This window comes from Eupeodes corollae, chromosome 2 (assembly GCF_945859685.1).
Source record: "Eupeodes corollae chromosome 2, idEupCoro1.1, whole genome shotgun sequence".
In the NCBI taxonomy this organism is placed as follows: domain Eukaryota; kingdom Metazoa; phylum Arthropoda; class Insecta; order Diptera; family Syrphidae; genus Eupeodes; species Eupeodes corollae.
Genome location: NC_079148.1, coordinates 83,234,462 through 83,378,640, shown reverse-complemented (window position 1 = coordinate 83,378,640; position 144,179 = coordinate 83,234,462). Strand labels below are relative to the sequence as shown.

The 144,179-nt window shown below is 33.2% G+C and overlaps 7 protein-coding genes and 4 long non-coding RNA genes across 23 annotated transcripts; 8 read left to right on the top strand and 3 right to left on the bottom strand.

The window, feature by feature from the left end:
- The first annotated feature begins 1,275 nt into the window (after nucleotides 1-1,275).
- Nucleotides 1,276-2,642, top strand: LOC129947983 (uncharacterized). Its single transcript, XM_056058784.1, has 4 exons — nucleotides 1,276-1,812; nucleotides 1,882-2,099; nucleotides 2,254-2,364; nucleotides 2,423-2,642. Exons 1-4 carry the CDS (start codon nucleotides 1,612-1,614, stop codon nucleotides 2,556-2,558), a joined length of 666 nt encoding a protein of 221 aa, XP_055914759.1. The 5' UTR covers nucleotides 1,276-1,611; the 3' UTR covers nucleotides 2,559-2,642.
- Nucleotides 2,643-10,646: 8,004 nt separating this feature from the next.
- On the top strand, nucleotides 10,647-11,243 carry LOC129948539 (uncharacterized). Its single transcript, XM_056059580.1, has 2 exons — nucleotides 10,647-10,808; nucleotides 10,885-11,243. The coding sequence occupies exons 1-2, from the start codon at nucleotides 10,708-10,710 to the stop codon at nucleotides 11,114-11,116; spliced, it is 333 nt and encodes a 110-aa protein (XP_055915555.1). The 5' UTR covers nucleotides 10,647-10,707; the 3' UTR covers nucleotides 11,117-11,243.
- Nucleotides 11,244-11,294: 51 nt separating this feature from the next.
- Nucleotides 11,295-12,401, top strand: LOC129948109 (putative nuclease HARBI1). Its single transcript, XM_056058947.1, has 2 exons — nucleotides 11,295-11,527; nucleotides 11,579-12,401. Exons 1-2 carry the CDS (start codon nucleotides 11,395-11,397, stop codon nucleotides 11,956-11,958), a joined length of 513 nt encoding a protein of 170 aa, XP_055914922.1. The 5' UTR covers nucleotides 11,295-11,394; the 3' UTR covers nucleotides 11,959-12,401.
- A 4,918-nt stretch (nucleotides 12,402-17,319) lies between these two features.
- LOC129945443 (heat shock protein 60A) lies at nucleotides 17,320-23,457 on the top strand. The gene is made up of 3 exons (XM_056055200.1): nucleotides 17,320-17,480; nucleotides 21,176-22,546; nucleotides 22,608-23,457. Exons 2-3 carry the CDS (start codon nucleotides 21,176-21,178, stop codon nucleotides 22,956-22,958), a joined length of 1,722 nt encoding a protein of 573 aa, XP_055911175.1. The 5' UTR covers nucleotides 17,320-17,480; the 3' UTR covers nucleotides 22,959-23,457.
- Nucleotides 23,458-23,636: 179 nt separating this feature from the next.
- Nucleotides 23,637-25,267, bottom strand: LOC129945444 (uncharacterized). Its single transcript, XR_008781495.1, has 2 exons — nucleotides 24,957-25,267; nucleotides 23,637-24,877 (listed from the first exon to the last, which is right to left on the bottom strand). It is a non-coding gene; the product is annotated as an uncharacterized LOC129945444 (long non-coding RNA).
- Nucleotides 25,268-25,877: 610 nt separating this feature from the next.
- LOC129947442 (uncharacterized) lies at nucleotides 25,878-27,884 on the top strand. Its single transcript, XR_008781719.1, has 3 exons — nucleotides 25,878-26,116; nucleotides 27,092-27,652; nucleotides 27,723-27,884. It is a non-coding gene; the product is annotated as an uncharacterized LOC129947442 (long non-coding RNA).
- An 18,186-nt stretch (nucleotides 27,885-46,070) lies between these two features.
- On the bottom strand, nucleotides 46,071-47,831 carry LOC129945089 (uncharacterized). Its single transcript, XM_056054747.1, has 2 exons — nucleotides 47,051-47,831; nucleotides 46,071-46,927 (listed from the first exon to the last, which is right to left on the bottom strand). Exons 1-2 carry the CDS (start codon nucleotides 47,829-47,831, stop codon nucleotides 46,071-46,073), a joined length of 1,638 nt encoding a protein of 545 aa, XP_055910722.1.
- Nucleotides 47,832-63,482: 15,651 nt separating this feature from the next.
- LOC129945731 (unconventional myosin-IXa-like) lies at nucleotides 63,483-109,392 on the top strand. Of its 11 annotated transcripts, none has more exons than XM_056055602.1 (24): nucleotides 63,497-63,543; nucleotides 65,908-66,049; nucleotides 66,139-66,371; nucleotides 70,005-70,237; nucleotides 70,294-70,430; nucleotides 85,429-85,664; nucleotides 85,728-85,934; nucleotides 86,003-86,083; nucleotides 86,152-86,658; nucleotides 86,820-86,978; nucleotides 87,043-87,185; nucleotides 87,255-87,390; nucleotides 87,449-87,714; nucleotides 91,411-91,662; nucleotides 91,858-92,044; nucleotides 92,104-92,187; nucleotides 92,244-92,427; nucleotides 95,054-95,412; nucleotides 95,475-95,533; nucleotides 95,597-95,944; nucleotides 101,170-102,572; nucleotides 102,639-102,727; nucleotides 103,197-104,995; nucleotides 108,785-109,392. In XM_056055602.1, exons 3-24 carry the CDS (start codon nucleotides 66,324-66,326, stop codon nucleotides 108,804-108,806), a joined length of 6,939 nt encoding a protein of 2,312 aa, XP_055911577.1. In that variant the 5' UTR covers nucleotides 63,497-63,543; nucleotides 65,908-66,049; nucleotides 66,139-66,323; the 3' UTR covers nucleotides 108,807-109,392. The 11 variants fall into 11 exon arrangements, with proteins under 11 accessions (XP_055911583.1, XP_055911577.1, XP_055911578.1 ...); XM_056055603.1 differs by having other exon boundaries at nucleotides 63,533-63,587; XM_056055606.1 differs by lacking the exon at nucleotides 63,497-63,543 and adding an exon at nucleotides 63,550-64,027 and having other exon boundaries at nucleotides 66,158-66,371.
- A 1,731-nt stretch (nucleotides 109,393-111,123) lies between these two features.
- LOC129945733 (uncharacterized) lies at nucleotides 111,124-118,019 on the bottom strand. Its single transcript, XM_056055613.1, has 5 exons — nucleotides 117,689-118,019; nucleotides 114,317-114,561; nucleotides 113,806-114,257; nucleotides 113,525-113,749; nucleotides 111,124-113,110 (listed from the first exon to the last, which is right to left on the bottom strand). The coding sequence occupies exons 1-5, from the start codon at nucleotides 117,782-117,784 to the stop codon at nucleotides 111,978-111,980; spliced, it is 2,151 nt and encodes a 716-aa protein (XP_055911588.1). The 5' UTR covers nucleotides 117,785-118,019; the 3' UTR covers nucleotides 111,124-111,977.
- Nucleotides 118,020-118,768: 749 nt separating this feature from the next.
- LOC129945734 (uncharacterized) lies at nucleotides 118,769-120,010 on the top strand. Its single transcript, XR_008781513.1, has 2 exons — nucleotides 118,769-119,532; nucleotides 119,670-120,010. It is a non-coding gene; the product is annotated as an uncharacterized LOC129945734 (long non-coding RNA).
- An 18,577-nt stretch (nucleotides 120,011-138,587) lies between these two features.
- Nucleotides 138,588-140,232, top strand: LOC129947335 (uncharacterized). 3 transcript variants are annotated; one of them, XR_008781705.1, is made up of 5 exons: nucleotides 138,589-138,715; nucleotides 138,776-138,949; nucleotides 139,004-139,288; nucleotides 139,345-139,482; nucleotides 139,548-140,232. It is a non-coding gene; the product is annotated as an uncharacterized LOC129947335 (long non-coding RNA). The 3 variants fall into 3 exon arrangements; XR_008781704.1 differs by having other exon boundaries at nucleotides 138,590-138,715; nucleotides 138,776-138,945; nucleotides 139,548-140,231; XR_008781703.1 differs by having other exon boundaries at nucleotides 138,588-138,715; nucleotides 138,776-139,288.
- Nucleotides 140,233-144,179: the final 3,947 nt, after the last annotated feature.

Genomic DNA, 144,179 nt, shown 5'->3' with positions numbered 1-144,179 from the left:
AGGCCTGTGTTGCCTTCTACGCCTGCAGCAAAACTTTCGGCAAAAAGTGGGGACTTCAGTTGAAGATGACTTTATGGACGTACACAGCCGTAGTACGTCCAATCTAAACATATAGGTCGATTGTGTGGTGACCTGCTCCTATAATATTGATAAGCTAAAGAAGGTTCAGAGAACAGCTTGCGTGGGCACCACAGGGGCCATGCGTACTTGCCCAACGGACCCCTTAAACGTTATTTTGGATCTTCTACGAACCGACGTTTTTATTAAATACATAGTTTCCTGCAGCGCTATAAGGCTGAAGGAATCAAACAGCTGGTTGTCAAAACCTTATGGTCACAGCAACACAACGAAATTGATTCCCTCAGATATTATCTCAGTAGACACTAGACTACTGCACTCCTACTTTGAGCCTTAGTAAGGGTTTTAAGGTTATTTCCCCATCCAGAATAAGATTGGGAGGATGACATCGTGTCAATAGGTTTCGACACAACCATCTTTACTGTCAGCTCAAAGATGTAGTGCGGAGTTGGTTCACGGATCTTTTCTGAGTCCCTAAATGTAGCTAAATCATATACGCTCCCTGACTTTGCTAGCGTTTTTCAGGCTGAACTGCTGGCAATAAGGGAGGCATGTAAGATACTAAAACAAAGCCCAAACCAAAACCGAAATGCGGCTATCTTTACAGACAGTCAGGCAGCTGTCAAAGCCAACAACTCGGTCACATCTTCATCTAAATTGGTCCAGAAATGTCACGATGAGCTTGCGAGCCTGAATATTAACCTCGCTATCACCCTGATCTAAGTTCCGGGCCATAGTGGTATCGTGGGAAATGAACGGGCTGACGAGCTAGCCAGGCAAGGATCGGCCCTTTATAGCTCACTTGCGGAAATGGTTAAAATTTCTCTTGGCGCTATGAAGGGTAAAATCTTTTCTATCTACCAAACTGAATCAAACCGAAGGTGGAGCAATTTACCCAACTGCATTATATCTAGGAAGATATGGCCCACCTGTAATAAAACCCGTACATACGATCTTTTGTGCAGGCCAATGAAAGACAGTCAGGATTGTTGCGGTTTGTACCGGACATTGGCCTATAGAAGTTCATGCGGAGAAGTTGGGTATCTCCTACAACACCTTTTCTCTTAGTTGTAGTGAGAAAGTGAAACGATAATTTCCTCTGCGAATGTCCTGCTTTGGCAAACACTAGAATGAAAGCATTGTTTCACGAACTTGATGAGCTATCTGAGACAAAGATTAGATACCTAATCTTTTTTCTCAATGCGTAAAAATGGCTCTAACATAATCGCTATGAAGCTTCTCTATAAATTTGTCCCTTTTTCACAGGTCAAACGAGTTTTTGGTATCAAAACGGCGCGCGCGCTACAGCGCTAATTGGATCTCAGGCTAGGTTACCTTGAGATCGCCATTTCTACCTACCTACCTAAAATGTTAAAATATCTTAGTCCCTTGCAAATAAGAAAACCCCAAATTGGCTTTTATTTTAACAAGGCCATCTAAACACAATATTGAAGTATTATTTTTGTTAACTCAACCAAAGAATACTGTTTAATGAAGGTATGCATAAGAGAATAAGCCATACATTTGATTAACATGTTCCAGCGAAATACTTCAATTTTGCGGAAAGTCTATTGCAAAACCATGAAGAAGTGCTTCTATTTTAGTTTAGTTTGTTCTGGCATGGGGGTCGTACAGTTATTATTTCTATCTCTGCTGTTGGGGACCTTAATTGGAGTTCTCGCAATAAGTAAACGATATTTACTATTCCCCCGACAAGCACCAACTAGACACCAGGTATTTAGCTTAACACTTTGCATTTGCATGGTGTTAATATTTATTTTGTTTTGTTCATATTTCAAATAGTTTATTGGTGGAATTGGTATACCTGTTGATCTCGAATATGAGTCCTTAGTTGTGGGATATGTATTGAAAGCTATGTTCTACTTACCATGGAATGCTACAACATTTAGAGAAAATCCATTTGTTCCAGAATATCAAAGCTATCTCCATACAGCCAAGGAACTGCAGCATAAAATATCAAGATGGAGTGTTTACGAATCTATTGAAAATGTTATCAATAAGTAATGTTAATTTGTATTTATTCCTAATTAAAAGGATTCTTTTTAGCTGTAATTAAAAAATTAAATTTTGAAAACTATGAATATGCCTTAGACCTTAGCCCTTTTTTAGAAGCTAAGATGCTTTTAAAATTTCCTATATTTTCTTACTTTTCAGCTACGGTTACGACGGCCAAGAGTGTCTCCTGAAAGCGGTTTGTGAATCCAGTTTTTTTAAATTCTCAAATCGAGCCTCTGTCTTGGGTGAACTTATGCATATTTTACTAACGTTAGATTTGTATAACTTACTCGAAAGCATAGTTGATGTACTTCCTTTTTCCTTACAGGCCAACATCCACGCATGATACATCTGGTAAGAAAAATCAAATCTATCTTGATGCCGAAAAATCTGGAAAATCTGGAAAATGTGAACACTTTAATTGTTCATTTTCAATAATGAAGCGGGTTTCGGTTATTTTTTAAAAAATAAATTTTGTAATTTTTTTTTTAATTTTTGTTTTCAATAACATAAAAAATAAAAAAATGTTAAATAGATAAATAATACAAGACTCAGTTTTTTTCTTGCACCTTCCTCACCCACAATGTAGACAATCAAATAATTTTGAGTTTAAAACAATTTTTTTCAAAAACTATGCTTAGTTTTGACTTGATTTAAAAACAAGCTAATAGAAAAAAGTGTTGGCTGTAAAAAAAAGGTATAATACTTAGTTGTAAGTATTACCGTTAATTTGTAATTATTTTTTCCATTTAATGTACATATTTTTTTTAATTGCCCCTACCGCCTAAACGGTAAAAAAATGCTTGTTTTTAACTGTTCTATACAAATCCGTCATTAAATTTTGTCGCATAAGTTATCGTACTCTCCCCAAGCAATACGTCATACTTTGTATGCAAGTCTATTTAAATCATATTAATAAAATTTAAAAAAAATGATAGAATATTATAAAAATCTAAGCACTCAAATTCAAATCAAAGTTTTAAAAAGTATCATAATATAGTTAACCTAATGAACCACACAAAAAATTAATAAATCAAAAACAATAGATCGATATCTGACCATTTAAATAAATTAAAAATTTAGATAAATTGATTTTGAACCTTCGATCATTTCGTATGCCTGTTTTTTGATTTTTAAAAAATATATTTATATAAACTTATTAAAAGTTAAAACAAATTTTATAGAAATGGATAATCCAAACATTTTAATGAGACAACAAATACAAAATCAAATTGCTCCTGGTCCCGCTACCCCTGTTCAACCAGGTCAAGCTTTTAATATTAACCAAAATGAATTAGTACAGCTTATCACTAGGCTAGTGGCTGACACCCTACATATTCAAGGACGACAAATATTCAACTCAATTATAAATTCTGCAGCGGACATCAATAGTGAGATAGACCAACTAATACATTTAGCTGACAATAACTTTAATGACTTAGACAAAAACAAAATATAATTAGAAAAAAGCATCGATAGAATTTTAAAAATCTATGAGTACCTTAAGGTTACTGCATTTATTTACTTAGCCTCACGTTGTGCGCCAGTTAATAAAAGTATTAGTTTTTTTTTATATTTTTTTTTTTTTTTTCTACAGAGCAAATTGTTCTGGCCTTTATCGATTGAATTGAATTTTAAAACTTACTTAAAAATAAAATTATCCTAAATTGTTTCTTGCTTACTAAATGAAGAAATGCAACTTTGCAATATTTCTTAATGTTTGCATTTCCACAGTATTTGTTACCTGATTGGTTTTCTATGGAACTTTATTTCAGAGCCAAATTTATTTCAAGTCTCTAACGTCATTGGTTCATATATTTATATATTAAAAAACAACCACCCACGTAATTTTCTTGATAGCCCTGTTTAGAAATGCCGTGTTTACTATTTCATCCTAAAATATCATTTATCTTAAATTTACTAAATTAATATCTATTATATTGTTAATAAGCATCTTACGATGGTGCAATACAAAGAATCGATCTCTTTACAAGCAACCATCATCGAGACAACATCAAGTCCAAAACAAAATTTATCTTGTTCCAATAATATTTAATTAAATACATTCCTTATAACGTGAAAAAAGGTTGTATTTTATTTTGAATAATTTTGATTTCTAAAAATTATTGCTGAACAAAGTTGGTCCTTCGTAAAGCCGAATTTTTTTTGAAAATTAATATTGAAATAAATTCAAATAAATTTAAATTGACTTTTGAATCTATGTATGGTGGTTGCTTGGAACTTTTGGATTGCTGGAACTGCAAATATATTTGGTAAAATTGTATCGAATTATTTATTTTTTTTTTTTGCTGTTGTCTGCTGGGTTGCTGTTGCTGTTGCACGTTAGCGTTTTTGGAGTGCTGTTTGGAAATAGGTTGCTGCTTTTCTTAAAGAAACTTGTGGTGAAAAGTACATGGTTGGTGTTACTATTTCATTGATTTGTTACTCGTGAGTTTCGGTTTATACAATTTTGGTTTTAAGCATAATAATTGCAACAATCATGCAGACATTAAGGCAGGCTCGTGGACATTTAAAGGGTTCGATAACGCGTGCGCATGCTTATATTCTAGAAGTAGAAGATGAAGATATAGACAATTTAGAAACGCGGTTAGAACGGTTAGAGGGAACTTGGAAGGATTTTTGCGCTAATCATAATGAGTTTTTTTAATTTTCCGGTCAAGAGGGATACGGTGATCCCGAAATTGATTTTATTACTACGGAGAAAAAATATCTCCATGCCAAAAGTGCATTTGTAAAAGCGATTAGAAAGAACACTCGTTCAATTCCTCCACTCCTTAAATTCCTCCCCCTCTTCCACCACGTTGGATGAATCTTCCAAGCAACAAGCCGCCTTGTTAGAGACTCTTTTACGCAATCCGTCGGTTTCGAAACCATTGAGTGAAATTGAGTTGCCAAAGTTCAAAATAACTCCTTACGGTGGCGATTACCGCGAATAGCCTGAATTTCGGGACATGTTTTTAGGCATCGTCGGTTTCAAGGAAAAACTTCCGGGTGCTCAAAAAATGCGTTATTTAAAATCGTTTTTGACTGATGAAGCTGCAAAACTTTTAAACGGGATGGAGATAGCTGATTGCAATTATGAGCTAGCGTGGGAAAAACTCGAGCGTCGGTATAATAAGCCGTTGTACATTATAAACGCGCACATTGAAAGTTTTATGAAAATGCCAACGGTGGTCGTAGCGGACAGTGGACATTTACACCGGTTATCTGATAAATCAGATGAAGTTATTCGTGGTTTAAAGGCTCTGAAATCCGAATGCAGAGATCCTTGGCTGATTTATCTAATGCTAAGTAAGACCGACTCAGATACGCGTAAAGCTTGGGCACTTCATAATGACAATTCGGAAAAAACAACAGTTCAGGAATTAATCGATTTTTTTGAAAAAAGATGCGATGCTTTGGAAGCTTGCACAACCAAATCTCATGATTCGAAAAACCGTGGTAATAAAGTAACAACGCGTTCGGGTATGATGTCGAATAATATTAAAAGCCTTGCCGTATCAAATTTCGTGTGTCCAATGTGCAAACAAAATCATAATCTGCCACAGTGTTCTCAATTTCTTGCCTTGCCCATTACTGCTCGTCGAAGCTTTGCTAGGGATCAAAAACTATGCTACAATTTATGCTATGCTACAGTTTAGGAAGCAATCATTCTTCATCGAGATGTCGATCGAAAGCTCGTTGTCCTCATTGCCGTATTCGCCATCATGTGTTGGTTCATCTAGATTCGCTATCCTCGATTAGTGAAGCTAACAATTCAAATGGAGCAATTGCCTCGACATCTCAAGCTTCCTCGTTGCCTAATGTTAGCATCCAAATTCAAAACGATATTCTTTCCTCCGGTATTTCGCCAACAGTTTTGCTTCAGATTCCAGATATCTTTGGTAACAAACATCTTTGTCGCGTTCTACTCAATACGGGATCTCAAGCTTCCTTTGTAACTGAAAATTTGGTAAAAAGATTACATCTTCGCCGTCGTCTTGCTCGCGTTCCTATTTCTGGAATCTCTTCGCTTGAAGCTGGTGTTACAAAGGGTGCCATAACCCTAAAGCCCAAATCTTGGTTTGATCCAAATGAAATGGATGTCAAAGCCTTCATTTTGAATCAATTAACTTCTAAAACTCCTCCTTTGCCTCTTGACCTTGATAGATCATTATTGTTGAATGAGTTGAGATTGGCTGACCCAGGTTTCAACGACCCAGGTCCTATTGATATTTTGTTAGGATCTGACAAGGCCTGGAGTATTTTGTTTGATGGTCGTCGCCTTGATAACAACTGTAACTTGATTGCCCACAATACCATTTTTGGGTGGGTAATCACCGTTAAATGTCCAAAGGAGGAAATTGTTTCCTTAACAGAAGGGATTATGCAGGATGTTGATGTTCTTCTGAAATCGTTTTGGGAAATTGAAGAACTTCCACAAAATACCTATTCATTGGATTCTGGTGATTTTGCAGACTCTCATTTTTGCAAAACTTTCTCTCGAGCGCCTGATAACAAGTATGTCGTGGAGTTGCATTTTCGTCAAAAGGAAGTTGATCTTAGAAACACTCTTTCAGGAGCATTGTCTCGGTTGTTTCGCCAAATTTGGGTGGATAAAAAACATCGTGACTTTCAACGCATTGTGTGGCGAAAAAGTCCTGATCAACCTATCAAACACTATCGACTGTGTACAGTCACTTACGGAACTTCTCCTGTCCCATTTCTATCGATGCGAGTTCTGAAACAACTTGCAATATAGATTATGCGGATAAGTTCCCTGTTGCATCACATGCTATATTGCATGATTTTTATGTTGACGATATCATGACCGGTTCGGATTCTATATCAGGTATATTGGAATTGAAAGCAGAGTTGGTTGCATTGTTGTCCTGTGGTGGTTTGCAGTTGAGCAAATGGAGTTCCAATTGTTGGTCAGTTTTGCAGGGGTCAAATTGTGAGCCTATATTTTCTCTTGATGTTGATAGCGCTGATAATTGTACAAAAGTTCTTAGACTAGTTTGGAACCCTCATCGTGACATATTTACTTTCAAAATTTCGTTGGAGGAAAAATCGCCATTGTCACCCACTAAACGAATGCTTTTATCAGAGATTTCAAAAATCTTTGAACCCTTAGGTTTCTTGGCACCTGTCACCATTTTGCTTAAAATGCTGTTCCAGGAGTTATGGGTGCATGAATCAAAGATAGGATGGGATGATCAACTCCCAAGTGAAATAGCTGACAAATGGATTTTCTATCGAAAGGATTTGCTCTACTTAGAAAGGGTCGAAATTGTCAGGAGGTTTACGTTAAATTCAAAACATTTTGATCTGATAGGGTTTTCAGATGCATCCGAGAAGGCATATTCCGCAGTCGTCTACGTTCGCAGTTTGTCAGAAAATGGAGAAATGAATGTAAAACTTGTTGCGACTAAGACCCGTGTTGCGCCTGTTAAGCAGTTAACAATTCCACGCCTGGAACTTTGTGGGGCGCTTCTCTTGAGTCGTCTAGTAAAATTGATTCGTTCTTCTTTGGATATAAAACCCTCCCAAATCTTTGTTTTTTGTGACTCTTAAATCGTTTTAGCCAATTGTACCGCTGAGATTCTTGATGTTCTTCCCCGAATGGAACTACATTCGCTCAGAAGAAAATCCAGCTGTTGCAATTGGACATTTGGTGGAGAGGCCCAGATTGGCTATCTATAGATTTTAATTTATTGCCGATTTCCGCAGAAAAAAAAGGATTTTGAAGCATTTTAAGAAAGCAGCCTGTTGTTGCCAATGTAATGTGTGTGATGGAATCACTTTTTGCCAAACGAGTCTCATCCTGGTTTAAAGTAATTCGAATCGTTGCTGTTTTTGTTCGCCGTGCGAGAAATCGTAAATTTCCTCCACAGGAACGTATAAAAGGTTTCTTGCGATCTGAAGAATTGCTTAACGCTAAACGGAAATGCCTTTTATGGGCTCAAAAAGAGTTTTACGAAGAGATACAATCCTTAAAAACAAAAAATTATGTCTCTATACGATCTAAACTGGCATCCTTATCACCGTTTCTGGATGATGTTGGGCTTCTTCGCGTTAGGGGAAGAATTTGCAATGCTGTCAATGTTTCTTTTAGCCTTAAACACCCTATAATATTGCCTAAAGGTCATCCGGTCTCCATTTGGATTCCACAGGATGCTCATATAAAATTTCTTTATGCAGGTGTATCGGAATTGTTTTCTCTAGTACGGCAGGAGTTTTGGATTTTTGGATGCAGAAACCATATAAGAAAAATTGTACATGGTTGTATGGCATGTTTTCGACAACTTCAAGCTACAACAACACAACTCATGGGAAATTTGCCTTCTTTAAGACTTTCCCTATCTTTTGCTTTCGACCGAACGGGCTGTGACTATGCTGGACCAATAACTCTTCGAATCGCCAGAGGTAGAAATCCAAAGTACACGAAAGGATACTTCGCATTATTTGTTTGTATGGCGACAAAGGCTTTACATTTGAAAGTCGTGAGCGATTTATCTACGGATGCATTTATAGCGTCGTTGAGGCGATTTATTGCTAGAAGAGGAAAATGCAGCATCGTTTACTCCGACAATGGCACCAATTTTCAAGGAGCTGCGAGAACCCTGTGTGAATGTATCAAGTTGGTGCGTTCTGAAGAACACAATCATCTGGTGTCTTCAACCTTGGCAGCTGGGATGGGAGTTTATTCCTCCACATAGCCCTCATTTCGGGGGCCTTTGGGAAGCTGGTGTAAAAAGTGTCCAACAGCACCTCCAGCGTGTAGTAGGGAATAATATTCTCACTTTTGAAGAAATGTCTGCTTTGCTTTCCCAAATTGAAGCACTCCTAAATTCCAGGCCTCTTTGTGCTATATCAGATTTAGACTTCCTCTAACACCCTCTCATTTCCTTATAGGTAGACCATATACGGCGATAACGGAGCCAAGCTATCAAGATGTTAAAGTTAACAGACTAGGAAGATGGCAACTTATTCAAAACATGTTGCAAGGTTTTTGGCGTCGATGGAACTTTGAATACCTAACTTTACTTCAACAACGTCCCAAATGGGAAAAGAAGACCAAACATTTTAAAGTTGGTGACCTGGTAGTCATCAAAGAGCTAAACTTGCCACCATCCAGATGGGCGCTAGGAAAAGTTGAAGAACTTCATCAAGGAGAAGATGATCTTGTACGAGTGGTATATGTTCGCACCAAGCGACCTATAACGGAGCTGGCTATTTTACCATGCTCCTGACATTCTTTCAGGGGGGAGGGCAGCATGTTTAGGAATGCCGTGTTTAACTATTTCATCCTAAATTATTATTTATCTTAAATTTACTAAAATTAAATCTGGAATTGTTAATTAATGAATTCTTTAAAACTTAATTAACTCTTAATGAAATATTAATATTTTGCAAAGTTGCCAAACATAGTTATATAATACCCTAGGTTTTATAACCTTGAATTTTGTTTTGGCTTTGTAACTTTTAATGCTTTTCACCTTTGTTTTTCTATATAATGTTTAAATCTTAATCCCTTTAACAGCTTATCCATATATATGAATAAGCATCTTGCGATGGTGCAATGCAAAAAATCGATCTCTTTACAAGCAACCATCATCAAGACAACATCAAGTCCATTAAACAAAATTTGTCTTGTTCCAATAATATTTAATTAAATACATTCCTTAGAACGTGAAAAAATGTTGTATTTTATTTCGAATAATTTTGATTACTAATAAGTATTGCTGAATAAGCCCTTTCTGCATTATTATCTGTATAACGAAATTTATTTGAAACTATGGACGACTAAAAAACGTAGCGTACGAACGTACATACACGCATGCACAGGCATCTTTCTTAAAAATCGTAAAAAGTTCATTACAATAACTTCCTATGGGGAGTTAATATGAATAAATAAAACTGATCCGACACTGAACTTTATTTTCTAATTCTCTATAAAGAGGTAAATTTTCAGCCTTATTCTGAGATTCAAATGAATAGCTCATTCGATAGAATAGATCTATTCATTCGAATGAACTTCACGTATTTTCACATTCGAAAGAAAGATATTCATTGTAGAATGTGTTCACAAAATTAACTTAAATGAATATTATTTTCGAAATCAGCTGCTTGTAATTTACTGACATTTCGATTGTATGTAGTATGACCAACCTGATTCTTTTGCAGACTATTTAATTTTTGTTAAAAATGTTCGGAAAATTAATTCTACATATTCCAAAAGCATAAAGCGAAATAATGTTTTGCTGGAAGCTGGGATGAGTTAATTATTTTGAAATGCATTAACGAAAACATGAATTTATTTTTTTTGGAACCGTAATACAAGTTTATTCACATGAAAAAGAATAAAATTAACTATAAAACATTTGTCTAGTGAAATACTAGAGTTTGATTTGACTATTCGAGTCATTTTTATTGAATTTTAATGTTTATTCAAAGATTTTTAATTACTCATCTGAAATCATCAAAATAACGTTCGCGTATTAATGGTTCCACCATTTATTTCACACACATCTGGTCACACCTGTGAATTTTCAAATACAAAAGAAAATCAATTTGAATTTGAATTTGAAGTAATGTTTTAGCAACAAAATGGCAATTGTTTTATTTATGAGCAGTGAAAATGGTGAGGAACAGATTATCAGAAGAAGGATAAGGGATGCATCAAATCCATTCGAGTTTGAAAGTTCAAAGTAAGTACAGATATGTAAATAGTTTCCTTTCAGTTCCCGTCCTTATATATGAATTTTTGTTTTTGTTTCTTTGAAGATTTATTAAGAATTTTCGATTAAACAAAAGTGCTTTCAAGTACGTGTTGGATGAGCTGAACACCGAAGTTGAAAGGGGAACATCTGTGTCTATATCTCCAATCATAATGTTGGCAACCACGTTGCGATTTGTCGCAGAAGGTGGATACCAATTTGGAGTAGGCAAGGACGGTGGTATTAAACTTTCTCAATCGTCGGTGTCAAAGTGCATAAAAAAGTGGTATCTGCATTAGAAGCTAAACTATGCCCCAAATGGATAAATTTTAAAGCCAATGACGAAGAAAAGGAAGCAATTAGGGGACATTTTTACCAAAAGTTCGGTTTTCCAGGAGTGATCGGTTGCGTTGATGGTACGCACGTTGCTATTAAACCCCAGAAATAAGACATTTGTTTTATAACCGAAAGGGATTCTACAGCTTGAATATTTTAATTGTAAGGCTTCGAATTCAAGTAAATTTTTGCATATAACTTTTAGTAGCATTACACTCAATGACAGATCTGCGATCAAAAGATGCAAATAAGGTATATAGATGCCTCTCAACCTGGTGCAACACACGACGCGTTAGCGTGGAAGGTATCTTCCGTGCGAAACTATCTTTTGCAACAGTATACTGGAGGAAGACATACAAACTCTTGGCTGCTAGGTAAGAAACAATAATCATTTTTGGAAACATTGATGACATTGATTGATTCAGGTGACGCAGGCTATCCCCTAGAACCTTGGGTAATGACACCATATCGTTCACCAATTACCGGAAGTTCTGAAAGCAAGTACAATATTCAACATTCCAAGGCACACAATATTAATGAACGAACTATCGGCTTACTGAAGAACAGATTTAGGTGTTGTCTTAAGACTAGGCAGTTGCATTACTCAGCAGAAAAGGCTGCCCAAATAATAAACGTTTGCGCAGCCTTGCACAACATCTGCATTCATTTCAAAGTTGCAGATAATGCTGAAAATTTGCACATTGAAGATCACACTGAAAATGCTTTTAGTGACGTGGATGAAAGTGAAAATAGTCACATTCTTGAAGCTAGAAACGCTCGTGACAGAATCGCTGGTTTATTTTAATTAAAAGAGTACACAATTTACATATTGAGATATCACTATTTCAGTCTTATTTATTTCATTTTTTTAATTCAAAAATAAATTAATTAAAAACTAAAACCATTCACAACAAAAAAAAACTTAATTCAAAACTAAAACCAATCACAACAAAAAAAAACTTAATTCAAAACTAAAACCATTCACAAAAAAATACCCTGGCACTTATGCCTTCAACGGACTACTTAAGTGAAGTGATCCTGACAATAGCTTCCTCGAACTCCGTTAGGGCTACAAGATTGTTGTCATTGAATCCCGACTGTTTCCTTTTTACTTTATTTTCCACCAGTTTCTTTTTTGTTTTGGATTTAAAATCAGCCCAAACCTTGAAACCAAACATTTGTTACTATACACCTTTTTTGTTAAAATTTAATTTATAGACCTTTTTCCAATTCGCACCGTCTTTAGAAGGAGGTCCGTAGCTATTCAGCTTCTCCGCAGCATCTCTCCAAAAAAAAATATTTTTATTTTATCTATTTTTCAACACAAATATCAAAGCTTACATACATGTTTTGCGGATCTATTCGCCAGAAAAATTGAACGCTAATGAAATGACATTTGTTTCGAATGATTAGAAAGTCAAACTTTGCTTAAGTTTCGAATTAAAATGAACTTTCGAAACGTTAGAAACTGAAAATACGTATCATACGAATTCGAATAACTTTCGAACGAAAGAGAATGTCAAAATAAGGCTGTTTGTTTTCATTTTAGACTAAAGCACTGAGTTAAAAAAAAGTGGCGCACCTTGAAATTTCGTAAAAATACTTATTACATGACCATGACTTTTGATAACGGCTTCACAACGCCTTTTCATGGAATTTACAAGGACTTGGCATCTCTTCAATGGTATATTCTGCCACGCGTGATGAACTACAGCCCAAAGTTCATTGTTGTTTTTTGCCTTAGAGATTGAGCTGGCCAATCTATAACCTCAATTCCATTGCCGCGAAACCATTCCTTAGCCAACTTACATGCTTTGGATCGTTATCTTGCTGACCTTAATTCTAGACCCACCACGTTTCACCGTCTTAATAGTGTATCTGTTAACATATTCTGTATCAGAGGGGCGCCTTACATACTGATGGGAGCATTTACCTCCATATAAAATAATTTTGAACTCACCAGTCTATAAAATATTCCTTCACTTGTCAGTGGGCCAAGTGAGATGTTCTTTGGCATATTGAAGACGTCGGGTTACATGACTTTTCTTCAAAAGTGGCGCCTTGCTGGGGCTATATATATACTCACGTAGACGTCTGCGTACCGTGTGAACACCATAGGCTAGGTATAGCTCGTCGCGGATTTCTATAGCAGACATTGCTGGTCTATTTTTAGCACAACGAATGACATGTCGAACTGTATAGCCTCTGAAAGAATCCGCTTTTTACCGCGTATCATTGGGGCTGAGCAGCCAACGAGTTTTTCCACCTCCCTGTAGGTCTTGCCTTGTTTTATTAGTTTTGAATCAAAGTTCTTATTTCTTCGCTTCAATGTTTTCCTCGTCCCACTAAATTATGAACAGTACAATACTTTTTGTACCATTAATGGAATATTTTGTGTTAAATTCAATATTTATAAATTTGTATGCTTGTCGCTACTATTTTATTGCTCAAATCAAGAGATAAAACAAGCAGTGAATAATAACGGTTAAAGTTTGGCACCTGAAAATGCAAAGTCAGGGTTGTCACACAAGATCGTTAATGAAATATATTTCATTGTCCATAGCTGTACGTTAAAAAGACTTTTCTTTTTAAATTCAGTATTGTTTATTAACATTTAATATTATAAATGTATGTAAGAACTTAACAAATGGAAAGAACTTTTAAATAAAACATACAATAAATGAGTTATTTTCACTGAGGATTGGGTATTGCATCCCCTTACTCTATCAAAGCTTCGCCTTGGCATACCTTGAATAAGGTTTCTTACGATCTCTTCGTCTCTTATTCCACTCCTTAATCTGACTAAATCTCAGCCCACTTAGTGTCTCAGCAGATCCCAAATATGTTTGATGGGATTCATGATACCCTCCTCAGAAATTTTCCTGCTGGGCAACTGTTGTCGAATTGTATCTTCCATCTGATCTTTTCCACCCTCTTTTACGTCCATCTGGTGAGCGTAGACAAAACCTGTACTTATCGGTGAAGAGCACTATACTCTTGTTGGTCTCGGTTCAATCTTGGTGAAGACGTCCAAATTCCATTCGCTCGTGCTGTATCGTGTGTCTTGGTATACGACCAGATCACTCTTTATTAAACGCTGCCCTAGCGTTTAAGCCTTAACAGTGGTCCCTCTCACTGAATAAAGTCTATGAGATACTTCCACCGCTGTTTCGTGACGATATCGACTCGCTTCGTTTTAGCTGCGAGAATTTCTTTTGCGCTCAAGTCATCTTTTTACTCCGTTCTAACTTGAACTTGAGAACCACCAATGTCTACCAAAACAAAATGTCGCTTGACCAATTCGTATAGATCCTTCTCGCACTCGCAAATTACCATAAGATTGGTAATCGCTTTCGCTACCACCACTGATACACCAACCCAATCTAGTTTTCAGAGCAATTGGTTCATTCCACTTGCCTTCTCGGACTGTCAAGGCCAAATCCCTTGAGACGATGGAACTTCTCTATAAACTCTTGTGACAAGGATTGTGATGGCAGGGCAAGTGACTTGACTGTTCTCACCCTCGAAGACTTCTCCTTTTCAGCACCTTTTGCCGAAATCGGTAATGACACAACTTCAGACTCTTCTTCACGGCGAGTGGAATTGGCTGTCCATCTGAGGCACAACGGTTTAGGAGTACCTTTCAAATTTAATTTTTGCGCTATTGCTTCCTCTAGCAGCGTGCAGGAAGACCCGCTACCCAAAAGGGCATACTTATGAATATCCTTTCCATTGCCATGCAACACCACTGGCGAAATTCGGAATAGCATTCCCTTTTCTTTGTCGTTCTGATGAGATTAGCATGCACCCACATCTTTACCTCCTCCAGAATGCAACAGCGCATGATGTTTCAGCCTACAGCCTGCCACACTCTTTCATATTGTTGCACCTTACTCGTTTCGAATGCTTAAGGCACATGCACAGTGCCTTCTCTGAAACAAGCTTCTGACGATCTTTATATTGTTGCACCTTACTCGTTTCGAATGCTTAAGGCACATGCACAGTGCCTTCTCTGAAACAAGCTTCTGACGATCTTTAACAGAAAGCGTGTTGAATGCATCGCAATCTAATATTCGATGACTTTGTCCACAAACGTACTTCGGTCTAGATCCCTTTAGCACATGCAGCCTCAGGCCCATTGTCTGCCTGTAGCTTATCTATTAGCGTTTTGAGCAATAGTTAATTATTCATGTGGTCTGTCAGGTCAGACGCCTCCATAGAGGAACTCAAATTCTTAACTGCCAGAGCATATGATATAATTGTTTCCAGGCGCTCCATTCTTGGGGCTATAAAAATCTTCACCTTCTTTATAAGATCCTCAACAATATACTCTGGCCGACCAAATAGCAGAGTGGACAAAACTGTTGGCACAGATGCAGGAAGCATTAACTGACTGCTCACTGCTTGAAACGCTTAACCCTTCAGCGCCTTTGGCAGCCACAGTGCAGTGTTGTTTCGATAGCAACTTATAAATAGAGGCCATTCATCTGATTTACCTGAAAAGAAAGGCAATTCCCCGGATATACTTTTCCTTGACGCTATTTGTTTAATTGTTATGATAATAATTTGCTTCACGTAACTTTATCATTATCGTCTCGTTCAATCGTTTTCAGTATAAGTTCGTGGAGTATATACCTAATGTCAAAATGAACTCAACGAAAGATAATGCTTGTTTAATAACTTAAAAATGTTATTAAACTTGGTTTTCCTCTATGGGAATTTTTTGAAAATTTGGAAAAAACGTATTGTTAATAAACATTTGTGTTTTCATTTGTTGCCGCCGAAGATAAAACAATAATATGAAAATGTTTGTTCAATGTCTTATATTTTTGTAAATCAGCTGCAGTAATAAACCCAATTTGATCCAAGGGAAGGAAGTGAAGACTTCACTTTATCCACATTGCACATAACTTGGCTTCTAAAATATTTAATGTTTCCAAAACTAATTTGGAGTAGTGCTTTGTGCAAGAGCAATACAAAAATCGTTGCCTGTCGAATATATCAATTTTCCTACGCCCCAAAGTTTCAATAGTTACAACAAATTTGAATATTGAATGTATATACAATTTATTGTTTATAATATCATTATAAAGTCCTCTTCTGCAATTCCAATTGTTTTATTTATTAAACAACAATTAAGAGAGATTAATAATGGTTTGTATATAAAAAAATGAGTAACCGAATTCATTGTATTTTTTTGAGTTTTTATTTTCATTTTGTAACAAAACTAAACTACAACGAAACTTTTTTGCTTCAATTTGCTTAGATGTCAATGGAAATTAATAGCAGACGATACCTACTTAGCTATCGTGCAAACGCTATCGTTTTGACGATATCACTTTGACGATTATCGTCTTACGTGAAGTGAGACTATCGTCGAAACGATATCGTCTAGCGATTATCGTTCTACGGAATGGCCCCCCTGGCTAAATCTGACTTGCACTTAAGGCAGAACCATTTACGTCTCTTTACCGAATCGTCAACTCCTGCACATCCATAATGCACCCAGATGTCGCACATTCATACGTGTCATTAAAACCACGAAAGTGGAAGCATAAGATTTGAGGTATGTCTAAAATAATCAAATGAAGATTCATAATGGCTAAATCAGCAGCTCGTGCCTGTTTGGCCCAGCGTTAATAATCGTTTATGTTTCAAAAACAGCCTGATAAGAGCCAATTGTTTTTATTTAAAATGTTAAAGCTCGGCCAAACCAAACGAACGCAAGTCTGTGGTTTGGCTGTAAATTATCTCATACTTTATAAGAACCTGATATGTTGGAAAATTACTAGGCGAGATTCAGTATTCAGGAAAAAAATCCTTATAGTAAACAAAACTATATTTTGTGGACCAATTTTACGCATCTATTTATCAATTTAGTTAACAATTTTATTTGCAACGATGAATTTATATTTTGCTATACAACATATTTTCAATATTTTCCTCATAAAATTGTATGTCTTTTCATTATTTGTAAATATTTCTAAAACTCAAAGATAAACATCTGAAAATTGTTAAAAAAGAGAGTAAACAAGGAGAGCAGTAATCTAAACAGGCACAATTGTTTGCTTATACAGTTTTAAACGCACTCATTTTAAGCTGTCATAAATCAGTCTCGCCAACCTATAAAATAAAACCAACTTGTCGATATCGAAAATCTAAAAAATTTCACCCCAAAAGTCAATTCTCATCTCATTTCTCATTTCAAATCACGTTTTCCTTCTGCATAGACCGGCAGTTGTTGTGAATTTCTATTGGTTACCATTATTTTAATTTTTCTTTGTGAAATAAATTCAATTAAACAGTAAATCAAAAATATATTCCAACGTAAGTCTTAAATTATTTCTTTATTATGTTTTTATTCAAGTCTTCCGTAATTTTGTTTTGTAAAAAAGTGAATAACCTCAAACTCTTATTAGTGAAAGATTTAGATTGTTCTGGAATGTGTTAATCCGATAAGACGAGGCTAAAGTCAAGCCATCAATTTGGTAAAAACAACGATTAATCAATGCAAAATGTTTTATATTTTTATTAGTTACTAACATAAAAAGTGTTATATTTCAAGATTAAAACTATGGGAACAGGCATGTGATGAAAAGAATCAATGTATCGAAACCATTATTACATGAAAGCATGTGCTGCATTACTTAAACTTAATTTTTAAGTTGAAGTTCAATTAAATTCAATACCAATTACTTTTTCATTGATCCAAGACCCTTTGAATATCTGATACATTTTCTTGGTTTGGCTTATACACACAATTGAATATTATTTCATCATGCAAAGAGTTGTTATATAATACTGGAAAAGGAGTTTCTTGTGTAACGCAAGTCTATTTGGTTAATTGATTAAAAAGTTATTTCAATCCATAACTATTAAAGGTGATCTATGATAAAACTAAAAAAACATGGTTTCTACGATTTCTAACCTCTACATTTTCCTTTATTTCTAACGAAAAACGGGAATGCTATTCCGATAGCGAGTAACAATTATATATTTGTAGATAATTCTTTCGTTTTGCGTTTTTACTACCTACTATTCCACTGCTTCAAAAACATTTCAATTGTGTTCGGATTGGCTTTAAACATAATTTTATTATTTGTGGGGTGTACCCTGAGAATACGATAATTATATGTACATAGGTATACTCATTAAATATTTTGGCTTAATAATTTTGATATCCATTGAAAAATGTTTTCGTAAGCTTCATATAGGCTTAACTATACTCCTGCACTATACAAATTTTGAAATGTGAGGAGATTAATTCCTTGAAAAATTATTTTATGCTGCCTGCAGGCAAATACATTTACATGTTTTGCACCAAAATAAAACTCAAAGGCTATTTACTAAAAAGCATTAGAATTGCTAGTTCTTGAATATTCCGTTACTGAAATGTATGTTTTATTAAGAGGTAACATTAATCAAAACGTAAAACTAAAACAACCAACAAAATTAATTTTCGCGGGTACTGCCTCTTGCGAGGAATTGACAAATCCTTCAAGAGTAATTCTTGTCATGAAAAAGTGCTTTCTCAAACTAGCCGTTCGGATTCGACCTAAAATTGTAGGTCCCTTCCATTTCTGACAACAGTACTCGCAGACTGGAATGGTTGAGCAAAAGTGCTTTCTCAAATTAAAATTGTCGGTCCCTTCCTGGTTCACAACAGACTGTTGAAGATCTCAAATTTGAACATTCTTTCGTGTAAATGTCTTCCTTCAAAATGGAGATTGGTGTTACGCGCCCTACCCTGCAGTAAACTTAATTCAATTGCGCTAAATTCTCGACGAATGTTTCCTTTGTCTCTGAGGTATCCCCATACAAAAAAATCCGTTGGGGTGAAGCAGGGAAAGCTTCCCAAAGCAAATTCCTCGATTCTCTAGCCGTATGTGAGGTCGCACCATTCTGTTGGATGAACAATGTATGAGCTTGTAGTTTCGACAAAAAGAATTGCGCTGTCATGCGTCGGTAGTTATAACTATTGACATTTGTCCCTTGGAAAAAAATGATCCAATGCACCAAACAATTACCCTGGGGCAATGGAATAGCTTTTGGTTTTTCAGTCGAGGGTTATGGGTTCTTGCATCCCAATAACGACAGTTTTTTTTATGAACGTGGCCATTTAAATAAATTGAGCCTAGTCGCTCCAAAAATGGGAATCACAGTATTTAAACGCTCTAAAATCGTCTCACAAAAATGTTTGCTTGAAACAGAATCACTTTCTTTAGTTCGTGAAAGATTTAAATATTAAATGGATGGAATTTCTAATGATTTTTAAAATTGTCAAGAACAATCTTTCTTGGGAGTCCCATTGAGGCTACCCTTTTCCGTATTGAAAGTCGTGGTCCTTGAAGATCAACTGGGCCAATTGCGCGGAACCCTTGCACCCATAAACGAATTAAATTCACACTAGGCAAATCACTTATTTTTCGGATATTGATGTGTGAACAAAATTGTAGACACGCAATTACGTACGAATCATTTCTCTTGAAAAATACGTCGAAGGGAAACGCGATGCACACTTTTTTTTGTAAATAAGTTTTTAACTGTCGTCAACAAAAAAACAGTACAAAGAAAGACGTTTCTAAAATACTTAAATCAAATTATTAATCTATTTTCTATTATCTTTCAAAGCTAAAAACAAAAATGTTTCCACTTATATTTTTAGCTGGATGTCATCTCTCATTTGATACAAAACTTTATCGTATGCACCCTTAGAATTTTGCATTCCCTTTATTATTCTATTATTTATAGATGTTCAGAAAAAAAATTCCTGCATTTCAGTTTTTTAATTGTCGGTTCAAGTGAGTTTTTCATTTAATTAGCTTTTGTAATAAGTTTGAATAAATTAATACCAGAATACATTATGAAACTAAATAAATAATTTTATGTTCAAATGACACGAGCAATTAATTGAAATTTCATTTTATTATTAATTTTATTACATAATAATTCGCTCAAACCAAAAATCCTACACATATTGGAAATCTTACACGACTTATTGTACCTTTAAATTAATTTTGGTAATTCAGAACTTGTCATCTGGAGATACTTTGAGACACTTAAGTTTTTTTCATAAAAAGAACCCAATAATAAATTTAAATAGGGGAATACATTTTTTTTGCACATTTAAAAACTAATTCTAAATGTGTTTAATTTATTTTTAAATTGGACCAATATGTATTATGTTCAATCAATAAATGTTTAACTAAATCATGAGAAAAATACATACAATTTATTTGATTACACAACTGCATGCAAAGTAACATATATTTTGTATTTGAGTCTGTTATTTTTCGTCTCACTTTCTAACAAATTTAACGGGAATAGTATTGTGATTGAGGCTCATTTTACGTAAATTTGGTTGTCTGTCGTTCATCAATATTTTTTAATGTGTGTTTTTGCATTTTCTTAATTAATTCAGATATTCATTAACAATGTATATCTTATAGCAATGAAATAGTGATTTTTCAAGTTAAGTCAATTTGGAAGAAAATGTGTTGTGTTTAATTTTTAATTTTCATTTTTTAAAAATTTTATTTGGAGGAAAAAGCTCTCTATATTAAGTTTAATGCCCCTCCAAGACAGAGTTTAAATCTCGTTACACAACTAAGAACTTAAAATATGGCGGGTGCTATATTATTATATAGAGCTGCTTTTCTTACTATGAAGTTGGATTTATACCCTTGTCTAAAATATCATAGATAAGCGCTCAAATGAAAAAAAAAAAAAAACTACAAAACATTATGCGTCCATACACAGAAGGTGAAATATGGCTATTCCAATAAGTAATAGTTTTGAAATTAGAACAATGACAATATTTAACGGTCAGCTCAGTCTCTCGACATAAATCTAATAGAGAATCTGTGAGCAATCAATGCCTAATCGGTTAAGTAGATTTTAGAAAATTAAAATTTACAGGAGTATGTTATAGGATTTTTAGGCGTAAAAAATGTTCAATATTGCCATCAAATAGTTATGTAACATATCCATAATTTTTAGCTTTTCAATGTTTCCAATTTTAGATGTTCCGCCTGCCAGCAACAATTTCTCGGCTCTCTATTGCTCGCCAATATGCTGTACGTCAATATGCCAAAGACGTTAGATTTGGACCAGAAGTGCGCGCTCTGATGCTCCAAGGCGTGGATATATTAGCCGATGCTGTAGCCGTGACAATGGGCCCAAAAGGGCGTAATGTAATTATTGAACAGTCATGGGGTTCACCAAAGATCACAAAAGATGGTGTGACTGTAGCTAAGTCCATTGAATTAAAAGACAAATTCCAAAATATTGGCGCAAAATTAGTGCAGGATGTTGCAAACAACACCAACGAGGAAGCAGGAGATGGAACTACTACTGCTACTGTTTTAGCTCGTGCTATCGCCAAAGAAGGTTTCGAAAAGATTTCTAAAGGTGCTAATCCCGTAGAGATTCGTCGAGGTGTTATGATTGCAGTTGACGCTGTCAAAGATAACCTAAAAACTATGTCTCGTCCTGTGAGCACACCAGAAGAAATTGCGCAAGTAGCCACAATATCTGCTAACGGTGATGTTGCTGTAGGAAACTTGATAAGCGAGGCCATGAAGAAGGTTGGACGAGATGGTGTCATCACCGTTAAGGATGGAAAAACTTTGACCGATGAGTTGGAAGTCATTGAAGGCATGAAATTCGATAGAGGTTATATTTCGCCATACTTCATTAACTCTTCGAAAGGTGCCAAAGTTGAATTCCAAGACGCTTTGGTGTTGTTTTCCGAAAAGAAAATTTCCTCTGTTCAATCCATTATCCCAGCTCTGGAACTTGCAAATGCACAAAGAAAACCTTTGGTCATCATCGCTGAAGACATTGATGGAGAAGCTTTGAGTACCTTAGTAGTTAACCGATTGAAAATTGGTCTTCAAGTTGCAGCTGTTAAAGCACCAGGTTTCGGTGACAATCGAAAATCCACTCTTACAGACATGGCTATTTCTTCAGGTGGTATTGTTTTTGGTGACGACGCTAACTTGGTTAAATTGGAAGATGTCCAAATAGGTGATTTGGGAAAAGTTGGCGAGGTCGTAATTACAAAAGACGATACACTTTTGTTGAAGGGCAAGGGCAAGAAGGAAGACATTGACAGACGGGTAACCCAAATCAAGGATCAAATTGAAGAGACTACTTCTGAGTACGAAAAGGAGAAATTGCAGGAACGGCTCGCTCGTCTAGCTTCCGGGGTGGCACTTTTGCGTGTTGGTGGTTCAAGTGAAGTCGAGGTCAATGAGAAGAAGGACCGTGTCCATGACGCTCTAAATGCTACCCGGGCAGCTGTTGAAGAAGGAATTGTTCCCGGAGGTGGAACTGCATTGTTGCGTTGTATTCCAAAATTAGACGGTCTCAAAGGTGCCAATGAAGATCAAGTAAATCATTTTTAAACTTGAGTACTAATTATCATGTTAACGATTATTTTCATTTTAATAGAACATGGGGATTGATATTGTTCGTCGTGCCCTCCGAATGCCATGCATGACTATTGCCAAAAACGCTGGCGTTGATGGTGCCATGGTTGTAGCAAAGGTTGAGGTTAAGGAAGGAGATTTCGGCTACGACGCTTTGAAGTCCGAGTACGGCAATCTTATCGAAAAAGGTATCATCGATCCCACCAAAGTTGTTAGAACCGCACTGACCGATGCTTCAGGGGTTGCTTCCCTACTTACGACAGCTGAAGCTGTTGTCTGTGAAACTCCTAAAGAAGATGGTGCACCAGCTATGCCTGGTATGGGTGGAATGGGTGGTATGGGAGGCATGGGTGGAATGGGCGGTATGATGTAAAAACGATAATGAATGATTGTCCTGCGCATCACTGCTTATTTTATACATAAAATGTTCTCCTTGTTTAATTTTTCTACTTTAAATTTTTGTTTGTATTTTAAAAAAACAAATTCCGTTTCTTCATTTAAGTAACTTCCATTTAATTTCTTTTTCTAAATAAATGTATACATATTATATATGTAAAAACCGAACAACTTAATTTTTGTTCTTGAGTACTTGTTGCACTTAAGACTTGTTATTTTGTAAATTATGATTACCATTAAACTACACACTGATTAAATATGCAAATCTTATATTATATTTAGAAGAGGATTCAAATCATATTTGATTCAGTGTGCAAGTAGTAGTCAGTTTAAAAAAATAATAGATTTTAGTTTATAAAAAAATGTAAACTTGTTTTTAGAAAGCCTGTTAAATTGCATTTATTTTCACAGGTTTTAAATAAATTGTACGTCTTATTTTGGGGACAGAAAATATATATAACTTTTAAAAATAAAAATTATATTGTTTTATAATTGTTAACGAAAATATTTTGAATTTATTAACTTCCAATAATTCGTAAAATGAATGAAGTTTTTTTTATATTGGCTATCAACAAAAGTCAATCGGTCCGAAAGTTGTAAATTAAATATCGTTTTAATATTTGACGTTTAATCGAACAAATAACATGTTTTTAAATATTTTAAAGCTTTATAAAAATTATTTTTAGCGACTTAAAAAAATAACAACAAAATCTAGGACCATTCCCCCGACACCTCTTGAATAAAATTAGATTTTATTTTTGTTTGTAGAAACTTTCCAATAGTAGGTAACTACATACACATTTGAACATAGAGCTTAAAATTCTCAGAAATAAATTTTAAATTATTTAAATATAAAACCCATTTGATTCACCTTCCATATTAAAAAAAAAATCAAATATTTAAATCTTAGTACTATACATTTTGTTTTGTTTTATCATTTTTAAATTGTTTAAAGTAAAAGTCAAACCAATTATAAAGAAATCAAAAATATCATCAAACCAAGGCGTTAGAAACGTGATAATAAATTAATTTCAAAGGAAAATGTCAAGCTGATTTTATGAAAAATAGAATAGGATTACTTTAATGAAAGAGTGATATTTCAGAAATAAATTTTAGTTTGCACAAGACTTGAAAATTAATATAATATCAGAGCATTTCTGCATCTCTATTGTGTATCTACCTTACTAAAAAACTAATATTTACTTTGCGCTGTGTTGCCATGATCGTTTAATTACCTAGTTTTCTCAATTATTATTCAGCCTTATCACCATAGAGGAAATATATTATCTAGAGTCCCGACTTAATGGGTTTGCTAAATTGAGACAATTTTGCCCTTTATCATAAGCATTCACCCTTATTTTGAGATTCGTTTTCGAAAGTTATTCGAGAAGATTTTATTTTGAGATTCGATCGATTCGAAAATTTGCTGATTCAATCGAAAGTTCATTAAAAAAAAAAAATAAGTAAATTTTGACTATCGACTGATTCGAACCAAATGTCATTTTTGTGTCGTTCAGATATTTTCTGGTGCATAGTTGAAGAAAGATGTAAGTTTTAACAATTTTTATACGATAATTAAACGAAATTGGTTATATTAACGAGTTTTTTTTATTATTTCATAAAGCGCACAGTCACATTCAAATTGGACAAATAGGGAACAAAAAGAAATCCTGATAAGGTTGATGGAGGAGAATCCGGAGGTAGCGAATGGTTTTTTTGTAAACCGTATAGATGTTGACCGGTTTTGAAGAGATGCTGCAAGCTCAATAGCCATGGGCCTCCATATAAAGACGGTGCTACGGTATGGACAAAGAAGTTCCCCCCTGTATCTCGATGGAAAGCTCATCCAAGACATATTTAAATGGCCGTTTTTTGAGGCGAAAGTTCCTTACAAATCTACAAAACAAAATCAATTTAGTCACCAGGATTTATTTCTGCAATAGAAAAAGTTCACATCAATTTTATAGGTACTTACTTTAAATCGTCAAACTCAAACGGATTTGATGCTTCCATAATCCTTCTTCTAAGAACATGTTCTCGTTCTTCGCCATTAGAACTAAGAAACAAAACTATTGCCATTGTTTGCTTTCTCCAAAATAAGAAAATCTACATCGATTTGAAGTTTATAAACTTTTATTGTTTTCATTTCAATTGATAGTGTGACCATGTGTGACGAATATACATAACATATTAAACGGTATAAACACAACATGAAAATTTAAACCAAAATGGTTACGTTAGTTGAAAAAATGTTTAATTTCATGTCTTGAATGTTTTTCTTTATCACTTTATTAACTTTATTTTTCAATTCATAAACTGTTAATCTGTGACAAACTCTGAATTAAAAATAAGACTCTTCGAAAATAAAAATTTAGTGTGGTCACACTAAATCAAATCAAAATGTCAAATCATTTAGAACAGCTGATCTCCAAAATACTGTTCATTTCGGTTCATTTTCTGCAATGAATATTTTTCATTCGAATCTCAAAATAAACAAAATTCATTCGAACGAATAAATATAGTCACTCGAATCAACGTTTCGTTCTAATCTCAAAATAAGCATGATTGTTAGTTCTCCCGTGCATTTCTAATGGGAAAATCCAGATTCTATGTAGTGGGAAAACAATATGAGGTGGGGTGCCGTTCATAAAAGAAATCCGTTGAATTCAAAAATGAATGAAATATTTTTAGAAAAATGAATTTTACAACTTCTTTTTAGTAAAAGCAGTGCTAAAAATAATATTTAAATGCTTTTGGCACACAAATTCTATGGATTTTTATGAAAAATTTCGCTAAAAACAGAAAAAATCGTGCTGAAAGTATAAGCTCGCCCTAGAACTGTAATGCGAACGTGGCCCAATTTGAGTTATGTCAAGTTTTGACAGATGAACAGCGAGGTGCGTATTTTGACAATTCTACGAAAATGTAAACAAAACAAAATTCAGTATCAATAATGCAAATGAAGGTAAAACAAAAATATTAATTTATTGAAATAAAAATAAATAATGAATTTAATTTAATCCTCAGATAAAGAAGAAACCAAGGATAATATTGCAAGAAGAAAAGTGGAAGCCCCGAGTAGGAAGCCAGCAACGCCGACATATTTATTCTGGAGTGAATAGGTACAAATTGAAGGTAAATGTGTTCATATTACTGCTTGAACAGAATGAGATGCAGCTGTAGCTAAGAAAATCGCTGTAATATAAGCTGCCAATAAAAACGCTCACTAAAGTAGTATTCACATGAGCGCGACCAACGGACGACGAATGAATTACAAAATGTGACTTTATATACGTTTGAAGACATATTTCCACACAAATTCTTAACAAAACGATAGCAATTTAGTGTCTATTTAATTTATGATACATACTTTTACTTTTCAATATCGTATATTAATAAATTTAAGAAAACAAATTTATTCGTCGCGAAAAAAATTATAGTTGATACGAACTGTCAAACTTTATTCGCGTTCCACATCATCCACACTTGCAACGAATAAAATAATCGCGCGTACTTAACCTAAAAAAATCATTCTTGTTTTTGTTTTAGTGGTAAATGGTGTTTGGCTGTGGCTCCTTGTCAAACTTTATTCGCGACGAATTAAAAACTCTCATGTGAAAGAAATGTCAAAATCGACGAATATTCGTTCATTCGTTGGTCGTTGGTCGTGCTCATGTGAATTGTGCTTAATGTAGCAAAGGTCGCCCACAATGGTGTATCACAGGAAATTTATTCGGGCATGTTCAACGCATATGAAATTTATATTTGAACTGAATTTGTATGGTAGCATGCTATAAAAAAGTTACAAAACCAGAAAAAAATCTCAAATGCATTGAACGCTCCCAAAAAAAAGTGAAAAGTCAAAGAATGAAATGGGTTTCCCCCATCTGTCATCTCAAATGTAGCTTGCAGCGTCGCCAAAAGTTAAAGTTGAGTCAACTTGCGCTGCAGCTACTGCTACAGCTACAGTTTCTCATTGTGTCGATGTATACCTACTATTTTCGTATCTTTTAACTTTGACAGTGCTACAGGCTACAGCTACAGCTACACCATTCTGTTCAAGCAGTCAATTTTAAACTCAAATTATATGAATATTGTTTTGTTTTTTAGTTAAAATTACACTTCTCAACAAGACTTTGTTCCTGGCAATCAAATCGCTCTATTCTGATGGATTATATCCTAATTTTTAACCCTGTAGGAATGAGAAGGGCCGATTACAGCGAAGGGATCGATGTCGCAGAAGACTGAAAAGCTTTGCTTTGCAACTTATCTGACATGCTTCATTTATTTGAGATGGATATGCAAGTCGAGAGTTGCTATGAAATTGAGGAATCTCTTGACATGCTGGTCATTCATAACCAAGCCAACTTGAACAAATACAAGTTGAATCAATTGCAGCGTTTGACAGGAGCACATTCACGTCATGTGTCACCATCTGTGCAATGCAAAGCACTTCTTTCAGCCAGCTACGGATAGGCGAAAGATTGCAGTGTATGCAAGTAATTCCTCATGATGTGAACAATAGTTAATTTAATCTAAATCAGTTTTTCAAGACAGTACCTAACACCGAGGATTGGCCAGTTGATCTGTTTCACTATTTTTTTTTTTTGCAGAAATTCACATTTGAATATCTTCCTTTTACATTTTTGGGCGTACTCTGTGATGTAGTTGGTAAAGATGTGTTTATAAATAATAAAATAAGAACTATCTTAATTTTTGCTTTTTCTAATTTAAATTGTAGGTCTCTGGAAGTCAATTGAAATACCTTCCTTCATTTATGATTTATTGCTTTCGATGCCGTCAACATTTTCAATTCAATTCAAACCCGAATCCAGAATTACTCTACCAATTTAAGCTCTTGAGATATTATTTTGTTTGTAATTCGAAAGCAATTATATATATATATATACAGAAAAGGCTTTTTGAAGCTATCAACTGAAATAGTTTTATTTTCAAAAAAAATGTTTGATGATTATCAAAATCTATAATATCTTCCTTCAATATTTTCTTCCTTTACAATATTTTCCTATTACGAATTTGTAGTCTTGAGATTATAACATCATATAACATATAACTTATAAGAAATTACAAAAACCAAGTGAAATAAACAAAATTATTTGAACTGGAGCTAAAAGCAAAGATAATGTACTTTGTAAAATCATCTTGCAGTTTAAAGTTAAGAGATACGTCATGCTTTACCGGTTTTAAAAACCGGATGTAATAGAAACATTTTAAGGTGATGTTCAAAGTCCGGATATCTTAATCCTCTCAAAAAAGAACGAGTTTCTGATTAATGCTATTGACCACATGAAATCACAAAGAAATACATACGAACGTACTGAATCAAAACATAGGAATAGGATTAAAAATATTAAGTTTTTAATTTTTTTAATTTAAACACATGCCTGAATAAAAAAAATAAAATCTGCTTAAAATAGCTAACTTGTTTTTTGTTTGTATTATTATTTGCTAAAAACCAAACAAAAAATAAAAAAGGTCTAATCCACTATAATAATTAACCTGAACAGATCAAATTTAGGAAATACAGAAAGAAATATTTTTCTTTAAAAAAAAGTACATTTAATATCTTTTTTATTTACTCAAAAACTAAGAAGTTACATTTTAACATCCAAATATTGTTTATTAAGTGAAAACACATTATTAGCGTTGAATTTAAAACAATATTAAACTATAATAAATTATATTCAATTTGAAAAAAAAAATACAAATTTCTTTAAAAACTAGATGCACCGTGAACCTTGATTATTAACGGATGAGATTTAAAGCATGTCGTCGACTGTAATCATCTTCACTTCAGGATTTGTTGCAATACCGCTTCGATTTGTTGCTGAAAAGAAAAACACATTAATTAGGTAGTGCTTTCAAAGTTTGTGGTTTATGTGAAGCTTACTTTGAAGTAGTCTTGCCATCATAAGCCTTCTGGTCAGTAAAAGCACAATTAAATTGTAGCAAGTTGATTGGTTTATAATTATAAAACTCCCGCTGCTAATTAGATCCGTTGATTAAAAAAGATGCGACCCACACTGATAACTTCCCATCCCGTCTGTCGATTTGTCCTGCTTAAAAGTTTATCTATATGTATTCGTATCAATTTTTACCAAGCTTGCGTACTATTTTTTATAGATTTTATTTTTGATGAAAAAACGGACTGTTGGGTTTTTGTAAAAAAATTACTGAATATCCAAAACAATATTTTCTGTGAAATAAAATAAGCTTGAAGCTAATATTTTTAATTTTTGAAAAGCTATTTGAGTCGAAAGTAAATTTTTAACAAGTTTTAGTAATGTTTTTTTTAGTTTTATTTTTTGTAAAAAAACTGTCAATTCGATTTTTTTCAAAATTTTATCGAATGTTGAGAACAATATTTCTTATAAGTAAAAATTAGTTAAAAGCTATTCAGGCTTATTCCGATAAACGTTTTGTTTTTAAACGCCAGTGTCGTTTGTCGTGGCATCTCGTTTTTTCTTTGGTATTCCGTAACTCAAACGCCGGAGTTTCTTTCGCTCTTACATTCCACATACGATCCACTACAACAGCTGACATTTGAAACTTCAAAATTGTTTTTAAATTGAATACATAATTTCTTTTCTGAAATTTAATTTGTAAAATTTGTTTAAATTTCTTGTAAATACAAAAAGAAACGGAAAAATGTATAGTGTAGCAAGTTATTTTTCGTGGATTCGTAGTGACGACGAAGAGAAAGAAAAAAAAAGGAAGATATATTCGATCTAAAGCAAATCCTTTTGATTTGCCCGATTCAAAGTATGTAATTAATTAAAACAAATAAATATATGTATTATTGCACAATGATTTTATCGTAATGATTAACAGATTCAAAATGTATTTTCGTCTGGACAAAGAGGCCTTCAAGTATATTTTTTGTTTGATCGAAGACAGTTTTCCTCAGTAACGTTTTGTGGCAATTCCAACGATTTTGAAACTAGCTGCTACCCTTAGATTTTTCGCCGGAGGAAGCTACCAAAAAGGGGTTGAAAATGAAGCGAGTTTCGAGGGTTTTTGAAAAGGAATTATGATGGAGGTGAAAGAAATACTTGTCTTTTGGGTATGAGATCGTGATAAATATTTAAACATTTAAAATGAACAAAAAAATTAGGAAATGCTGGGTATCTTGAGCCTTTTCTTTTAACTCCTTATAGAGCCCCAGAAGAAGGCAGTAGATAAAGCCTGTTTAACAGCAAACACTCCAGAACAAAAAACATCATTGAAAGAACAATAGGAGTATTAAAGAATCGGTTCCGATGTCTGCTTGGTGCAAGGCAATTGCACTACACTCCGGAGAAAGCTACGCAAATTGTAAATGTTTGCGCAGCTTTGCACAATATTGGTGTCCATTACAATTTGGTTCCACCTGAAAATATAGTTATACTTACGAATGATAACACTCTAAATTTAGGAGACCAATTAAATACTAACGATGACCATGCAGCAGTGCAAATGCGCAATGATATTTTAAACAGCATTTAATAAAATATTTTAACTACGTATCTTAAGGCAATTGATTTATTTTGTAATTCACTCTTTTGTATTTTATTAAAATATAAGTAAGTATTATTAAACATAAATATATCATTTCAGGTAACTTGAGTTTGCAGTCTCTTGTTTTTTTTTTATTAAAGATAACTTAAAACTATAAAAAAAAACTCAAATGGTAAAGAACTTATATATTATTATTTGTTTCTAGAAGCTCCAGTTTACGTTCCTCGAGTTCAAGCTGCTTCTTTCTAACTTCCAAGTCTTTTATTTTTAAATTATTCGATTGTACTCTTTGCCTGACATCGCGCTCCATTTGTATCTTAACCATTTTAAGTTTCTCTTCTTGGAGATGAAAGTTTTTCCTTTCATATCTCGCACATTCATTAAGATGCTTTTCGATGCCAAAAATCGATGTCACATTGTCTCCCAGCTTTTGATTTATTTCTCTCAAGGTTTCTTCCATTTTAGAAAATAATTTTTCCTGAACCTCAGTTTGTTTTTTCAACATAGTTTCAAAAACATTTTCCTTTTTTGTTGGTCTGGGCCTCGGAGCTTCATCACACAATTCTTCATCATTTTCCTGCTTCTCAAATTCGCCCAAAATGTGTGTCAAATCATCATCGACCCCGCTAATTATTTCAATAGGCATATCATTTACTGGGCACGATGATGCATTTGTGGCTACTGTAATATTTGAAACATTTGCAGATTTCAGCTTGGTCGATTGGGCGATTGGGGATCGGGACCCAAAACGAAATGAACCACCTGCGGCGTATCCTGTCGGATTCACTACCAAGTCCAACGACAATATCCTTATTATGGCTTCGTCCAAGTCATTAAATTTTTTTTTGTAGGGCCCTCCTCCAGTAGCTTCATTTTCTTTTTTGTTAAACAAGAGCTTTTGTTTAAATTTGAACTTGGCGTCAAACCAGACCTAAGGACAAAAATTAATTTTAACTTAAGTTTAAAAATTTTAAATTCATATACCTACTTTCTGCCACTCCTTTCCTTTTCTCATAGGCGGCCCAAGACTATTTAAAATCTCAGCAACAGATTCCCACCCCAAAGACTTTTCAAAACCTCTTCTGTAATTTTTTGCGAGGTGCTCGTTTTCCTCCATGAGCTCGACCATCCGCCGCATTTGGACCTGGGTTGTAATTTTTACCCTAAATAAAAAATTTTAAATTATAAAAACTAAAATAAATTTTAAAAAAACTTACATTTTTACTTCCGGCGTCAACAAATTTTCCAACGACAACTTTTAACGATTTTTATTGTTTTTTTTTTTTAAGATAAACGCCTACCGGAATAACCAAAAAAGAAATGTGAATGCGTTCCACAAGAGAGAGTAGATAAATTGACGTTTAATTGGCGTTGAACGCCTTACGTAATACCAAGTTCACGCTGTCGTTTTTTTGGCGTTCAACGCCTTACGGAATAAGCCTGATTATCTTAAATTTTTGAAAAGGTATTTCAGTCAAAAAACCAAATTTTACCAACTTTTAATAATTTTTTTTTTAGGTTTTTATTTTTTGTAAGAAAACTGTCAATTCGAATTTGAAAACAATATTTCTTATAAGATAAATTAGTTTGAAGCCAATATTTATATTTATTTTTTTTAGGTTTTTATTTTTTGTAAAAAACACTGTCAATTCGATTTTTCTCAAAATTTTACCTAATGTTGAAAACAATATTTCTTATAAGATAAAATAAGCTTAAAGCCTAAATTTCAAGTTTTTGAAAAGATATTTGAATCGATATTCAATTTTTACGAACTTTCAGATGTCAAAAACATTATTCTTCGTTGCACAAAATTGTTTTAGAGATGAAATCATATTTCAGTCGTAAAATTTTGAAGGTGACAATTTTTTTTTTTCAGTTTTATTGATTTATAAAAAAAAAAAACGTTATATTGATTTTACACACGCACGCACAGACATCTTTCTAAAAATCTTTTATTTCGACTCTAGGGACCTTTAAACGTGAAAATTGTTTTGCGAGGCTAATTCCAATCGGACCATGTCATAAATGCACAATTTCCGGTTCTATTATTTTTGGAAATTTTCGGCATGTGAAGGTTGCGGGAAATTCTTAAAACATCATTTGGATAGTTCCTGTGTCGATGGTCTTCTATGTGATTCTAGTTAGTTGTTTTGGTGATTTAATAAGCATTTTGTATTTAGGTATTCGGCTTCTTTTTTTTTCTGTCCAAATAAGAAAATTCTAAAATAGTACATATGAAAATGATTAGATTTTCTTTATTCAAAAACTAACAAATGATTTTTAATTTCCCGTCATTTAGGAAGTGTTCTCCCAACAGGTTGCTTCAATGTGAACATTCATTTAATCATCTACGTGGTCTGCGTCGGCCTAAGTGGACGCAGTAGCCGATGACTCGGTCAGCAGTGTCCTTTCCGTTCTTTAGTGAGATATTTGGCGTTACAAGCATTGATTTAGATCTATAACGTGAAAATTAAGCAAGTTAATCACGATATGATTGTTTCGATTTGTACTTACACAACTGAACCTCATGTGCTGTTGCACTCCATGGAACAGGAAGATGTTGGTTTTTTTGGTCGGCTTGTACCATACTTCTGGCAGCTGATGAATGGGCAAAGGACGTTGGAAATCCTAAAGAACCATAGAATTTAAAATATATTGTCAAAATTACTCGTAAGTTACCGAATGAACTTACCTGATTTGCCTGCATACTCTGCCGTTGCTATTGCCGCTGTTAAGTCATTCCAAAACTTGGCGGTCGACTACTACAATCCCTTGCACCATTGAATTGAAATTCACCTGGGGACTATCGCCCTTGTTTTGAGTAAGCCTTCTAAATTTCTTGAGAAAAATTGCTTTCTGTATCATGGTTCGTAATCGGCAGCACCCGAAATTAAAATACTAAGGAGATGATAATAAAGTTGATTTTTATCCTTATGTACATCTTCTTGAGTTGGTAGTAAAGTATATTATTGGAGCAATCCATAGCTGAAACAAAGCAACATAAGTATTCTTTTGTTTACGAAATTCTTTTTTTAAACGTACCTACTTGAGCTCCGAGTAAAGTTAATCTCATTGTTTTCTTCTGGTTCCTGGTCTATTGTTTTTTCAATTAAATGCACTTGTTGCTCTTAATCGTCAAGGTTTTTAATCTGAAAAGAAATAAATTCTGTTGAATGTTTAGACAAAACAAAATAATTTACAAAAACTTACTTGTACAATCTCAAATTTAATGTTTTGTTTTTGAAATCGAAATTGTGGAACTGTCATTTTTGACAAGAATTCAATCTGACATTTTGCCTTTTTTCCACCAATCACATGTATGCACCGATACGGAGTTTGAGAGAAAATTCGAGAGTTCGTGAAAAATGGTATCACTAGCCCCGAATGAATAGGAAGTTTGGCAGTTTTTTCTACGAACAGATTTTTTTTACTTACATTTTGTCATCATGGATGTCAAATGGATTAAATGCATCCCTTAAAATTTTCCTTTGTATTTTTAATCTGCATTTTCGTTGCAAACTTTCTTCATTTATTGCAAAAATTGAGATTGCAAATTAATCCATTTTAAAAAATACACAAACAGCAAGATCCAAGATTAAATTTCAATTTTGATTTTCACATTTTGACTAGCTGATTCCGAATAAATGGTTTCTATATAGCAATGCTTTTTCACATTCTTTCGGGGCCTATGATATGAATTTGTTCGTATTCGTAGCGGAACGAGCTTGTGACAAGGGTGATTGAGTCTGTTAAAGCATCCCACATTCATATAGTACGACTAAGAAAATCTCTGGGGGCGACTTTCCATTACCGCAGCACGAATTTCCTTATGACTTTTTTTACAGTTAGGTAGGGGTCTCAATAGAACATGTTTTAAATATTAGGGCGAGGAAACAACTTTAAGTCTTAAAAAAAAATATTTTATTTTTCGGACTTAACCCAACTTTTTTGTATTGCCTTTTTTGAACCTAAAACAAGTTTTTTTAATTGATAGCACGACGCACGTACTAACAGCTAGGTATGTAAGGGGGACCATGCTGCCCCCCTGCAACCCCCCACTATCACTATAGGATTTGGGGTGGGTGCGAGTTTGGGTATATGCAAAGTATTTTTTCATTTGAGCACCAAAATAAAAGAAATCACCAAGAAAAAGAAACAAGTATGGCAACACTGAACAAAAAACAGGGAAGAAATGTCAAAATCAACCATTTTTGTGTGTTTTTTATGAAAAAAGTGAACTTTAAAAATTAATTAAAAATAGAAATAAATGTTTCCTCGCTCTAAAATTGGTATGGTTATTATTTATTTGCACATATCTATCGAATAAAAAAAACCGCGAGTCGAAATTCGTGCTGCTGTAATGGAAAGTTTGTACTTTACAGTACGACCGAAATTGGGCTCAAGGCTAAACTGATGGGCATTCTTAAAAGAACGAGTATTACGGTTGAATTGTTTGAGGGGAGGAATACAACTGGCTATTTCATTAGAGCATTGCTTATGGAAGTAGCGATAAAATAATGAGAGACATGAAACCTTACGACGCGACGGTGCTCGAGAGATGCAAAGGTTTCAGTTAGACAACGGTCACCTATCACTTTTAGAGCTCTCTTTTGAATTCTGTTCAAGAGACTCAGGTGGGTTATAGGAGCACCTGCCCAAATATGGGAATTGTACACAAGACGAATATAGGCTTTTTAAATTATAGCCAGATCAGAAGGGGTAAAAGGCTTCTTGCATCGTCAGAGAAAACATAAACACTTAGCAGCATTTATGGCGATGTCACATATGTGATCACTCCACAAGTGGTTTGTAATGCACATATGTACCTAGGACTGATAGCTGTTCAGTCTCCTCGATGCAAGTACCACTCATGGATAGTGGCATTGGTCACGCTTTTGCTTCAGTAGACAGCATTGAGTTTTCGAAGCATTAAATTCTACATGGTTTTTGATTCCCCATTGAACAATGCTGTCAAGATCAGAATTTAATGAGCTTATCATACGCTGCCGTGGTAGTCCACATCCAAAGAACAAGGATGAGAATCTAAAAACGAATATGAAAAATGCTTTTAAAATATCAAGTGCAATAATCTTACTTTCTCCAAAACGAAGTAAAGATTTGTTCCACTGTTCGGTGAGATAAACCATGAGATCACCAGTGGACCTATTGGTAGGTAGTTAGTTTGGCAGTTTTAACAACGAACGGTTATTTTGATCGGAGTTCAATTGAAAACAAAAAAAAAATTGTGAAGATAAATTAAATAAAATCCCGCAATGGATTTCAAAACGGATTACAATCTGCTGATGGATGTGATTGAACTCGAAAACTTGCAAGGGTCGTGTTATTGATCCAGAATTTCCAATATCCGTTACTGGAACAGTAATAAACAATTCTATCCCTATTAAAGCTGTATTAAACCCAAAAATAATTTGTATATCTCATCTAGACCCACTAACAACGCCAGAAGATATAACTTCTCACTTATTAGTTTCTACCAGTGTTGGGCATTAATTAATTAAAATTTTAACTATCTTAGTAATTGATTGAATAATTAATTGCAATTAATTTTAATTGCAATTAATCTGTTAATTGCATATTACAATTAATTTATTTAAATTAACGCATGTTAATTGCGAGACACAATTCTGGGATTCGCCACACTATGTATCTTCGCTTGCGTCTCGTGGTGCCTCCACCATCCAGTCACTATTAGGTATGTGCAAACATTAGTCAAGTGCAGCCGTGTCTATATCGCTCCTAATTAAACAAAGTTCGCTTCGTTGTTTAAAAATAAGCCATACAAAATTGTATAGAAATAATCATTATACAAAGTGTGTAAAAGATAATGGATAATGATATTCAGGACGACGGTAACGTTTTAATGAGTATGAGTATATCGGACAATAATCAAACGCAAGACCCCGTGTCGTCCTTATCGCCAAGGGCGTCAAGGTCAACCGGCATTGGCGATGATAATACCACTGCTGTTGAGTCATCGCGTCAGTTGCAGCTCCTTTTACTTGATGGTACATATTTTAAGCACTTGCCTGAAAAATCATCAGGCAACAAAATAATAGCTAAGTGTATGAAATGTCCGGAAGATATGATGATAAAAGTTAAAGGGTATACTAATTTTACGTCTAATTTTTTAAGCCATTTGAAAAGAAAGCATGGACAACAATGCATCGAGGAGTACAAAACATATGTAAAGAAGAAGAGGTTAATTGAAAAAGAAAAAAGCGAGAATATTGGTAAAACTAGGGTGAGGAATATCAAGAAATCTGTTAAAAATAAGCCGATCCAAAATCAGTTCGACGAAAACATTTTAAAATATTTTATGCATCTATGATTCCGTTACGTGCAATAGAAGACCCTTACTTTTTAAAAATTTTAACTGATTTAGAAATATCTACAATGGACATCACCCTTATGAGTCGACGTACTCTAGGGCGACGCATAGAAAATTACTACGAAAAACAAGTGGCGAAGATCAAAGCCGAACTAAGTGAAGTTGATTACGTATGCACAGCATTGGACATTTGGTCAAGTAAGAAAAGAAGTTTTATTGGCGTCACAGCGCACTGGATCAAAGACGATTTGCGCAGAACTTCAGCGGCGTTAGCCTGTCAGAGATTCAAAGGTATCCACAGTTACGATCGTTTATCAGAAATCATTCAAGAAATAAATGCAAGCTTTAGTCTTAATTCAAACAAAATTGTTGCCTCGGTGACCGACAACGGCAGCAATTTTGTAAAAGCATTTCAAACATTTGGTGTTAAATTATCCAACATTGACTGAGCAAATGAATTCCCATGGTTTGAATTTGCTTCCGGTACATTTGAGATGCTGTGCACACACATTGAGCCTTTGTGCAACAACAGACGTACATAGAGTTTTAAACGAACCAAATACTACATTGTCGGCTATGCATTCTGTTGTCATGAAGAAATGTAATGTTCTATGGAAGGCTGCAGCACGTCCAAAAAGTGCGGAAATCATTAAAGATGTATTGCAACACACCCTAAGCTGGCCCGTTGAAACTAGATGGAATAGCTTGTTTGACTCTCTGAAGCAAATACAGAGCATTAAAGAAAAAAAACTTACTTCTTCATAGATCTTTGAACATTAAAAATGTAATCAAAAAAAATGAATTTGAATACATTAAAGAATACTTTATCTGTGCTGCACCTGTGGCAGAAGCCCTCGACATAATTCAGAGCGAGACAAACACATATGATGCCGTGTCTTTTGGCCTTACGCAAACAACTACATTAAATCGAAAGAAAGAATACCTTTAATTATTGCAAGCCTCTGATCGAGTCCTTTAGACAAGGCGTTCAAAACCGATTTTCAAAATTTTTCGAAGTTACCACACCTGAAGCAGAAAATGCAGCCATAGCTGCCCTATCATATCCTCGGTTCAAAAACAAGTGGCTGACGTGCTTGGAGCTATCAGACCGAACTAAGATTCTTAACATTTTCAAGACTGCTATTTCTAAAGAAATAAATGAAAACGAAACTGCAATCGTCGCAACAAGAATGGCCAACAAAGAAAACATATTTTTCAATTTTGATACTGACTCGCCCGACTCTGACACATCCATGACGAACACAAACTCTTCTGCTGTACCTTTGACTAAGGCTGAATTGTTAATGCTGCATTTTTTTGCCGAAGAAAGCCAAAATATTCAGCTCCTAAATCGATATCCAGAGATAAACTCTGTTTTATTAGATTTAATACACCATTGGCATCGTCAGCACCAGTAGAGCGTCTTTTTTCCTTTGCAACAATGACTAATTTGCCAAAAAGTCACAAGTTGTCCGATAGTATGTTTGAAAAACGGGTGGTGTTAAAATGCAATCTGAATTATTAAAAGCAATAGATAATACTTGCGATTTAATATAATTATATTTTATTATTTGATGCTTTTGCTTACTTCATTTATAAATAAAAATATTATCAACAACTCATTACTGGCTTTTTTTTCTATTTACGAGAAAGATAAACAACACCATCAAATCAGCTGAAAGATGTCCATTGTTGTATTTTTGGTATACTAAATCCTAATAACTCCCTAAAAGATTGACTTAGCGCAGACTGTAGCTACTCCTCCTTCTTATATTATAATCAAATTTATTTGCGAGAACAATTAACAATTGATTAATTGTTAATTGAAAAACTTACAACTAACAATTAATTAATTGTTAATTGAAAAGTCACAATTAACAATTAATAAATTGTTAATTGTTATATCACAATTAACAATTAATTAATTAAATAATGTTATTTTTAATTGTACTTTGCAATTAAATTTTGCCCAACACAGGTTTCTACCAAGAGCATACCTTGTCAGAGAGAAAAAAACTAATCGAGAGAACCAACTTCGACGGTTGCTCTCTTTTTGCCTACAAGCTGCGATTTGCACATAAACTTGCATATGTATTAACTCCATATAAAAAAAATGTGGGGAACGAATACTTATGCAAGAAGATGTGCATACTCCCCACATTAAAAAAAAAATGGCGTCCACCTTCGAAAAATGGCGGATGCCATGCTGTTCAGACGTGTTCAAAGAAAATTCAAAATTGTGGATGAACAATTTTTTGGTATTCTCATTGTGTTACTTTGGGAGTAATATCATTCGAATATGAAGTGAAATTAATTACTCTTGTTAGGTGCCAGAACAATGAAGATTTAGCAACAATTGTAAATTACGCATTTAGAGAAATATTAGTTAGTTATTTGAAGCCAGTTTTAATTATTAAATAAGTAAATTAAATTAGGTGGTGCAACGGTGCAATGAGAATAAGGACCTAGAAACATAAAACTCTGAAAGCACTACAACTATTATTTGTTTTATTATTAGCTGCGTTTATGCGTTTAATTTTCGCTCAGACCGTTGAAAAATGCAAAAAAAAAACTCAGATTTAGTTCAATTTTCAGAGTTCATCGACTTAATTTTGGCTACGAGAGTTGCTGGAACATTGACAACGAGAGTTAAAGAATGTAAACATGGATCATTAAAATAAAACAACGCAGAAACATTGAAAACATTTTTATAAACTCATCTCTTTTTACATTCCTATTGTATTTGTGTGTACTCGTTGTTTATTTTCTTTATGTTACCGACATTTCCAAAATGCTGAAAATAAGTGATTTAAGTAGAGACTAAATAAAAACCGTAAACTTCTGTTGCCAATTTTCATCGCATAAGATTTGTGAATTGGCGATAAGCTATGCTTTCCACTAAGCTAGTGTGCTGTTTTTAAAGGCTTAGCTACATATGTAAGCCGAAAAGTACTTTTGTACAAAAGTAAAAGTATTTGTATTCTCGCTAGGTCAATGGTTTTGTGAAGAGAATATACAAATTTGTTCTTCAACCAAAATTTAAGTCTTATGCATCATTTTTATAAGTTTTCCAGTTCTATTATTTATTTATATGTTATCTTTCAGTTATATAGCGACAAGGAAAAATCTGTAAGGGAAAGTTCTAACTACAGTTTTTCTGAAAGTGCATTGTGGGTTATTCATAGATGTTTGCTAAACTTTTTAGGCTATTCATAAATAAATGCAAATCTAAGTTAAGGTAAACCTGAATAAGCTAAACCTGTATAACTATAAACATAGAAAATGCTGTGTTCAAGTAATTATTATCGCCAAATTTCATAATTAATTTTGTTGGTGTATAAAACAGCTGAAAGACTCATTCATGACAAATAAATGTTACGTTAACACTAAGTTCCAGAAAATATAGATTGATACCGCAATTACAGAAGATATGGATATTTTATATTAATATTCCCGGTAAACTGTAGACCTTTATTATTTCCACCTATTATAATTAATTCGATGTTAAATAATTCAATGCAGTATATTGTAGATAAAACAGCAGTTAAGTTATTAGTTATGGTATTACTATTGAAATAAACATAACATACATTTATAAAAAACATGTACTTGTTCATAACAAATAAAGTCTAGTCTAAAAAACCTTAACGTTGTTATACACTCTTTCTGAACACATCTTTTCTGGTTTTGGTTGTTAATGCCATCTATCTGTAACTCAAAGAAAGAGAAAAGAAAAACAAATTCACCACAATCTTCCGTTTTAACGTTTACCGTAATTCATTGACAAACGAAAATTATTTGCTAGAATTAATTTGTGAAAACCAGAGAGAGAAAGAAATATCAAATGTCTCGATTCTCTCTGCTCTTCGAGGTGTAAACATGTATACACCGATACGAATTCAACACGCTATAAAAAATGAGAGTAAGAGGTTCCAAAGGGACGGAGACGAGGAAATTTGGCTCTCTCATTTAGTTTTTTCTCTCTGACCTTGTAGCTCATCCATTAGGTGTACATACTAAGATCAATAAACCAAATAGCTTTGTTTCTTCTTTTAAACTAGTAACGAATACCACGTTCTTCGATTCAATTTGCAATAGAAATATATGGCCCGCAGAGACTTCAGTCAAAGAATTTACACAAAGTCAAAAACGAACTGTTTCTTTGAAAACGAAGCCAAAAAACTTCTTCTACCTAAACGTAAGGGGACTTCGTAGTAAGACTGCTGACATTTTTCTCAACTCCCATAATCATTTCCACATGACGTATACGTTTTGACCGAAACTTGGCTTTGTTCTAGCTTTTTCGACACAGAACTTTTCAGCCAAGAGTTCGAAGTTTACAGAAATGATCGTCGTAACAAAAGAAATAAGGCATGGAGAACTTATCTCAAAGCTCTGTCTTCAATCAACTTCTCTGTGTATGTTGAATTCTTTTATGAGTTTAAGTCGCTTTCTAATTTTGTATACGCTTGTTATGTTACTGACTTGGGAACCTCTTTGAAAGAGAATCCTAAAAAATGTTGGAATCTTGTAAACTTAAAGAAAAAATCAGATGGCTATCCAGTTAACTTCACTTACAAGAACCTTTCGTTAGATAAAACTGTTGATACCTCTAATGCTTTTGCAAAAAATGTCCGTGAGATGTTAATAGCCCTCAAGTAGTTGATGAAGTATATTTTCATAATCTTCAGTCCTAGTCATATCCCTGTGCTACAGTGTACCGTCCTTGATCTTTTATCTGCGTTGAATGATGACTGCTCAGCCAGTCCCGATGGTATTACCCGGATAGTACTAAAAAAGTGTAGTAATGCTTTAGTTGATCCCCTTACGTTCTTATTCAAACTTTCTCTAAAAACAGGCAAATTTCCCAGTATATTGAAGAAGTCATTTCTAACACCAATTTTCCATAAAGGTAGCAAGGCGGATATAACAAACTACACGCCCATTGCAAAGCTTTCTTGAATTCTTAAATTGTTTGAACAAGTTGTTTGTGAAATTGTAGCATTTTTTAGTAAAAATCTTATTTGCGAAGACCAACATGGCTTTTTTGAACATACATATGTTCAAACGCTTTAGAACAAGGTTATGAAGTTGACTGTGTATACACTGACTTTTTTAAAGATTTTTTTAAAGTTTTTAGTTTAGTTTATTTCATCAAACAGTGTACTCTGTACTCAGACTACTTTAACAAGTCAATATAATATTTAATTTAAATATAAGTATATGTACAAAAATAAAAATAAATAATAATAGTAGCAATAGATACATCATAATTACAAAACATATTGCGATAACAAATTGTAATTGCGAAATATCAGAAAAAATATCTATAACCTCAACAACAGAGTTCGTTTCTCTTATGCAACGTGCAAACGGTTCGTTTTTGCTATAATTTCTTCTATGAAAAGTCTCTCGCAAATGAAAATTAGAGCGGAGAGTGCTTGATGGAAAGCAGAAATGTATTCGTTCTAACAAAAAAGAACATTTGATACGATTGCTTATTAAATCTTTTACAAACATTATTGAAAAATATTTTTTCCTTACTTCCATATTCCAATTTAATTTATAGAAAGCATACCTAGTAAAACCTTTTTGAACCTTTTCTATTCTAGAAGAATGAGTGATATAATAGGGATTCCAAATGCTGCAATATTCCAGTACCGATCTAACAAATGCAATATATAATGATTTGATGGTGTGGGGGTCGGAAAAATCCCTAGTTTCTTCTGATAAACCCTAGCTAGCATCCTATTAGCACAGATAATAAATTTATACAGATGTCTCATCCCAGCAGGAAAAAATGAAACTTTTTTTTCTCTAAACAGACAAACCTTAACAGACAAGAGCTTTTAAAAATAAAGCTGAGAAAGCTCTTTTTGCCTTGCATATTTTTTTCGTTTAAGAAACTTTTCTCTTCTCATTTTGTTTGCCAACGAATACAAACACAAAGTTTGGTCCGTTGCAAACAAATGTATATCTTTTTTTTAGGCGCGTTGGTGCGTAAAAGAAGAATGGGGTGATAATGTTGGATCTTTTTTGTGAATGTCGATTGTTACGTACGTGTGTACGTACGTTCGCGACGTTTTTCTCGTCCATAGCTCAAAACCAGAAGAGATATCGACTTCAAATAAATTTTGTTATACAGATAAAAATATATTTTTTGAAAAAAATCCAATTAAAGGTTTGTTTTATAAATAAAAAAAAAACTAAACAAAATTTTTTCACCTAAAATTTTACGAATACAAAATTATTTTATCTCCAAACCAATTTTGTGCAACTAAAAATAAAGTTTTTAGCTTCTGGTAAAATTTTGAGAAAAAATCTAACTGACAGTTTTTTTTATAAAAAAATAAAAACCTAAGAAAACATTACTCAAAGTTTTTAAAAATTGATTTTCGACTCAAATATATTTTCAAAAATTTGAGATCATGGTTTCCAACCAATTTTAATTTATAAGGAATATTGTTAAACAAGAAAATTAATAAAATTTGTTAAAATTTGATTTTCGACTCAAAACAATTTTGAGAAAAATAGAATTGAAAGTTTATATTTATTATCTGTGCTATTAGCTTTACTGAATATGTAATCGATGTGCTTTTTAAACGAAAGCTTTTCATCCAATATACATGTTCGATAGCTCGACGAAGCAAAGCTAAAGTGTGCTTCAAGAGAAGCAATTCCAAAGAAAAGAAATAGAAAAAAATATAATGTCTAAGAAATATTTATTAAAAATTAGAGTTTATTTTATAAAATGTTACTTGCCTGGTTGACGGTAGAATCTCAAGTTAGAGAAAGAAAAATGAAGAGGAATGGAAAATTGGATGAAAGGACAGGTGAATGGATCGTAATTGGAACATAAACTTGTGGGAGTTTTGAAGAAAGTAATAGATGCTAGGTGATGCCAAATTTAAGTTAAATTTAATATTGAACATACCGCCAGCCAAGAACGACTGTTATTAATTAAGTTTTAAAGTTAACAATTAAAATATCAATAATAAAAAAGTTGGGTGAAAGAAATAAAAGCATTTCCTCCGATATAGTCGTTGTGATAGGGATCAGGTTTTTCAGCGCCTGATACTCGCTGCAGGAAAAAAAATCAGCTTTTAAGATGATAATGATGTATCCATCGGTTTGTTTGTAGGAATCCAGCATAGTTTTGTTATGGGGCGTTTATATTGTTTCCCATTCCATAAAAGCGTAACTACTCTGCAAATGTCGTCTTGTCCTGGATGTACTTGTATAACCCTTGCTAATGGCCATTTTGCTGGAGGAAAACTTTCATCAGTAATTAGCACAATATCGTTAACGCGAAAATTCCGTTTAAGTTTCGAAAGCTTATTGGGTCTGTTTTGAAGCCTGGTCAAATATTCCGTTCTCCATCGATCCCAGAAATTTTGGAACATTTGTTGAATCTGGTGCCAACGTTGAAGATGGTTCGTTTTCACATCCAGTAGTGAAGGTTCAGGTACTATGAAAGATGGTTCTCCGATGAGAAAATGAGATGGGGTAAGAGCTCTGGTATCGGATGGGTCATCGTTCATTGGGCAAAGAGGTCTGAAATTAAGAACACATTCAATTCGAATTAACAGCGTATTTATTTCTTCAAAAGTTAAAATTCGATTAAATAAAATTATTTTTAGGTGGTACTTAACTGATTTTACTCCGGCCTCCCACAGCCCTCCAAAATGGGGTGAGGCAGGTGGAATGAAGTGCCACAAAGTTCCTTCAGATGCAATGGTCTCTCTTACATGTTTTGGAAATAGTTCGTTGAATTCTTTATTCAGCTGACGAAGAGTTTTGTTAGCACCGACAAAGTTCGTCCCATTGTCGCTATACATGTTGCTGCAGCTCTCTCTACGTCCAGTAAATCGTCTAAAGGCAGCTAAGAATCCTTCTGAAGACATGTCTGACACAAGCTCAATGTGAATCGCTTTTGTACCCAAGCAAACAAACACGCAAATGAAACCTTTATACGTTTTTGGTGATCTTCCTTTTGAAATACGGATGTCGAATGGACCAGCGTAATCCACTCCAGTGTGTCGGAAGGGTCTGGTTTTGTTAACTCGTACTTTAGGGAGTGATCCCATAAGTTGTGTTGAACGCTTATGGTTAAAACGATGACATAAAGTGCAGTCATGAAACTTTAATTTTGTAAGATTTCTCAGATTAAGAATCCAGAATTTATTCCTTATGTATGACATCATTAATTGAGGCCCACCATGAATAGTTTTAATGTGCGCATCCAATACAATAAGTTTTGCTGGATTGCAATGATTTGATAAGATAATCGGGTGCTTTGCATATTGGTCAATTTCAGCAAAGTGAAGTCTTCCACCGACTCGCAAAATTCCCTCATCGTCGGTGAAAGGATAAAGATTACTAATTTCACTTTTATTTGAGATTTGTTTGTCTGATTTTAAATCTTTTATCTTGTATGCAAAATACTGAGATTGGGATAAGCGTATGAGGCAAGAAAAGGAATTTTGAATTTTATTGGGATTGAGATATTCCTCAAAAGTATCCCTCATTTTGAAATTGAAGAGACGTTTTATATAATTTTGTTACACGAAGAAGTTTGTTTAATGAAGAATATTTCAGTAGTAGATCAAAAGTAGGAGTAACATTTGCAGACAAAGAATTAGCATTAGCTTTTTTCTCTAGTTCAGTTTGACAGTCTGAAACTCGTTGGTTTGGCCATTTAGAGAAAGGAAGACTAAGCCACTTAGGACCATGCCACCACAAAGCATGATTTTGTAAGTCATAAGGTTGAAGCACAATCAACTGGGTTATCTTCTAAGCGTACATGGTACCAGTCTGAGATATTAGTCATTTCTTGTACTTCAGTTACTCTGTTGGCAACAAATGTTTTCCAACGTATTGGTAATGCATGAATGCAAGGACAACTTTTGAATCAGTCCAAAAATATGGCTTTATGTTTATTGATTGACTTTCAATTGCAGTCATGGATTTTTTGAAAAGTTTTGCTAAAAATACAGCAGCACATAATTCAAGTCGTGGTAACGATACTTGCTTCATTGGGGCAACCTTAGTTTTAACCGTTATTAGATTGATAGAAATGTTATCATCCTTTATGCAGCGATAGTAAAGTACTGCTGAATAGGCCGAGTTTGAGGCATCAGAAAAAGAGCTGGTAAAAGTTCCTAACCATAGAGAGATTTACGATAGTTTTCCCAATCATCCTTAAGTGGAAGGGGAAGAGGGTCATCCCATCCTATGCCAGCGCACCACCTCTTGGGCCAACCACCCAAGTGGATCAAACAGCTTAGCAGCATCAGACAATAGAGTGCGTTTTGTAAGCGAACTTCGTATTGGGAGTGTTATTTTAAAGAAAAAGTTATCACAATGAGGGTTCCAGAATAGACCAAGAGCCTTAATCGAAGAATCGGAATTTCCGTCAAAATTAAATGATATTTCACAATCTTCAGATGGTAGATCATATAAAAGTTCTGGTGAGTTTGAAGACCACTTTCTTAATTTAAATCCACCAGATGTGAGAATCTTTTGGAGCTCTAATTGAATCTTTTTAGCTTTGTTTATGTCATCAGCTCCAGAAATAATATCATCCACATATATATCTCGTTTAAGAATCTCAGATCCAATTGGATATTTACTAGCTTCATCATCAGCTAGTTGCTGTAGCACTTGTATGGATAAAAATGGTGCACACGTTGTACCATAGGTAACGGTAAAAAGTTTGTACAACTGCAGAGGCTTAGCAGGGTCATCCCTCCAAATAATTTGTTGAAACTTAGTTTCTTCAGGATGTATCAGGATTTTTCGAAACATTTTCTCTATATCCGAAGTAAAAACAACGAAGAAAGCACGCCATTGTAATATGACAGAAGATAAGTCGTTTTGTAAAATAGGACCTGGTAGTAATTCTTCATTAAGTGCCTTAGAAAATGGAGGCTTTGATGAGCCATCAAATACTACACGCAATTTGGTGGTAGAACTGCTCTCTTTGCAAACACCGTGATGCGGAAGAATAAAAAGGTTGCCAGACTCAGAAAGGTCATTAAGATTACATGAGAGTTCCATGTGGTTAAGATCAATGTATTCTTTTATAAATTTATAATATTCATTTTTAAGCTTAATATTTTTTGGAAAAGTTCTCTGTTCCAAATGGTCGAATCTTTTTCGAGCATTGTGACTAGAGTTTTTAAAATTTGGGTAGTCTTCGCCTAAGACTTTTGACTTAAATGGAAGTCTCACAATACATCTTCCAGAAGAAGAAAGATAATGTGTTTCTTGGAAATATTTTTCACAAGCTTTTTCTTCAGTGGTTTGCACACGTTCTGAAGATACTTCTTCAAGTTCCCAGAATTTTCGAAGAGTGTTGTCTATATTCACCTGAGTGTGAAAAGTCAAAATATTTTGAACATCTCTGTTCTGAGGATTCGAGTTTTTAATTGGTCCTGAAAGGATCCAACCTAATTGAGTTTGATGTACCAATGGGCCATAAGTAGTCTTGATAATATCGTCAAGAATGATTTCATATAACACATCTGCACCAAGAAGTATATCTATGCGTCCAGGCTCTGCAAACTGAGGATCTGCCAAAATTAGGTTGCCAATGTCGAAATAAAATGAGGAATTAAGTTTTGCAACAGGAAAATAATTACTTATTGAAGTCATAACCAAAGCCTTTACAAGTAGTGTAAATTTGGAATTGATGCACGAATTAAGCTTGAGCTCAACAAAATTTGTACACTCATCGGAAGTCATTGAGCCAATACCGTCTATAACACAATGAATAGGATTTTTCTTGAGTCCCAATGTTTGAACACAATATTCTGTAACGAACGTTACTTGAGACCCTTGATCTATGAGGGCTCTAAAAATAAAGTCACCAGTAGCAGTGGATATTTTTTCTTTTGCTGTTGCAAGAAGTATTTGCGAAGTAGAATTTGAACCCAAATAGGTTGATACCAGAACCAGCAATTGGATGCGCAGCAGTGTCATTTGATGAATGATTTGAATTCTCAATATGCATAACTGTGTTGTGCCTTTTATTACATTTTCGGCATGTCAACTTGCTTCGACATTTTATAGCAGAATGTCCTGGCAACAAGCAGTTTAAACAAAGTTTTTTAGATTTTTAAAAATCCATCTTACTTTCATGAGTAAGTGATTTAAAGTTTGTACACTGATAAAGAAGATGGGCTTCATTACAACTTGGACACGAACTCGTATTATTGGAAGCATGAAACGTTTTTACATAATTTACTCGTTTATTGTTTGGAAATTTATCCCTTGTTTCATCAAAAATTGAAGCTGGTTTAGAGTCAATTGCCTCTAATGATCGAAAAGAATCTTCTAAAAACTCATAAAATTCTGAAAGTTTTGGAAGATCATAATCTTCAGAATCTATTCCAGACTGATTCGATTTAGAAGTTCTATTTTGCGGGTTACACTATCAAGTTTTTGAGAAAGAATACAAATAATTAAAACATCCCATGATTCGGTTTTAACCTTTAAATTTTGGATTGAAGTCAAACAATCCTTGGTAGTATAAAGAAGTTTCTTTATGCTATCACAAGACTCTCTTTGCATAATAGGTTGTTCACATAATGTTTTTAAATACGATTCAATAATAAAACGTTTTTTATCAAACCTTTCGCAAAGCATTTGCCATGCAGAATCATAATTTGCAGCTGAACATGGAATAGAGTGTATAATTTTCTCAGCTTCACCTGAGACACATTTTTTAAGATAAAAAAGTTTTCTAGCACTATCTAGACCCGGTTTATTATGAATCATCCCCGTAAATAAATCCCGAAACTGCATCCAGTTCTTATAATCGCCATTGAACTCGGGAAAGAAAGAAGAAGAAATTACCTTAATTCTATCAACAATGTCGGACTTAAGGTGTAAAAACATGTCTTGAAATACATCATTATGTTTTTCAATAAAATATGTAGTGTCCGGTTTATCTTTCTTTTTCTCTTTGTATAGAAGAGAAAGCTTAATATGATTTTCACGAAAAGAAACCATGTAACTTTCTAATATTTCTAGGCGGCCATTAAGATGACTGGCCTTAGCTAGACGCTCCTTAGGACTCTTACTAAAATTAGTTTTAAAATTAATTAAGTCATCAATCAAGTTCTGTTGCTTTATGAAAAGAGTGTCTAATGTTTCTTCCATTTCAATATTTTAAGAAACCAATACGCAAGAGAATTGAAAAAGAGAAGAATAAAAAGTATTTAAAAATATTTATATATACATAAAATATTCACTTTTAATTGAAATTAATAAAAAAAAAAACCGCACACCACCCGTACACGATTATTAATTAATTCTAAATTGAATAATTATTATTAGAATCCGGCTCGAAGGACCAATGTTCGATAGCTCGATGAAGCAAAGCTAAAGTGTGCTTCAAGAGAAGCAATTCCAAAGAAAAGAAATAGAAAAAAATATAATGTCTAAGAAATATTTATTAAAAATTAGAGTTTATTTTATAAAGTGCTTCTTGCCTGGTTGACGGTAGAATCTCAACTGAAGTTAAAGAAAGAAAAATGAAGAGGAATGGAAAATTGGATGAAAGGACAGGTGAATGGATCGTAATTGGAACATAAAACTTGTGGGAGTTTTGAAGAAAGTAATAGATACTATTTGATGCCAAATTTAAAGTAAATTAAGTTAAATTTAATATTGAACACATAACTCCCAAATCCTTTTTTGCAGTAACCCTATCTAAACTCGTATTGTTGATAGTATAATCAAATATGATAGGTGTTTTTTTTTCTATGGCATGTAAGCCTCTGACATTTGGCAACATTCAGGAACAACTTGTTACATTCACACCATTTGGCCAGTTTTTGGATATCCTCTTGTAGATACAGAAAGTCTGTAGAAGATTTTATGAGCCGGAAAATCTTGCCATCATCGGCATACATAAGATACTTCGAATATATAAAATTTACCGAAATGTTATTTATAAAAAGGATAAATAACAAAGGGCCAATATGACTTCCTTGCAAAACACCTGAAGTTACATTTTGGATTTATAATTTCCCAATTTTACAAATTGAACCCGATTTTTTAAATAGGAAGAAATCCATTTTATAAAATTAGAATGGAAACCAAGTTTTGATAGCTTAAAAATTAGTATATTATGATTAACTCTATCAAAATCTTTTGCAAAATCTGTAAAGATAATATCAGCCTGTAAACCATTTTCGAACCTGCAAAGTACAGAATCGCATAGCAATGAAAGGTTTGTAGCAGTAGATCTTCCAGAAATAAAACCATGTTGGTATTCGGATATTAAATCCTTAACAAAAAAGATATAATTTTTTACAGACAAGCATTTCGAACATTTTTGGGATCACTGATAATTTGCAAATAGGGATATAATTGGTCACATTTTGCTTCGAGCCAGACTTAAATATTGGAGTTATATAAGAGACTGGCCACTTTTTAAAGACTGATTGAAAATCAAGCTTAGCGGTAATGCCAAAGAAGCAGCGTAGTTTTTTAGTGCAATATTGGCTATGTTATCTGGCCCAGCACTTTTATTTACATCAAGACTAGTTAGAACATCAGAAACAGTTAAGTCTATACTTCCAATATCAATAGCATAAGATGACGAAAAATCAGAGGATTCACAAGGAGCAGAAGCCAAATAAACAGATTTAAAATAATCAGCAAATAAATCGCATTTAACGTTCATATCACTAGATACACAATTGGAGTACTTCATACAGTTTGGAATCCCTAAAGACTTTCTTTTCATATTTATAGATTTCCAGAAGTGTTTCGAATCTTTTCTAATTTTTGACTCAGTAGACAGAATAAAATTATTAAAAAGAAAACTATTGAGACAGTCATATTCAAGGTGGCATTGAATGTATTTCTGCTTAAGGGACAGATTATCTTTTGTTGTTTTATAAGCTTTATATGCTTTATTTTTCCTATTTTCAGATTAGATAATCTTCTATTAAACCAGAGTGGGTTTGAATTGGATTTAACATTTTAGGAATAAAAAAATAAAAATAAAATAATTACATATGTTGTATTAATAGTTATAAATATATTTATTTGTCATTTTTACATTTAATATCTTTTATTATAAATTGTAACACATTCACTTAAATATTATAAATAGAATTATCAATGAAGCTTGCACTATCAAATGAGCCCATTGTATCTTACTGTGTAAGTTATGAAAATAAAGTTTGAATTGAATTGAAAAATTGAATTGGAATATACATATCAAAAGTTTGATGTAGATACATTGCAAATTTTTCAAACGTATGATCAAGGCTTAAATTAATCAAGGTATTATCCCAAGCAATTGACAACAAAAAGTACATCAATTTTATCTTTTATACAAGTTAAAAATTACACTCTACAGTAAGGCATATATGGTGAATTGAGTTTTTTTATAGCAGGAAAATCAGTCTGATCGATATAACCTTCGAACTCTTTATCCACAAAAATTAAGTCTAATATACGATTTAGATTATTATGAAAGTTATTAACTTGAATCAAGTTAAATTGACTATAAAAATCTATAACTGACAATTCTAAATATTTGAGCCGTTTATTTTGAAAGTGGCATAAGTAACTTTTTCAAAAAATCGAGTTAATGGCAACACTAAATACAACTGAACGGTATCGTTTCATTTTTAAAAAACGTGCACTCAATAAGTTGAGAACTATTGAGATTTCTTCGAGAGAAGTATTGGTAATTAACGGTATTACAAATATCTTAAATATATCGACTTAAAACAAAAATGACTTATGCCACTTTCAAAATAAATGGCTCATTTATCGTCCAAATCTGGTTCCCAGCTTATATCACTAAGATTGAAATCTACTAAAACCAGAAAATTATCATTTTGACTTAAGTTATTAAGGACTGATTAACAGTTAATAGTTAAGTCCAATGAACTTCCTGATCGAATATAACTTACGCTCACAAATAAGTTTAAGTTTCTATTTAAATAAATTTTAACTATCAACTGATCAACATCGAAATCTGATGGATTGTTATCGGAAATTAGTTCAACTTGACGACAAACAAAATTATTTCTTACTGCAATAATTACACCTCCCCCTCTGTCAAAACCAGTTTAAAATGAACATCTATCTTACAATAATTCTATACTACAAATTGATTACAATTAAATAATTCATAAGTAAGATGATTCTCGCTCAACCAAGTTTCAGTAAGTACAATTATATGATAATCTTCAGATGCAAAGTATACATACAGTTGACTCAATTTAATTCGAATTCCTCCCACATTTTGGTAGCAAATACATAAATAACTAAAATTTGAAAGTGCGAAACGCCAGTAGCAGGAACGAAATCGAAAGCAGCAATTTCATCAACAGCAGGAACAGCATCAGAAAATACAGGTATTTGGCATACGTCAGCGGTGACAGAAGCAACAACAGCAACAATAGTTATATCATCTTCAACAACAGCAACATCATCAATAAGAGTGCCATCAGCATCAACAACAACAACATCATCATCAACTTCATTAGCATAATTATTTGCAATAAGCTATAAATCGTTTCTTGGATTGAGGTTAAATGCACGAATTTTAACTCCATCAGGCCAAAAATCAGAACTAAAAATAGTATTAACTAGATTTAGTGGGCAGCCAATTTTAAAAATTTATAAATCTCAGTTCCAATTCGAATTCTCTTCTTTGTTTTGTCAACAATTTGTAGCATTGGAAAAACTAGGGATTTGAATTTGTATTTGTGGCCGTATAGGAAGTTATTGAGTCTAGTGTTGTGCTACATTCAAAACTTGATAAATGAAACCATTTTATTTGTTGATTATACACTCTAAGTCCCATATCGTTTTGAGTTTTGGCGATTTATACTGAGGGATACACATTTTTTGTCGTTATTGTGCATTTCTTCCACATAAGAGGCGGCAGCAATTTTTATATTCATATCATTTTTAGCATTTTTGTTAACATCGTCAATTTCATCCACTGATTGAAATTCGAATTCGGTAGAAACACCAGTGTTTAAATTCACATCAACAGCACAACCTACGATGACATCATCAACGGTGAGGAGGATCACATTACAACAAACCCCATCAACAGTTCCCGTAGTTGGTGTGGTGGGAAGAACGGCGAGAGAAAAGTTTTTGTTTTTCTTGTGAGCATCATCTTCCTCATCATTGCAGTTGATCACGCAATTTACTGCACTCTGTGTCTGTATTGATTTGATTTGAGAAGAGTGAAAAGAAGAATGAGGCAAAGATAACGATAATTCCCCCAATGCGCTTTCAGAGAGTACCGTAGATTTTGCATTCTTATTAGCTTTTACTTCTTTTGAGTGAGAGAAAGATGGAGACAAATTACTTTGTTTCAGAGACAGGCGATTTAAAGCAGGAGATGTGCTTAGCAATTTTTTTTTTATAATAAGCGCACACTCAAAGGGATATATTACCCTTATTATGTAGACACAGTGTGAGCACTAGGAAAGGGAGAGAGGGTTTGAAAGAAGATGTCGGTGCACATTGACTTTGAATTCCTGAATATTGCAATAGCTGGGAAAGACAGAGTGTGGCAAGGCATTCCACATTCGCATAGTACGGCTAAAGAACGAATCTCTGTACTTGACAGTACGACCGAAGTTGGGGTCGAGTGTATATTGATGAGCATTCCTAGAAGCGCGAGTATCACGGTTGAACTGTTTAAGGGGAGGAATGCAGCTGGCTATTTCTCTAGAGCACAAACCATTAAAATAACGGTAAAAGAGGGTGAGACAAGAAACATTTCGACGATGTTCAAGTGACGTAAATGATTTTATGATGGTAATTGCCTTTCTGTGAATTTGTCTTTGGTTCAATGGGCTTTTGAATTCTTTGACTTTTTTGTTTTATCTCTCACACCTCTACTCACATTTAAGTTTACTTTATTTTGCAAATTATTTTTTTTTTCTTTTTGTCTGAGCTCAACAGTTCAAATTGTTTAAGTTCACTTATTTTGACCAACTTAGCCACGCAATTATTTTATTTAAACTTAAAGCTCTTGGTTTTCACTATTTTTCTTAGATTGGATCAAATTATACCTTGAAAACAGATCCTATGAGGTAAAATTTAGAAATTGTCTTTCAGAACCTTTTGTTGCTCAAATTGGTATCCCTCAGGGATGCCATATTGACCCTTTTCTGATCATCCTGTCTATTAACGACGTATCGTCATGTCTACGCTCAAGTGAAGTTCTCACTTTTGCTGATGACATGAACATTTTTAAGATTATAAAGTCCACCCAAGATCGTATTCTTTTACAAGCCGATATTGATAGTTTCACATTTTGGTGTGGGAAAAATAGCCTTTCCCTCGACCCTTTAAAATGCCAGACGATAACTTTTACTAAAAAACGAATCGTTATTGTATTTGATTATTGTATATCACAGCAAAAACTTTGTCGCGTCTCCACATTTAAAGATTTAGATGTTTTCCAACTTAGAATTTATACATCACAATAATTTTATTGTCAATAAGGCAAGTTCTATGCTAGGTTTTATAAAATGCTGGGCAAAGGAGTTCAATGATCCCTATGTTACTCTTTCTTTGTACAATTGCCATAGTCCTTATCTTGACTATGCATCGCAAGTATGGACTCCTTATTACGAAATTTATAGAAAACGTATTGAATCAATTCAACATAATTTCATTCGCTTTGCCCTTGGGAAGACCCTTTAGTGCCAGAACAATGAAGATTTAGAAACATTGTTAAATTACGCGTTTAGAGAAATATTAGTTAGTTATTTGAATCCAGTTTTTTAAGTAAGTAAAATAAATTAGGGTGGTTTAACAGTCCAATGAGAATTAGGACCTAGAAACGTAAAACTCTGTAACTATTTTTTTTATTTTTAGTTGCGTATAATTTTCGCTCAGACCGTTGAAAAAAAACTCAGATTTGTTTCAATTTTCAGAGTTTATCGACTTAACTTTGTCGATGCAACAGTTGCAGGAACATTGAAAACGAGAGTTGCAGAATGTAAACATGGATCAGGAAAATAAAACAACGCGGGAACATTGAAAACATGTTTATATATTCATCTCTTTTTCCTATTCCTATTTTATTTGTGTGTACTCTTTGTTTTTTTTTTTACATTACTCATGATATTTCCAAATTGCTGAAAATAAGTGATTTAAGAAGAGACTAAATAAAAAGACCATCAACTTGTTACTTCTGTTGCCAATTTTCATTGCATAAGATTTGTGAATTGGTGAGGAGCTATTCTTACTTCTTTCCACTAAGAGAGTGTGTTGCTTTTAAAAGCTTAACTAGATAAGCCGAAAAGAAATTTTGTACAAAAGCAAACAAAATTTGTATTCTCGCTAGGTCAGTGGTTTTGTGAAAAGAAAATACAAATTTCTTCTTCAACCAAAATTTAAGTCTTATGTATCATTTTTATAAGTTTTCCAATTCTAACTTTTTATATCTCATCTTTCAGTTATATAGCGACAAGGACAAATCTGTGAGGAAAAGTTCTAGCTACATTTTTTCTGAAAGTGCATTGTGGCTTATTCATAGATGTTTGCTAAACTTTTAGGCTATTAATAAATAAATGCAAATCTAAATTAAGGGCTAAACCTGAATAACTATAAACATAGAAAGTGCTGTGTTCAAGTAATTATTATTTATTTATTTTTGGTGTACAAAAAAGCTGAAATAATAAAGCTCTACAATCTACAATTTACTGGGAATATTTATATAAAATACCATACCTGAATTATTATAATTCATGACAAATAGAAACCAGAAAATATTTATACCGCAATTGCAGGATTATATAAATATTCCCAGTAAATTGTAGATTGTAGATCTTTATTATTTCCGCCTTTTATAATTCAATGTAAAATAATTCAATGCAGTATATCTTAGATCATAAAGTAGTTAAGTTATAAGTTAAGGTATTACTATTAAAAAAAACATAACATACATTTATAAAAAACATGTACTCGTTCATATGTACAAATAAAGTCTATTCTAAAAAACCTTAACCTTGTTACACTTTTTCTGAACACATCTTTTCTTATTTTGGTTGTTAATGCCATCTATCTGTAACTCATAAAAAGAGAAGGGAAAAACAAATTCACCACGATCTACCGTTATAACGTTTACCGTAATTTATTGACAAACGAATATTGTTTGGTAGAATTAGTTTGTGAAAACAAGAGAGAGATAGAAATGTCAAATGCCTCAATACTTCACTCTCAACTGAAGTTTTTTCTCTCTCTCTGCTCTTCGAGGTGAAAACATGTGTACACCGATACGAATTCAACACGCTATAAAAAATGAGAGTAAGAGGTTTCAAAGGGACGGAGACGAGGACACTCTCGATTAGTTTTTTCTTTTTAATCTGAACATCGCATTCAGCTTCTTCCATTGCAGTCTCTCCACCAAAGGCGTGTTAATAATGATTTAATATTCCTTCATCAACTAATTAACGGTGAAATTGATGCACCTTATTTGCTATCTTGTGTACATTTGAATTACCGAGGCGGAACTCGTCACCTACGTTCTTTTAATTTTATACACATTGACTTTCATAAAACTAACTATAAGAAGAATGAAGCTTTAAGTCGAATGAGCATTTTTATAACTTAAACTGTTTATCGATAGATTTAAATTTAAATAAGGTGGGTGTTACCGCCACTGTCAACACCCTGTAACTTATTCTACTACATTTTATTTAAAACTTTCTTATACCACCCTATACCCTTTTTTCTAAATGTGCTGAATTACTTATAACTTAATCTTGCATACATATATAATTGTCATTTTCATCTTATTTTCGATTTCTTGAATTACTTATAACTTAATCTTACAACTTCAATCCAAACTGATTATACTTTGTCTGATTAATAATCTTCAATTTGGGTTTTAATCCTTTGGTTTCTAAACCATAAAGTAAGTTAATTATTAAATCATATTCTAATTAGTTTAAAAGCGTAACAATATATTTCAGGAATTTTAATCTTCTTTAAACTGAATTAATAAATAAAGAATCACTTGTTCTAAATTGCATTTGGTTGTCTTTTCTTACAAAGAGATTCAAAATCTTCAAGAGCCAAGCGGATTAACCCAACAGTGGGATTAAAGTCATTGTTTAGAACCAGTGCTCCACTATCGTAAAAGTCCTTATTTTATCTTTTGTTGTTCTGTATTAATTCATGTTAAATGTTAATTATGTTTTGTATTTTGGCGTGTGTTAGGCTTTAATTGTATTCTTATCTTACTAACAACTAACATATGCACTTATGATGAACCTCTGATCGTCTGATCGTAGTATGAAGCTAACTACTTTCTGAAATGCTGAAGTGTATATGTATGTATAAATGCTGCCTTATTCACCCCAATGTTTTTTTTTTAATATGCAAATAAATTTTCTTTGTAAGCAGTGGAATGTTTAAAATATGTTACCAACACATATTATGTTACCCTTAAAATTTTGCACTGGATTTTTAGTATTCGTCGTCTTCCTGTATTTTCTTCATATATTGCAAACATTGCAACGGCAATATTATTCATTTTTAAAGACAAAAACAAATAGAACTAAATCGAAAAATGAAAAACGAGCTTTTATTTTAACGCAAAACAGCTGATTTTGACACTCCGAAATTAGTATTTTTGATTTTGTTCCATCCAGTTCGCCGAAAATTTTAACTTACCTGACCCCGGTTATAATTTCATGGGACCAATATTTTTACAAATTCATAATGGGGTGAGAGTCCTAAAAGATTTCAGCATATGTATATAAATCCGATGGTCCGGATGGTGTCCCCAATATTTTTTTTATAATAAGCACACACTCGAGGGGATATTACTACCCTTATCATGCAGAGGCACAGTGTGAGCAAAAGTCAATATTTTCCTCTAAAATGGAAGATGGCAAAAGTAGTTCCGATACTGAAATTTGGAAAACCCCGAAATGATCCACTAAGTTATAGGCCAATAAGCCTACTAAGTAATATAAGTAAGATTTTTGAAAAATTAATTCGCTGCAAACTAGAATCTTTTTTGAACGAAAAAAATATCATTCCAATACAGCAATTTGGTTTCCGAAAAGAACATTACACGTCGCACCAGGTTTAAAGAATCTGTAGACACATAAAAGAAAAATTTAGAGAAAAAAAATCAACAGGATTAGTTTTACTATATGTTGAAAAAGCTTTTGACACTGTTTGGCATAATGCACTCATACACAAACTTGTTATAAATGAATGTCCAACCTTTTCAATAAAACTTATACAAAGTTTCTTAAGTGATAGAAAATTTACAGTTTCACTTCATGGAAAAAACTCAGTCTCGAAAACTATTCCTGCTGGCGTTCCTCAAGGATCAGTTTTATCTCCTACTTTGTTCAATATTTTTGTCTCCGATTTTCCAGTCTTGTAAAATTGTGAATTTGGCATGTATGCAGATGACATTGCGATATTCTCATCCGATGAAGATCCTGACAATATTATAAATAATATTCAAACTGGCTTAGAAATTATTTTCGAGTATTATAAACACTGGAAAATTAAAATTAATGCTGGTAAAAGTCAAGCTATCTTTTTCACCAGAAAAAGAAAGGATTGTTTTTTATCCAGACGTATTATTAACTTTAATAACTGTGATATACCTTGGGTCAACTCTGTCAAGTATTTAGGTATTTACTTAGATAAGAAGTTGACCTTAAAGGAACACACACAAATGACAGCAAATAAAATAAATTTCGGTATAAAAATGTTATATCCGCTTATTAACCGAAGGTCATTACTTAGCAAACACAATAAACTTATTATTTTTAAAGTCGTTTTTCAAGCAATACTCTTATATGGATCGCCCGTATGGGGTAATTGTGCTATAATGCATATTAAAAAATTGCAAATTCTTCAAAACAAAATTTTAAAAATGATGCTCAAGCTCCAATGGCATTTCTTAACCCAAGCCTTGCATTCAGAGACAACAAACGTATTTAAAATAGACCAACAAATTGAAATTCTCAATCAAAATTTTTGTAGAAAATGTGTATTGAGTGAAAACTGTTTAATTAGAAACCTAATTTAACAAATTATCAAATAATTTTTTTTTGTCTTGTATTCTCATACATCTTGTTATGAACATTTGTATTATTTATTATCTTGTGCATTTATTATATTTTTATATTGTTTATTTATGAATCAAAAAATGTACTTTCTGTTTATTTATTAATTAATGTATCTAATTATATATTCTTTTTATTGTCTAATTATTAATTTATAAATTTTTTCTCGTTTACTAATTTATATTTATTTATTTGTGTATGTATTTATTTGTTTATATACTTAATTATTTATTTATTTATTTGTTTATTTATTAATCTATTTCTTTATTTATTTATATATTTACTTATTTCACTTGTGTATTTATTTATCTATTTATTTAATTATAAGTTTTTTTTCACTGGTAAAATAAATCATCGAAAATTAATTTCTATTAAATTTAAGCATAACCTATCTATGATATAGTTATAAACAAAATTCGAATGAAGATTTTTACTTTGCAATGTTTTCCTTCAAACTACAATATTAGGATATTACACGTTCCGTTTAGAAACTAATTATTATTTTTCAGTAGTAAGATATAATTTGATATCATATGTGCAATGACTTAAAATTATTGTAAACTCTGTAACTTTCTCTTTGCCAATAAAATAAAATATCTATCATTAGGAAGAGGAGAGAGGGTGCACATTGGTTTTGAATTCGTGAATATTGCAATGACTAGGAAAGACAGAGTGTGGTAAGATATTCCACATTCGCGTAGTACGGCTAAAGAACGAATCTCTGTATTTGACAATACCGCCGAAGTTGGACTCGAGGGTATACTGATGAGCATTCCTAGAAGCGCCAGTATTACGGTTAAACTTCTTAAGGGGAGGAATGGTGGCTAGACTAGAGCATAAACCGTTAAAATAACGGTAAAAGAGGGTGAGACAAGAAATCTTATGACGATGTTCAAGCGAAGTAAATGTACTTATGATGAAATTATCACCTATCAATTTAAATGCTCTACGTTCAATACTATCCAAGAGGCTTAAGTAAGTTGCAGGAGCACCAACCCAGAGATGGGAGTTATACTCAAGCTTTGGACGTATATAAGTCTTGTAGATAATAGCCATATCAGAAGGTGCGAAACATTTCTTGCATCGCTTCAGGAAACCCAAACACCTTGCGGCATTTTTGGTGACATCGCGTATGTTATCGTTCCACAAGAGGTGGTGAGGTGAGGTGACACACATACCGAGAATATCGAGATGTTCAGTCTCATTGATGCAAGTGCCGTCCATGGATAATGGCAAGAAGGTATATCTCGCTTTAACGATACACGACACCATTGGGATTTCGAAGCATTAAATTCGGTTTTTTAACACCCATTGTACAATGCTGTTAAGTTGGAATTTAATGAGCTTATCATATTTTGTCGTTCACATTCGAAGAAGAGGGATGTGAGTCTGAAAACGAATATGAAAATCTAAGAGTACTATCGTCAGCGAAACAATGTATTGGATTATAAGTTGCAGACAGAAGATCATTAATACAAATGAGAAATTGTGTATTAGATAAAACAGGGCTCTGGGGTACACCAGGTAATTACTAATCTAATGAAGAAGGGATTCATGAAAACCGAAAGCACGCATTTTCGATAAGAGAGTCTGATCCCAAACCCTATTAAATGCTTTTGAAATATCAAGTACAATAATAATATACTTTCTCCAAAACGATGTAAGGATTTGCTCAACTGTTCGATGAGATGAACCGTATTTTCAGTCATTACGAAGCTTTCGATCTTCGAGATACTTCTTGAGCTAATAATTAATCAGCGTTTCCATGAAATTGGAAGGAAGGGCCGTAAGTGCAATCGGTCGGTAATTAGATGGTGAGAAAGATTCGCCTTTTTTGGGAATGGGTTGGACAAATGCAGTTTTCCATTCTCTTGGAACGAGACCTGAGGAGTGGGACGGATGAAAAAGCTTCACGTTGGTTTTGCCAGGGATGAAGAACACCTCTTCAGAACAATAGCAGGGATACCATTCGGACTAGCAGATGGTGAGTTTAGATCTCTAAGGACTCTTGCCACAGTACGAGTGCGAAAAAAGATTGATACCATAGAATTGGTGGCGAACTGCCTAGCAAACATATTAGCTTCCTCTAAAGAACTAACAAAAGGAGTGTTTTTTAATAAATATGATTTAAAATAAAGACAGGATAAGTGTTCATATATGCGTTTCACCCCGGTGTATAATTTGGGCTCATCAGAAAATGACCAATACACCTTGTCTTGACGCATATTTTCTCGAATAAATCGAGGTTCCATATAACCCAAGCTAGGCGAATTATATGGTTGCTACAATTCTCCAAAGAAGATAAATTGTAGCTATTTTATTGCCTTGCTATGGAACTTTTTGAAAAAAAAAAATTTTGATTGTCAGAGGTATGAAACGTCCGATATTCGGGTGGGATCGTTGACCAGCTGAGTTAGATGGTTCAACTCAGCGAAGATTTCAGCAAACACACCATCGGGTGTTGTCTGGCCTGAATGTTGAAGCCTTGAAGAATTGTGTACATTGAAATCGCCCGTAACAACAATTTCAGTAGGAAAGGACGAAACAATTATTTGGATGGAATCAGACAAAGCATCAAATACACGAGAAGTTGATACTCTGTCTAAATTAAGGATTCGATAAAGGAAGCAGTAGTGAATAATTTGCTTATTTACCGATAATTTAAACCACATACATATAATTAAAAAGGATTTTGTGAAAAGACCATATTGAGGTAAGAGCTGATAAGCAACATCATTCCTAATGTATATGGCGAGGCCATGGTGGAAAAGAATAAAGCCAACAGGCCTTACTCATGAATACAATATACAGTAGGATCGGAATCTTCACCTACTTGGGTTTCATTTATTGCCAAAACAGCTGACCTGTATAAAACAGTAGGATGGTATGCCAACAAAAAATTCGCTCTTAGCCCACGAATATTACAATACTACTCTGAATTGTGAAGTCATTACAAAATAAAAAAAATGTCCCCAATATTATTTTGAAGAGGTGTTCTTGTTCGCTGGCAAAACCCCTGCTTAAGCTTTTCCATTTATCCTATTCTTCTGGACTCGTTCCGAGTAGTTGGAAAACAACATTTGTTCAAAATTATCGACCGATAGCTAACTTTTCTTCTTTCCAAGGTCAGGTTATAAAATATCTTTAGGAACAAAATCTTCTTAATGACTGGCAATACGGATTTCGTAGCAATAGGTCAACTGGTGATCTTATGACTTCTCGGTATTCTTTCGACCTTTTTAATGGAAGATGTTTTGGACAGATCCAACAATATAAATGCTGGTGTGCCTTAGGGCTCCATTTTGTCTTCGCCATTCTTTCTCAATTTTATAATTATAAATGATCTTCTGTCTATACCTTCTAATCTAAATAATTCTTAATTGTTTCACTGACGATATCACTCTTATTAAGCAACAGCAAAATATTATAAGATTATTAAATTCCGACACATACAACAAAGTAGAATGGGGTATAGGAAACAACGTATAATTGAATGCTTAGAAATAGACTGTCTTGCAAGGGGTCTTGGGTTCAATTCCTGCCTGTGCCACGTTAATTTAAAAAAATTTTTTTTGAAAAAGTGCTTTCTCAAATTTGCCGTTCGGTTGGTCTAAAATTGTAGGTCCCTTCCATTCCTGACAACAGTACTCGCACAAAGGAATGGTTGAGAGTTGTAAGTCACTAGGCCCTGGTTCCCAACGGACTGTTGCGTCTCCCAATTTATTTTATTTATTTAGAAATATACTCAGAAAATCCCTAAAACACTTAATTAAATAAAATTAACACAAATAAAGATGACAAAATATAAAAACAAGCGTTTAAACATGAGATCACAGTATATACTTGTTTTCAATAATTTTATTAAAAGTAGTAAGGTTCGATTTTGAGAATTTCTACAGCTTGTGTAATGCGTAGATAATTCTCTCTGTTCCTTAAGTCCAATTCAGATCAAGAGTTTATATTGTTAATAAAGTTATTATTTACAGTTGCTTAAATGAGTTAAACCGTTATTTCTGTTAAGCCAAGTGAGTATGTTAAAAGAACGTTTTCGTTACTCAAATTGTCGAACATCTTTTGTAGTTTCCGCAAAATATGACCAAATGAAATAAAAAATGACCATATGACCAAGTGAAATATAATTATCAAACTTGGTCACAGATAACCAATGCGGCAATCGTGGGTTGATAACACCGTACGAGCAACGAAATTAGAAATAAAAGATATAGGTCAAAATAATGCACAGACTTAAACTATCGAAAAGTCTTCGCGTAATAATGCGCGCATCACCGAATGGTACTTCAAAACAAAATAGCAAATTAATGCGCTTCACAGCGGAAAAATTCAGGGAGTTGCATCGAGTGTGATGTGATCCTACCTTAAATAATATTTCTCTGCGTACGGGGGCTAAGGTATAACAACTTTGATCATGCCTGTACTAGTTATTTGATTCTCTATTCCATTTGTTACTTTTGTTCTAAAAAATTGTATTTAGTACTAAATGCAAATATTAATTATATCAATTGTACTAAAAAGATAAGAAACATGGCTGCCATGACCTGACTTGGCTCGACGAGTCTTTTTACAAAGTAAATTTTATCTGTTGCTTCTAAAATTATTCAATAAGTGTTTGGTATTTTCTCTTAATAAACAAATTAGTAATCGAATAACCCAGATTTCAGTTATTTAAATGCATTATCTCACATGGAACTAAAACAAAAATCATGAATGAAAGCGTCGTGTCATAAGTTTTCAATTTTTTTTTATTAATGTCGGTACTTCGTTCCGTCGTCGATGTCGTCGTCGTTGAGACAACCAAATCAAGGGAAAATAAACGGACGAACTACGAAAAAAAGAAAGAAACGAGCAAAGTGCGTGCAGTGAATAGATTTCCGACAAAAAAATTAAAATGTACTTAATTTACTTTCGGGCATTTAGATAAATTCCTTTAGTTTTTTCGCCTAAAACTTTTTCTAACAAAAAAACCCTCTGCAATCTAAAAATAAGAAACAAAAAATTTATCTTCTCTTTGTTAAAGGAAAATGTTCATGTAAAATCCGGAAAAAGAAATGTGTATGTAGATGTGTACGTAAACGTACGTACTGAGTCCCTGAGTGTAAACCGCTTGTAAAGTTTGACCAACATGTGACCTCATTTTTATTATAAATTTTATCCGTGGAGCATCAAACCATTGAAAAATAACAATTCCAATTATTATTGTTATAAAAAACCTTGTACTCCCTGCGCCTGTAATTGTGCATTGGCCTAGGGTGTTAGCTTTAGCTTCATGAACGGCACAGTTGCGAGCAAAAACAATCTAATAATTTAGCTCTTCAAAATTGATCATACACCAGCATCATTTATTGCAGGAAGGGAGGGAGGAGCATTAGGAGTAGCCGTAGGAATATAAGGAAAAACCAATACGGAAAAATATGTGATAAATATCCCTCCAAACACACTGGATATTGCTTTTGCTGTTTTATTTCGCTTATGTCTCGAATAAATTCTTAAAATAAAATTTCTTGCGATGAATTGGCCTCCCTTGCACTATTCTGTTGCTCATTGCTGCTGCTTCAGTTGCGAATATGTTTAAAACCTCCATATCATTCATAAATCAGTGTTGTTATATATTTTTTTTTGCATGTCGTATGTTTTGTATATATATTTTAATGTAAACATTATGTTTTATTTGAACCTAGGCAGTTTCTTAAGATTGGGGCGACTTTCCATTACCGCAGCACAAATTTCCTTCTGATTTTTTTGTACAGTTAGGTAGGGGTCTCAATAGAACATGTTTTAAATATTAGGGCGAGGAAACAACTTTAAGTCATAAAAAAAAATATTTTCTTTTTCGGACTTAACCCTACTTTTTTGTATTGCATTTTTTGAGCCTAAAACAAGTTTTTTTAATTGATAGCACGGCGCGGCGCGCGTACTAACAGCCAGGTATATAGGGGGGCATGCTGCCCCCCTGCTTGGGATCACTATAGGATTTGGGGTGGGTGCGAGTTTGGGTATATGCAAAGTACTTTTTCATTTGAGCACTAAAATAAAAGAAATTACCAAGAAAAAAAACAAGTATGGCAACACTGAATAAAAAACGGAAGAAATGTCAAAATCAACCATTTTTGTGTGTTTTGTATGTAAAAAAGTGAACTTTAAAAATTAATTAAAAATAGAAATAAATGTTTCCTCGCTCTAAAATTGCTATAGTTATTATTTATTTGCACATATCTATCGAAAAAAAAAAAACCGCGAGTAAATTCGTGCTGCGATATTTGAAAGTTGATCCTTTTATTTGATAGATATGTGCAAATAAATAATAATTATAGCAATTTTAGGACGAGGAATTTTAAATAAATTTTCAAAGTTCACTTTTTCACATACAAAATACGCAAAAATGGTTGATTTTTACATTTTTTCCCTGGTTCTTAGTCAGTGTTGCTTTACTTGATTTTTTTGTTGGGGATTTTTTTGTTTGTAGTGCTCAAATGCAAAAAGTACTTTGCATATAACCAAACTCGCACCTACCCCAAATTCTATAGTGATCCCAAGCAGGTGGTTTGCATGGGGCCAGCATGCTCCCCTTGCATACCTAATTGTTAGTTCACCAGACTACTATCAATTAAAAAAAATTGTTTTAGGCTCAAAAAACGAAATACAAAAAAAGTAGGGTTAAGTCCAAAAAAAAAAAAAAATATTTTTTGTTATGACTTAAAGGTGTTTCCTCGCCTTATTATTTAAAACATGTTCTATTGAGATTGAAACCCTTACCTAACTGTAAACAAACAAATCAGAAACAAATTCGTGCTGCGGTAATGGAAAGCCGCCCCCTTTATAACAACACTGGCACTAGCATAGACTGCTATACTACATTACATATGTATAGAAAAGTAGAAATACTTTTGTTTGTAATTTTTTATACGTGACTCATTTGAAGAAATGATTTCCAGTTTGTTAATGCGGTAGAGGGTGAAAATAAATCATAACTTGCGGTTAAAGAACAAAAATTATAAACCTCCCTTTCTTATAAATAAAATAATATTCGTTAAAATGGAAGAATGTAAAGCAATCCTAAATAAAAAACCTACCTAAGTAAGTGAGAACAGGAGAACTAACGATTGAAATAAATGTATGTTTAATACTTCAAATTTTATTAATACAATGTTGTTTTAAAATTCTAGTTGTTCCTGATTTGTTTAGTAATCGACCTCTGCGTAAAAAAAAGTGCATAAAGACTTGAGTTAAATATTACATAAAACCAAAACAACAACATAAATTATGAAAGCACTTGAAAATGATTTTAATTGATTTAAATCTGTGAATAACAACAAAACAAATTATAAACAATTCTGTGAACAAATATAAAATGCAATCTATTGAAGTGAACAGTGATTGTTCAAGATACATTCTGCAGGTAATTTTTTAAGAATGAAAATATTTGTTTTGTTAAATGTTTTTTTTTTTTTTTGTCAGAATAAAACTCATTATATACATATACCTACATGTGCATATTTGTCTTTAGATAAAAAGCCAATATGTATACTTAGTTTTAAGTTGTGAGAGTGAGAATGTGCGGTTTGTGTTTGTATTTAAATTGGAGGGTTTTTTGTAAAGTTGAATTAACAATAATTTTGTTGTCACTCATAGTTAAATTTAATGAGTTTGGCATAACATGAGAATAATTTTTAAGATTACGAATGATGATATTGATTCATGGTACCTACAATAAAATATGCTTCAAATCCCTACAACTATTGTATACGTACGTACATATGTATGGAATTCATTCAATATATTTGAATTTTATGATTCATTCAAATTCTAGATTCAAAAAAAAATATTGATAAATGAAATTCTTTTACATTAAAATAACTTAATGCAAATAGTCTTGGGGATACTATTGTAAAAATAAATCGTGCGAATATTTTTTGTTTTTAAACCAGAAAAATGTGAGACCTATTGAAATACTTTGTAAGCAATATTATATCCTATTTGACTTTGTTGCCAAAAATATTATTGTATACTCTGTTGAAAGTTGTTCTTACGATTTATGTAGGTAGCTAAGTATTTTCTCCTTAAAGGAAATGTTGGTTAGACTCCTTGTGTTGCTTCACATTAAGGTAAAATTGTATGTTTTCACTGCAGTTAAACTTTAAAGTAAGGGATTATTAAAAAAAGCAGACTACTCTAATGAATTAAATTAAAATAGTAATGAATTAAATTAAAATAGTTGTTTGTGTTATATAACTATAACCATCAAGAAAATGTTGTTAAATGTTTAGATGTTACAGACAGACTTAAAAACGTATATACATACTTACTGAAGAAATACAAAGTGGAATGTTTGATGTCAAGCTACATAAAGAAACAATACAACATAAGATATCTGTTACTTATCATAAATATGTATAAACAAACAAACTTTAAGAAAACTAATTGTTTTTATTTCACTGCTAACTAAGAAAATAGTTTTTAAAATACCGAATTAAAAAAAATTAAAAAAAAAAACTAAGAATACATAACTTATTTCTATTGAAGTTACTGTTAAAAAATTTAATAAAAAACAAAATTGATCTAATGGTTGTCAATTCTAGCAGAAATAAGCCCAGCAAGTGCTTCTATTTTTTTGTATTTTAACAATTTAAGATGTACCTACCTGTACCTGTTTGATGTTTTTCGGTTCTAAATTTCTGTAAGGATCGAACGTATCCAACACCACAATTCTTCAATGGTTTATTTAAAAGTCTCACTTGACGATTGAAAGTGTCAAATGCCTCCTGTTTTGTGAAAAAGTGAAAACGGTTGACAAGTTGGAGTATAGTGATGTGAAGGTTTCACAGAAGCTTTAGATTGGTTCTTTCATATTTTTAACCTGCATATTATTATCTGTTGTCATAATTGTATAGAGTTGCCTCGAAGCCTTTTCACAAGAAGTTTAAAAATCTTAATATAAAGTTAACCGAAGGTTAGGTTAGGTTAGGTTAGGTTATAGTGGCTGTCCAAGATGGAACGGACACACTTAGGCCAGTTTAATGGCCCATTGTGATACCACATGAATCTTGAGGCTTCCTGTTAAGCTCAATGGAACCAGTTAGAGTCTCTTACGAAACGTGAGAGGCTGATTATCCCTATATGATTTAGATCGTTTAGATCATTAAAGAAGAATTCTCCTAGGTAATTCTTGCGTTTTTGAGCTAGAGCAGGGCATGTGCAGAGAAGATGAAGAACCGTTTCTTCCTCTTCCTCGTCCATACAGCTTCTGCAAAAGTCATTTGAGAATACGCCTAGTCTCATGGCGTGCTTTCCTATTAGACAGTGTCCGGTTATGACACCTATTATCGAGCTTATATGCGATCTGCTTAGAGAGAGCAAGCACCTTGAACGTTTTAAATCCAGTGTTGGCCAGATGTTTTTTGTGGCTTGACACGTGGTGATGTTGGTCCACCTGGTGCCTGCCCTCCTCACAGCGTCTTGCATTAGTAGCAGTTTACAAGTAGCAATTGGTATGCCAGTACTTGCTAAACGTGGTAGGATGGGTTGTACTGTACCGTTCCTGGCGAGTTCATCTGCCTTACAGTTACCTGGGATGTCTCTATGGCCCGGCACCCAGCAAAGGTGAATATTAAACTGTTGCGCCATCTCCATTAGAGATGATCGACAGTTATGGATCAAACAAATTTACACAACACATAATATAATAATTAAGTTTATACTATTTTAAAAGATAATGTATCTTACAGTATAACCTGTTCAATAAAATATATGAATATGAATATGAAAAAAAAAAAGATTTGATAGCGGCCTGGCTGTCGGAGAAAATACGGATATCAGATGTTGATATCACGTTTTCTTTGAGCCAAGACAAGACTTCCTTAATCGCCAAAAGTTCCGCCTGGAACACGCTACAATGATTGGGAAGGCGGAATGAGAGACTTAATTTCAGTCGTTCAGAGTACACACCACCACCAACCCCTTCTTTGGTCTTTGAGCCATCTGTGTAAAAGTGGATTGACTCATCCTCTAAGAATGTCCTATCCTCCCAAAAAGATCTGGTAGGTATAGAAATCTGGAAATTCCTATCGAATTGTAGTTGGGGGATGGTGTAGTCTGTGTGCTTTGGAATTGATTCTAAGTACCTTAGAATTACGGAGTGGCCAATGTTGTTGTTAGTCCACTGCGACGAAGCATTGAGGCGGATAGCAGAGCTTGCAGCTATTTGTTTACTAAATATGTCAAGAGGTGTAAGGTAGAGCAAGGTGTCCAGTGCCGCAGACGGGGTCGTGCGAAGCGATCCGCTTATACATAGGCAGGCTGAACGTTGAACTTTATTAACCGAAGCAATTTTAAAAATATCAATAGGAACAGTGCTTGTGGCTACGTCTTAAAAAGGCTGGAATTAAAACTAATGGTGGTCATTTTAAGTGTAGCTATTTTTTTAATTAAACTAAATTAAGGGATAGATAAATAATATATTATATGAATACAAAAAACTTAATTCTTAATTCACGATGTTTCATATACATATTTGTGAGAGAACTTATTATGGATCGACTACGTAATTTTAATTGATATAGTTAATGGAATACAAGTGTTTTTAGGTCCACTTAATTAATGATATCTTGTAAAGAGACATTTTAAAATGCCTTCTACAACTAATAGCATTGCTGCCTCTGCGTGAAAGGTATATAAGCTTCTACTTAGTACCTACTGGTAGATGATAAACTAAAATACCATAATTAATCCATAAAAGTAAATACTTTCTGTATCAAGTACTAAAGAAATGCTGAATTTTCTTACTGTTTTTTGCATTGTCTTCTTATCAAAGTTGATAAAAAAGCTTACAATGGAATCAATTAAATGCTGTTTACAGTCGGTTCGCAAATTTCGACTTATTTCCCTTTTCCTCGGAAAACAAGTAACTTATTATATTTAAATCAAGAGTCAATTATTATAACATATCTGAATGCTTGTATTGTTGACTGCTGTTTTTGAAAATATTCCATAATACAAATATTTTATATAAATTATTTTTATATTTTAAATAAAGGTTTATGTAGGTGCACTTTCGCTGCACTATGAAGCCCTTAGTGTTGAAGCTTCAAAGCAAACAACTGCAGAGGAGATTGTATCATGTATAGTAGAGCGTTTGGGCTTACTAGGAAGTAATTATGAGCTTGCTGAAGTTGCTGGTGAGTGTAAGGAAAGGCGACTGGCGCCTGAAGAAAAACCCGTATCAGTTATGTTGCTCTGGCCAATGCACTCAGATAGAGATTTTCACAGGTAATTTTAGTTAAATATTAATGTTATAAATTTTAATATATTTTCTTAATTTTTAGATTCTACCTAAGAGAATCACAGAGTGACATCACGTGGCTAGATAGTTATGGACTCGACTCCCAAATCTTTCGAGATTTTATTCCATTTCTTTTGCAACCAGAAAATAGAGAATATCCTGATTTGTGCCAATTGCCAGGTAAAACAAAATATATGTACATATGAATATAATATTAATAAGAAAATTGTATTATACCTATATTGAAAGTATCCTCTTCAATATATATTTCCTTTAGAAATACAAACAAGGACTTCTTTCTAGTAACGATGATTATGAGTTAATAATATTAATTTAATTTTCATAAAAACATTTAAAAAAAATTTACTTGAAACTATATATAAAAGCAAAGTATAAATTCATTCAAGTTATTGAACAGTCTGAGAGCGCAGTTTCAACACCCCCTCTCGCTCCAGATGGTTTAGATTGGTCATCCTTTCGAATTCCTAACAGATTCGTAAAATTAAGAAAATATCTTTTTAAAGTGGTTTTGTTAAAATATCAGCTCTCATTTCATTTGATGGACAGTATCTTAGTTCGATGATCTTCTTCTCTCTTGGGTCTCTTATATGATGGTGGCAAATATCAATATGTTTTGTGCGAGTTCCACACTTGTCGGATTCAATTAGGCGAATGCGTCCTTGATTATCTTCATGAATAATTGTGGGCTGATTAATATCTACTTCCATTTCTGTCAAGAGTCTTCGTAGCCAAATTAGTTCTCGACTTGCATGTGATGCCGCTACATACTCCGCTTCGGTTGAAGACATAGCTACTGAGGTCTGTTTAGGACTTGACCAAGCTATGGTACTTCCTGCGAATTGGAATACATACCCACTGGTTGATTTTCTATCCTTTGAATCACCAGCCCAGTCAGCATCTACATAGCACACCAAAGTTTTGTCTTCATTTGTTTGAAGCCTTAAATTTTTGTCGTCGCATAACCCTTTTGAAACCTGTTTCAATTGGTGTTAAAGTTCCTCTGAGTCTTCAAGTTTGTAGGTTTTTATCAGTTGTTTAATTTTTGACTTTTGGCTTAGTTTGAACGATCCATCCTTTTCCCGGTCGATCTCTATACCGAGATAAAGTTTCGTTCACCCAAGTCTTTCATCTTTAAATGCTTTTGGAGTTCTTTATATATGGTGTTTATAAGTTCTTCAGAAAATCCAGCCACCAGAATGTCTTATACATAAATATTGTTTGGTCGTTGCTTTCTTTACTTGAGAACAGACACATATCAGCTGTCGATTCCCAATACAAGTAAGATCTCTGTTGCTCTCTTGTTCCATTCCCAGGCTGATTGTTTTGCAGCTTCAGTTCAATTGCGCTTCTCGGCAAGTAGTAAACGCAATACTTCATCCCAGGATTCAAGTTCTTTCGAGATACTAACCAGGGCTTTGTACGACAGACGTATTGGAAGAATGCCTTTATTTGAATTCGAATTTCCTGATTTTCTGTCTGTTCTTGAACGTATTCAACGCCTTGGGCTACTGACTCCCCTATAACGAGGGGCTAATATTCTTCAAATACTTGCTCCTCCTCAATGACAAGCGAGTCATTAAATGAGATGCTTTCGTCTCTTCCCAGTTTTATTGAAACACTAGCCGACCCGTGCTCGCGTCGCTTCGTAAATTGTGATCACGAACATTTTTTGAATATTAGTATTAGCATATGGAAAAATTTCTCAATGGGACTGAGCATATTTTCTACAATAATTTTAGTTTATATGTATATAAGTACCGTATCTATCTATGCGATAAAAGAAAAACAACGAATTTAAGCTTGTTATGTACTCGTATTTAATAAAAAAACCAAAAAAGAACTTCCTTACCGAAATTAACACCTTAAAAAAAAAACTTAAGTAAAATATTACGTAGTAAAGGCCAAGCCACACGTGAAAACAAACAAAACCATTTCAATTTTTTAGTTGAAAACAGAACGAAATTTTTGTCTATTATCTCCTTTTCTTTCTTTTATTCATACCTAGAAATGTTTTTTTGCAACCGAAAAATATAATTTGCTGTAAAAAAAAAACAAATTTGTGTTTTTAATGTTCTCATAGATATAAGGTACGCGTTGGTAAATATCCATAGACACATTTTTTTATTCATCTGCACATGTTTAGTGCAGTGCAACTGACTTAATCTACCCACAAATGTGTGCTCTTTTTATCGACGTCATTGTAAGTACCTTCTTCTAGTTATTTGTAAAGAAAATTTAAACTTTATTTCAGTTTTATTGTTAGAGGAGGTGATACAAAATTGGTAATTCAAGCTATTATAATAGAACTTTTTTTTATTCGGCATTTCATTGTGCACGGCACTGTAGGTAAATAAATGTCCATAGTAACTTAACAAAAAGAGCCCACACTGCTCAGCGATGTGACGATAGAATAAGAGAAACAAAAAAATAATGTGTGTGTGTAGGTTAGTTGATGAACTATACAATACAGACAAATTGAACATATATACCCTGGTTACAAGACGAGATCGAGGAATCGAATCAAATCGAATTGAGATTTCGATCCAGGTATATGGTGGCACTGAATCGAGGAATCGAATTCAAATGGAATCGAAATGACATTTCGGTTTTATTCGTGTGCGTTCTGCTACTTTTAAATAAACTTAGAATTTTAGAACAATGCTCTAAACACAAGGACGAGCGCCAAATTAAATTCAGCTTAGAACCAAAAATACTCCATTTAAATGGAGTCTTTTTGTTTAGAACAAACAAGAGAGAAAAAAATTATCGCACGAACACAAGCAAAACCTCGCATACCAATAACTCGATTCCCCGATTCAGGTTTACAAACAAATTTTCGATTCGATTCACCTCTTTCACCAATAACTCGATTCCCCGATTCAGGTTTACAAACAAATTTTCGATTCGATTCACCTTTTTCAGTGGGATCGGATCGAGTAATCCTATTTCGATCCGATCCAGGTCTATACGGCGCTAAATCCTGATTCAATTCGGATTCAATTCTCCTTGTAAACGCGGTATTTGAGCGGGTGATATACTACCGACATACAAAGGATTTTGTCACGCTTTTTACAAGATATAGAATTTTACAAATTGAAATGGATAGAAATAATGAAATTATTTGTTTAACTGCAATATGCGCAGCGGCAAATGTTTTATTTCTGCTAAATGAAGAAGAGGAAAAAAAAAAGAAAAACACAAGGGAATGGTCAAAACCTTGGAGGCTCCGCAGGAATACACAAAGTTCTTTTAAACTTTTAAGTGACGAACTACGCTTAGAAATAGAATCGTTATCGTTATCTTCGTTTGGACGAGGATTCTTTTAAAGAACTGTATGCATTGTGCAGAACTCAATTCAAAAACGGAATTCTGTTATGCGAGAAGCTATTCCTGCGGAGGAATCTTTAGCGAAGCCGAAGAGCAAAACAAATGTACCTCTCGCATTGACGAACAGAAAATAATGAGAAATTCGGAACGAAATGAGAAAGGAACTGTACTGCCCAAGCAGAAAATTCAATTTCTGTCATGAGCATCCCGTCCCTCTACTCAGCTCCTCTCTTGCCAACAAACTCTCGTAACAACGTTGTGGGCACAACGCGTATAGACAGGCACAAAGTTACGTGAACCAAATTATTGACGATATCGTTAATGATAATCGTTTTGACGATTATCGTTTCGGAAATTACGGAATGACACCCAAGGACTTCTTTCTAGTAACGATGATTATGATTAAATAATATTAATTTAATTTCGATAAAAACATTTAACGAAAATTTACTTGAAACAATATATAAAAATAAAGTATAAATTCATTCAAAGTATTGAACAGTCTGAGAGCGCAGTTTCAACAACCTATAAACTAAAATTGAAAATTGCGCACATACCTAAATTAACATTTTAGTTTATGATTTTAATACGCTAGATGTTATGTTTTACATAATTTTTAGTTTTAAAATTAGTCAGCATGTCTCAATAGGCCCACCGATGTTACAAACTAATTAAATAGAATGGATGGTGATTCTACCCTATACTTCAATCGCCATACATAATGAAGCTAGTTGGTTTAACGTAGTCCTTCTGCATGTTTGTTTTTTTGAACCTTACAATCGATCAATATAAGGAATAGTAAAATATAATTATTATTATTATTTATTAACAAGATAATATAACTACAATGGTAATATTGTTTAGAGAGCACAAGCTGCAGGGACTAACGGCTCTATTTTTTAGATAATATTTACATATGGATACAATTTATATAAAAATATTTGATGCTTTTGTAAATTCATTAATTATTAATATATTTTCTATGGTTGGAGCTTTTAAAATGGATATAATAGATTTATTTTTAAGAATATCGTTTATGATGGAACTAGGTAGTGAACATTGTCCTTAGCACAAAATGTGTTTTATATCGATGACTGCGTTAGATATTGTGCAATTCGGAGGGTTTTCTTTACGGAGCAGATGTTGGTGAGTGGAGGATGTTTGACCTAATCGATGTCTTATGAAATTTCTGTTTCCTTGAATTCATGTGTGACCGAGGGTTCGCATTACTTTATGTTTTTTTGGTGAACGAATGAGAATGTCTCTAATTTTGTTTATAACGGAAACATTGTATTTATTATTACGGATAGCGTTTATAATCCATTCTCTTCAACAACAGCGAATGAGACGCTTTCGCTTATTTTTGACTCGTCGTCGGTGAAAATAAAAGACTATCCTTTTGATTTAAGTTCGCTGGAGATAGCACGGAAGTATCTTTTGCCAATAATACCTTTTCGAATGAAGTTAGGTTCTAGAATAAAAGAAGACTCTGAATGTCCAAGGTGGATGCAAGGCCTTATAAGGGTCCGCCAAATAACACAGCTTCGGTTGTGTGGCACGTAGCGCCGTCCTGTTGAAACCAAATCTTTCCAATATCCTTTTCTTCAATTATTGTGAACAAAAATTCGTTTAACATGTCCCAATAATTACTTGCTCATTTTCGAAGAAAAATGGCCTAATTATATCTCTGGACCAAACAGTAACTCGTTTTGGGTGTATCGGCTTATCAATATATGCGTGCGGGTTTTCTGTGCCCCAAATGCGACAATTTTGCTTGTTTACATACCCGCCAAGATCCAAATGAGATTCATCTGAAAAAATGAAATGACAAAATCGGCATCTACTCTAAGCGTTGTTTCCAGTGTTGGGTTGTTCAAGCGTGTATACAACCATAAAAGAAACGTTAGATGACTGACCCTATACTTGGAGTAATGTCTTGATGGAAGTTTCAAATCAGTTGCAACTTCAACAATTGTTGATATTGCAGATGCTATTCTTTTAGGAATAAGCCGGCGAATTTCAGACTTGAAAAAGTTTTCAGCTATAGAACTGGCTGAGAACGAAAGTTTAACAAAGCATTTTCCTCTTGTTATTATAATTTGTTAATCGATTGAGGGCAGTCCTGCTTCTGCTAGTATGTTTTTAATTGGGGTGGTGGGAAAAAGTTGATACTCCTCGCTGCATGGGCACATACTTTTCTTACATGCTAAATAACTTATAATATTTCCTCTATCAGCCAGGCTCAATTTAAGATTTATTATGCAATCATTCCATTTATATTTTTATTAAAAGTAAGTCCTAGAATATTTAGGGATAAGATAAGGATGGGATAAGAGAAATTGGACGGTAGCGGCTAATGTAGGCTATGTCTTTTTTAGGTTTTGGAATTGGAATGACGCAAGCAATTTTCCAACTCAGAGGTATAACTTCAGTTGAAAAAATATTGTTATATAACTTCAGCATCGGGTAAGCCACTCTATCCAGAATTGGGGTTTTGTCTTTGAGTTTAGTAAGGCAGCTTTCAACTAATTTAATTTATTATGGTTTTTTTAAAACTTTTTCCAAGCATTTACCTCATTAATCTAAGGTTAGCTATTTCCGGAGACCACCACGGTACAACTATTTAATGTATTTTAATATTATAGTGCGGTATTGAAAAGTTAGGAGAATATCGAATCGCTTTTACCAATAATGCGGCTTCTTTGATTAAATCTGCATATATGGGTTTATTTGCCATGTATATATTTATGTTAAAGCAAAAAATAACCCACCTTGTTCGATCTGTTATATATTTGTTAGAGTTAATAACTTTTGTATTGAATATTCCTAAATCAAAGGTTGTAATTAGTGGAAAGTGGCCACTATTGTGAAGGTCGTCTAAGGTATGGGAAGTTGCTGCTTTTAGAAGCAGAGAGCAGAGTCAGTATTGTGGGTTGATAAATGCGTGGGCTAACCATCATTTAAGAATGCGAGGTTGGAGCTTAGAATGAAATCTTCTATAATGGAGCAGTTCACTCTAAGCATTTACATCTCCTGTTAGTAAAACAGGGGTGTTTACATGACAGAGAATATCTTAGGTCATTTTTGTTAAAATTTTGATCAGGTAAATTGTAAATAGAAGCGATTGTTAATTTAATACCAGATTATATTTCTATAGCAAGGACAAGTAAATTAGAGTTAATTGCTACCTGTTTATTCGTAACGTTTGTTGGAAAATTATGAAAGTATCCCATATACGATTTTGGAACAACATGAGTAGATTGGAGAGAACAGAGCGTTTATTGCAAAGAAATAAATCACGATGAATGTTCCTTTATAAGAATATTAAGCTCATCGTAGTTATTTGAGTATCCTTTCATGTTTCATTGAGAACTTTCAATACATTTTGGATTTGAAGTGTGCGGTTGACTTTTATTTTCGGTTGTGTGTTGTTGTTAATAATTCGACCCCGCTGCCCGGTAGTCGAGGAGCTTGGGCCTTTCCCATGGTCCAAGCGTCTCGACAAAGGATCAGCTTATTATTTACAGGTGAGGGTATAAAGTTTTTTTTTATGAGTTGTATTACTAATTTTATATACGTAGACGTTTGGCGGCTTCGGGCATGCTACATTTATTATTATTATTATTGTTAAAATGTTTTTGTTTTTTTGTATATATTTGGGGCATTTAACGGATGAGAATCTGCAGTTGGGCGCAGTTTACGCACATCACATGTGCACAACTTTCGGGGGCGTTTTCATGAGGTGGGAGATTATAAATTGCACAGACTTTATCTTTGGAGCACCTTTTGGTGGTATGACCAAAAATTTGGCACTTGCGACAGCGCATTGAGTTAGGGATGTATTCTTTAACCTTTTCTTTATAGAAATCAATTTTCATCGTGGTCGATGGTTGGTAGAGGTCAAATGTGAACAACGTAATTCCAGTGGGAATCTGTTTCTCGTTGATTTTTCTGGTGAACTTGTGCACATCCGTTACCCCCTGGGAGGTCATTTCAGAAAAAATTTCAGATTCAGGCTAGGCATACGCGGTGAACATGTTGGTGTGAATTGTTAGTGTTGGGCTTAAAACTATTCGTTGATATGGGTTATTATTTTTAAGTGTGTTATTACACTCAGACGTTTTTAGAAATACGCATATAAGTGCGAAAGAAAAAGTAGGTGAAATAGAAATACTATAAAAAGTCTTAACACTCAGAGTTGTGGGTTCAGGATTGTCTTGGATGGTTTTGACGTTTATTTTTCTTGACTTTCTTTGATTCTTTGCGTTGCCTTTATAAGTGGAGCAAGGAACTTATAAGCAAATTAATTTCAAATTTCGAAATTTCGTATTGTACTGTGCCCTCCATCCTATGGAAAGATAACAGTTTTGGTAGGAAAGAAAAATTTACTGAAAAGCCAATCAGTATATAAAGAGAGAGCAATGATAATGCACTTAAAAGTGAAAGATCGGATTATCAAAACGATGTCGCTGTCAGCGAATAGAAATAAAGCCCATGTGAAAGAAAAGTCAAAATATGCAGTTCGTAGTTCGTAGCTCATGTGCAAGATCCTTTAACTCATTTCCGGCGGCTACAAGTTCCAGGTGAGCTAGAAGCTTGAAATTTCATATGCTGTCTATTTATATCTGAACTTAGTGAAATCTCAAAAAAAAGTTAAAAACCTTCTAGTTTTCCTGAAAATTCGTGTTGCGTTTTCGCAACATTAACCCAAAGGTGTAGCAGAATTAATACAAAATGTCGAGTTTGTTTTGTTGTAAAATGTAAATACAAGCTTTATTTTGAATATTGTTTTTAGAAAAGTGAACACGTATAAAATATTACCATGGGTTGTGTGCTTTAAACTTCATGATGATACATATTATTATGAAGAATAGGTTCTTGTGTGGTATGGATCAAAACATTTCGGATGAATTGGGATCTTACACTTCTTGCAACAACATTTCGACATCGAAGATGCTTTTCCATTTTTATTATTGTATGTTTTGTGTCATCAAATCGAACCATTTCGTTGGGGTTTCCTTCCCTTTGATGTGTTGGCGGAATATTTGATGATCGCAGTAAGGAGTCTATGTCTACCTATGTCCTAAATTCAAGTTGTAACATTAATGTTTCCCTTGCAAACTTTTTGCAAATGCCATGCATTTACCAATGCTGCATCCAATGCATTTGATAAAAGTGGCCAGTACCACTTCTTTCCTCGAATCCTTATCCTGTAATTGCTGATAGCATTATCAAACAAGTCCACTCCTCCCATAATCGTGGAATTATATTAATGGATTGCATTGGGCATGGGAATGTTGACGTGTTTCCTTTTTTTTATCAAACAGTTTTGCTTGGGTGATTGGTTGGTGCATCAAATCATTTGAAAGAACCGTTACAATGGAGTTATCGTTCCAACGAACAGTGGCAATTCCATTTTCCTTGTCGAATACAAAATCCATAGTTCCTCTATTTTGTTTGGGTTCTGTCAAATTTGCTTTACTAGTTCTATTTTCACGAACAGTGCCTGTAAATTGATATAAAAGAAATTAATTGTTTAGTATAAATAAATGGTAAGTTAAAATTACCTGTTGCGAAGTAACCCAATTCTGAGAGACGACAAATCAGTTTGTGCGACGTGAAAAAATTTTCAAAAGTAACTGTTGGTCTGGAACATCTATATTAGAAATAAGTCTCAAAACAACATCAAGCCAAATCCAGGGGAATTATCAGCAATTGCACCACCATACGGAATGAATTGATATAAATATCCATCGTGAGAACACAGGTCCCAATATTTGTATTCAAAACGAATTGGCCTTCCTCTTATAAACACTTTTGTAGAATGATGGCCATAGTAGGGTATCATTTGTTCGTCTATTGAAAGGTGATGGGAAAATACTCCGAACTGCATAAAATTCTTGTTTAAAGTTGAGACTTTAGCAAACTTCTCGCTGGGATCAATTGTACTGTTATCACATGCATGTACGAGTTAAAACGATTTGATAAGTTTGAAGCTGTTTCGGCTCATGGCTTCTTTTATTATATTGCAGCGAATATAATGGTTGGTTTGACCATTATAAATCCAACTGTGAAACTGTATGCAATTCAGAAAAATACATTATTCCAATACATGTACGGATTTCATTGAAATTTGTAGGTCTATTTGTGTCTATCACTAAAAATAATACCTATGATACTTAACGTATTTACATTTGTATGTTTACGTTATTAAATTTAAAAGTATATTTTTTACAAGATTTTTTACGGCATATACTCGTACATATGTAATGTTTTGCATTTGTCTATAGATAATTTTGCTCCGGAAGTATCAGACCAAGTTAAAATGTCTGAGAACGTTGGAAAATATGTTTTGTTGTTCTACAAGACTGTTATGCCTGCATAATATGTAGACATCATCTGCGTAGATACAATGATCAATGTGGATAGTTTGATATTATATAACTTATTTCATAAAAAACAGTACCACTGATAACGGAGACCCTTGCAGAATACCATTCTGTAAAGAGTAATAATTAGAAAAGCAATTGTTTGTATTGACACAAATGTTTCTATTTGTCGGAAAAGATTTTATATAATGAAATATCTTCGGGCCTATACCCCAGGCCTTAATTTTGTTTAAGACTTGAAAAATACCAATTTTATCGAAAGCCTTTTCGAAGTCAAGTGACAAAATAGTCACATGGTTTCGAGCCAATAGAGCTTTTGTCACATAATAATCGAGGTGTAGCAGGGCGTGTCATCACAGCCTTTGTTAGCTTTAAAAGCGACTTAATTGGATCTTAATAGTTTTTTTTTTGATTCTAGAAACCACAGCTGTGTTTTTGCAACAAGATTTGTGGAATAATACCTGTCTCAAGGATGTTGTTGTACAACTGTATAAGTCTGGATTTAGCTGTTGTTGGGAAGTTTCTCAGCATCGGGTTGGAAATCCGATCTCTGCTGGGAGTTTTGCCTTTTAATTTGGAGAGGCAGCTTTCGAGCTCTATTTTTGAAATGGGTGTTTCAATATATGATTGAATTTTATTACTTTTGAAAGCCGAAGAAAAGTTATAGTCTTGGGAAAGATTTGACCATGTTCTTGCAAAAACGTTATTTATTTCGCTCGGGCTATGGTTTTTTGCCCTTGATCTTCTATGCAATCCATGACAGTCTTGGATACAAGTCAGGGGAACAGGTGGTTACATTGTGGGTATATTCGGCTTGAAATTAGCTGTACAGTGAGTTTCTTGAAGAGAAATAAAACTTGGCAGGAATTCTTTAATAACAATACACAATTTATTATAATTATTAATAAAACCTTTCATATTCCATTGAAGGATTTTGGCTCTCTTCGGAGAGCTCGGCTGACCCTATATCCGATCAACTGACCCAATTCCCGATCAGCGGAGTCAAGTAGTAGTTCGAGATTAGAGTTGTTATTGCATATCGAGTAATATATAGTAGTAATTTTTTTTGAGCAATGCTTGAGTTACTTTTGATAAAGAAGATTGATTTTGTTCATTAGGTGAGTGAGTTTGGGATCATCAGATGAATGAGGCAGTGTGGTAATGAGTTGTTTGAATTTGTTTCTTGAGTTTTGGAAAATTTAGATAAAGAAGTTGGATCGGGTATTTTTGATTCTTGAGTTGAATTTGGATTTGGTTTCTTGAGATTGATTGATTTGGAAGAAGTTGAAGGATAATCGGTGGAAATTGCGGTAATATTAGTGTTTTGAAGAATATTTATTGTTTTTTTGTCTCAGCCATTGTGCATTTTTTTGGGTTTTTATTGTAAAAAATTCTTTTGCTTCTACATAGGCAGGACAAGTTTTAGAAGAGGATGAGCTTGTGAGCAATTTGCACACATAGTTCTATTGCAAGGTTTTGGGGTGTGGGGAGGGAAACTGCAAATATCGCATTTTGCCTCTCCCATACACCGTTTACTTGTGTGACCGAGAAGTTGGCAACTGCGACAGCGCATTGGATTTGGTATGTACTCAGTGACTTTTGCTTTGTAAAAGCCAATATCAACAGATTTTCGGGTGTAGTAGAAATCAAAGGTCTTTGTTTGCCATCCTCAGTTTTGCTTAATTTGTAAATATCTTTTACTCCTTGGCACTTCATTTCTTTAATTATTTCGGCGTTTAGGACATTAATCAAACAAGGGGCATATGCAATGCCCTTTGATTCGTTAAGTTTTTTCGTGCAATTTTACAATGACTGGGCAAGAGTTAGCAAGATTGTTAACTTTAAGGAATATTTCTGCTAGTTTTTCTGTTTTCACTAAGACAAGAAGGTTTCCGTCACGCAATTGAGAAATTTGCTCATATTCTTTGGATATATTGTCAATTGCTTTTTTAACAGGAAGGGATTGAGGGGCGATATGGGCTTTTCATTTGATTTAGGAGATATCACTATAAATTTGGGATTTTTTGTATTTGTTGTAGTTGAAAGTTCCGGGTAACCACATAAGGGAGTTGGAGTTATATTGTTTTTATATTTTTTAGTGGGTTGGGAAAAATATGAATCCACATCAATCGGCAAATGCTCCGATATTTTTGATTGAATATAATAAAGTAAGTTTATAGCAAGTGTAATAATCCAACACTCCTCCTCAATTTGATCATAAATTCTTAACTGTTTTTGTAATTCATTAATTTGAGCTTTAGGTAAAGCCTTTGTCATCATATCTTCTATCTGATTCTTCGAAGGTAGGAAGGTATGAATGATATTTTAATTTTCCCGAGTTGAATAGCATGTCTTATAAAATTAAATTTTATGTCATGATGCTTCATTCGTTTGTGCTCTTTTAGTTCGTCTGCTATATTGATGTATGCTTGATTATCTTGGAATATGTGAATGGTGTCTACTTGTATACCAAGATCACAAAGTAGTTTTTAGCCGGACTCCTTCCCATTCGGCATTACATAAAGTTACAGCTAACAGCTTATTAAAAGCTTTGAACACATACCCTGAGATAGATTTTCGGTGATTTATGTCATTTCCCCAATCCGTTCCTGTGAACCTTGCAAAGACAATCCGTCATCTGTCTTGGAATATAGTCTTTGGTTTTCTTGATATGCCTTAAAATGCGTTTTAAATGTTTCCAGTGAGTTTCTGTGTAATCAACCAATCAGTTCTTTGTACAGGTATTTAGTGTCTATTTTGTTACCTTTGGGCATTTGCAAATTGTATTCCATTCCTCGTCAACAAATTTTTAAAATACTCCTTTTGACTCAACGTCATTCCGCTTGCACTTCGTTTGATGTGTATGCCAAGGAAATGTTGAACTTCATTCATGTCTTTCATTTGAAATTCCTTGGATAGAACTTTCTTTACGTCGTCTATTTCTTTTTCTTCTTTTCCAACGATTAATGGGTCATCGACATAAATCAATATGAACAATTGGTTTTCTTTCTTTATTCTTGTTTAAAGACAATAGCCTGAATTTGTTCTTCGGAAACCAATTGAAATGATAAGTTTATGAAATCGCTGGTTCCACATTCTTGAAGCTTATTTTGAATCATACAATGATTTATTTAATTTGCAAACGAGATTGCCTGTTTCAAAACCTTCCGGTTGCAGCATATAGACTTCTTTATTTATGTTGCCATTCAAGAATGCAGACTTCACGTCCATCTTATGAATATAAATGCCAATTTTGTTCGCTACAGCTAAAATTACTCGTACAGTCGTTAGTTTTGCTACAGGAGCATATGCTTCGGTATAGTCGAAATCAATCCGTTGGGCAAAACTTGTGGCATTATTTTGAATAACCATTTATTGCCTATGGCCTTTTTGAAATAGGAAGATCTGTTAACGTCCAGGTATGAGCTTCTTTCAAAGATGTTAACACCTCCTCAATCTCATTCATTTGTTCCAGTCGTTGCTCTTCTTTGCATCATCAATTGAGGTTGGCACATTATCAACAAAACTTTCAGCATTTAAAGCATAGACAATGTGAGTTGTCATATCAAATTCCTTGAATCTCACAGGTAGTTTGCTGATTCGCTTACGTATTTGATGGTCATCATTAAAATTACGTCACTTGCTATGACAATTTTATTTGAGACAGGGTTCAAACAAAATGTATACTCAATGAATTTACTAAGCACTTTATTTTTGCATTTCATCAAGTAAGCCACTGCAAAATGAGTAAAATCATCAATAAATATGACAACATACCTCTTGCCATCATAAGTTATTGGTGTTATGGGTCCAACAACGTCCCTTTGAATTAGCTCTAAAATACTTTTATTTGGACTTCGATGTGGTTTTCTGGCTACACAAGACTCACAAAAAGTCCTTGTCATCGTTTTCCAGTATATACAAGCCATCTACCGTTCCAGCATACTTCAATTTTAAAATTTCAGCAATATTCGAGTGTCCCATAAACCAAGACTTTTCGCAGTACTCATACCAGAAAACCCAAATTTGTGAACTTCAATGCATACTTCATACAGCTTATCATTGCTAACAGCCCCAGTCAAGAGATGTTTTCCTTTCTAAAAAACAAGATAATTCTTTTACGAATAAAACATCTTCGATATCACCAGTACTTTTCTTCTCATTAACGTATAAATTTCCTGATATAGCTCCAATTTTAGTTGCGATTGGATGCACTCTGATATTTGAATTGGATTTTCTAATGTCTTACACATCATCAAATATTGTGCGTCATTGATTATGTGGTCGGTTGCTCCGGAATCCAAGTAAAAATGTTAATAACTTTGAGCTTCATCTTTTAGACTTTTCAGCATCAGTTGTACTTATTTTGGCTTTTCCAACATATTTTTTTTTCATTTTGTTCTCTTCGATTTTTGCACTCAAAACGCTTGTGCCCAAGCTTTTCGCAATTGAAGCATTATATTTTTCTCTTCGTATATATTGCTATTGATTCTTACTGATTCTTGAATTTCTGGATCTGATTTTTTTAGTTTTATCTAAGATCCGACTTTTTGACAAAATCAATTGTCAACTTCTATATTTCAATCTTTTCCAAAATGTTATCATATATTATTTATTCATAAACTTTCACTACCTTATAAGATTTATCTTAATGTGTTAGTAACAATTACCAATAAACTAAACTTAACTAAATAGTGTGTTTAATGAAGTTGGCAATGTACGTAATAGGTGACAAACAACTTCAGCATTTTCTAATTTTGCTTCTGTTGAACTCAAATCTCGAATCAACTTGTCAAATTTAAGGAGTTGTTGATGCATGTCTCCTCATTCTGAACACTTGAGGCTCAGTAACCTGTTCCGCAAAAAACTTGCGAAGCAACTTACCAAAAATGTCTTTAGCCGTTAATTTGTCCTTTATATACTCTAGGTGAATATCTGCTATACGATGGATTATTTCTTTTAATTGCATTTCTTTTTCCTGCATCTGCTTCCGCTTCGAGAATCGTCTCCAAATCTTTGAAAACAAATGTTTCTCAAGCACGGCTATCAATCGGAATTTCTAATTGTTGAAATTTGTCCCATCAAACAATCAGATTTTATACTTCTCTCCACATTTCTACCCAAGATTCAATTGAAACAATTCAGGTATAAATATATAAGAGAATAGTATAAAGAATTTATTGTTCGATGAAGAACAACATGCACAGCAGTAGAATTGTTTCAGAAGTAATGCATACAAAAAAAAATTGATAAACAAATATTTAAGCTATTCGATATTTTTGATTGAATATAATAAAGTTATTTTATAGCAAGTGTAATAATTCAATACAATCGCTCCAAAAATATGGACAATAAACTTATTCGAGAGTTTACAAACATTATGTTTCAGAAATATCTATACAATTAAAGGAAAAAAACAATTTTTTTTTCTCCTCAAACAGACTTAAATGAATCTACTCTGTTGGAAAACTTAAGGCAAAGGTTCGAAGCCGGATATATTTATACTTATGTCGGGAGTATACTCATCGCAGTTAATCCGTTCAAGTTCTATCCTATTTATAATCCAAAATATGTAAGACTGTATCAAAATCAAAGAATAGGCCCAATTTTACCACCACATATATTTGCCATTGCGGACAATGCATATTACTCAATGCTTAAAGAGAATAGAAATCAAGTGAGTTTATTTTTCTGTTTATATAACATATATTTAAACATTTTTAAACATTGTATTTTCTAGTGTATCGTTATAAGCGGTGAGAGTGGATCAGGAAAAACAGAAAGCACAAATTTTCTGCTTCACCATTTAACTGCTCTGTCACAAAAAGGATCACATGGATCCGGTGTAGAACAAACCATACTTAGTGCTGGACCAGTTCTTGAAGCATTTGGCAATGCCAAAACAGCCCACAACAATAACTCTAGTAGATTTGGAAAATTCATCCAAGTACGTAATATGACTTTATTTATAATAATAACGTACTATAAGCTTTTTGTTTTTTATGTCACGAAAAGGTTAATTATAGAGAAAATGGAATGGTTCAAGGAGCAATTGTCCAAAAGTATTTATTAGAAAAAAGTCGAATAGTATCACAGGTATGTAACTATAAAGTGTTTAAAACATACATTTAATATAAATTATGTTTTTTTTATTTGCGTTACAGGGACCCTATGAAAGAAACTATCATGTCTTCTACTATTTGCTATCAGGTGCAACAGATGCAGAGCGTGAATCCTTGTATCTACTCCCAGCGGATAAATACAACTACTTAAACTCCAAAAATTTAACATTGGAGAATTGTAATGAAAAATATGAATTTTCTCGTCTCAAACAAAGCATGGAGATGGTTGGATTTTCATCCGAAAAACAGCGTCGATTATTTAATGTATTATCAGCAGTTTTGCTTCTTGGTAATGTGGAATTCTTTCCAAAAAAATCAACATACCATCACGATGAAAGTGTGCAAGTGCGAAACTTAGATGTTGTGGCCATTATATCAGAGTTGTTGAAAGTTAAACAGGATACACTGTTAGCGGCGTTAACATCGAAACGCGTTAAAGCCAGTGGAGAGACACTCATAATGCAATATAAGTTACCCGAAGCAATCGCAGCCAGAGATGCTTTGGCCAAATGTTTGTATGGAGCTTTGTTTGATTGGATTGTCTTGCAAGTAAGTACATTATATTTTGCAAGTTATGTGCATATATGTTGTTTATTATTAATGGTTACAGTGTAAGAATACGACTTTTTAAGAATGTGGCTTCGTTTCCAAAAACACCAGCAACATTCTTTTTATAATATAAACTCATTTTATAATTTATATATTTATAGGTTAATCATGCCTTACTTAACAAAGATCAGACCCCTCATACTGGTCACTCAATCGGTGTACTTGATATCTTTGGATTTGAAGATTTTGGTCCACAGAATAGTTTTGAACAACTTTGTATTAATTATGCCAACGAACATTTACAATACTATTTTAATTTGGTAAATGTTTAATTTATGTAATAAAATATAATTATTGTTCATTTTGGAATTATTATTTAAAAAGCATGTTTTCAAATACGAGCAAAATGAATACAAACGTGAAGATATTAAATGGAGTGATATAGAATTTATGGACAACTCTGGATGTTTACACCTGTTTGAATCAAAACCAACAGGGTTACTATGCATCCTGGATGATCTGTGCAAGTAAATATGATCAATTGAATATTTAAGTGTAATGAGTATTTTTAAACTAAAATCTCTTGTTTTGAACAGTTTTCCTGGGGCTACCAATGAAACACTTCTACAGAAATTCAATAGCGTCCATAAGGACAATAAGTTCTATGAAAAACCGCAACGAAAAGAAAATGCCTTTATAATAAAGCATTATGCGGGAAAAGTGAAGTACCAGGTACTATCATTAAATCTAATAAACAAATTCTGTAAACTAAGCATTTTTTTGCATATAGGTTGCGGAAATGAGAGAAAAGAACTTAGACCTTATGCGTCAAGATATTGTCAGCGTACTAAAAAATTCTAGCATGGCCTTCGTACGAGAGCTCGTTGGGGCCGATCCGGTTGCTGTGTTCCGTTGGGCTATTATACGCGCATTTTTTCGTAGTTATTTTGCATTTAGAAATGCTGGCAGCAAACATAGAAAAGAAAGGACTGATTATGCTTTGAACAAATATAGTGGCAAGAATCGTTATCGCCAGCAAAACGACATAATTTTAAGGTATGTAGAAATGTTTGCAATTATTCATATGATAATAAATAACATAACAACTTTAACACTTGCAACCCACCATTGCATTGAGTTAAAATCATATTATAAATATTTGTTTGTTTCGATAAAGAAAAAATGCATTGTATTATAAGCAAGTTGTAATTAAACAAAGACATACCGACCAATGCGTGCAATTGTGAAGAAAAAATAGAGCTGCTTTGTTAGTTCTCGCATCGCCCCTATTTACTACTTGAGCATATACTTTTTTTTTAATAAGCGGCTATTGTGAATCCTTGACTGTGTTCAAGCATATTGTGATCCTCGTGTTAAAACATATTATGAATCTGTAAAGATGCCAGTAAGTTCTATTGATTTGAAAGTCAATTAACGATACATTCTTTAAAACTGCTAAAACCGTAATTTTCTATATTCACTTTGCCGTCTGTGGTGCTCTATTTTGTATTAAAACTGTATAGAAATTTTGAACAACATATGTTATATTTAAATTGGTTAAACTCTTTTTTTTTGAAAATAATTCTGATTACAAATTTACAAAAAATGTTATCTAACCCTGTTTGTCTTCCATATAAGCAACCTTCTGAAAGATAAGTGAAGAATAATCATTTGGTTCTTAGTTAATTAAGGATTTTTTCAGCACAATTGAACGGAAATAGTTATTGTAACTTCCCAAAATAACAAAATAAGTTCCCGGAGCTTAAAGCATAATGTTTGTTGATTGGATTCTACCCTTGATATGTGCATTACAAACACATTCAATGACAAAGTTTTTTTTTTAATTTTTGCGTATTGATAAAAATGAGCAAGCCTCTTTGTGACTAATGTTTATGTGCGTGTTTAGTATTCATTTTCCTTAAAATTAAAACGAATAAACATTATATCAAATTTTAAATCTTCAAAGTGTGGATGTGAAATCTATGAATGGTTTTCATATAATTCACAAACAAATCTGTTAGAAATTGTTCCGTTTCTGTAAATAGAATCCCTTGAAATTAATATCAAGAATAAATAAAACAGACAATTTCTCCAAAATATAGATCTACGCTATACTACTAGCAGATTAAAAAGTTTCTATTCTATATGTTTTTATATACACAGCGTGTCCGGTATATGACTCGCTTTACAGTTAAACTTAACAATTTTGATCTTTAGGACTACATTATATTCGCAATCTTTTTTTGAATTGACGCTCAATAGAAGGGTTAAATACAGTGACCGAAATATGTACAAGCATCACAAGTTTTCCAAAGTTTATGTTCACTAAACGTTTGATAAAAGAAGTCTTTCTTAAATACAAAAGAATGATCCGGTTATTCTCAATTTCTCCTGATAGAGAAGTTTATTTTTCAATAATTGTAGGAAAAAATACAGTCAATATTTGTTTCCTTTTAACACCTTATTATCTACTTAATTAAAAGTTAGTACTTTAGTTAGTAATCGTATCTGGCATCAATTTATTGGAGGACTTATCTATTTTTAAAGGATTTGTTAATTTCCAACCATGCATTGTTAATTGCTGTCGTTCCCAAACTTTTTCGATGCAATTACGGTCAGGACTAAATAAAGTCCATGGGAAACTCCAGATTCTACTAGCTTCAAGTCGTTAAGGAACACAATTCGCAAAAATAATATATTCACCGACATCCGAGGCTTATTCTAATGTCTCTGTTTTTTTAACTTGTAATTTTGTGTTGTACAAACATCAAAAGAATTTTACCATTTTAACATAAGCGACTATAAAGCTAAACCAAAAATTGGGGGGGGGCTATCCAGATTAAATTTTATTTTCGTCGCTAAAAATAAGAGATTCCCACTCTCTCACTCTCAGGCCATATAATATGATTTCTTATAAACAATAATCTTTCTTCTTTATGAGGTTGTTGTAGCTGTGATTCTTTTATCCTTTTTGTACAACGAAGCTTATAATTTGCCTTCAACACTTGCTTCACTCTTTTAACGGAGAGGTCCAACCTACTTTTAATCTGCATAGCGTATAGTTCATTCTATCTTGCTTCATGATAAAAAATATTATTTTTTCGAGACTTCTAAAAACTGTGCCGACCAGATAGGCAGCAGTATTTTAATTTACCCCTAAATTAAGTAAATTACATGGCAACCAATCGATTAGATAAGCCACCTTTAAATGAATTCCTCGAGGCCTTGCTAAATAACAAATTCTTAAAAATCATTTTGCATACCAAATAGTGAAATTCACCTCTACAACAGCTTAAAAATGTTTGTACATCCTTTCAATTAAACAAAAATTATAATATTGAGAAACAGAGACCCATTGTTCATTGGTGGTGAACAATTTCTTGCAAATATCAAGTAAACCTTTTGGTACGAAAGCCGTTTTGCTGGTGATTAAGAATTCTTTTGTTTCTATGATGCTTCTGGAGTTTATTATTAATCCGAGAAGATGTATGTGGGAACAAATTGCTTTATCTATCAGACTTACAAATGCGATATCATTGAGAACGAGTATAGTAACCGACATTTACACTCTGTAAAATATTTGTTTACAAATGTCGAAACAATTTTATTTATTATTCAGAGATACCACTTGGAAAAACAGTTTTTATATTTGTTGGCCTTAAGGCCAGCTGTAAACCGAACAACTTTTTCATCGATTTTCCTAAATTTCTTTTTTAAGGAATCTTTATCGAAGAACAATACGTTACCAATTAAAGATTTTTTCTTTCATTTGCGAAATACAAGTGAAGGACAATTAAATTAAATTGTTATAAAACAAATGTTACCTAAAAAAACATTTTTTCGAAATAATAATTATTATTAATTATTGTCTTGTTAAAACAATATTTTGCATAGCGATACAATTTTGTTGTAATGGTTTTTAGACGGCAGCTGTAAAGTATTAATTTAAAAATTAAGTTATTAATAAGAATACGAATTTGCTAAAAAAAAATGTAATTTAACAAGAATCAGAAATATAAATTAAATCGGTTTGTGACATTTTCCATAACTTGTATTATCTCAAATACACGAATGATACAAAATCAGATCAGGTGGAAAAGTTACAGCAAATTCGGAAAATTGTAAGCCAACTTTTACCAAAATCCGTATTGTCTGTAAAAGACTTTCCCGTATACGTCTTAACCTTGCATCCAAACTCTGGCTGTGGCTGTTTCTTTTTTTCTTCCATAAAAAAAACGTTTAATATAAAAATATAGAATATTATAAAAATAATAATACAAAATAATAACAACAGAAAAGCATTAAGTTCCTTGGCTGGAAGATTGTTAATTTTTTAACTGACTATAAATATATATGCACATTTCAAAATTAACAACAAAACCTAAAAAAACAAAAAAAAACATTAGTAAAATTTATCAATTGGACATTTTCTTTTGTGTACTCATTATACATTTACGATACAGCCATCTAGTGACAGTTTCATCTGTAAATCTAACAATAAATAGAATTGCGTAAGTTAAACAAATAGCAGTGTTGAGTGTAAAAAAACAAATTATATTTTTGCTGCTCAGTTTTCCATTGCATGGTGTTGATTCTTATGTTGTTTGCAAGCCAATATTGAATTCTTAATTCATTTCATTTAGATTACATTTTTCAGTTTTAATTATTAATAGTTTTTATGTTTTTGCATCGTTTTTTTTTTAATTTCTATTATTATTTATTTACTTATTTTTTAAATCTGTTTTCGTGTAGTAAAAAAAGTAACATTAAAAATGAGTTACCTAATGCACCAAATCATCTGCCGACTAATGCGTGCCGTAACACCAGAAGATCATGGTCAAGTATTGCATTTAATAATAAAAATTTTCCTGATGGTAAACTTGTCTACGAGAGCAGTCAAGCTGGCGTCATGGAAAACAGTTCTAACAAATTGTTTTCAAAAAATTATTCAAGATTTGAGCGTTCCAGTCAGGAAGTTATGGCTAAAGCTTCGCAAATTGTTCAGTAAGATTATTTCTTTCTTTCTTTTCATTGAAGCTTTTAAAATATTTCAAATGTTGTTTGTTATGTGTTTTTATGATTCTTTTACTCTTGCATTTCTTTTTTGAATTAATAACACTAAAATTTCGTGGGAATCTTTTTTACATACATATTTTTTTTATTTTCTTTTCTTATTGTTTAAATTATTTTGTTGTATAGGAAAAATAAATCCTTCCGTCCACGTGAAAGACCGAAGAAAGGACTAAAAAATCTTCAAACTGTTAAAATGATGACAGCTGGCACGAATTTATTCAATCAAACAGGCATCAAAACTCGAAAGCAGCCCCTTACGGTAACAGCCCAGTTTCAAAATTCACTTACCGCCCTTATGGATACTCTTAATCAGGTAAATTCTAAATTTGGGAACTACAACATTATTTCTAATAATGCTATATTTCTTTGCAGGCGAATCCATTTTTCATACGATGCATTAAATCAAATGCACAAAAAATACCAAACAAATTTGACGAAACGACTGTCGTACGACAAGTAATACAGATATTTGTAAATAACATAGAACGACATTTTAATTTATCAAATTTTAGTTGCGATATACTGGTATGTTGGAAACTGTTCGAATACGAAGAGCTGGTTATAATGTACGACTGACTTATGAAGAGTTTATTCAACTCTACCGAATATTACTTCCAAAAGGTTTGGTTAGTTCGCAAAAGGATGTCAAAGATTTCCTCAGTACTATGGATTTAAATAAACAGCATTATCAACTTGGTACGTACATTTTTTCTAAACGTACACAATAAAGACATATTTGTATTGTTCGTAAGAAATTTTAATAATTAAAGGATAATCGCACTTCCTTTAGGATCATTTGTATACAACGAACGACTAAGTGCATAAACTTCGTCATGTAGTTAAAATCGCTACATTTTTAAAAATATACTCAATTTTATTTCTTAATATCTTATGAAGAGTAACACTTAATTACATTTTACTCGTATAAAGTTACAAAAACGATAATGTAAACTTTTACCTTGCAATTCATTTGTCAGAAAAACTCTTCAGTTATTGATACTTTAACCCATTAAAGACCAAGCACCTTAAAAATAATGATCAATGAAAAACCTTTAAAATCCTGTTTAATGAGTTCTTTATTTGACCACAAATACACTTACAAAAAAAATATTTTGTTTAGTTTGGTCCTTAGATTGGTATACTCAAACGAGTACACTGGTCAGATATGGGTACATTCCTTGCCTAGTTATCAAATATTTTAAAGCACTCTTCTTCGATACAAAGAGTAGTTTGGCACCTCTCACATATCCATCGAAATCTGCTGTGGCATATCCGGTATCGTAGTTGATTTTGAATTTTTGTGGGGAAATGTCCTCCTTCACTGTGAATAAAATTTTTTCACAAATTTGGTGCTTTTCTTGATGACCCGGAATGTAAATAAGTCCTCGTTATGGTTCTGTCAAATGAAAGTAGATTGCGGTTTTCTTTGGTTTGCAAACAATGGAGTCGCTAAGCATTTACCACCATTGAGTTGATCATATGTGAGAACAATGGCCACCACCATTTCCTACCCTTTATTTTGATTCTGTAATTGTTCACAAATTGGTCATGAAGATCGACCCCACCCATAACCTTGTTGTATGCCACTAATGGTTTTGGCTGTGGAATGATTACCCTCTCTTTTACTGCTGCTGACCATCGTTTGAATCTTCCAAGAGGTTCCAGGGTGCCGTAGTTTGTTTCAACTGTAACAACAGCATTATCTTTCCACCGCGCGAACAGAATGTTATTTTTTTGTCGAATTTGTGATGAAAGTAACCACGATTGGCCTTCATTACCATCTTCAAGAATTTCAATTGACATTTTTTTGTTCTATTCTCACGTAACGTAGCCATAAGGTCATGGCTGGTAAAATAATTGTCAAAAAAACGATGTGGTCACTTGGGCTTTTTACTACATCCAGTAAATCAAGCACCCCTCGAGATCCAAGTGGTAAACACTTATTGCTTGGAATTACATTTTTGGCACCGCAATATATGTCAAAGTTATAGCAATATCCATCGCTACTGCACAACATCCACTCCTTAGAGCCAAAACGGACATGCTTTCCACGGATAAACTGCTTTGCGAAATGGTGACCAAAGTATTTGATCATAGCCTCATCAATCGATAGTTTGTCATGAAAAAAAAAAAAACAATTTTTGATAGTTATTGCAAATTGATTTTTATCAATGGTCGAACCTTCGCCATTTTATCGATCTGATCAAGGCATGCATTGTATAAAATGCTTGATTTCCTTGAAGCGATTGCGGGACATGGCGTTAGCAACCAAAGGAATTCTTGTGTATTCGTCTAGGCACCAATACAAATTTTCTTGAGGAAATTTTCTCAGATCCCTTGGCCAAGCAAGTGGGATATCGTCTTCACTGGCAAATTCATCGGTGACTTAAACCTCTACTGCTACTGGTATGTCAACAGGAATATGGGAATCAAGCAAGTCATCCTCACATAAAAAACACAAGGCCCAAACGTTGACCAAATAACTTCAAAATCGCTTTCAACCTCAAAGAAATTATTCATAATGTCCAAATACATTTCCATGCTTGCTTTCACATTCAGAGAAATTTAAATCAAAGCTACTTTCCGAGAAAAATTAAACTGAAATTTTCAAAAATACTGTACTCAATTGAGTACAGTGGTAGCTAATGGGTTGAATTGAAAAAAAAAATAAAGTTTACGTATATTCTAAACAAGAAATCTTACCATGCCATGAGCGAGTATTTTACATTAATGGGTATTAAGTAAGAGCTCCAAATATCGATTTTTTTTTCATTTCCATAGCAAGAAATAAAATAATCTCCCTAATACTCATGCGTAGTACTCGTGGCATGATGGTTAGTGCATTGTATCCATTTTGAACCCTTCATCGGTGTCAGGTGTGATTGGATTTTCGTCTCGAACATCAAAAATCCTTCACGATACTCCAAAATGACTCATCTATAATGATAAGATCTTGATTAGGAGTATATTTTCCTAGTACAAGTGAAGTATCCATATGCAACCCTTCATCGATCTTGAGGGTTGATAAAGGATCAGGTGATGGTTTTGGGTGTGATTTGAGTAATTCTTGTCATGAAAAGTGCTTTCTCAAATTAGTGCTTTCTCGGATTCGGCTTAAAATTGTAGGTCCTCTTCATTCCTGACAACTTTACTCGCATACAGGAATGGTTGAGAGTTGTAAGTCACTATGTAATAGTTTTCAATGGGCTGTTGCACCATCTAATTTTTGTTTTATTTTTTATATAACTTATCAGTATCAGGTACATATATAAGTATTTACAAAAATTTTTGTTCATTTCATAATAATTAATATTTCATACAGGTGCAACAAAAATTTATATGAGGGAATCCCAAAAAATGCGCTTAGATATAAAACTTCATACAAAAATCATCGATAGTATTGTTTTAATCCAAAGATGGTTTCGCGGTATTCTTCAACGAAATAAGTTTTTACTTTATAAACGTGCGGCGTTAACAATACAATCCTATTGGAGAATGACACTAGCTCAAGAAAAACTAACGAGCAACCGTCAACGATGGAGTGCAGCAGTAATTATTCAATCATATTGGAAAATGTATAAACAAAAGACTTGGTACCACAAACTAAGGGTTAGTATTGTGATAGTACAGGCACATTCTCGGGGAACGATAGCAAGGTTGCGTTATAGAAGTCACAAAATGGTTGGTGAAATTTTGTTTTCAAATATAGTATTGTAATATATTTGTTTTTTTTTTTTTAATAGCGCTTGCAAAAAGAGAGAAGCCGACTGCGATGTACACAAAGTCTACCCAGTACTGATAGGTAAAATTTGCTAACTATTTTATTATTTTCAGGAAATGAAATACATTTTTTGTTACTTGGCAGAACGTTCAGTGAACTCTATAAAACGAAGGATGTCAAATGTTCATATCAAAAACCGCATCACAGTCTGGATAGTGAATTCGACGAACCAGCTGTACAGCATAATCTAGAAGCAACACTTCTTGAATCACAAAATAATGATGTACTACAGAAGGCTGGAAATCAATTGAGAAACCTCATGATTTTATCAGGCAACAATAACCGATCTATTCCTGTTGGAAATGATTTACATCAGAACTTTGATATTAAACTACATCTTAAGCAGAACTCTACAGACAACATTGAAAAATTATATCCCAGTAATGAGTCAGCCGCGAGTTTTATTGAAAACAATACAGCAAATTATAAAAGGTATGTTTATGTACTGCTTAAAGTATTAAATAATATTATTAACCGTGTTGTTAATAATGACCTTTTTGACATGTAAATTATGCCAAAAGTAGCTTTACTTTCTCCAAGTTTTGTCAGTTATATCAGTTTCTCCGGATTTATCGCCTTAAAAATTGTTGTTTTACTTAGTAATTGTACATATTTTTATGGTTGATTCTCTGTGATTTTGCTTTTGTGATTATTGATCATATATTGGTTTGTGTGAATGTGTAATAAATTGTGTATTGTTTGAATTGTTTTCAATTTTAGTGTAAATATTATGTAGTTAATTTAATGGGCCATATAATGACAAACTAAGTGTAATGTGTGTATTTGTATTGTGTGATTGAATGTTATAATTATGTAATTTGTGTTAACTATACTCCATCAGAATCAATTATTGATGTTTGACGAATGTGAACGAAAATAGTTTCATTTCATCAAAGAGAATGTGGAGCCCCCTAATTTAAGCACAGCGAAAGAGCATAAACAATGATCGGCAAGTTTATAATTTTAAGATCTCAGAGATTTCCGTATTGTCAAACTAAATTTCTCATATTAGGGTGTTTTGTTCAAATTTCGTGAGTGTACTTTCAGTATACAGGTACAGTTTACAGTTTACAGTTTTATTATTAATTTACTCAGTAAGATACAATATCTTATAAGCTAGAGTAACTATCAGTATCGCAATACTATAATATAAAACAAAAAATGTATGCTATAGTGACATATTACTTACAGTAAGCTAATCTGTTAGATTATATAAGCATTTGAGCAAGTATATTTCAATTATAAAGTTATTAAAAAATAAATTTTTAAAATATTTAATAATTTACAAATAGCAGAAAAAAAATAATTTACAAAAAATCATCAGCTTCCTCATCATCATCATCATTAATGTGTCCCAAAGTATTTCTTTAGATCTCTTCCAAACTGTGTTCTACAGCTTATCATTCTAATAGAACGAGGTAGAGAATTCCATAGTCGAATTGCATGTACATAAAACTGACGTTCCGATACTAAATACGAGTAGCGAACTGGAATGAGATCACACGATCTATTCGATTGTGGAAATTTAATTTTACTATATAAATATTCCGGTTGACGGGATTGCATTAGATTGTGAAGAAAGGTTAATGTGCGATATCTAAATAAGTTGTCTAACGATATACCATACATCGATTTTGAAAAATGTGATATATGTTCATATCTTCGTATACCATTCTACATAGCGAGTTATGCTGTTGAAAGCAACATTTAGCCTTCGTTTGTGCTCATAGTCACAATTGCTAAAAACCTCGCTGCAGTAGAGCATAATAGAGATGATCAAAGCTTTAGCTAAAATCAAACGAGTTTTTAAGGGCGTGATATGATAAGTTGTCCACAACAAACGAAGACTACCATAGACCTTACCTAACGCAAGTTTTATATGACTGTTCCAGGTTAAGTTTGTATTGAAAGTAAACCAAGGATTTTTGCAGAAGCAACAAAATCGATTACAGAATTGTATTTCGGGGAAATATGAGGTATCTATATTAGTACTTGAAATCACTAAGCACTTTGATTTCTTAGGATTTAAACATAGATTGTTATTACGAGCCCAATTTACAATTTTATTCAGACCTTCATTAACTTCATGTGCACCATTCTCAACCATTCCTAATGGAAAACTGTGGTACAGTTGCACATCATCTGCATGCATGTGTATGGATGAGCTAAGCGACAAAGAAGAAAGATCATTGATATACATTGTAAATAGCAAAGGACCCAAAATTGAACCTTTAGGAACACCACAATGCAAAGGAAGAAAGGAAGACATTGCATCATTAGCATGAACTGCCTGAAATCTCATAGACAGATAAGACCGAATTAAATTTGTTGATGGCGCAGAAAAATTAAAGAGATGTTCAATTTTTTCGCAAAGTTTCTCGATATTGACTGTATCGAAAGTCTTCGAAAAGTCTAAGAGAGTGAAAATGGTCACTTTATCATCGTCTACAGCTTGCCTAATGTTTTCCACCACTTCAATTAAAGCCGTGGTACAGCTGTGCCTCGGTCTGAAACCAGACTGATTGGATGATATCATTTTGTTATTGTTCAGAAAAGAGCGCATTTGGTTATTAATTAATTTTTCTACGGCTTTTGAAAGAAAAGGCAAAATGGCGATGGGTCGAAAATCATCACAATCACGATTCTTAGGAATAGGTATCACCTTAGCTTGTTTCCAAACAGAGGGAAAGGTATTGGTCATAAAGGTTGTGTTAATTGTGTGCGTTATGTATTTCAGAACGTAAGGTAATATGGCTTTTAAGAAAACTGGATGTATACCGTCAATACCCACGGAGTTAGATTTGATGGCTAAGATGCTTTCTAAAACATCAGCCTCATCAACCGCAGAGAAATAAAAACGTGAAGGTAGTTCATTCAAAGGATAATCAGTTAAATGCGACACATTAGTACTATTTTCAAGGCCTTCTATAGTTACTGAAGTGAATTTTTTATTAAGTTCGTCACAGTTAACAGATACACATTTCTCGTTGACTTGCTTGCCCACACCAATGTCCCTAAGATTTGTCCATAGCTCATTTTTGGCAAGTGACGGATCTAATTTTGGTGCGTTAAATCGTTTTTTTTGCCTCACGAATATCACTAATCACTCTATTTCTTAAAACTTTATATGCATGGTACAATTCATCGAGCCTAAATAATTTCCAACGTTTGTATGCTAGATTACGTTCCCTTATTAAAGCCTTAATATTATTGTTAAACCAAGATTGATTTTTCCTTCGAAACTGCTTTATAGTCAGGGGAACATGTAAGTCATAGAGAAAGTTTATATTCGTTTGAAGAAATGATATTTAGTCATCCACAGAAAGGATACCGTATATTCGAAACCACTCAATATTATTCAGATCTATTTCTAACTGCCGTCTGTCGACATTTTTAAAACCTCTAAAGCTGTAATTAGAAGGTTGAAACATTATATCCTTCCACACAACACACAGAATCCACAGAAAACCATGTTTCACTAACACAAACCACGTCAATCTTGGAATTTATAAATAAATACCGAAATTCATCTAATTTTGGACTCAAACTTTGCGCATTGATATGGCAGACTTTCAATCCAGTATGCTGCCCACTTAGGACTTGTATCATTGAACGCAGGGATTGATTCGACAACTCAGCTATAGATTCTCTATTACGAACATTAGGATCAATCATTGAGTGAATTTATATAAAAATCGACAAGGACCCAAATCAGTCCAGTCAAATATAATAAGCTGTAAGACCAGATTAAAAAAGACACACAGAAACAACCAAAACACAAGAATGATGACGACGAATATGTATAATTATAGATGCATGAGAAAGTAATGCATTTTGAAATCATTATAAGAAAGAGAGAACGATAATATTAGAATTATTAAAAAAGAAAAAAAAATATAATAATAGTGAAAAAGTAATAAAAAACTAATAAAGTATAATAAAGTAGGAAAAAAATAAATTAAATAATTATTAAAATAATATAGAAGAGAGAGAAAAGAAATCAATTATTCTGCAGAAGGCTTTTATCAAAATAAGTAAATATGAAAGTAAAATAATAATGTATTTATGCTGTTTACTTTGCTTTGCTTATTAGGGTAGGGTTGATAGATCAGCTGTTTCGGATGTCATCAAAGAGTTCGTGGCAATTAAATTCAGATAATCGGTGTTCTCTACTAAGAGTGCTTTCTCATTTCGGCTCTTCTTTACATAAACCAATCCTCTCATCGTAAAAACGGAAAACAATTTACCAACCTTCTTAAGTTTTAAAGCATTATTCAATAGCGATCGGTTTTAAGTAGTGAGACATTCATGAATGAATACGGGCTTATCAGATGACAGGCCAAGGTCGCGGACGCATAATGGTTTTTTTGTTTTTGTGCGGTGGTTGGCAAACGAGCGAAGAACAGTGCTTTTATCGCGCGGTGACAAAAATTTTACCATCACAGGTGGATTTGTGGAAGATTTAGTTCTAAGCCGAAAAATATCGCGAATAGAAATAGTATTTATTCCAATAGTGCGGCATAAATTATTGAAAATTTGTTTTAAATCTTCCTCTGGCAGCAAGGGAAAGCCATGAATCAGAGCATCACTCTCTGTTTCCTTATGTTGACAACGTTCTTCCGTTAGTTCTATGCGTGTGGTAATCTGTTTAAGTTCATTATCTTGTGTTTTCAAAAGCTTCTTCAGCAAAATGTTCGCCTGTTTTATGATGTCGATCTCGCAAAGCTTTTTTTCAATTGTTTTTATTCTTTGATTGACATCATCAGGTTCTCTTTAGCTGTGAAATGTCCGCGTTTATTTTCTCCGTGATCCTATCTTCGAATTCGTTCAATTTCGCCGAAAGGAGAGTAATTATGTAATCGCTCTGTTTTTTAAGAGCTTCTTCAGACATTTCGGTTGTGTTGTTCTCAAGAGAAAAAATAAATGACGAGTGTGGTTTTGCCAATGTTTGGTCTGCCGTAAATGACTTTTTAGGCTGTTTGGAATCCGGAGACTGGATATGTTGAACTGGAGATGTTGTTAATTCCCTTCTATTACGTTTTGGAGGCATCAAAAGGTAGGAAATAAATATAATACGAGAGAGAGCTAGATTCGGTGACTGTTGGCTACGGTAAAATTGCTGCGGTAAAGTACTTGGCAAGAGTGAGTTGTGGGTAACGATGACGGCGGCGGTGAAACGGAGGTGAGAAAGACTTTTGGTATTTAAGAGAAAGTTTTTCTGTTCTGATTCCAACAATGTACAATGTATATAAAAGAATTTAAAACAATTTAATAATTAAAATCGAAAAATCAAAATTCGGAAAAATAAGTTTAAGGTAATGAAAGCAAGGAATGATGTAATTTTTCACAGTTAAAAATTGTCTGTTTCTTGTTAGTAAAGAAAATAATCTTGGTACGTTTAAAATAACCCTTGAAAACTCTATTTAATATGACCACTTTTTTAACACGTCCACTCAGCAACACATTATATTTATATATGGTACAATTCTATAAATTATAGATTATGTTTTAGCGGCTTCATCTTTTAGAACATTTAAAAACATTTTTAGAAATTTTTCATTTATGCTCATTGATGTTTCTGGCACTAGCAAAAAATATAATTAGAAAAATATAGATCAGTAACAGGTGAATTATATTTTTTTTCTCATTTTTTTCAGTAAAACTCCGTTGCGCAAAACAGACTCTGGCCCAACTAATTTTTATAACATGGTCTACGAAGAGATTGGAGACTTTGACGATATCTTAGATATAGACATTCAGCAATCAGAAAACCCAACGAAAAAAGACTTCAGCCTTTTAACAAAAAGAAATCCAATTGAGGAAAGTTCACAAAATATAAGTGATATCATAGCTGTTCAGCAGCAGCAGGGAAGGTATCATGCAAGTGATTCGGAGAGTCCCCAAAAAACGATTAGTGAAGCCGATGCAGAAATAAACTCAAATTACTCTAAGCCTTATGAAAACGTTTCACCTGATACTCACTCAAACTACAAACTTACGGCAAGTCATCATCAATCAAGTTCCTATTCACAAAAGCATTATGCCAATGAAGAGAGTAACTCACCAAGCACTACCCAGGCTTCAATAACGGCTGGTATGGCATTGCCTTCAATACCTAAGGGAAAAGCTGCAACACTTTTAGGTTCAATATCGGAAGATCAAGTTCAGTTCACCCTGACTAGTCGTCTGAATAAGCAAACAAAAAGCCGTCGAGTAAAATCTAATTTGAGTGATGAATTGGGCTCGGTTGAAGTGGTTACACCGCGTTTTCCTAAGTTGAACGATCCACCTGCCGAGAGATTACGTCGACGCAATTCAGACCCAAGCACTAATAAGGTTCCACTTCTTGAGGTTAATCGGGGCAATGATATGTATCAATCGTCTACTCAAATCAATATTGCCGGACACAGATTCCGTAAGGCTGCCCGAATCGGTAAGGCGGAAAAATGTGCGAGTTGTCAAGAGAGTGATGCATTTGTGAATGAGGGGTATCGATGCTTAGATTGTAAAGTACTGGTGCACACGAAGTGTATTCAAAACGGGGGAGTCAAAACACTTATATGCGAGGCGAAACGGTCAAAACGATTGCGGAAAAGCAATGACAAAACCATGACACCAAACTCAAAGTATTCAGCGAGAGAATATACAGATTCAACGGACAGAATTATAAGCGATGCCAAGGAATTAAACTTAATGCAAGATTTTATCACACAAAAAATTTACAAAATGGATGAAAACGAAGGAGAAAAAACCTCAGAGGTTGATAGAGTGTTCAAAAAAGCATTGCGAGCCTTCAAGGACAATCTTGTGACGCAATACAGTGTTGCGCATAAACAAAACTCCGATTCATTAAATATAAAATATAGGGATTTAATTGATAATTTTGGCCAAGTCATGGAGACGTGCTGTGGAAAGCAGAATGACTTCCCTCTGACAATGGGGGTGAATGCGTTTCGTGGTTTCATGAATGAGTTCATGAATTCAAGAGAAACAGAAAAACCCAAGGCTAAAAGAAAAAAAGAAAAAAAACGAAAAATTGAGGAACATACAAACTATCATGGTAATTTAATAAATATAAATAAATAGTTTGTTGATTTAAATTTAAAACAAAAAATATTTTTTTTAGGTCACGCGTTCCAATTAACAATAATAAATATTCCAACAGCTTGTGAAATATGTCAACTATTTTTGTTATGGCCAATCGAACGAGGATTGGTAAGTAACTATAGTAAATCAACATTTCAAAACTATAAATTGCTTTTTAATTTATCAAGGCAAACTTTTGTTCATATATGTTGCGCCATATTATATATTGGCATATGAGTGTTGTGCGCCAAATTCATAGCTAAAATTCAGCTGTCATAAATTCGTCTGTCATAAAAATTTGGTTCAAAAAAAGCATTTAATATCAGTGTTCTTAGAGCAGAACTCAAACCCAACAAAACTATTCTCTTACTTTTCCAAACTTCAAATAAATACAAAATATTGATTTTATGGTTGGCTGATTCAATGTCGGCTAAGTAACTTTCCAGCTTTAATTGTTTCTCAGATTAAAAAAATTATGCATATTTATAGAAGTTTTGTGTTTAAAGATTTCTGGTTATAACACCCATCAAAATACAAAATGATTGTGTACTTACATATAAGTTTTCTTATTAAAACATAGTTATCTTATTTTTTTCAGGTTTGCCAAAACTGTCGCCTTACTTGTCACAAAAAATGCTATCAAAAGTCTTCTTCATGCAACAAAACATCTTCATCGCATGGTGGTTGCGTTTCGTCACAATATAGTATTACTGACTCAAAACTCTTTGGTGTGCCATTAACGAATTTATGCTTAGCCGAAGGAGCTAAAATTCCAATACAAATCGAACAACTTATTACTAAAATTGAAATGTTAGCCCTATACACTGAAGGAATATACCGCAAAAGTGGCGTAAATTCCAAAATAAGAGAACTTAAACAAAAAATGTCTGAAACTCCAATTGGTGCAGAAATAGATTATGAGTCATATAACGTACATGTATTAGCAAACGTTCTCAAATCATTCCTACGCGAAATGCCCGAACCATTACTATCGTTCGATCGTTACGATGATTTTTTGCGTGCTTCCGATTTACCAGACACAAATGTACGAGTGCAAACTCTTCTATCATTGATTAAAAAACTCTCGGCTTCGCATCATTTTTTGTTAGAACGTTTAATTTTCCATTTGGCTCTGGTAGCACAAAAAGAAAAACATAATCGCATGTCGGCGAGTTCGTTATCAATAGTTTTTGCTCCGTGTGTTTTACGAACAAATCGTTTAGTACCTGCTCAAGATAGTCTTAATGATATTTGTAGACAAACGAAGTGCATAGAAACCTTGATCACGCAAAAAATGTTAAATGTCAAGAGTACACTAGCCGATATAGATACTTTAGACACGGCCGCACATACAGCCACAACCAGATTAAGTACTTTACGTAGCTCAAAAGTGTTTGCCCCCGAGGAGTTAACCCAGCGGCCATCGCAAATCGAGACTGAAACAGAAGAAATGATATTAGAGGGACACATCCAAGAGATCCGAAAAGAAAAAGCACTCTTGACGTCAGCGTTGCCAAATTTAATTAGAACTACGTCAGACGATGACTTACTTTCCACTGATTTAGATGGGGAAGGTGGAAGCCTAGATGACTTAAGCACTGGTAAAGAAAAGGATAGTCATTCCTTAGCTGAGTGTAAGGATTTTAAAGATAGTATTGATTCGTCTTTTGGAAGCCTAAGTGGAGATAACAATATAAGCCGTAAAGGATTGGATGAAAAACAATCACAAGAGCATTACCCACATCAGCAATCTCACATCGTTCAGCAGCAACAACAAAATTTTGACGCAGACTTAGCCAGTGATTCTATAGTTCTTAGCTACAATCTTCGTGATCAAAATATTGATTATATTTCTAGCCCGAGACACCACGTTTCATTGGATCATGAAATGTTATCATCTGGTTATGCGGTTGCGAAAAATTACTCATCTACTCCAAAATCATCAACATCTAATAATACTAGCAATAGTTTAATTTACTCTGGAGCCAGACGTTCGGGCAGTCAACAGAATCTTTCTTATTCAATGGTTCATGTATCAGCAACAAGTGCTGGGCCAAGTGGAATGAATTATTCTGCAAGTATGTCAGGTAAACCATTGGCTGTGCGGAGTATGTCAAGTGGCTACGATGCTACAACAACACATCTACTCCCAAACACACCCCAGTGTACATCAGGAGCTGAGGGATTTCAATTGCTTTCAGTTGTTCCATCATCATCATCGTCCGCAGCATCACCACATGTCGTTGCAGGAACGTCTCTATCTGCATCGGCTTCATTACCAACACCATTTCCCATTACCAGTAGCAATAAAGCAACAAGTATTATAGAAAGCGGTGATATAAAATCGAGTCGGAAAAAAAAGAAACAGGAAAGTTTGGACGACGAACCTATTATGGTGTAAGTTCTATATTCTAATTTATCCTCAGAAATGAATGTACATTTATATAGAAACTCATATATAAATAATAATTAACTAGGCATAGATTCATTAATAAATAAAACTAAATAATAGAAAGTATGTTTGTAAACATTATGTAAAACAACACTTCCAAACATAAATATATTATATCACATTATGTTTTAAATTTAATATATATGTATATGTTGCTAAAATTTTTTTGTTTTTAATTTGACAATCTAAATTGACGGATAAAACATTGGGCATGTTGAGTGGACACAAGGGACTTGAACGTAAGGCAAGTTTCTAGTATCTGTTACAAGGGATTTGAACGAAAGGCAAGTTTCTAGTATCTGATTGGCCTGCTGCCAAAATATCACCTTCCAATTAGGCAACTTAATTGGAAAGTTGACTGGGAAATTATTCAAGAAAAATCTCCCTGACTATCAAGTCAGGTCTACTTATCTCAAAATGACGGTTGATCATATTTTTTCATTAAACTTAAAGCTAAACTTTATTACTCTATAAATTTGTATTTATTTTCTACACAATTCCATTTAATGTGTTTTGTTATAGGGATTCTTGTCAAATTCTAAATAAAATAAGTAAACATGATGTCCGCTAAACTTCAAAGTCAGGGAATAAAATATATTTTTAAAATCGGTCAGAAACAAAATTTTCGTATTTCGTTCTTTTTGTACATAAGGACCTTTTTGCTGAACGAACATTTCATTTGACATCTCTGTTCAAAATTATTCTTTTGATATCTTTTGGCATACCTGATTAATATGCTAAGAAAATTTTGTGAAGTGCAATTAACTTTGCTTTTTACTCTTCACAAAAACAACTAGAAAGAAATGCAAATCAACTGAAATATGGTGTTTGCTTGTACCGGTGATTAAATAAAATGCGTTTTTCCGTTTCTGTTTAGAACTCTGAGTCTTCAGAGCATGCTGAACACGCTCTGAAAAAAGTCTACTTTGAACACTCTGATTTCGTTTTGAAGTTGAGCACTCAAAAATCGAACGAGTAAAATTGAACTCAACTCTACAAATCGTATTGAATTTTTAATACCAAAACTATCGTGATTTGTTTTGTCCATTTGAGATTTAAATTTACTGTTCTAATTTATAAAAAAAAAAATATTGAATTATCTATTCATCACAAAGGAACATAACTTTAATGCTCTAAATAAGTACAACCTATCCATTATCAATGCATTTAAAGAGCAAAATTAATACTTACTGTACAAATTAAACTTTATTTTCTGGTCAGAGAAAATTTGAAAGTTAGGAAATTTTATTTTGAAAAATAGTGGACACCAGGTCATGTAATATTCCTTTACAATATAAAATACAAATCGTGATAGACGTGTAGCTTTAGAAAAGCGTGCTTTGTAGACAATAATGTTTTTGGTACTTTTTGCACGATGAACTGAAGTTAGAGGTTTGTAACGTTAAGTTCTGAGTTTGAAATTTATGACACACAAGTAATTAGTTGCCTTGGTCAAAATATCCGTTTAAAGAATACAGTTAACTGCAAGTGAAGTCCCCAATGTTGTCTGAACCTGCCCATTGAGTTAACTCATAGACATGTCAAGTTTTAAAAAAAATCTCTTAGTATTTTATTTAGGATTTGTACGTGTTTAAAGAGAGATAATGTTTTATACGCACATGCTACTCCCCATTGTGCCAAAGCTGTTAAACGTTTTTAAAATACATTGAGAAAAACGGCTAGCATTTGAAACACAATTTTTAAGATCAATTTTATGTACGAAAATAATTAAAGTACAAATGAATATTAAAACTACCACCTATAAAGTAAAATACTGTTTCTATACTTAATTCAGGGAAAAATTTTTAGTTTTGTTTCATCTAAATGATCGGTGTTTTCTGGTCCCAATCTAAAAGATTGATATCTCAATGATGGTCCGAATTTAAATGCAAATCTCTTGTCCATGTTAGAGAAATACAATGCAAAAAATCTAAATTTGAAATTCATTTCCATCTGAGTTAAAAATCGAGAACAAAAGATGTAATGACCAACCCCTTGTACGTGTAAAGCTAAATATATAATATTTGTTTCAAAATCATTTCAAAACAAAGTACGCTTAAATTGTTTAATTTTCTTAAAATATTCACAATTTTTTAGTATCAATGGTGTAGTCTTTGGAAGTTAATCGTTTCATATTCAATGAGATATAAAAGAGTTAAGATAATATTTTGTGACTACTTATAGATTTTAATAATTCTAAAAGGACATTTGTAAGTTGAATACGCACTTCCAAATATCGCAGCATTGACTAAATCATAAGATTATTTGTGTCCAAATATCTATCTATGATACAAAATGCTACTAAGTATTTGATATGCTTGAGTTTATATATTATCGAACTTCGAGATATTTAGGAGTAAAGTGATGAGACGCAAACTTTTATTAGATAAACTAAAATCAAATTATAAGTCTATTAGTGTATTAATACTGCATTCAAATGTGTAATACTAAAAATCAATAAGAGTTTTGGATCATTCTATATTTTGAAAGGCAGTCCTATTGACGATAGCTGTTGTTAGAAAATACTTTAAAACATCTGCAACAACATCTACTTTTCATTTCTTGCATACATGTAAACAAATACAGATATTTATTCAAATTCTATCGACACTTGGATTAAAACAATCACGCCATCATCTAAATCATGACAAAACCATTAATATAAAGACAATTTACTGTTATTCTAGCTTTGGTTTGTACTTGAATTCTTTTTTTAATAACAAGGAATTGTACTCACTTTGTGCATAAACTTTAAAGCATAAATAATCAAAATGTGGATATCAATCTGTATTTTTTTATTTCGAACCAAATTTTTACAAAAGAGGTAAATTTGCATTTTTGTATTTAACATAAATATGCATTTTGTTCCACCGCTATTTTAAAGCGGCGTATAAATCATTCAAATTGTCTAATCATTATTTATATTATATTTAAACAAGCCTATAGATATTAATGATATAAGAATACGTTCGAAATTCATTTGAAAGTTGTAAAAAAAACTATAGTAACTCAAAATTCGTTCTTTAAATTACACTTACAAAATACTAAATTACATTAATAGTAATAAAAATGTCCCTGTTTATGTAGAGCTATCTATAATATAAGTCCTTTGCCATCATTGCATTACGCTAAAATATATAATATAATCTAAAACAATGTGTTTTACTTGCCAGATATACTGATGAACTTGACCCAATATATAAAGTTAGTTGTATTTTGAAACTTTAATCGTTCCTGGAACTTTATTGTAGTTCAACTTCATATTATGTATTTGGTTATACAATTTTGTAATCAAGTTTTCCTCCAGAACTATTTACTTTCTCCGACTATACAAATGTACATGCATACATACATAAATAGCTCTTACGAAAATTCAATTAATATATTAACTTAAAAAATAATGAAATAGTGGAAAAAATGCATATATTTGGAAATTACTTATGCTCTTATTCAATTTCTAGAATTCAAGCGAAATAGTGGTTCTTTTATTTTGGATTCCTATACAAATTATATAAATAATACTTGTAATCAAAGTTTTTTTACAACACGAAGTTAAATTCTAACGTATAAAATTATTTAATGAAAGGTTATATTGTGTGATTTTTTACTCAAAGTATATATTGATCAATGAGATTTTAAAATTATATTTATTTAAAACTTACTAAAGAATATTTTAAAACAAAGACACTTTTATTTTAATATTAAAAAATTGTATTGTTTTTATTTTTTTTTAGATTTCATAATGGCAAAAAATAAATATATGGTAAATGTGAGGTTTTTAAATACAATAATCAATCAAGTTCTCAAATTAAAAAAAAAAACATTATTTAGAAGTAAAAAGTAAAAATGCAAAATATTTGTTTAACATAGTATTCACTTTTTTATTGTCATATCTCTGTATAAGTATTTAATTTTAACCAAAATAAAATCAAATTTTAATTCAAAATGAAATAGTGATAGATTTCACTAAGCTACATACATACGTAAACAAAAAATAAATACTCTGTAGCAAATGTTTTTCTTTTTATACACAAATATATACACACACTTTAACAAACATACATTTAACATGATAATTCATATATGTGAATCTCTTTAATTTCGTATTCATAATCAACTCTTCCATTGGTATATAATATTTTGCAATCTAAATAAACATCAACAAAAAAATGGAGAAATGGGACTATTCAAGTTCTGTTAGAATGATCAACATTACTTTTTAATTACTATTATTATATTATACATATATATTTTATGTAAGTGACCAAGTCAATATTTAGGTTTCACTATTTGTACAGTATACTTTCATTTATTTGTTAAATAAAGGTAAAATAAAAAATGATTACTATTTTATTGTTTATTTTTACAAGCAACTATGTTTTAAAACAACCATGTTTAAAAAGTATTTCCAATTTAATGACTACATAAATTGCCAAGTAAGAAGTACTAAGTAAAAGTAGATATTTTTTATAATTTCAAAAAGTAGACAATTCAAATAAATTAATTAAGGCCTGAGAATGTATGCATCCAATTTTTATATTGTTTGTATTTAAAAGTTAATCACCATCAACTCAGTAATTATAAGTTAAACGTAATTGATTTAACAAGGGACTAATTAAAGCAAAATAATTTGTTTATATTAACTATAAACAAAAACATGAGGGACTTCATATTTATAACTGCATCCATTGAAAGCAAATTTGAACCAATAGCTCTTAACAAAGACAATATCGAAAATCTTTCATCAATATTACTTTAGAATACTTACCTATTAATCCTAGTGATACAAATCCTAACGAAAAAGTTCCTAACAGTAAATGTTATAAATGATATTCATTATGAAACAACTTCAACAATTGAAAATGTAAAAAGTTCTCAATAGGGAATAACTTGATTTAACACCAAACAGTGGAGCAAATCTTTACATGCTTTTAGAGAAAGTAAGATTAAGCACTTGATATGTTGAGGGCATTTGATAGTTTAGCATCAAGCCCTCTTATCGAAAATATGTGCATTTTATTGTGATGAATCTCTTCTTCCTTATATTAGTAATTACCTTTCTGGCTAAAAAAAACTAGTATTGTACGGGTTCATATCTGATATCTGCATAATAAACCCTGTTGGGCTTCGTTTTTTCCAAATTTTTGCAAGTGATGTCATTCGCCTTAAACTTCTAATCCAATAAAATGAATCGCTGACAACACTACCCTCAAATTTTTCTATTCGTTTTTGGATAGACATCGTTGCCCTTCGGGTGTGGGCTACAAACGGCAGCGTTTTATAAGCTCATCGAATTGTGATCTTGACAGACATGCAAAACATATGACCAGCCTTCTTAGAAGATTATACGGTCAAGCTATTAAAAGAAGATATTTTCGTTGTACAATCGGGAGTCACGTGCGATAACGGATTTAGGTCGACGCATGACACTGCTCCGATATACAGGATTTACGAACATTTCGAGAGGCCAATTATTACCCGGGCTTCCACGAATATCATGATCCAAGCCAAAAGAAGAAAAAACTGAAAAAGATTCGATGTTGGAAGGAAAAAAGTTGCCATATCTTTTTCTGATCGAGTCTCATAAAACATTTTAAGAAGTCCTTTTATCAATTATTGAAAACCAATAGCCAACAGAGATGCCGCCTCTGAAGTAATAGGTTCCACGCGGCAACCACAATGATAATCTTAATTTGACGACGAGTGCCGGCAAAATCGCAAGGTCTACAACCAGAAGAATATAGAGGAACACCGGCTTTTCAGAAGAATGGATATTGGAGGAGAAGATACACCAGCGACACTGATCTGGTCAAAAGAACTAAAGTCCAACAACTTAGAATACTGCTTCGTGTAAAGCGAATAGACATCAAAGCTACAGCCCTGAAAGTCTTGGAATCCATACCCAAGGGACAGCGCGTATTAATTTTCTTACCTTCTTCTCGACATTAGTTTCTTAAAATTTAAAAAACTATGTTGGTATTTAACAGAAAAATATTTTCTTATTTAAAATAAATCCAGACAACTTTTTATTCGATTTCTCTCATTGTTATACATTATGTATTATGCTCAAAAATAAATGAAATTTGTATATATTATAAAAAACACACGTACAACTACTTAATAGTAAAAGTAAAATATTTAGTGAATAACTAGTAATAATAAAATATGTATACTATATTCTTCTAGATGTAAAACAGAGAAAACAAAAGATATTTATTTGATAAAAAATGAGTCAAAAATCTATACAAATCACCCACATCATTATAGCCGTCGCGCTAAAATTAAAAGGATTCAATTAATTTAAAGCGTTAATCTAAAGCCGTTACAATTAAAAAGTGTAACCTTCTAAGTCAATGCTATTATGCCAATAGTTTTCAAAATTAAACAACACTTGCAGATTACGAACTATGCATAAAGGCATTAATTCATAGTCATTTTAAAACTTGATTGCGGCTACTGTCTTCTCAAGCAAGCAAAAAATACTTAGTTTTGTAAAAAAAAGAAGTTCAAAAAAATATCGTATAACTAATTTAAATTCTTGTATGTACAGACTTAGAATGCAGTCTACACACACAAATTTAACAGTCTTAACTTAGCAATTTAAGATTACTATGTTAGCCTGTATAAATAAATAAATAAAATTTACAGTCTGAAAATAAGTAAATTTATCATGCCTAATTTTCTTACGAAAAGTATTTAAACAATAATACGAATAATTTCCAAACAATTTTGACAAAACAAAACAAAAACAGAACAACGACTATACGACAGGGAGAATTTTTAAAGCACATATTATACTTTAAAAAATATAATTAATTACCTTATATAAAAAATAAACGTAAACAATTTAAAGAAATAGATTTATATTATGTTAATGGAAAGGAAATAGTATTTTCATAAATTTTGTATTTTTTGTCTGCATAACCGTTAATACTTCTTAATCTGTCTCATTACCGACGAATTTTGTTTATTGTTTATTTGATTTCCATACATTTGGTTTGTTGTCACATCAAGAACTGTTGTACGATGGGAATTAACGTAGTTTCCTTGTGTTATTTTATCCATATTTAATTCATATAAGCCATTAATAGTGGGAGAAACCATATCGAGGATATCTTTGTCGAGCCAACTTTGTTGATTTTGTTCTTCAGCTGTTTGGGCGGGATAATTTTTGTCTATATTGAAGCCGCTTGTCTGTAAATTTTGTTTGGTTTCTTGCAAAAACTCTGCAATTTCTTCACTTGATTTTTTCTGGTTCTTTTTGGATTGGTACCAATTATCATCATCTATTTCGTCTAAGAAATCAGTTTTATCAATTTTAACTTTCTTACATATCTGCTCATCTAATAAGTTTGTATTGTGAGCGTTGCTGGTTGTTTTGCAGACAGCTTTGTTCTCCCGTTCATTGTTAAATTCAATAGCCGAAACAATATCACTCATGTTGACTTCTTCATCAAAAACATCAGCGCTTTGATCTTTAGTGTTAAATAAAAGATTTCGACGATTCTGTAATATTGTTTCTTGAACAACTTCTTCCAAATCGGCTTCTTTTTGATTTTGCCCCAATTTTAAATTAGGAGCCGCAACTAGAGCTAAACTTAGCAATAATACCATCAAACAAGTTGTTGGCTGTGTTGTTTTGTTTGTTCCCTTTGTCAGTAGCGATTGTAACTTTTTCATCTGCGACATAAGGGTTTGATTTTGATTCTGAAGCTGTTTTATTCTTTTCATAAGCGATTGGTTTTCCTCGGTGCATTGTTTTACACGCTCTTCTAGACCATCAACATACTCTTTTTTACGTTTCCTCGAATCCTGCGCAGATATTTTGTTTCGAATTTTGCGGCGAATTCTTTTTAGTTCACGTTCTTCGTGTTTTGTAAGTGGATAATGGGTTGGTAGAGTGATGCCTTCCTTGCTCAAAAGACGTCTTTCTTCTAAAGTTAGAGCAAGTTTTGGATATGGGACTTCTGGATCGTGTACATAATCTTCATCATCGTAACCATCTTCAATTATAATGCTCTCAGAATCAGAAGAGTGTTCGATGAAAGAATCATCCTGCACTGGAATTCAAAGAGAACTTCATTAGACATTGCTATAAAAACTTTGAAAACTTTTTTTATTAAATTTATATATACATCAATTCTTTATTCTTTAATACATCTGTTAAAACAAGCAGATTAAGGAACTTGGCTTCAAATAAACTTAATAATTTTAAAATCCAACAACAATTGAGGATTTACACCTAGGTTTTCCATTTTACTTTGACTCAAAATAAAATCCATATTAAAAAGAAGTACCTAGATAAATTTACACTGAAAACCATGAAATAAGAATGTTCCGGAGTCAAATAAAGCAATAAGCAATTGCTTGTAATTTGGTGTAGCTGTATTTTGTTTTTATATTTAAGGCAATTATTGGTTAAAATCTTAAATTAAAAAAAATAAAAGAACCAGCAAAAAATTAAATTTACTTACATTCATCTTTAATTTCAACTTCTTTTACAGTATTGGATTTTGCAATTTGTTTCGTTGGAAAGTGCTGTTTGGTTGTTTCATGTGCTTCTTGAATCATCGATGGAGTTGAACGGACTGCTTTAGTATTTACTATTTTAAACGTTTTTAATTCTTTAACTTCTTGTAAAGAAACTGGTATAAGAATGGATCTAGGATTATTGTTCTGTACACGAACAATATTTTTCACTGAAAAAAGTTAAAAATTAAGTTTTGCATGAAATTTTCAGATATTTAACACATACTTTCAGTAAACTTAGTTTTGTTCAAGAATAAAGTGCCTGGTTTAGCTTGAATTTTCGCTCCACTGTTAGAGTTCTTTACTTGAATTGTAATATTTTTGTTATTTGCTGCTGTAAACATTTGAGGAGACAATTTTACAATTTTAATTTCATTTCCACGATGCCCATTTACAACCGTTTGGTGTTGTGACGATTGCTTATTAAATTTATGATATTGATTCTTTTGTAGTGGTACCATTGTTGTTGGAGTTTGAACAGTGTTTGATAAAGTCACAACTTGTGGTACTTTTTGAACTATCACTTTAGGTTTATGTTCATTACTGCAAATTAATTTGTTTGCAGGTTGAATAACTTCCAAAGACGATATTTCCACGGGTGACCTTTTACCTCCTCGTTCACTTATTGAGGGCCCTGGTGAAGACGGACTTAGGGGTTCATAAGGAGGACTCATTTCCCTTAAAAAGTAAAAATATATATTAAACATTTCTAGTTCAAAGCAACCGAAACAAATTACGCGTCTAAGTTATCCGATGAAAGACCACTGTCAGATGAATTACTCGATATAGCATTACTATGTGATAACAACGGCTCAGGTAATGTGGGCTCGGTGATTTCATAGTCTTCGGGTTCCAGTTTCATGTGTCCGTTAAACTCTCCTAAGGTTCCAAACTCACCTTGGTTGTCTGTTAAATTGTTGAGAAAATCCATGGGGAAGATAGAATCCAAGATGTCATCAGTATTTGATGACCAATTTTCTTCCTAAAAAAAATATAAAGGTGTAAGTTGTATTTATATTTTAAAAAATAAGCTTTTATTAAGTACAAAAAATATATTGTTATTTCCATAACGCGCTTTTAATTGTATAAGTGTTAAAAACCTTATTTGGAAGATACGTTTAATTGTAAAGAATTATAGTAAAGAAAAGAAACCGCCAATCAAAAAATCGAACATTCGTGAATATTAAAGTTGTTCCAATCAAATTATTTGTATTGCTCTGGACTTTTGTATGTATCACCTTATTGTTCATAATCTTAAAACCCTGGTCTACAAGCAAATTCTACAAATACACTTTTTTTACAAAAACAATTATGATTTCAGCTGGTAGTTACCAATTTTCTTTCTTCTCATTTTGATAACGGTTAATCTGATTTATTTAGAGGTTGGTAAGTTTATACGTGTAGCTTGATTTGTTTATTTAGTTTTATCCGGGACTTTGATCGATAAAACGGGTTTTAAGTGAAATTATTTTTAAATTGAAAAACACAGAAATTTGAGTGCTTTCAAAAAAGGAGCATCACAAAAAGAAATTTCAAAGAAATTTTCCATTTAAAAATAAACTATTTGTAGAATTATCAAAAGTGTAAAGGTGTTATGCCATCATAGAGGAGGAAGGCCTCGAAGCACCACAGTAAATGATGATTGAAAAATAATAAATTTATTCCGAAGAAAACCACGGAATTGAACTTATGTTGCTCATTTACCCATCAACTTTCAGACTCCGCACACTGCAAGCCGGATTGCGTTGTTTTCCATTTATTTAAACAAAAATGTGAAACCACGTTTGGCTTTTCCAAAAACTCCCCAAAAATGGGCATTTTCTGACGAATCAAAGTTCAATACGCACGGAACGGGTGGAAAACAAAATATCAGAAGAAGAACAGGTGAGAGGCTAAATCCAAAATACACCAAAGAAACGGTCAAACACAGAAGTGGTTCAATTTTGGTCCTGGGCGGCTTCGAAAAGTGGAGGGAATAAAGGATTCTGAAGACTATGTAGACATTTTTTGTAACTCCATGCTGCCTTATGCCCATTTCGAAATGGACGTTCCAACACAACAATGATCCCAATCACAAGTCGAAGTTGACCACAAAGTGGATTGCAGAAAAAAAGATTGAGGTTTTACCATGGCCAGCCCAATTCCCAGACCTAGACCCAATAGAGAACTTGTGGGAAATTGTGAGGAGAGGAATTTGGAACAACATTTTTAAGCACAAAGTGAGCTCTTCGCTGGAATTCAGAGGCAGTGGAACGACATTCCAAAAACGCTTATTAATAACGCTATAGCTTCAATGCCCAGAAGATGCAAATGTTTTAAACAGTATTGTATATAGTAAGTATTATTTGGGAATAAATATGCAACATTTAAAAGAAGTTCTAAAAACATTTTTCTTGGCTTATTCAATACTTTGTAACTTCTTTCAAAAATATCCTGTGAAAGTGGTAAGGTACAACCATCACAGCCTGATAAAAATGATTCAACTCGCTAATCTCCTAGCAGTTTTAATATTTATAATATTTTAAAAATGCTGGAAAAAATGGGCGTGGTTGTCGGTCCTTTTACGGGATAATATGCAGACCACCGAATCAAGCAGGCGGAGATATGTCGTGGCACTCATAAGAGGGTCTAGCAGTCAGTAATCGATAGTTGAAACTTTAAAATAAATTGACCGAACGACCCCTTAATGGCCTTTCAAAAAATATTCGTTACGCTAAAAAAAAGGGTTTTTAGATTATGCATTATACGACAGTCTGCATATGAAACTAGTTTTAAAATTATGTTAATGACAAAAATTACTTTATTGAAAAGAATTTTACACAAATAATTTGTTTGTATTGTTTGATGTTTGATAAAGATGCGAATTTGAATGTGCAAACTAATAAAAATAGATTTTTTTTCAAATATCACTGTAATTTCAACTATTCATACCCACGTTCTTCCAACAGAGGTAGCATTATGTTGTGAGGCACTTGAAAGTTAAAAATTATAGTTAGAGGAAGAACATTAATTGCGAAACTTCACAAAAATTTACATTCTCTTTTTCTATTGGTTACATTTAAAATGCATAGCCAACTCCTCCTTTTTAATCCTATGGAATCATAAGGGTATTCATAGACATACAATAACAGAATGCATTTTCACAACTTTGTAGTTGAACTAATTGAAACTACTTTCTTAATATTTAAAACTCATTTGCAAAATATGTTGTCATTCATTGTCACCAATTGGAAAATCATACTCCCAATTGACCTTGTTCATGTACACTCTTTGAAGTATTCAATAGCTGTTTCAATGTTTTTTGTTTAGTGACCAATTAAAGGACTATTCAATGATAACCCTAAATGAAATAAATACATAAGACTGCTTAGGATGCATTCCAAAAAGTTAAGCTTATACGAAGTAAAAACAAACCAACGATTTGTAACAAATGAAATGCTTCAACATTGATCCAACATTAAATCTTTGATAATGCTTTAAAACTCAATCGGTAGTATTGTATGATACGTTTTTTCTCGTTTAAATCTTATCTCTTAAACACATACCTACGTCTTTGAAACTTTATTGAATCTCATACTTATTTGCATATTATACGACCATACATATTTGTATCACCTTTACATTAAGTAGAAATACATTATTATTTGTAGATTTTATACCTTATCTTACATTATATTAAGTCCAAGTGTGTTTAAAATGATTAAAATAAAATCAGACTCGATATTTATTTCTTACAAACCGTGGGTGATGAAATACCAGTCTACACAGATGTGTGACCTAATTCGCATAAAATACTGCTTACGTGCTTTGCCAGCATTCATCCGTAAGCAGCTCTTACTAGATTGCACAAGGCGAAAGAAAACATCATCATTCATCACCGGTATTATTGTGTTCATTTTTATAGTAGTTAACAGTGCCAATTGACTGCAATATGAATTTTGTATTACTAATAATAAAATCAACTATATACATAATATGTACACATTGTAATATTTTATATGGTAATAACTTATGTTTATGCAAATGCATGCGTCATCTATTTGGATTTACCTATTTTTTTTCCTATTCGCATAGATTTTTTAATATGTATACACTTTGAGTATACGTACCATTGCTTCGGATGTACATTTGGATATTCTTGTATTAAATAAATCCTCTTTTAAGTTATAGTCTTCTTCGTTTTGCCTGATGAACGAAAAATCCATTTTGTTTGACACGTATGCCGAAATTAGGGCGCTGCTAGTATTCAAAGTAGTTTGTCGGCAATAACTGCAATATATTCTTTAATAATATGCTGGAATATTAAACGTTTTATTGCGTCCTTTATTCTTTGTTTATATTTTTTTATTTTAACCCCGTTAGATTTTTATAAACATGATTTTGGTACTGAATTTTCCCCATTTTTACCAACGTGGAACTTGGACGTCAAAAAAAACGAAACTTCAGTCAGTGTCGGCAACCTAGAAACGAAATAAACAAAATTACCTAGTTTACAGGAATTGAATCAGAATTCAGCAATGTTTATACTTGGATCGGGTCGAAATGAGGTGAATCGAATCGAAAATTGTTTTGTAAACCCGAATCGGGTAATTGAGTTATTGGTGTGTTTTGTATATATATTTAAATAATACTACCAATGAAGAGGAACGATCGGCCTGACATCTTGTCATCGACCTCCTAAACAGTTCGTTCCACATGTTTTGCATGTGGAATGCATTAGGTTTGGGGTAAAAATTAACTTTGTATATTCTTTGTATATATATTTGAATAGTACTATCATGAAGAAGGAACGCTCGTGCTAGACCTGACATCCTGGACCATTCGTTCCACATGTTTTGCAGGTGGAATGTATTATAGGCTTTTCACACCAAACCCAAAACCCGGTTTTCGGCAAAAAGTTTTCGAAAACACGAAAATCGTTCACACCGAACATTTACACGTTTTCATTTGACGTTTAAATTTGTTTGAAACCGGCTGTCAAATTTTGTATTGATAAAACAAATTTGTGAGTAAAAAGTTTTGTAATTTGAGAAGATTCAAATTATTTGTGAAAAAAATGAATTCTGAAAAATTGAAATTATTTTTAATATATAAAAAGAAAGATGAACAAAATATGAAGATTTGGACAAAGGTAAGCTTGTTATAATAATTCAATTAATTTGAAGCTATGTATATATTTAAATATTTGATGCAGGTACGCACCAGCACTTTTTGGAAACATGAAATGGTAGAAAACGATCATGAGTATTTTAAACAACATTTCAGAATGAGCCGCAGAACTTTCAATATACTCTGCAATGAACTAAAGGATCTGGAAATGCAAGATACAAACTTTAGGAAGTGTATACCATTACAAAAAAGAATAGCCATTGCAATATATGTATACACTGGGATCATCCGCTGAATACAGGACAGTTTCAGCTATCTTTGGGGTAGGAATATCCACAGTATGCATTATTGTGACAACATTTTGTCAGGAAGTTTGGCGTGTTCTTTTCTTTGATGAAACCATTTTCTTTCAGTACCACAGCTTCCGAAGAAGAAAAGAACTTCAACTACGCACTTTCGAAATGTCAAAGAGTTGTTGAAAACTGTTTCGGACACCTTAAAGCAAGATTTAGGACAATCGGAAAGGGACTTGATAAAATCAACATCCAATGCTTGCAAAATGCAAACAATAATTCGCATAGAGAGCAACCGGAACAATCAACACAGGTAGATGATGCAAGAAATACACCTTCCATTATCCGAAATGCCATCAAAATGCAATTAGGTAAGATCACAAAATACCTGTACAACAAATGTACACATACTGCACATACTTAAGTATATACACATTACATATCTACAATACGCAACATATCGACGAACGCAACGTCGCGACGCATGGTGAAGTGGTGCTTTTGTATAGCTCACACTCCACCGTCTTCTCCCATCGCGCAAAATACTTCTTGTATGTACATACATACATATGTACATATAACATTTTCAATATACTAAAAAAAAACTAAACAAACATTTATTTTAAAAACTTTATTTTTGGAACAATTTTAAAAAATTAGAGTTAAAGTTTTTTTCTTTTCTTTGCAGTCCGGAGCCTTGACGGAGTAGCCCGCGATGAACTAGATGCAGACTCGGCCGACGGAGTTTTTACATCTTCTTCGTACTGCGATGAGGTTGCCCCGCAGCTCAGACTCCTTTTCAGCCCAGAGTTCGAGCAGGTACTCCTCATCCTGGCTCCCCACAGTTTCCTTTTTTTATTTTTTTTTCTTCCATATTCTGTAAATAAGAAACAAAAAGCAATAATTCTTATTTTGTAAAGATAAATTGTATAAATAATATTACTTACCACGGCCAAATTGTTTTGATTGTTTGAATATATGTAATTGTTTTGAACAAAATTTCAAAATAAAATATTTGTTTTGACAGCAGCCTGTTTTGTTTACATTTATTTGATCGCTGAATGTTCCGAAAGGTTTGTTTGTTTTGTTCAACTTTGAATTCCAACTAGTTTTCGAGAGGTTTCATATAAAACATGTTGTTTACGAAACCTTGTCGTTTACAAAAATGTATGGGAAAACTTGAGTTTTCGATGTAGGTTTTCGGCGAAAACCGATAATTTCTCGAAAACCGGGTTTTGGGGTTGGTGTGAAAAGCCTATTAGGGTGAGGGCAAAAATGAGTGAGAATTAAAATATAAAATAATTAATTTACAGATTATTAAAAAAACAGAAGAAAGAGAAGAATGTATACAAATTCAGCGAAAGTTCAAGGGAGTCAATGAAAATACATTTTTGTTATAATTTATTATTTATATTTTGTATAATTTGTTATTTTGATTGTTTGACTGGCAATGAATCATTTAAAAAAAACACACAGGACAAAAAATAGAAGAAAAATTATAATATAAACTTTTTGTGGTGGCCAATTAGAAAAATTGAGGTTTTCCCCATTTTTTTTTTAATCATTTTCAAATGAGACAAATATTTTTAAACCATGCTAATATTAGTGCGAGTAGTACTCGTGGCATGATGGTTAGTGCGTTGGGCTCTGACTAAGTGGGCTGCGGACAACAAAATAATTCCGGATAAACAGTTCGGGTTCAAGGCGGGTCATGACACAATTCATGCTGCGTCTAAACTCGTTTCTGATATCCAATGGAATTTTTTTTTTTTTTTTTTTTTTTTATAATTAGCAAACACTAAAAGGGTTTTTTATACCTTTAATATGCCAAAGACACAGTGTGAGCATTAGGAAAAGAGGGAAGGGTTGGATAGGAGGTGTCGGTGTACATTGGTTTTAAATTTTTGAACATTGCAATGACAGGGAAAGATAGAGCGTGGCAAGGCGTTCCACATTCGCGTAGTACGGCTAAAAAAAGAATCTCTGTACTTCATAGTACGTCCGAAGTTGGGCTCAAGGGTAAACTGATGGGCATTCCTAGAAGCGTGGGTATTACGGTTAAATTGTTTAAGGGGAGGAATGCAACTGGCTATTTCACTAGAGCATAGTCCGTTAAAATAACGGTAAAAAAGGGTGAGGCAAGAAACCTTGCGTCGATGTTCGAGTGATGTTAACGAGTTGATGATGTTAATGTCACCAATCATTTTAAAAGCTCTTTTTTGAATACTGTCCAAGAGGCTTAAATAAGTTACTGGAGCACCAGCCCAGAGATGAGAGTTATATTCAAGTTTCGGATGTATAGAGGTTTTGTAGATTGTAGCCAGATCAGACGGAGAAAAAAATTTCTTGCAACGTCTCAAAAAACCTAGACATCTTGCGGCATTTTTGGCAACATCGCGTATGTGATCGCTCCACAAAAGGTGGTTGCTGATGCACATTCCGAGGATGTCAAGATTTTCTGTTTCGTTAATGCAAGTGCCACTCATAGATAGTGGCAAAGACGGTTTATCTCGCTTTAACGAAGCAAGACAGCATTGCGTTTTCGAAGCATTAAATTCCACACGATTTTTTATTCCCCATTGTACAATGCTGTGTAGGTCGGAATTTAATGAGCTAATCATATTTTGCCGTTGCAGTTCCACATCCGAAGAGGAGGGTTGTGAGTCTGGAAACGAATATGAAAAGCTAAGAGTGCTATCGTCAGCGAAACAATGTATTGGATTAGAAGTAGCAGACAGGAGATCATTTATAAAAATGAGGAAGAGGGTCGGAGACAAAACGGAGCCCTGGGGCACACCAGCGTTTATTTTATGAGTTTCAGACTTGAATCCGTCCAAAACAACTTGTATTGAACGGTTCGAAAGAAAATTTCTAATCCAACGAAGAAGAGATTCATCGATACCGAAAGCACGCATTTTCGATAAGAGAGCAAGATGCCAAACTTTATCAAATGCCTTTGAAATATCAAGTGCAATAATCTTACTTTCTCCAAAACGATGTAAAGATCTGTTCCACTGTTCGGTGAGATGAACCATGAGATCACCAGTGGACCTATTGCTACGAAAGCCGTATTGCCGGTCATTAAGAAGCTTCCGTTCCTCAAGATATTTCTTAAGCTGATAATTAATCAGCGTTTCCATGACCTTGGAAAGAAGGGACGTTAGTGCTATCGGTCGGTAATTTGTGGGAGAAGAAGATTCGCCTTTTTTTGGAATTGGCTGAACAAATGCAGTTTTCCAACTACTCGGAACGAGCCCAGAAGAATAGGATAGATGGAAAAGCTTACGCAGTGGTTTTGCTAGCGTGGAAGAACACCTCTTCAGAATAATAGCGGGGATACCATCTGGGCCAGCGGATTTATGAATGTTGAGATCTTTAAGAACTCTCGCCACAGTTCGAGTACGAAAAAAGATTGGTCCCATAGAATCATTTACGCGTTCAAGAACTGGAGGAGTCATGACACTATCTGGTAAGGTGGAATTTTCGGCGAACTGCCTTGCAAATAAGTTAGCTTTATCAATAGAGCTAACTAAAGGAGTGTCATTGACAACAAGCGTAGGAACCGAGGAAGAGGAAGAATTCCTCATGTTTTTTACAAATGACCAAAAATTCTTACTGCCTTTGGGACATTGCAGTATTTTTTGCCGTAATTTTTGGTCATGTAAAAATTTGGTTCTGCGAATATAGGCGTTGCAGGCCTTCCTGGCTTGCTTAAACTTTTTCCGGTTTTCCTCAGTTGGGTTGGCTTTAAAACACCGGAAGCTCACCTCTTTCTCCTTCATAACCTCTTTGCAGCTCGAATCGAACCATGATTTATCCTTGGGTTTAATACTTTTAACCCTATTCGGGATAAACGTTTCCATTCCCAAATGAATCATACTAGAAATCATATCTGCACTGGAGTCTACGTCGCTATCGAGGAAGCATAGCGACCAGTTAAAGATCCTGAAAAAATTATTGAGACCGTCCCAGTTGGCTTTCTCGTACTGCCAAACGGTTCTCTTTGGAGCTCTTTCTTTAACTGGATTTGTTTGACACGAGAAATTAGCAGATATAACACTATGGTCCGATGTGCCTAGAGGCGTCAATACACTGATTGTGTACTTATCAGGATCAGAAGTGAGAAACAAGTCAAGGGTATTTTCTGCTCGGCCGTTAACGTCTGATATTCGAGTAGGCTCATTGACAAGCTGAGTAAGATGGTTAAACTCAGCAAAAATCTCAGCACACATTCCTTCGGGCGTTGTCTGGCCCGAATGGCGAAGCCACGAAGAATTGTGAACATTGAAATCGCCCGTAATAACGATTTCAGTGTGAGGATACAGGGAGACAATTCTTTGTATGGAGTCAGACAGAGCATCAAATTCCTGAGAAGTTGAAACTCTGTCCAGGTTTGGGCTCCGATAAAGAAAACAATAGTGAATGATGTGCTTATTCACGGAAAGTTTTAACCACATGAAATTAAAAAGGGAGTTGGTACAATGACCGTATTGCGGTAAAAGTTGATATGCAACATCATTCCTAATATATATGGCGAGACCATGGTGTGAGAAGAATAATGGCACTAAGCAATACCCATGAATAAAAAATTCAGCAGGATCGGAATCTTCACCTACTTGGGTTTCACTCAATGCCAAAACAGCTGGTCTGTTAGAATTGATGTGGATGTATACAGACAGAAAATTCGATCTTAGCCCACGAACATTACTATAATCTACTCTAAAATAACCAGTCATTGCAATATAAAACAAATCTTAAAATCAAAACAAACGAACTTCTAAGTATATAACTGTATAAGATTATTTAAATATCTTTACAATACAACCTCACTACTAGTGTTATGCCTTTAGTAGTGACGTTGAATTGGTCCGGACCCTGACAATCAAAACAGTAATCTACAATCCATTTGTTGTTGAATGAACCAACACATACACATCATTGAGCGAGCTTTCAAAAAGCTTAGCCCAATGCATGCACCTGCTGAGCCACTCAACTGTAAAGAAAAATGAAAGAAAGAGTGGAGGGAATGCACTTACTGTGTTCTGGTAGATTTTTTTTTTATTATTTATTTCTTTTCCCCTTTGTGTTGCTTTTTTTTTAATATGTAATGCTGTTGTTTTTCATTGTTTTTTTGTATCATTATTATTTCTGTTGTTTTAGTTTAATTTATTATATTTTTTTTATCACTATTTTGTTTGTTTTGTTTTGGTTCTATTTCAGTTTTTTTGTTTCGTTTTGTTTTGTTTTAAATAAATTATCATAACGAGACTGCGACGGGGACGGGGACGGGAGACAAGACAACAAATAATCGAAAAAAACGCAGAACACGACGAGTGGACATGAACCTCCCCACTCGAGCTTTCACTGACAACTGAATAACAAAACAACAATACACAGGTGCTGTTCTGGTTGATTTAGAAAAGGCATTTGACACTGTATGGTTAGAGGGTCTTTACCTAAAACTGAGCAGGCTTGGCATAAGCAAGCCATTGTTGTATATACATTATGATATGCTTAACGGTAGAAAGTTTGTTGTCAAAAGTGGCAATGTAACTTCTACCACAACATTCTCAATTAAAAATGGTCTTCAACAGGGAGCGGTGAATTCGCTGATTCTCTTCAGCATTTACACCAGCGATCTGATAGGTAGTCTTACAAAGGCATTTGCGTACGCTGACGATCTAATTGCGTACAGAACGGCCCGAAAGGTTGAGGTTATAAGAATTCTCTTTCAGCGTGATTTCGACAAGATTCAGCGATATTGCGACGACTGGAAACTGAAAATAAGTGTCCAGAAGTCGGAGACAATTCTGTTCCGGACTCCGTTGGCTGGGGCCACGAGGGATACGTGCAAGAATTGGCGTAAGATGGTCATCGTTGATCTTCACGGGCAGCCATTAGCGATCAAAAGTGTAGTGAAGTACCTTGGTATCTGGTTAGATCAGTATTTATATTTCGACAGACATATAAATGCTGCTCTGACCAGGGCCAGAGGAGCCTTTGCTCTGACGAAACGGCTGTTTTTTAGCAGTCGGCTTGACCCCAGAGTGAAGGTAATTTGCTACATGGCCCTCATACGGCCAATGATCGTTTATGGTTGTCCTGTGTGGTTCAACGTTGCCCCTTCCCAGATGGAGAAGTTTCGGGTGTTCGAGTGGCAGTGTTTACGGCGCTGTACCGGCTTATATCGAACAGCCGAGTCTTCTTATGTGCATTACTTTTTCAACGAGGTCCTATACAACGGGGCTCGAATCAACAGAATTGACAATTTTGTGATAAAACTCGTTCGAGGTCACATTGCAAGAGCTTTGTCTTCGACCAACAATTTAATTTTCGGGGCGTTCTATCCGAACGGCGAGTATTTTGAAAGTGCACGCTTGAGTGGCTTCATTCCACCAGAGGCATTCTTCTTTCTAGACAAATGCGGTCTGATACAGGATAGATTGGCAGTTCAGTTAATCTACCACGTCAGACGAAGAACCGTGGATAGGCGACTCCTGTACAATCGGGACGTCATGGCACAAGGCCGAGCAGAGCTGTGTCCGAACGGGACTGAACTGATAGGGTGAAGCAGGAGAACCAGTTTTGGTGGCTTCAATCGGCTCTTGATAGTGGATAGTTGGGATGGGGTTTTAAGCCTTGGCCGGGCTTACATACTTGTTTTATAGTTATGTTTAGTTTTAAGTAGAATAGGCATGGTGGCATACAAAAAATTTGTAAGGAAAAACAAGGAAAACAAAACGGTTAAATAGTTAGATTTGTTGCTGTGGTTGTTCTAGAATAGAAAGTTTAAGTGAGTTTTAAGTTTTATATTAAGGACCTTAGTTTAAGTAGTTTTTAAGTAAAAATAAAAAAAAGATATTGAAATATGTTTTTTTTTTAATTTTCTAATAAATACAAAAATAAATAAAATTGAATTATAGTAAAATAGATCTTAGATTGCCCGTATGGGACCAGTAAGATAGTTGTAAGTTATGGTTAATTATGCTAGTTTCATGAATTTTGTCTAGCTTGAAGATAGTTTTAGATTGAATTAATAAAAATTAATTAAAAAAAAGTACATCGGACTGTCATGCTATGGGTCTTGGGTTCAATCCCTGCCTGTGCCATCTAAAGTACTGCCTCTTACGACGAATTGATAAATTCTCCAAGAGTAATTCTTGTCACGAAAAGTGCCCAAATAAGCCGTTCGGATTCCTCTTAAAAGTGAAGGTCCCCTCCATCCCTGACAACAGTACTCGCACAAAAGTTAAGAGTTGTAAGAGTCACTAGGCCCTGGTTCTCCACGGACTGTTGCACCACCCAATTTATTTTTTATTTATATAAACGGTTTCATCAATTTTTGTATGTGCTAATATTTTTAAAGACAAAATTTCTCGTTTAAGTTAAGATACAAATTAAGATAGCAAGATAATTAAAATTATTTGAAAGTACGTTAACTATACTGGATTTATAAAGATACTACTAATACAGCTTGAGAGAGAGAATAAGTCTATTAAACAAAAAAAAAATCTGCAAATACTCCACCAGACAAAAAAGTGGTACCTTGTCATATCAATCTTTCAACTTTCTTCTTCGAGTTTTACTTAGACAGGTATTTCGGCTATAATTCTTTTATCGATTGACTAGGCACTGTTTTCCATTATAGTAGACCTTTACTTTCATGTCCATTGTTTTATAAACGAAATCCTCTTCAATAAAGCTTTTAATAGTTTTTACATTTAATTCATTGATAAAAATAACAACATAAGTAAAAAAAAAGCAATAGAAACCGTAAGGATATTAAAATACGTATGTATATGACAACCAACTACCAACATAATGCATTATAATGATTGTACGTATAAGTGTTGTTTGGGTATATATAAAAAAGATCGCACACACTAGCACTGGGGCAACGTTCTGACTCTGAACTGACTAATAAGATATTACAGCGGAGTGCTGGGGAATGGGAAAATCGATAAATATCTACAAACACATACGAATGAAATTGTTGGTCGGGTAAAATATAAAATATTTGCAATGATGGTAGTATGATGGCGCTTTGTATTTATGTGAGTCTACAGAGTCTGTTAGGTAAGAGTAGTTCTTTCGCCGTGTACCGACGAAAGAACCAACACAAAAAAGGACGACAAAATACACCATCTTCGCGACTTTATAAGCATCCAGCAACTGAAAGCAACCGTTACCGTACCTAAACAAAGGTTTTAGTGGGACTCGAAAGGTTCTGGTTCTGGTGCTGGTTTCTGGACGCAGATTTCAGGAAAGAAACAAAACAACTTTTCAGGGAGTAAGACATAAATTTGCTAAGAAATTATGAAAATGAGGAAAAAGCGAAAGTACAGGGATGTTCAAGGTAGATTTATGAATGAAAAGCAACAGAAAAAAATAAAAATAACGTTGACTTAAATAAATATTATTTTGTCTAATCGTGTGATAGTCAACATCTTAACCATTGACGCTTTGAACGTTGACGGTGCGTGCGTTGACACAGAATATTTATATGTTTTTATGAAGTCACAGAGTCAACGCGTTGGCCCTTTAAGTTGATTGTTTAATTCTAGCTTGAGTCATGACTTAACTCCAATTACGAAACGACTTAAGTCCTTACAATTCAGCTTAATACACACCAACCTTTTGTACATACCCACATTACAATAATAATAAAAAAAAAACAAATTTGAAAAATAACTACATCGAATGCATTTGCTGTGGAAAAATTCAAAACAGGGCAACGTAGGATTGTATCAAAACTTAAATATGAAAACGTTGCTTTTAAATTTTCAGATTTAACAAAAATAGAAAATCTAAAATCAAATGAAAACAATTTTCTGCTAACAAATCTAAAACACATACAACTAAATGTATTGTATATGCATACCTTCTATACATTGATAGGTATGAATAAAACAAATCTCAGGTAACGTTAGCAACGACTGATTTTTGTTTACATTTGAGTAATTTTTTGTATTTATTTATTTCAATATTTTTATACTTCCAGTCGCTCTTAGATTCCACACTTAATTTTCGTACAGGCAGCGCCAGCATGGTCCGCCTTTCTTACCAAAATTTTGTGTTCCATGATACTACTATTCAAATTAATATACAAAGTTATATTGTTGGCAATACTGCCACAACATCAAAAACGCCACCAAGCAGCGAAACCTTGAACCTCCGACATTGATATGATGAAAAAAGAGATAAGATTTGATGAGAAAGAGGGAAAATACAAAAATTTGTGTCCAACGATCTTTTGTGTTTGACATTATATTTCGACGAGACCACATCAGCGGAAGAAAAACACGAAATTTAAAGTCTTCGTTATTGTATTTTTTGAAATAAATAAAGAAGTTGAAATTATAATTGCGAGTTCTTTTATTTTTGTTAATTTCCGGATTAGATTTTAAACATTTCTTTAAATTTTCTTGAATTCGTCGAAAATCTAATTAAACGACGAACAATCCAGAATCCATTTTGAAAATGAGCAAAAAAGGAAATCACTTTGAAGGCCATTCCTGAAAGTTATGTGATCAAAAAGATTGCATGGAAATGGTACAATGCTATAAATGCGGTAAGTGGTACCATTTCATATGTGTAAAGGTGACTTCAGAGATCGAGAAGGAGGACTGGACGTGCCAAGAATGTTCCAACGATCATGATGAGGACAGAAAATCCATAAGATCTAAGGCTCAAATGAAGGGATCATCATCCAAATGTTCAAGACGACATCGCCATAATTTCACACTTCAACGACTGGAAGAAGAAACAGTTTCGAACTCTTAATGAATTTCAGAGGCGAGTCAGAGGCAGAAGTTGACGCTGCAAAAACACAGATAACGGCAAAAGAACGTGTTACTGATTGGTTGAAAAAAGAACTAAAAGCTGCAAATGAAAAACATGGAATTCCACCACGAAGTAATCAAATGTCAGAAGTCACAGCCTCTGCAAACAACGTTCGCAAACTCAAACCAGAATAGTGGAGATTATAATGCCGGCCGATCTTACGAACAATGGCATAACAATGAATCTCAACGTCAACATCTAAGACAACGAGAAAACAATCATCTCAATCCTTCAGGGAGTCACTATTTTGAACCAAATCTTCCAACTGCCTACAAACTTGCCGCCATACAATCACTTCCAAATGAACTACCTATATTCACTGGACGTTCCGAGGAATGGCCCATCTTTATCACCATGTTCGAAGGAGCAACGCTCTTATGCGGTTCCAATCAAGTTGAGTTTGCAAAATAATCGAAACAATCAAGGAGATTTATGGCAGACCCAAAGTAGTTTTAGACTCACTCATAATTAGAGTGCAAAATGAGCCATCCCGAGGAGCCGATAAACTGTAGTCTATCATTCCATTTGCCTTAGCTGTCGATAATATATGTTCAACAATGGAAGCCTGTCACATGTTCGATCATTTGTACAACCCATCAGTGTTGCGTGCCCTCGTCGAGAAACTCCCACCCACAATGAAACTACAATGGGCATCACATATGGAATCTCTACGCGATGTTAATCTCATCACATTTTGTGACTGGCTAACCAAACTCTCCAGAACTATAAACCGCGTCACATTCACAAGTTTTAATGTAAACACCAAGACGCGGTAAAAAAGGTCATGTCACCATACACAACGAAGAGAAGTCGCAGAAAATAAAAAATCGTCGTATATGCTAACAGCAATGTAACAAAAGTGAAAGCTGTTAACAATTTAACACCATGACTGTGAATGAGAAGTGGAATGCTGTGAAACAAAACAACCTTTGCCTTTGTATATATATTTGAATAGTACTATCATGAAGAAGGAACGCTCGACCTGACATCTTTTTCCGACTTCCTAAACAATGCGTTCCACATGTTTTGCATGTGGAATGTATTGGGTGGGGGCAAGCATGAGGGAGAATTCCAATATAAAATAATACATTTCCAGATTATTAAAAAAACAGAAGATAGAGAAGAATGTATACAAATTCAGTGAAAGTTGGAGGGAGTCAATGAAAATACATTTTTGTTATAATTTATTATTTATACTTTGTATAATTTTTTTTGATTGTTTGATTGGCAGTGAAATCATTTTTAAAAAAAACACACATAACAAAAAATAGAAGAAAAATTAGAATATAAACTTTTTGTGGTTGCCAATTAGAAAAATTAAGGTTTTCCCTATTTTTTTCGAATAATTTTCAAATGAGACAAATATTTAAAAACCATGCCAATAATAGTACGAACATTTTAAACTTAACATAGGAAGTTGTTGTAATAGGTCCGATTTGTCAAATTGAAAATTTTGACATTTCTCGACGTTTCAAGGTCCCTATAGTCGAAATAAAAGATTTTTGGAGAGTTGCCTGTGCTTGCGTGTGTACGTTCGCGACGTTTTTACGTCGTCCATAGCTCAAGAACCAGCAGAGATATGGACTTGAAATAATTTTTTTTATATAGACAATAATGCAGAAAGATGCAGAAAGGGCTCTCAAGAAAATTGTGTGGGTGGTTTTTTTGACATAGCAATTTGAAAAAAAGTTAAATATTTTGGTAAACCCTAAATATCTCACGAACGATACCAAACAAATATATTTCTTGGAAAAATTCCAATTAACATTTTTTTATAAATCAAAAAAGAAAAAAACTGAAAAAACTAAATATTTTTCGTTTATTATTTATATATTATATATTATATTTATTTTTATTTTTAAAGTTTTTGACATCTAGTAAAATTATGAGAAAAATTGAATTGACAGTCTTTGTACAAAATATATATAAACAAAAAACAATACTAAAACTTGGTAAAAATGTACTTTTAACTCAAATACTTTTTCAAAAATTAAAAACATTGGCTTCAAACTAATTTTATCTCACAGAAAATATTATTTGCTACATTTATGTAATTTTTATTAAAATCCAACAGTTAAGTAATTAATCGGAATGGGAAGTTATCAGTGTGGGTTGCATTGAAAATATATTCATGTTCAAAAACAGATTTGATGTTAGCACCATAGAAATAAATCAATAGTAATTGAGGTGAAAATTAAAATGGACAAAGATTTAGTTAGAAATAAAAAATGAATTTAATTAACTTCCCATAGGAAGTTATTTTGATATGAAATTTGATGTGTATTCTTCTTCTATGTTAAGGTTTTTTATCTTTCTTTCTTAATTAAATTCCTTAAAATTAGAATGTCATTTTTGTAACTTGATTACACCTGACAAGCCAAAACCATTTACCCTTTTTCCTAAGAACGGAAGAAGCAAGAAGAAGATAGTGTAGTAATCTTTAGCCATTTGTCCGTTCTTTGAAACAACCAAAATGAGGGTGAGGAGAATAGTAGTTTCCTAAACTAATTTTGTTACCTTTTTGGTTTAATACATTAATTTAACAAAATTTCCTAGAAACTTCCTTACATTTTTATCTACGCAACAACCTGCCAACCTAAACAAATACTGTCGTACTTATTCATGTACCTATTTTAACTCCAAAACTATAAATATAGAAAATATGTTTTAAAATAGGTAAACATGCATAAATTCTCTTTTTTTTCCAATTCTAACACAGCTGTTTAGAAAAAAGTCTGATGCTACTATTAGAAGGTCAACGTAAACGGTCAATGCGTTGACTCTTTGTCGTCAAATAGACGTCATTTGTAGATCTACAATAATTAAAAATCACACAATAATTATGTAATATGCTTACACTGTACCAATTTTAACATTCTTCCTACTATTCTTCTCACCCTCATTTTGGTTGTTTTAAAAAACGGACAAATGGCTAAAGATTACTACACTATCTTCTTCTCGCTTATTGCGTTCTTAGGAAAAAGGTCAAATGGTTTTGGTTTGTCAGGTGTAATTAATTATTTAAGTTATCACGTTTTAAAAATGACATTCTAATTTTAAGGAATTTAATTAAGGAATAAAGATAAAAAACCTTAACATTGAAGAAATACACATCAAATTTCAAATCAAAATTAAATAAATTTTTTATTTCCAACAAAACCTTTGTCAATTTTAATCTTCACCTCAATTACTATTGATTTATTTCTACGGTGCTAACATCAAATTAACTAAAAAGAGTTTTTAAAAAAGAGGCTGGGATGCGACCCACACTGATAACTTCCCATCCCGTCTGTCGATTTGTCTTGCTTAAAAGTTTGTCTTTATGTACTCGTATCAATTTTTACCAAATTTGGGTACTCTTTTTGTAGATTTTATTTTTATATGAAAAAACGGACTGTTCGATTTTTATAGGTATAAAAATTACTGAATATCGAAAACAATATTTTCTGTGAAATAAAATAAATTTCAAGCCAATATTTTTAAGTTTTGAAAAGCTATTTGAGTCGAAAGTAAATTTTTACGAAGTTTTAGTATTATTTTTTTTTTGAGTTTTATTTTTTGTAACAAAAACTGTCAATTCGATTTTTTTTTTAAATTTTACCAACAATATTTCTTATGAGATAAAATTACTTTAAAGCCAATACTTAAAATTTTTAAAGAGATATTTGAGTCAAAACTCAATTTTTACCAACTTTTGTACATTTTTTTAGGTTTTTATTTTTTGTAAAAAAAATGTCAATTCGATTTTTTTCAAACTTTAACTGAATGTTGACAACAATATTTTTTGAAAGATAAAAGTAAATAAAAGCCAATATCTCTAAGTTTTTAAAAGATGTTTGAGTCGAAAATAAATTTTTACCAACTTTTATACATTTTTTTTAGGTTTTTATTTTTTGTAAAAAATCTGTCAATTCGATTTTTTTCAAACTTTAATTGAATGTTGACAGCAAGATTTTTTGAAAGATAAAAGTAAATTAAAGCCAATATCTCAAAGTTTTGAAAAGATATTTGAGTCGAAAATCAATTTTTACCAACTTTTATAAATTATATTTTTTAGGTTTTTATTTTTTGTAAAAAAACTGTCAATTCGATTTTTTTCAAACTTTAATTGTATGTTGACAACAAAATTTTTTGAAAGATAAAAGTAAATTAAAGCCAATATCTCAAAGTTTTGAAAAGATATTCGAGTCGAAAATCAATTTTTACCAACTTTTATACATTTTTTTTTTAGGTTTTTATTTTTTGTAAAAAAAACTGTCAATTCGATTTTGCTCAAAATTTTTCAGAATGTTGAAAACAATATTTCTTATAAGATAAAATAAAATTGAAGCCTTAATTTTAAGTTTTTGAAAAGATATTTGAATCGATATTCAATTTTTACGAACTTTGAATAATGTTTTTTTTTAGATTTTTATTTTTTATAAAAAAACTGTCAATTAGATTTTTCTCAAAATTTTATCAGATATCAAAAACATTATTCTTCGTTGCACAAAATTGTTTTAGAGATAAAATCATATTTCAGTCGTAAAATTTTGGAGGTGACAAATTTTTTTTTTCAGTTTTATTGATTTAAAAAAAAAACCGTTTTATTGATTTTTTTCAAAAAATATACCTGTTTGGTATCACGTTACAATCTATTATATAAAATTTAATTCAAGTCTCTAGCGTTTTTGGTTCGTAAGATATTTAGGGTTAACCAAAATTTTCACCATTTTTTCAAACTGCTATAGTAAAAAAACCACCCACGCAATTTTCTTGAGAGCCCTTTCTGCATCTTTCTGCCTTATTATCTGTATAACAAAATTTATTTGAAGTCGATATCTCTTCTGGTTCTTGAGCTATGGACAACGAAAAAAACGTCGCGAACGTACGGACGTACGGACGTACGGATGTACAAACGTACGTACACACGCACGCACAGACATCTTTCTAAAAATCTTTTATTTCGACTCTAGGGACCTTGAAACGTCGAGAAATGTCAAAATTTTCAATTTGACAAATCGGACCCATTACAATAACTTCCTATGGGAAGTTAATAAGTGACCATTAAAGCTGTTATTTTAACATGAGTATATTTTCAATGTAGCGGCTTGGACGCAACCCGCACTGATAACTTCCCATTCCGATTAACTACTTAACTGTTGGATTTTAATAAAAATTAGGTAAATGTGGCAAATAATATTTTCTGTAAGATAAAACTAATTTAAAGCCAATGTTTTTAATTTTTGAAAATGTATTTGAGTTAAAAGTACATTTTTACCAAGTATCAGTATTGTTTTTTTTTATTTTTTGTACAAAAACTGTCAATTAAATTTTTCTCATAATTTTACCAGATGTCAAAAACATTATTTTTTGTTACATAAAATTGTTTTGGAGATAAAATCATTTTTTGTTCGTATAATTTTCTAGGCGAACAATATTTTGTTTTTCAGTTTTTTTGATTTATAAAAAAACGTTAATTGGAATTTTTCAAAAAATATATTTCTTTGGTATCGTCGTGAGATATTTAGGGTTAGTCAAAATATTTACCCTTTTTTCAAGTTACTATGTCAAAAAACCACCCATGCAATTTTCTTGAGAGCCCTTTTTGCATCTTTCTGCATTATTATCTGTCGGTATAACAATATTTATTTGAAGTCGATATCTCCACTGATTCTTGAGCAATGGATGACGAAAAAAGTTCCCAAACTTACGGATGCACGAACGTATGTATATACGTATACGTACACGCACAGACAACTCTCTAAAAATCTTTTATTTCGACTCTAGGGAACTTGAACGTCGAGAAATGTCAAAATTTTGAATTTGACAAATCGGACTCATTACAATAACTTCCTATGTTAAGTTAAAAATGTTCGCACTATTATAAGCATGGTTGAAAAATATTTGTCTCATTTGAAAATGATTAGAAAAAAATAGGGAAAACCTTAATTTTTCTAATTGGCAACCACAAAATGTTTGTATTCTAATTTTTCTTCTATTTTTTGTCCTGTGTGTTTTTTTCAATGATTTCATTGCCAATCAACCAATCAAAAAATCAAAATAACAAATTATACTAAATATAAATAATAAATTATAACAAAAATTTATTTTCATTGACTCCCTCGAACTTTCGCTGAATTTGTATACATTCTTCTCTATCTTCTGTTTTTTTTTTTATAATAATCTGGAAATTTATTATTTTATTTGGAATTCTCGCTCATTTTTACTCCCACCCCAATACATTCCACATGCAAAACATGTGGAACGAATTGTTTAGGAAGTCGTAAGAAGATGTCAGGTCGAGCGTTTCTTCTTCATGATAGTACTATTCAATTATATATACAAAGCCCATAGGCATACCAAATGTTCAATTAAAAAGTTTGTTTTCATATTGGAAATAGTTATTTTCCTTTACACAGAAATCTAACATTCTTAGGAACTGTTTTTTTGGGATGTTTGTAAATTTTTCTTTTGTTATCTAGTTTTTCATTATTATTTGTATGGCAAGGTAGGTGGGTATGTTGGTGAATAATGAGATGACATCAAATGAAACGAATTTATCATCTTCTTCTAAAATTATGTCCTGTAATTTTTGTTTAAGTTCGTAGCAATTTTTGACGTTGTATTTGTCGAAAATAATGTTTTTCAAAATATCACCCATATATTTTGACATTTGGTAACACGGTACATTTGAAGAGGAAGAAATTGGTCTAAGTGGCAGATTGGTTTTATGGATTTTTGGTAGTCCGTATAATCTTGGTGCTATTGCTGCAGATGAATATAATTTGTTTTTTTTTGCCATTGGTCTATGTGATTACTTTTAAAAAGATCATTTAAGATTTCATTGTTAATTTTTTGTAGTTTTTGAGTTGGATCTGTTCTTATTGTTTTGTAAGTGTTTCTGTCTTCTTAAAGTTCATTTATTTTATTATTATAATCTTCCTTGTACATTATTACGGTTTTACTTCCTTTGTCAGCTTTTGTTATTATTATTTTATTTGTATGTGCGTGTAGAAATGTTTGTGTTTTTCGGTATACTTTTAGAATGAATTTTTCTACTGTAGTGTTTTTTATGTTTCTCTTATAATCAATGACTTTGTGTGCTATTGTTGACCTGGCTATTTCTTTTTCTCTTTCATTTTCTATTGTTTTAATACTTTGTTCTACGTCTGCAATTATGTGTATCAACTATCAACAGCACTTTTTAAATCACTCTTTGTTTTTTTAGTCTCTTGAATTTGTTTTGGTTTAACCAACACAGATGCAATCTCAACTGTTTTTTTTTCAATAAATCTGAATACATTATTTTTTTCCTTTTTTGTATCCTCCACTTACTCACTCCTTTTCTCTTTATCCATAGATATATATTCACTTATTTCTCTTTTTAATTGTGTACATTTTTCTTCTAATAGATTCTCATTTTTTCTTTCACTTCTTGAATAATTAAATTTTTATTTAAATCAATTTTGTCAATTAAATTTGAATTATTTATAGCCAAATTCATATACCTATTTCAAACAATTCTCACAAGTATATCCGACACCTGCAGTGGTCTTTTCATTTAGAACCTTAGTTTCACTTTCACTTAGCATTAGACACCTTTTTGCATGAAATAATTGTTTGCATTGGCCATTGATTTGGATTAATGCATCAATTTTAATTTATTTTCCGCCACATTTGTAACAATTACCACTCACTGTCCTTAAAGATTTTGTTTTTTTTGTTCACCATTAATATTGTCTTTTATTTTTTCTTATATGTTAATATCCACTGTTAATTTCTTTTTAAATTACATTAATTAATGAAAAAAATAGTTGTAAACTTCCGAACTAAAATTTTGCAACCGATCACTTCAGATGTATCTCTCTATCTTTTGTATGTACGTCCGTAAGTTCTGGAACTTTTTTTCGTTGTCTATAGCTCAAGAACCAATGAAGATATTGACTTCAAATACATTTTTATATACAGATAATAATGCAGAATCATACAGAAAGGACTCTCAAACAAATTGAGTGTGTGGTGAACCAACGACGCTAGCGACTTGAGTTAAATTTTATATTATATATTGTAACGTGATACCAACCTATTATATTTTCGGGAAAAAAAACTGAAAAAAATATTTGTCCCCTCGAATATTTTACGATCAAAAAATGATATTATCTCCAAAATAATTGTTTGGAACGAAAAATAACGTTTTTGTCATCTGGTAAGACTATAAGAAAAATCGAATTGACATTTTTTGTACAAAAAATAAAAACCTAAAAACAATATATTTTCAAAAAATAAAAATATTGGCTATCACACAAAAAAAATTGCTTTCGACATTCAGCTAATTGTTAAAAAAATCCAATAGTCAGTTTTTTTATAAAAATTTAAGGATACGGACATACTCCCGAAAATCCACAATCCTGAAAACCCAAAATCCCGAATGGCCAAAATCCAGAAATTTTCTTAAATTTCCAAAACTGCATTTTACATTTTCTTTAAGAGCATCATTATACGAGCATAAAAAAATTGAGAGAAAATATGTGTTCCGTTACTTTCTCTTCTAATGTTTAGAAATGAAAACCAGTTTTTTTTGCATTTCAAAAGTATAATCGCACAATTTAAAAAAAAAACTTGTAACATAAACATTCTTCTTAACATAAGAAGAGAATCTAACGGACTTTTTTTCTTAGTTTTTTTTTTCGATTTCAAAATTCTTTGCAATCCTACAATTTTAATAAGCGGTTTGAGTGAAAATTTAGAAGAAAATACAATCATTGAATCAATTAAAAACCAAACTAATTTTGGATTTAGAAATATTAAAGTTATTAAAGTGTATCAATCATTTAAAAATCGTTCAATATATAATGTACTTGTAGAAATTGATAATGAAGTTTTCAAACAAATGATGTATGAAAAGTTTGTTTACATTTAGTATGATAGATGTGTTATTTATGAAAAAGTGAACGTAAGAAAATGCTTTAAGTGCTTAGGATTTAATCACAAACTAGAAAACTGCATGAGTGAAAAAAATTTGTTATAAATGTGGTGAAACAAGCCACGAAGTAAAAGAGTGCACAAGTGAGATTATTAAGTGTATAAATTGCAGTAGAGTTAAAACAAAAACAAATTTGACAACATAAATGTTGACCACGATACAAGAGGTATAGATTGCCCGGCGTATAGAAGGCAATTACAATCTGAGAGAAGTAAAATTAACTACTAGCAATTATCAGAAATTAAATGTTTGTGTCTAAATATGCAGGGATTGATAAATAACTTCAGTGAGCTTGAAACCATTATAAATGAGAATAATTTTGAATTCATATGTCTGCCCGAAACCCATATAACAAATGCAAATGAAAAAATTGAAATTCAAAATTGTAGATTAGTGATTCGCATCCATATCTACATATACAGCAGGTGTTGTTTTTTACATTAAAGATGGTTGCAACCATAGAGGAAATATATTATCTAGAGTCCCGACCGGTACCCGTCCTACCTGAAACACCCTCAAATTTTATTCGAGGTGAACTCTCTCAAATTCGAGTTAAACTCTCTCAAATTTGCTATCGGTGAATACATGTGAAAAAGAAACTTATGGAATTTTTGTGACCTGTCAAAAATGACAATCAATTTTGCAAAACAAAACAATGGGTTTCGGATTTTAAGAGAAAGTTTTTGTTTATTGTTTTGATTTTTATTATAAATTGATATTTTTCAGACCAAAATTCATTATAATGAAGGGGGTATATAAAAGTTTACTTCATTGAATAAAAAGTAAGTCAAATTGCAGTGAAGAAGGTGCAACTATAATCGATTTATTTTATAGTCTGTCTTTTCATTTTAGATAGTTCCATAATGCAGGAAGCAATTTCCCTTAAGTAATCTGGAAGGCAAACCAAACAAGGCGCTAATTTGCAGGTAAGTTTTTTGTATATTATATTTCTCTTAACAAAATAATATCAATGTTTTAAATTACAGATACTGCCCATTGTTTTTGTATGTAATTCTCAATGGCAATAGCTGCCGCAGGCGTTGACGGCGGAGGTGTCACCATCAAAACCATCAGAAACAACACCACCAAGTCAATGATGCAGGTGGACGTTTTGCCATGTAATAGTCGACCGCTGACGCCCTTCTACATCAATTGTGTAAGTACGTATCGAAACATTCATATCGTAGTCAACTAGCTTAATCTTCATCTTTTAGGTGTAAAGAGTACTACCAGTCTGCAGTTCTGCAAGAGACGCAAACAAAACAAGAATACAACCTTGACTGTAAGTGAGTTCAAATTTTAAATCTACAACGAATCCATTCATTTTGCTCCTGAGGATCGCACTAGCTTAACGGTGGCAATTATTCGAAAGCAAATGAGCTGGCCCGACAAGAATCCCCAAGAAGCCAAACAGATTCAGATCAGTCTCTCGGCAGCTACGGACGATGTAGGCGAGTTGAATCCATCGAATTTCACACAGAAAATCAACATCAAAAAAAGTAAGTCAACTTCCATTTCAGATTTCCTTGTATAATGAAAATTAATTTCTTTATAGTCACGACAATTCAGCGTGAACAACCTCTATCCGCAGAGAAAGTGTTTGTGTGTCAAGAGATCTCTCCGAAACTGCCAACCAAGGAAGAGGAACGGTGAATGATCGACTTCGAATAAAAGTTCAACGAAAGGAACCAAAGTAAATAACAAAAAAATCGAATTGGAAATTCTTATTCTATGTTGTTTCTCTTATTTTTTTTATAGATTCACCACTTAGAGAAAGTCCAATAAAGTAACAATCAAATTGAACTTCACACCTGAAGAAGGACTGAAACCAGGCGATGATGTTACCCTTCGTTTCTTGATGAAATATACTTTTGTGAATACATACACACGCCCGATAAGAAAGAACGTCAAAAACACGCATTATCATCGAAAGTTTTTGTAAAAGTTGGTCAAATTGAAGCCTAGATTTATTTCTATGTATGTTAGAGCGTAAGCATCTTGGAAAGCGAACTCCTTTTGCGCTGCAAAGGAATGATTGTTGAAGTGTGAGTTCAATCCGATTCCTTTTTGAGTTGCAAGGGAGTGTCTATTGCCTAAGTATTGGTATCGTCGACAACAAACAGATCTGCGAGAGCTTTCTAGGCTCAGTCGAATGAATCGAGAGCTAGATGCCAGACGTGAGCGTGCGCCGCAGACTTGTTGCCCTTTCTTTCTTCGTTTCTTTCATCAGAAGTGGGATAGATCCCCTCCTCGCGTATTATTTGCTTAATTAAAAAAAAAATTGTTATAGTTAAAAAAAAAAAATAATAATAATAAATAAAAACCAAAAAAAAAATAGCCAAACGACTAAATGGGACTGTGTGGTTGTGTCCCACCCTGTTGACTATTAATCTTGGTTGTGTTGCGTTGCTCGTATTCGGGTGTTTTTACCCCTATAGATAGTGTGTCTTATCCCTACAACTGAAGACAAAACGGTTAAACAAGCGAAACTGTGTAACAGTCAGTTTATTATTCTTGGTTGTGTTGCTTGTATTAGTGTGTGTATTACTCCTATAGTGTGGCTTACCCCTACAACTGAAGACAAAACGGTTAAACAAGCGAAACTGTGTAACAGTCAGTTTATACTATTCTTGGCTGTGTTGCCTGTGCTCGTGTATTTTTCCCCTTTGACCGTGTGTCTATTCCATGTAACGAAAAAGAAAATTAAAAGAAAACAGAAAAACATCTGTGCGCCGTCGCCGTGCGCTCTGTTTTTATAGGTATAGAGTAATTATTTGTTTTGACGTCTTTGAGGTTGGTAAGTGCTTTTTATACTAAATTTAAAATGCCAAAGGGGAAACGAACGGGAACAAGGCGAAGCAAAGACTTGACGGAGGTCGATGCGACTTTGGAAGATGTGAATGGGGACGGGGCGGGAAATACACACATCATTACAACGGATGCTATACAACAAATTTTGAGCTCGGTTGTGCAGCAGCGTGAACGAATTGGCACCGTTGGGTTTCCTGGCTTTGATCCGGACCATTCCCGCGTCGACGTAAGGAAATGGTGTTCTGATGTTGATGCTAGGGTGGCTCGTGATCAGCTGCAGAGCTATGACATCATACCCCGAGTCGAAAATGCTTTACTGGGGAGGGCAAAAACTTGGTATAGGGAATTTGGGTACCAGAACTATAACTGGGAAGATCTTAGGGCTTCCATAATTCACATATTCTCAAGTGGTGCGGATGTTGTGCAACAACTTAGAACTGTTGCAAATACGGAAAGCAAAGAATTTACAACATATACGGATTTTATAATGGAGAAAGTTTCTCAAATAAACCGGCTACCCTTCGAGGTCCCTGAACACATGATTGTTCGGATAGTAGTTGGAAATATTTCCGAAGTTAGTCTTCGAAACTCCCTGACATTTGTAATGCCAAGAACTGTACAAAATTTGATTGACCATTTGTCTTCTATTCGAGAAACTCCCAACCAAAAACCTGATACGCCAGCCTCTCGTCAATTTTCACGGAAAATTAATGAGCCTACCCCTGTAGGTTCCTTAGTTGAACGCCTTCGGCTAGATTCTGATCGACGCTGTTTTGAATGTAGCCAGGTTTTACACTTAAAGGCTAGATGTCCAAGAAAAGCTTTGTCAGCAACCGCTTCAATTTAAACATCTACAACAAATGTTAGAAAGTTCTCTTTCTGCCGCAAATCAGGCCATGACGAGAGTACCTGTTGGGCAAAACAGAGTGCAGAGCGGAAAAAGGTAAATCTGTGCGAAAATATAACGTCGTCTGAAGGAACGACCGTGGTAGTGATGAACGGTAAAGTTTTTCACTGCTTGTTGGACTCTGGTTCAGACTGCTCGCTTATTCGGTCAGATGTTGCTGACAGGGTATCATCAAAGAGAGAGGCTCATTTTCTAGTCGTTCAAGGAATCGGAAACGATTCGATAAACCTCACCGAGAAACTAAAAACGAGAGTTGAATTCGAAGAAAGAACTGTTGACGTAACTTTCCACATTATGGACCACAGATTTATGAAAAATGATTTGATTATCGGAAGGGACATTCTCAAAGACTCGTCATTAGAAATTGCAGTGGATGCCTATGGGTCGACTCTTAGACGACGACGCGAACCAATTCACTGTCTTGTCACGCAAACCCAAGTTAACGTTAGTAACCCAAAACTTGCATCGGAAACTGCGGGAAAACTAAATGAGATAATTGAAAAGTTTTCAAAACTTTGTGTTTCCTTTGGTATTGAACACCACTTGATAGCTCCAGGTGCTAGTAGGGCTAATGGGCAAGTTGAGAGGTACGTAGATACTGTAGCTAATTTAATGCGAACCAATCTGAACACTAATCTCGAATGGACCACATACGTCAATCGCATACAACTAGCCTTAAATACAAACGTCAACAAAACAACCGGCTTATCACCTTTGAAAATATTAACCGGAGTTAATGAGCGAACTCCAATAGTTGGAGCTCTGTTATTGGAACTTGGTATAGAAAGTTAGCCGACGAGCGGTTGCAGAAAAATGCGCAATAAATGAAAATCAGATTCGATAAAAGTAAATGCAGGCCGACCCGTTTGTCTATTGGAACATTGGTAGTTTATCGAAGTAACCAAATCCGTAAATCTAAACTCGATGTTCACTATCGCAGTCCATATGAAGTAGTTGGTGTCCTGCCAAATGACCGCTATAAGTTAAAGAAAGCGAATTCCAACACTATTCTTGTTGCTGCAAGTGAAATTATCCGTCCTTTGCACATGGGCAACTATGATAATTGAAATGGTATGTTGTCTAGGTTTAATCAATTAATGTACTTCGCTTTGTTATGCCAGTAGTATGACGCAGGTTTAGGATTTCGGGTATGAACTTCTTTGGAGTTGAGAATAATTTTGGTCATAGACAAGCTTAAGATTGCCTCTGAGCTATGTACCTGTTTTGTTTTTTTTTTTAAGAAAGAAGTTTTGCTAATCATAGTTAAGCTTAAGATTGCCTCTGAACTGTGTACCTACTTTTAAAACAGTAAAATTAGTTCTATCAATTTTAAGCTTAAGATTGCCTCTGATAATGTACCTGCTATAGAGCTATTAGTATAAAATCAGATTTGATTTTTTTTTTCACTGGCACAATAACGCGATCTTAGTTTGTTTTCTTTTTCCTTTTTTTTCGTGTAATGTTTCCGCTATATTAAATTTTAAACTATTACAGAAATGTCGGATCCAATCATATCCAGTTCCAATGCACACTTTTCTTAAAAGATGGGGGATGCCGTTAAGTTATTATGTTTGTCATTATTGTTTTAGCTATTAAGTTGGTCAAAGTGAATTTGTAGATTTTTTGTTTTGTTTTGAAAGAAAAAAAAAAAATCATTTGTATTAAAAATAAACTTATTTTTTTAAATCAAAGTAATACAAAACTACTTGTTTCATCGAGAGCGATGAAAAGGTGCAGGATGGCCGTGTTAGAGCGTAAGCATCTTGGAAAGCGAACTCCTTTTGCGCTGCAAAGGAATGATTGTTGAAGTGTGAGTTCAATCCGATTCCTTTTTGAGTTGCAAGGGAGTGTCTATTGCCTAAGTATTGGTATCGTCGACAACAAACAGATCTGCGAGAGCTTTCTAGGCTCAGTCGAATGAATCGAGAGCTAGATGCCAGACGTGAGCGTGCGCCGCAGACTTGTTGCCCTTTCTTTCTTCGTTTCTTTCATCAGAAGTGGGATAGATCCCCTCCTCGCGTATTATTTGCTTAATTAAAAAAAAAATTGTTATAGTTAAAAAAAAAAAAGAATGATAATAAATAAAAACCAAAAAAAAATAGCCAAACGACTAAATGGGACTGTGTGGTTGTGTCCCACCCTGTTGACTATTAATCTTGGTTGTGTTGCGTTGCTCGTATTCGTGTGTTTTTACCCCTATAGATAGTGTGTCTTATCCCTACAACTGAAGACAAAACGGTTAAACAAGCGAAACTGTGTAACAGTCAGTTTATTATTCTTGGTTGTGTTGCTTGTATTAGTGTGTGTATTACTTCTATAGTGTGGCTTACCCCTACAACTGAAGACAAAACGGTTAAACAAGCGAAACTGTGTAACAGTCAGTTTATACTATTCTTGGCTGTGTTGCCTGTGCTCGTGTATTTTTCCCCTTTGACCGTGTGTCTATTCCATGTAACGAAAAAGAAAATTAAAAGAAAACAGAAAAACATCTGTGCGCCGTCCCCGTGCGCTCTGTTTTTATAGGTATAGAGTAATTATTTGTTTTGACGTCTTTGAGGTTGGTAAGTGCTTTTTATACTAAATTTAAAATGCCAAAGGGGAAACGAACGGGAACAAGGCGAAGCAAAGACTTGACGGAGGTCGATGCGACTTTGGAAGATGTGAATGGGGAC

Bases quoted from the DNA above. Each gene is read 5' to 3' on its own strand.
- LOC129947983 (XM_056058784.1), top strand. From the start codon at position 1,612: ATGTTCCAGCGAAATACTTCAATTTTGCGGAAAGTCTATTGCAAAACC. The intron at 1,813-1,881 runs GTATTTAGCTTA...TATTTCAAATAG, and splicing joins AAGCACCAACTAGACACCAG to TTTATTGGTGGAATTGGTAT. The intron at 2,365-2,422 runs GTTAGATTTGTA...TTTTCCTTACAG, and splicing joins CTTATGCATATTTTACTAAC to GCCAACATCCACGCATGATA.
- LOC129948539 (XM_056059580.1), top strand. From the start codon at position 10,708: ATGGCAATTGTTTTATTTATGAGCAGTGAAAATGGTGAGGAACAGATT. The intron at 10,809-10,884 runs GTAAGTACAGAT...GTTTCTTTGAAG, and splicing joins TTCGAGTTTGAAAGTTCAAA to ATTTATTAAGAATTTTCGAT.
- LOC129948109 (XM_056058947.1), top strand. From the start codon at position 11,395: ATGCAAATAAGGTATATAGATGCCTCTCAACCTGGTGCAACACACGAC. The intron at 11,528-11,578 runs GTAAGAAACAAT...TGATTGATTCAG, and splicing joins TACAAACTCTTGGCTGCTAG to GTGACGCAGGCTATCCCCTA.
- LOC129945443 (XM_056055200.1), top strand. From the start codon at position 21,176: ATGTTCCGCCTGCCAGCAACAATTTCTCGGCTCTCTATTGCTCGCCAA. The intron at 22,547-22,607 runs GTAAATCATTTT...TCATTTTAATAG, and splicing joins AAGGTGCCAATGAAGATCAA to AACATGGGGATTGATATTGT.
- LOC129945089 (XM_056054747.1), bottom strand. From the start codon at position 47,831: ATGACACTGCTGCGCATCCAATTGCTGGTTCTGGTATCAACCTATTTG. The intron at 46,928-47,050 runs GCGAAGACTACC...AATTTATAAAAG, and splicing joins ATTTAAGTCAAAAGTCTTAG to AATACATTGATCTTAACCAC.
- LOC129945731 (XM_056055608.1), top strand. From the start codon at position 66,324: ATGCAATCTATTGAAGTGAACAGTGATTGTTCAAGATACATTCTGCAG. The intron at 85,935-86,002 runs GTACGTAATATG...TGTCACGAAAAG, and splicing joins GATTTGGAAAATTCATCCAA to GTTAATTATAGAGAAAATGG. The intron at 87,391-87,448 runs GTACTATCATTA...TTTTGCATATAG, and splicing joins CGGGAAAAGTGAAGTACCAG to GTTGCGGAAATGAGAGAAAA.
- LOC129945733 (XM_056055613.1), bottom strand. From the start codon at position 117,784: ATGGATTTTTCGTTCATCAGGCAAAACGAAGAAGACTATAACTTAAAA. The intron at 114,258-114,316 runs GTAATTTGTTTC...TTACTTTTTAAG, and splicing joins TCATCGGATAACTTAGACGC to GGAAATGAGTCCTCCTTATG. The intron at 113,750-113,805 runs GTATGTGTTAAA...AACTTTTTTCAG, and splicing joins CAAAACTAAGTTTACTGAAA to TGAAAAATATTGTTCGTGTA.